The 121,896-nt window shown below is 39.2% G+C and overlaps 2 protein-coding genes across 5 annotated transcripts in view; both read right to left on the bottom strand.

Moving 5' to 3' along the window:
- Positions 1-9,747: 9,747 nt before the first annotated feature.
- Positions 9,748-103,672, bottom strand: KIF27 (kinesin family member 27). 4 transcript variants are annotated; one of them, XM_044265804.1, is made up of 18 exons: positions 103,603-103,666; positions 96,153-96,536; positions 85,240-85,440; positions 81,270-82,228; positions 75,366-75,509; positions 64,063-64,269; positions 56,630-56,799; positions 56,044-56,147; positions 54,226-54,381; positions 51,296-51,501; positions 44,294-44,491; positions 36,763-36,876; positions 33,141-33,317; positions 26,138-26,353; positions 21,348-21,554; positions 19,708-19,906; positions 16,460-16,624; positions 9,748-10,464 (listed from the first exon to the last, which is right to left on the bottom strand). In XM_044265804.1, the coding sequence occupies exons 2-18, from the start codon at positions 96,448-96,450 to the stop codon at positions 9,980-9,982; spliced, it is 4,206 nt and encodes a 1,401-aa protein (XP_044121739.1). In that variant the 5' UTR covers positions 96,451-96,536; positions 103,603-103,666; the 3' UTR covers positions 9,748-9,979. The 4 variants fall into 4 exon arrangements, with proteins under 4 accessions (XP_044121739.1, XP_044121742.1, XP_044121740.1 ...); XM_044265807.1 differs by lacking the exon at positions 96,153-96,536 and having other exon boundaries at positions 103,603-103,672; XM_044265805.1 differs by lacking the exon at positions 16,460-16,624.
- A 9,774-nt stretch (positions 103,673-113,446) lies between these two features.
- The window catches only part of C9H9orf64 (chromosome 9 C9orf64 homolog), a 14,807-nt gene continuing 6,357 nt past the window's right edge, over positions 113,447-121,896 (bottom strand). Inside the window, exons 3-4 of the mRNA XM_044265803.1 lie at positions 117,917-118,112; positions 113,447-114,264 (exon numbers count right to left, since the gene is read on the bottom strand). Coding sequence (XP_044121738.1) covers positions 114,032-114,264; positions 117,917-118,112 — 429 coding nt within the window. The 3' untranslated portion in view covers positions 113,447-114,031. The remainder of the gene's footprint in view (positions 114,265-117,916; positions 118,113-121,896) is intronic.

The following is a 121,896-nucleotide window of genomic DNA, read 5'->3' as shown; positions in this document are numbered from 1 at the left end:
CACCCAGGTGCCCCTAAAAAATGATTATTTTAAAAAATATCCTCTTACACTAGACCAAAAAATTTTTTTCCTCAGATGGCTCGCAGTGATTAAAATTGATGTTATGGTGCTTCGTTTGTATGGTATTTTGTACACCATTTGTCTATGTCTAAAGGATCTGGAGCAGCAAAAGTAGACTAGTCCAACTGCCATATAATTTGGACAGAATAAATGTAGCAGGCTTTCCATAGCCTTTGGACACTTCAGTGTAGCCCCTTTCTGATATGAGCTCTCTTCCTTCTTCTTTTTTTTTTTTTTTAAGATTTTATTTATTTATTTGACAGAGATAGCAAGAGAGAGAAGCACAAGCAGGAGAAGCAGGCTTTCTGCCGAGCAAGGAGCCTGATGTAGAGTGGATCCCAGAACCTTGGAATCATGCATGACTGGAGCTTAAGGCAGACACTTAATGACTGAGCCGCCCGGGTGCCCCATAAGCTCTCTTCCTATCCTCATTCCTAGCCATCCCCTATAGCCAGCACTAATTCAGTCACCCAACAGATACTTATTTGGGGTCCCCAGTGTACTGCTATGCAGTTCCCAGAGTATATGATGTTGTCTCTCACTTCTTCTATTTTTTTAAAGATTTATTTATTTATTTGACAGACAGATCACAAATAGGCAGAGAGGCAGGCAGAGAGAGGGGTGGGGGAAGCAGGCTCCCTGCTGAGCAGAGAGCCCGATGCAGGACTCGATCCTAGGACCCTGGGATCATGACCCGAGCTGAAGGCAGAGGCCACTGAGCCACCCAGGCACCCCAGATCCCATTTCTTAATCTTTGCAGAGGAGTTTCCTGATCTAAAATGTTATTTCCGCCCATTCCTATACCTTCTAAAAGCCGATCTGTCCATTAAGACACAAGGGGCACCTTCCTGGGGAAGCCTTCCCTTAATCCTAAAAGTTAAAAGCCCTTCCTCCCTACTCCCATAGCACCCTTTGTATTTTTACTAGAGCCATTATATTCTCCTTTATATCTTGAGCCCCATTAAAGCAAGAACCTGGCTGGTTCTACTCACTGGTATGTCACTGCTGTGCCAGGATCACTGTATATACTAGAATGGGCAAAATGTTATTGTCTGTCTGTCCTCAACAGACCATGCTCCTTGATGGATGGGTCTGTGATTTATTCACCTTTGTTTCCTTTAGCCTTTAGCACTTGGCATAAGACCTAGCACCCAGAAATTTGTTAAAAATTTGTTAAATAAAATATCTCTCTCTGCATTATTGTTAATCTTTAAAATATATGCATGGGGGGTGGCTCAATTGGTTAAGTGTCTGCCTCCAGCTCAGGTCATGAACTCAGGATCCTGGGATTGAGCTCCTCAACCAGCTCCCTGCTCAGTAGGGGTCCTGTTTCTCCCTCTCTCTGCCCCTACCCATGCTTGTGTGTGCTCTCTCTCTCTCAAATAAATAAAATACTTAAGAATATATGTACGCATTGAGGAATATATAGAAAGTAGAAAGTATCCCCATGATCAGAGTGACCAGGTGCTGAGGATTATGCCTTTTATATTTTACTTAAATAGGAAAAGTACATGTGAAAGATCCAAGACTGAGACCCCAAATGCCAAATGACCCAGCTGTGCTGTATGATCTTACCACCTATACTCTAGATAAGAAATAATTCTTAAATTTATAATCTTAAAATAACCAGCCAAAAGTGTATCAACAACAGCAACAATGAGTTGGAATTTCTGCTCATTTAGTCAGTTTGTATGAGTAAACATTGTCTGCATTTCTTGGTTCGAGGTATGGCATATTTCTAACCCGGTTTACTATCAAGCAAAGCCAAATTATTATCAATATACAAAAATCAGTTGTATTTCTATTCACTGGCAATGAACAATCCAAAAATGAAATTAAGAGAACAAGTCCAGCATAAACAATGAATCTTGGAACACTGAAAAAATTAAATTTAAAAAAAGAAAATAAGTCCACATATGATAGCATCAAAAGGAATAAAATATTAAGGATCAAATTTAACCAAAGAAACATAGGACTTGTGCACTGAAAACTATGAAACATAGTTGAAAGAAATTAAATAAGACCTAAAAAAATGGAAAGTCAGCCTATGTTCATGGATTGGAAGACATAATATTGTTAAGACAGTGAGTTCACAACTTAGTTTTTACAGCTTTATGGTATGCCTGACTCAGGACCATTTCCATCTTAAAAAGCCTCCTTGATTCCCTACTCCTTTAATCTGCTTTATTTTCCCCATAATGCTTACCATTGAAATGTAGTTCCTTAGGTGACAGGGCTTTTATTTATTTTTTTTAAAGACTTTATATATTTATTTGAGACCGAGATAGAGAGCACAGGCAGAGGGAGAGGGAGAAGCAGATTCCCTGCTGAGCTGAGAGCCTGACGAGCTGGGGCTCAGAGAAGGACCTGGAGATCATGATCTGAGTCAAAGACAGATGCTTAATCGACTGAGCCACCCAGACATCCCGGTGACAGGGCATTTAGTTCTTGGCTCCATCCTCAGTAATAAACGGTTAATAGGCAACATAAAGCAGAAAGAAAGCTTTATTTATAAAATAAATATCTATAGAAATTTTCAATCCATTGTGTATAGATGCCCTTTTTGTTATGTTCTCAGAATGCAAGTAATTTAAGTTGCCAGCTCACCCTTTGGAAGAGGCATATATTCTTCCCCTCACAAGAGCTAAGTCCCAGCTCACTGGCCCTGACTATAAAGGGCGTTTTGGTTTGCTGTGGTCTTGCCAAGTAAACTCCCCACAAGCTGGTCCTTATGTCTAGTTTCCCTTCTCTTTACTGGGGGATAGTAAACTTTGTAAAACAAACAAACAAAACAAAAAACAAAAAACCTTACTGAGAAGACCTCAGTACCCCCGAAGGTAACTCTTCCGGGAAGAGTATCCATTAGTATTCTTCTTTTCTGATTTATTTGTCACAATCCACTAGAATACTTCTGATTGGAGGTTCCATTACTCTTTAAGTCTTGGCCTGTTCTTTGGTTATTTGGCTGGGAAGGTCATGGGTGCTCTGATCTAAACAGAGGCAAAATATTCTGTAACATTGACAGATGCTTGCAAAGTGAGGGGAATGAGCTTCCCTCAAAATGCTTATAAAGGAAAGACCACCATGGTAATGTCAGATTTCATTCTAATACACTTCTTGTATATAGTTGCTAAGAGTATCAAATGCTGAAGAATGAAAGACTTTGCTGTTACTTTGATCACATATTTATACATGTCCCCCAAATTAACTATTTTACAGTTTCTTTGGGAGAGAAAAATTAAATTTTTTTAAAAGATTTTATTTATTTATTTGACAGAGAGAGATTACAAGTAGGCAGAGAGGCAGGCAGAGAGAGAGAGAGGAGGAAGCAGGCTCCCTGCTGAGCAGAGAGCCCGATGTGGGACTCGATCCCAGGACCCTGAGATCATGACCTGAGCCAAAGGCAGCGGCTTAACCCACTGAGCCACCCAGGCGCCCCGAGAAAAATTAAATTTAAAACATCTTTGTGACTAGCAATGGAAACCATTCCTCTCAGCCTTAAGAAGTTATTTTCTACCAGAATTCATCAATAACTCACAAATGTAATTGTTACTAAAGAAATAAGGAACAAATAGGCAAAAACTGGTGGTTAAAAACCCAGTAAAACATACTCTTTAATTCACAACTCAAATAGTCATGAAGCAATTCTTATGCCTATAAAACACTCAGCCAAGTCTTTATTTTCTTAAATTTCACATGAAACTTCTCCAGAGAGTACTGTTATTCCCACGTTGCTAACAAATATAACTAAAACTCAGAATTTGTTTAAAAATGTTTTAGGATAAATGTATAAAATAAGCAACCACATTTGTGCTAAAATATTATCCCATTTTGACAGCCAACTCTATGGAAAATCTACTTAAAATTCCATCATAAACATATATGATGCATTCATTGGTAAAGTAACAGACTATTTGCCTTATAGAAAAATTAGCAATTTCCCTCCCAATTAATTTATTAAATAATTACTTTTAGTTGCATTTGAAAGATAAGATTTTTATTTAAAACATAAGGAAGTGGGGGCACCCGGGTGGCTGAGTTGGTTAAGCAGCCAACTCTTTTTTTTTTTTTTAAGATTTATTTGAGAGAATGTAAGAGAGAGAGAGAGAGCGCAGGCCAGCGAGAGCATAAGCAAGTACAGGCAGGGGGAGGGGCGAAGGGAGAAGCAGACATCCCACTGAGCAAGAAGCCCAGGACCCTGGGATCATGACCCTAGCCAAAGGCAGACCCTTAACAGACTGAGCCACTCAGGCCTCCCAGCATCCAACTCTGGATCTCAGTTCAGGTCTTGATCTCAGGGTTGTGAATTTAAGCCCTGCCATGCCCAGCGTAGAACCAATTTTAAAAGAAAATTGGAGGGGTGCGCCTGGGTGGCTCAGTCAATTAAGCATCTGACTCTTGATCTCAGGTCATGATCTCAGGGTGTAAGATGGAGACCCATGTGGGGCTCTGGGCTGGACATGGACCATGCTTAAGATTCTCTCTCTTCTGGGGTGCCTGGGTGGCTCAGTGGGTTAAGCCTCTGCCTTCGGCTTGGGTCATGATCCCAGGGTCCTGAGATCAAGCCCCACATCAGGCGCTCTGCTCCGAGGGGAGCCTGCTTCCTCCTCTCTCTCTCTGCCTGCCTCTCTGCCTACTTGTGCTCTCTGTCAAATAAAAAAATAAAATCTTAAAAAAAAAATTCTCTCTCTTTCTCTGTCTCTCCCCCTTCCCCTAAATTAAAAAAAAAAAACATATAAAGTGCAAGGGAATGATTCATAAATTGCTTTTTTTTTTTTTTTGAAAGGAAAGGCTGTTGTTTCAGAAAAATAGCATTATTTAATGTACTCCCATTAAGATTATACTCTGGCTCATTCTGGTCATGTTGTGATCATGTTTTACAACTGGTGACACCTGGTGCCTGCTGGGAAAATGTCCAGTGAAACAGATCGGCTTAGTTCCATTCCAGGCTTCACCTGTAACAATTCAGATGCTGCCCACACCCTAGGTGAGGGGCATTTCAAAAGGAGATTGGCCTCTCGTTACACAAATATGTTGCCCTGTTCCTGTTCTTCCCATCTAGGGAAAAAAAAGAAATCATGCTAGAAAGTAAAAACAAAACTTTGACCATTTTAATACTTACGCATTATTACATGAATCCGCCAAATTCAGATTAACTCCTCACTCCTTTTTATGGTGGACAGTGAAACGGCACTGCAGGCCACACACAAAAATGAATAGCATCAGTTCAGTCTCTCAGGCAGGCCAGTGGCTGTCGGTTTGTAATCATGTATGGAAGTCTTTCATCCAGGGGTTTTTCAGTAGAAAAATGGGGGGGGTGGTTAGCAGAGAGAAAAATTAAGCAAAATGGTTATGTATTATATAAAGATAAATCCTGGCAATTTTGCCTACAGTGTTTGTTTGGGCGTACTATTCATGGCTCTTCAATGGTAAAAATCTCTTAAGTTTTATTTTCTTTGGTTTATGTCTTGGTGGTTGGAATCTATCCAAAACTACTGTTTCTTCTAAGTCTCTATTGAATAGCTCCTCAATTTCCATTCTAATTCTATCTCGGGTGGCTTCTTTTCATAGAATTGTGAATTTAGCAATCCTAGAAAAAGGACCGGTATAAAAACTGGGATGTGTATTTTCAAATGGCAAATTCAGGAGTAACTAGGAGTGTTCTTCCGGGTTTAGAGATAGCCAAAGATTGAAGTTAAGTTTTAGTGTTGTTGCCAGAGAAATAAAATATATTCCCTCAAAGTATTTTTGAAAATTCTTGGCTGGTTTATAGAATGCTTTAAAATAACCCTTTTTATCTCCTGTTCTTATCAGAACTATTTGAATCCTGGAACTTTGTGGGGAATGAGGGGGTAAGTAAGCCATAATTGTCATGTAATTTGTTGTTGGTAATTGGGGAGGAGTGGGTAGGGTCCAAGAAGTGTTCTTTTAAAAGACCTAAATTCTAACAGCATTTACCAATTTGGACTTGAAAAATTATACCTCTTTTTGTATATACTGTAGTAAACTTGAAAACACAACACAGTATATAGTTGTTTTTAAAATATATTTCTTTGGTGTTAACTTTAATTACACAAGTATTAACTAAAAATTGGAATTTTAAATTTCCAGCAACCATAAGTATGAATTTTTTAAAAATATTTAGTTGTCTACTCTTCTGTGCGAATGATCTGTTCCTTGGTCATCTAAGGATCTTGCTCATTGTAAGTCTATGAGATTGTTGTATTTTTCTTTTGAAGTAATGTAGAGATAATTCAGTAGAAGTGTGTGTAATAATTTACCTGTAGAATCTAAGACTTAAGTCAATACATTTAGGTTCAATCATATTGTACCACTAGCATTTCACATACTAGTTATCCTCTTGATTCACTGTGGAAATTCCTAGGGAAAAAATATTTAAAGGGACAAAGAAGTATGGAAAATATCAAAAGTCAAGTTTTTCTGAGCTTTCTTTTCATAATTTTTCTCATTCTAATTACCTCCATGTTGGGGTATTGTTGGAATAGTTATAAAAATCAAACACCATTCTTGTCGTATTTGGTGCTGTGTATGCCCCACAATTTAAGAGCAAGGAATGGAAGCAGTCACTCCTGCTGCAGGAGGCAAAGGGGTGCATTGTTTGTGGAAGACTTAAAACACCAAAACTTATCAAAAGTCAGTTTGCTTTTTATTGTCAGCATCAAGGTAAACAATGAAAGTAACAAAATATTCCTCCCCCTTGGGAAGATGTTCCTACTACTCTGCAAACACTATTGCCATACAAGCTCAGAAATATCACAAAATCAATGCACTTGAGATGGTTATTGTGGAAGGATCTCCTTTCCACCTTCATTTCCAACTGTCGAAAATATAAACGTAGATGAATGTGTTAGTAACAATGAAGGCAACCTGAGGCCTGTTATAAATTTAGATGTAAAATATACATAATTAATACTCTTTAATATTCCAGCGAAGCTGAGAGAAGAATGGTGAACAAGTGGATACTGAACTTTCAGATACTGAAAGATACTCCAGTGTTTTAAACAGTCACAGATATGTCCCTAAGGAAATAACTGAGACCCAAACACGCCATTCCTCCATTTGGTGCATGAGAATTTATGGTAACTCTAGATTCAAACTCCCACTCAGCATCTGACTCCCTTAGACTTAGTGTAAGACCTTTATTAACCTCTTCCATTTAAGACATCAGTTCTTCAATGAGCACTCACCATGCTGTTGACCTAAAAAAAAAACCCATTAGGAGAAGAAAACAAACATGAAAGCCCCAAATCACCTTCACTGATACTCTTGCCACCCATAGTTCCCATATTTATATAATTTTCCCACCCTGTTATCTTCAACACTCTGAAGTTAGGGAAGGAACTAGTACTTCACAGAGGCAAATATGTTTCCTTCCAAATGCTCTTTTATAAGTGGGGGAGAAAAAACCCATAATGAACCACAAAAAAAAAAAGAAAACCACAGACATGTTTCATTTGCATACAAAAAGGCAAACATGATGACAAAATGATTAGACTAAGCATGTGAAGCAGAGTAAAATTTGTTACTAGTATAAGTAAAAAAAAAATTTTATTTGACTTGGGCAAGGTGCCTTAATTTTTCTTTCCTTTGTGAGGGTACTAAACTAGAAAGACGAGAGGTTCACTTTCAGAATGTATTTGTTATTCAGGACGTTATTTGTATTTATATGTATGTGTTACTGTATGTATATGAAACCTATCATTGTATATGGATATATGTGTAACCCAAAGGAAGAAAAAAAATTGTACCTTTCTTATTTAGGAGTCCGTTCACATTTGCATTATTAAATCTAATCACTGTTGATTTGATATAAATTTTCTTGCTTTGTGAGTGCGAGCGCTTTGGCTTTTAGAAAGTATGTTTCTATTTCCACAGGTAAAACAAGTATGGGTCAATTTCTGAGGCAAACTAAGATTCCAGGGTTAGAATATATTCTTATTCTAAATTATTACTTAATCTTATAAGGAATTTACACTTAGGACCTTCATTAATAAATATATCATTATACTTTGTTAAGGTACTGATCTTTGTCATATCTATAGATAGTATATACACACATTGCATATGATATATATTAAGTATATATCATATAAACTGAGGCAAAAAGAAGAGACTAGCTTAAAATCAGAATCTGACTTGAAATAGTCTCTGCTAAAAACGTATTTTCCAAATTAGTTCGTAATTCCCTGTCGAAAGCAGTTTCTCACTGGGCCAATGCTGTATAATGTGGTTCAATTCCCAGCTAAGTCCATGGCAGTCTATCTCACCCACAATTTAAATGAATTTCAGTACCATGCTTAAGAGATACAGAACTATTCGCCGATTTAGAAGTTTGTTTTGTTTGGGTTTTCTTCTCTAGGAACTGGTTTTTAGCAATGAGAACAAGGAACCCTACTCCCTAGGCACTAGAAACCAGAAAAGGAAACCATAAGTATGTGAGCACAGAGTGACAGTTGGGGTCTTTGGTAAGATGGGCAGGGTCAATAACAACAAAGGAAAAGGACTAAAAAAATATCAGTAGCAGCATCACCTTAGAAACACTGGAGTCAGCAAGAATTGAGTAGACATCCATTAAGTCAGGGCAGCTTGACCACTGTCCCACCCAAACAGTAGATAGTTTAAGAAACAACTTTATTTTACAAATGAAAATTTCGAAAAGTAACAAAAATAACAACACAAGTAACAAAAAGTAACAAAATACCTCTGGTCATTATAATGTTTTCTGTGATTAAAAAGTATGATGAAAAGGTACAAAGTATTTGTTGGGCAAATCAGTATTTTCATTCTTAATTCCAAACTGAAGTTTATATTATAAAATAAGATTTAGACTGAAAAAATCTTGATGAAAAATTTCATTTACATATTTACAGCCCCAGTGCAGTCTGGCCTGCCTGTGTGCAAGACCCGAGTAAGCAGGCTATAGAGAAAAGTCTCTGATGAGGCCCATCAGCTTCTTAGCTGAAGAGCCTCTGGTGAGACTTCAAGCTTTACAGGCACACTCGGGTGACCAAATAACTTTTCTTGGAAATGCTCAAATGCTTTACCGTTATTCTGTCTGTTTCCCTGTGGCATGGGACTGCATCCTTTTCCCCCAATCTTGTAGCCTAGGGACAGACATGTTGAGTATACAGGGTAGGAGCAAGATAAAACTTAGATTCCATAATATTAGCAAAATAGCAATATGACATTCTAAAGACAATCCCAGAAAAAGAGCAGAGAACTGTCTTTAGAAAGTCAAAACTGATCACTCAAGCTCTGTGAACTCGGAGGATCATAAATTAACTTCAACCCATCAATCTAGTCAAGTTGCCTTAAACCCACAGATTGTATTTTGGCACAGATTTTTCAGCTGTGCCAAAAGATAGGCTGTATGTAACTCCCCCTGTCATACAAGCAATATTTAACTGTAACTCTTCAAAATAACAAATACATTTGAGAATAACAATATTAAACTTATAAAGTGTAATTCATGTATTATAACATACTTTAATATTATACAGCAATATTACTATTCCATTCTTTTTCTTCTTTATATAAGCTTGGATTTTAAGCAAATTTTTAAGTGGAAATATATTTAAATATTTAATTATTTAAATTAAATTTAAATAGCTAATTAAATTCAAATAAATAAATATTTAAATATGTAAAATTTTAAATTTTGCATTACTTGACAGTATTAGAGAACATGTTCATTTGCTAATTACAATTATTGCTAATTGTCTGCAAATAATTAAAACTTCCCAAACATACCAGAGAAGATACATACATCTATAGTATACAAGATGATTCCTTCCTCCCCTTCTTCCTATATCCTGAAGGAAGAGCTTTAATTTCTAACAGGTTAGACAAAGGAATCTAATACCTCCTATTGAAAGTTAAAAGTTCTGTTACTAAAGGCCTAAGTTTTTAAGTCATTCGGTTTCCTAGCTACTTCAATGGAATCAGCACTCATAGATCTAACCCCAGCTCCAAGAGTGGAACGTCGTAATGATAGTTCCAAGGCAGAAATCTGACGTAACTCTTTACGACACAGTTTTACAGATGTGACACCATGAAGCTGTCCCACATTACCCACCAGCTGGATTTGGGGTGATGGTCGGCTATGAGATTTTGTGAAATGATTTTCATCTCCTTCTATTTTATCCTCATTGTTTAACAAATGTCCACTAGTGGGTGCTAAAGAGCTACAGATCAAAGGCAATTCTGGGCCATCTTCCCAGAGTTTCAGAGGATTTGGTTGTGTTCTTAAACTGCTTGTTGAATTGTCCAGTTCTCTTTCTCTTCCACTTAATCTCATACTTTCAGTTCTGGATGCCCATTTTAATTCTTCTGGAACCATGCCTTCTTCATCAGGGTTCAGAACTCTATCCCCAGCATCATGATCTTAAAATAATACAAAAAGCAAAAAAATTAGAGATTTCTTCAAAAACAAGTATTTTGATCATGATATCCTAACATAATTATATTATTATCACTCAATATAAAGATATATTTCAGCTTTTTTTCTTTGTTAGGTGACTTAGACAAACAGAAGTTTCACCTGCAGGCATTCTATGTGTGAATAACTGATAACTTTTAATTCATAGAACAAAGTCGGGAAAATAGTCATCTAGTGATTCTGTTTTTCCATGGAAACACAAGAACGCTTTGGGCCTCTCTGGTCTCCTTCTACACCTGTCCTCCACTGCCTTGCCACTGGTGAACCACAGTCCATACCTTGGCTAAGTGAAGCAGCACCGGAGAATACTGGCTGTATGTCTGGGGGAGCTTTTGGGATGTGGCATCGTGTATGTGAAAGTCTAGTCTTGGTTAGAACTCCCAGCATGATAGCAGTGCTGAGCTCCTTGAAAATTCTCTGGGGATCCACCATTAAAATGGAGAGGACAGCATACCCGCTCAGTGGGGATACCCTGCTGGAATGAGTGAAGGACTGAGAGGAAAGATCAAAGCTTGAAGTCTTCAAATCCTAGAATTATCTAATATCAAAGACAAAAATGTACTTGAGAAAAGCCCATCTAGGCCCGAGACCTAATACAGTAAAAAATGCCAATGTTAACATATATTGACACATGATTAGTACACTTCTAGTCCTATGAATACCAAGTTTAAAAACAGAAGTTGCACATTGGCAGTCCCTAGCCAAATCTGGCCCATAGACACATTTTACTTGCCTATGAAATAACACGGGACCCCAGTTTTTTTGGGACACCCAATTTTTTAATTGGGAACTTTCGTATGAAAATAGAGATTTCCGTCTTTTCTAGAAAAAAATGAGAACTACTGATTTCTGCCTGGCCACAGAAGCTGGAGCAGAGCTGGCCCTGCCTGTTGAGACAGCTGCTACCTTCCCTGCTGCTCCCTTTGGCTCCCTGGATCCTGAAGGCATTTCAGTTTTTACCCCTGGTTGAAAACACAATTGATTTTCTAACTTTTAAAATAATCTCACAAACAAACCAGCTGAACTAACAAATGACACAGATTCGCACATGGAACTAGCAGATATTCACCAAGTTAACGGTAGACAGTGGCTCCCAAACTTTGCCACATGTCAGTCACTGGAAGCTTTTAAAAAAAAAATGATGCTCAGGTCCTGATGTCTGGGAAAGGGAGCCAGGCATCTTATTTTTGAAAGAGCATATGTGAAAGAGCAGAGATGGGCTTGCTGGAGAAGCTCACTTCTTGCCCAACTTGGATATTTCACAGTGGAAAGTTTCCCTCTTCCAGAATTTTACCAGTAGGGAACAAACCAGAGAAAGATTAGTTCACCTGAGGTCACAGAGTGAGGAAAAGAAGTTAGGATTCCAGCCCAACTCTTCTGACTCAAGTATCCTCACACAGAGTTTTATAGTGATTTAAACTGATACAAGGATAGAGTTTTAAATACTTAAATAAGTACATCAACTGCATGTCCATATAAACTGATCATATCCTTACAGATTTTATCCTCACACCCTAATATATTTGTTAGAAAATAGATGCACTGTAACAGAGGCATGACTAAGAGGTAACCAAGATATTTTAGACCAAGATTAATTTTTCTGCACTTGAAAATGTTAAAAATGCCATCTGCAAGATAAATGTGAGTGTGGTATGCAGACACTGAAAAGACTACTATCAAAAAATAATGACTCACGAAACAAACAGGGTTGCTGGGTGGTGGTGGGGTAGGGATAGGGTGATGGGCATTGGGAAGGGGATGCACTATGGTGAGTGCTGTGAAATGTGTAAGCCTCATGAGTCACAGACCTGTACCCTTGGGACAAATAATACATTATATGTTAATAGAAAAAATTCAGAAAGCAAACAAACAAACAATGAACTGAATACCAAGACAGTTAAGTATTAAGATCACTGATTGTGAAGTGCATAATACTTTTAAGGGAACTCAGAATTTGATATATATAAATTGCTATATTTATAATTCAAACAAATTTTGTTTAATGTCATTATATTAGAATAGCATTTTGAGATAATAGATACAGTACAAGCTTTATCTCTAATATGATTCCGGCTAATTTTTTTAAAGCATGGGGACAATACTGAAAAGAATTATGCTAAATGTTAATAGTTGTGGGTAGAATTATGACTTTTTTCCAGCTTTTTTTCTATATTTTCGAATTTTCCTACGATGACTATTATTTTTCTTACTTTTTATAGACGTGTCTAAGTGGAATAGCAAGCTAGCTGAAATAGTATCCTCAACATTAGTATCGAGACTAGATTTCCTGGGGCCCCTGGCTGGTTTAGTTGGTAGAGCATGCAACTCTTTTTTTTTTTTTTTAAGATTTTTATTTATTTATTTGACAGACAGAGATCACAGTAGACAGAGAGGCAGGCAGAGAGAGAGGGAAGCAGGCTCCCTGCTGAGCAGAGAGCCCGATGCAGGACTCGATCCCAGGACCCCGAGATCATGACCTGAGCCGAAGGCAGCGGCTTAACCCACTGAGCCACCCAGGCACCCCGAGCATGCAACTCTTGATCTTGGGGTTGTGAGTTCGAGTCCCATGTTGGTGGTAGAGTTTACTTAAAAACAAACAAGACCAAAAAAAAAAAAAAAAAAAAGACTAGATTTCCCAAGTAAGTTAGTCAGACAGATTCAGAACTTTATATAACTCCAAGATTACTTAACTTGTTCAGTTTTCTGCATTTGTCTCATTAAAGAGCAGGATGAAGGTGCAGAACGAGGGTGAAACCTCTATATCCCCACACCACACTAGCATTTTAAAAGATGTCTTGTTGACTCGCAATATAAACATGGGCCATTTAAACACTAGGTATTGGGTGCGTGGGTGGCTCAGTGGGTTAAAGCCTCTGCCTTCGGCTCAGGTCATGATCTCAGGGTCCTGGGATAGAGCCCTGCATTGGATTCTCCACTCAGCAGGGAGCCTGCTTCCCCCCTCCCCTGCCTGCCTCTCTGCCTACTTGTGATCTCTGCCTGTCAAATAAATAAATAAAATCTTTAAAAAAAACCAAAAAACCAAAAACTTAAAAAAAAAAAAAAACTAGGTATCTAATTTTAGATGCCTCAAGTTTGAAAGTGGATTTTTTTTTTAAAGATTTTATTAATTTGACAGAGATCACAAGTAGGCAGAGAGAGAGAGGAAGTGAAGCAGGCTCCCTGCCAAGCAGAGAGCCCAATGTGGGGCTCGATCCCAGGACCGTGGGATCATGACCTAAGTTGAAGGCAGAGGCCTTAACCCACTGAGCCACCCAGGCGCCCCTGAAAGTGGATTTTTTAAAGCTAGAACAGTCTCTTTTTTTAATTAAGATTTTATTTATTTATTTGACAGAGAGAGATCACAAGTAGGCAGAGAGGCAGGCAGAGAGAGAGAGGGGAGCAGATTCCCCGCTGCTCAGAGAACCCAAAGCGGGGCTCGATCCCAAGACCCTGAGACCATAACCTGAGTCGAAGGCAGAGGCTTAACCCACTGAGACACCCAGGCACCCCAAAGCTAAAATGGTCTTATGCTGATTGTTCTGTTTGCTACTTAACGTTTGTTTACTTTTTAATTTTTTATGGCGTATTTCAAGTAAAAGGTGCAGTTATATAATGCAGGCAGTATTTCAAGTAAATATTCTAGTTACATTAGCACCTCTGCATTACTACATTGAAAATCAGAAAATGTAGTCTCTCTGGCAGGATCTGTCTGTCTGTGTCACATCTCTGTCCTAAGACAACTTCTACTGTAGAATGTTAAACCAGGAATCATAAGATGAAGGACCTGAGACCATGTTCTAATTACTGTTGTGTTTTTAAGTTACTTGACCTAGGTTTCGATTCTTTTTTTTGAAAATGGCATTAGCTGACACTGACCCACCTAACTACTTGTGAAAATAACTATAAATTACAAATATCATAACCATAAGGTAGCATTAGAACTACTTTTCTAGGAGCGCCTGGGTGGCTCAGTGGGTTAAGCCGCTGCCTTCAGCTCAGGTCATGATCTCAGGGTCCTGGGATCGAGTCCCACATCGGGCTCTCTGCTCGGCGGGGGGCCTGCTTCCCTTCCTCTCTCTCTGCCTACTTGTGATCTCTCTCTGTCAAATAAATAAATAAAATCTTTAAAAAAAAAAAAAAAAGAACTACTTTTCTAGGGTCGCCTGGGTGGCTTAGTCATCAAGCCTCTGCCTTCAGCTCAGGTCATGATCCCAAGATCCTGGGATCGAGATCCGTATCGGGCTCCCTGCTCCGCTGGAAGCCTGCTTCTCCCTCTCCCACTCCCCCTGCTGTGTTCCCTCTCTTGCTGTGTCTCTCCCTATCAAAAAAATAAATAAAATCTTAAAAAAAAAAAACTACTTTTCTAAGATATTACTGTTTTAAACTTTAAAGCTATGTTTATTCTTCTTACATTATATATTCAGCATGTATCTTTTCATTATGCATAGATATATTTTCCACTGGTCTCTTTACAATCTTGTTGTACCCATCTTTAAGTGGTCTTCTTTACAGATATAGAACAGGTCTGTGTTCCTAAAATGTTGTAAAGTCAACTATGCATAAGCCATACTTGACTTAGTAGAATAACTTCTCTAAAGGTAGGCTCATTCTTTTATAAAATGTAAAATATATTAGGACTCCTGGGTGGCTCAGTTTGTTACGCGTCTGCCTTCCGGTCAGGTTATGATCGCAGGGTCCTGGGATGAAGCCCTGCTTTGTGCTCCCTGCTCAGCAGAGAGCCTGCTCCTCCTCTCTCCACCCTTCCTCCCTGCTTGTAGTCCCTTTCTCCCTCTCTCTCTCTCAAATAAATAAATAAAATCTTTGAAAAAATGTAAAATATGTTATTCTAGAAATATTGATTCTTCTCTAACTGGGAGACTTCAAAAGGGTGTATTTTAATCATGGCACTTTCTTGTTTAGTTATGTCATGTTTTAGGGTGAAGGTCAGGCAGACAAGTATTTTTTTTTGGTTTACAGAGACAAACACAAGTTCAATCTCTAATTCTAAACAACCAAATCAAACCAAATTTGTTTTGTTTCTTATATTCCACTTAGGAGTGAGTTCATATGGTATATGTCTTTCTCTGACTCACTTCACTTAGCATTATACCCTCTAGATCCATCCCTGTCCTTGCAAATGGCAAGGTTTCATTCTCTTTATGGCTGAATTAATATTCCATTGTATGTATACACCAAATTTTCTTTACCCATTCATCTATCAGACATTTGGGTTGTTCCTTAATTTGGCTGTTGTAAATAATGCTACAATAAACATAGGGATGCTCATATCTTTTCAAATTAGTGTTTTCATATTCTTTGGGTAAACACCCAGTAGTGGAATTACTGAACCATACAGTAATTCTGTTTGGGGTTTTTGATTTTAAGATTTTATTTATTTATTTGACAGAGATCACAAGCAGGCAGAGAAGCAGGCAGAGAGAGAGAGGAGGAAGCAGGCTCCCCACCGAGCAGAGAGCCCGACTCGGGGCTCGATCCCAGGACCCTGGGATCATGACCTGAGCCGAAGGCAGAGACTCAACCCACTGAGCCATCCAGGCGCCCCAACAGTAATTCTGTTTTTAATCTGAGGATCCTCCATACTGTTTTCCAGAGTGGCTACACCAGTTTGCATTCCCACCGACAGTGCACGAGGGCTCCTTTTTCTCCACATCCTCGCCAACACTTGTTTTTTCCTGTGTTGTTGGTTTCAGCCATTCTGACAGGTGGGAGGTGATATCACATTGTGGTTCTGATTTGCATTTCCCTGGTGATTAGGACTAGACAATTATTTTTGTTTACAGAGACAAATACAAGTTCAATATCTAATTCTAAAAAACCAAATCAATTGGGAAAGGCTACACTGTTAAGGCAGGCACAACTTCACTGAATATTAGATACATCACATACTGTTAGCATGACAAGTGACATGAAAAGTCTTACGTTCAGATGCTGCTAGTTGCCGCCGAACTGCTTCCCCTACCAGTTCCTTAAGTTTCTTCTTAAGATCTCTACTGGTTTTCTTATAGAAATAAAGATCTTTTTCCAGCTGCTGGATTTTATCTTCATATGTTTTTAACATTTCCATGAGGCCTTCACCATCTTGCTCTATGAAACAGAGATTTATATTTAAAATCAGTTTAAACTAAATGACTAAAAATTATGTTCTAACACAGTCTCCAGACTGTATTTAAAGGGTCAGAATTATGTTACATGTATCTGTTACCTGAATGGATTTGCTTTCAGATACAGTTTGGATTCTTCTGCCCTTAGTCACCGTCTCCGTCCAACCCCCTACCAACTACCGCATCTTCATGATTCATAAGCACTTTTTGAGTAACATTAACTAGATTTATCCTTGAAGCAGCAGAAATAAGGTGTTCCCTATAAAAAATTCACGTTTGGAACTCTATCTATCAGTTGCATCAATATTTTATTTAAAGTTCATATCAGGCAGCGCCTGGGTGGCTCAGTCGATTACGCATCTGCCTTCAGCTCAGGTCATGATCCAAGGGTCCCGGAAATCAAGTCCCACAACAGGCTTCCTGCTCAGGGGGAGCCTGCTTCTCCCTCTCCCTCTGCAGCTCCCCCTCTTTGTGCTCACATACTCTCTCTCTGTCAAATAAATAAAATCTTAAAAGTAAAAAATAAAAAAATAAAGTTCATATCAGGAGCTGTGGCTATATGGAAAATCAGAGGCCCAGGTTTATAAGCCCAAGAAATCTATAGCCAAAAAAAACCTCCAAAACCAAAAACCTGCCAAAAGAGGCTAGAGAGATTAAATTACAAAAGAAAACACCCATACAAAAAAGAGGGGAAACAGAAATAAGTTGTAGCTTATGCTACAATATAACTTAAAGCTTCTACTTAATATTTATTAATCTATAAAACTGTCCCTATTGGGTATGTTTTAGAACCGGTAAAACCTAGTTTATTGACCTTCTGCAAATACATACTCTTAGACCTATTCTTTCCTATTGGTATATTTATAAGATGATCCTACTGGGTTTTTTTTTTTTAATTTTTGATTTTTTATTTATTTAAATTCAGTTAGCCAATCTATAGTACATCATTAGTTTTTATGTAGCTTAATGATTCATTAATTGCATATAACATGATCCTACTGGTTTTAATGGGTTTTTTTGGTAACTGGCTGTTTTGAAAAATTTGATCTAAGTATATTGGATATTCTAAATTAACCCATTATCTGTTTTTTTAAAAAATATTTTATTTATTTATTTGACACAGAGAGAGATCACAAGTAGGCATAGAGGCAGGCAGAGAGAGGGGAGAAGCAGGATCCCTGTTGAGTAGAGAGCCCAATGTGGGGCTCAATCCCAGGACCCTAAGATCATGACTTGAGCTAAAGGCAGAGGCTTAACCCATTGAGCCACCTAGGTGCCCCCCTCATTATCTTGTATTTAAAAATAAAACTTTAAGGGGTGCATGAGTGGCTCAATCAGTTAAGCATCAGGCTCTTGATTTTGGCTAGGTCATGATTTTGGCTAGGGTTGTGGGATCAAGCCCTGTGTTGGGCTCTGCGCTCAGTAGGGTGTTTTCTTGAGTTTTCACCCTCTTATTCTGCCCCTCCCCACCAAACTCTGTCTCTTCTCTCTAAAATAAATAAATCTTTAAAAATAAATAAATAAATAGTTTAATAACACCAAAAATCAGAATCCCTATAAAGAATATAATCTATGTCAGGGTTCCTGGGTTGCTCAGTGGTTAAGCCTCTGCCTTCAGCTCAGGTCATGATCTCAGGGCCCTGGGACTGAGCCCCGCTTTGGGCTCTCTGATCAGCAGGGAGCCTGCTTCCCCCTCTCTCTCTGCCTACTTGTGATGTCTCTGTCAAATAAATAAATAAAATCTTTAAAAAAAAAAAAAGAATATCTTCTATGTCAACTGAATTTTATACAACATAGTCAGTTGAAATTAGAAAGTTCATAAATTATCATTTTTAGCTACAACTTTGTTAGAAAAACTAATCCCAGGTATAGAAATGAATAATTTTTAAAATGTCCTCATTTGGCTATAGCATGAGCTTTTGTGGTGCAATGCCAATCACTTGAAAAATACATTAAAAAGTCTATGAAAATATTACTTTATAGAGACGTTAAGAGAGAACTAAAAATAAGGAAAGGAGAGCCTGTTTGAATGAAGCAACACGTAGGATCGTGTCATCAGGCAACTGGTTGTTAATCGACCGGTTATTGAATTAACTTAGGGGCAAATTGCTTCAACACTCAAATTTATATATTTTCCAATTTTCTGCTTACTCAGATTGTTTCTCCAGATCCTTTCTAACCCATTTCCAGCTATAGATTCACAAGAATCAAGGCTAAGCAGCTAAGCAGCCTGGTCTGAAACATTACCAGTGCTGCCAGGCAGTGATTTTGTTGCCATAGCAACTCTTTGTGTACTGGCCAAATGCCCAGGTAACATGAGGACCAACTGCTGTGACAGCTCTTTCCACAACAGAGTTGACGGCTGAACTACTGTGCACTGATAACAACAGTACGTGTCCAATGGTGGTAGGCTAATTTTGACCTAAGATATAACCTTTATGCATAAAATTTACAATCAACTGAAAATTATAACAAGAAATATAACTAGAAATCTGACGGGGTGCCTATCACGTTAATTATGTAAAGGGAAAGTAATTTAAATATCAAAGTACTCCCTCCTTGAGAGAGAGACACTTCAACTGTACACCAGAAGCCAGGATTGCCACAGTTGTACATAAAAAAAAGACCAACAACAGATGGGTGGGAGTTCTTTTTTTTTTTTTTTAAAGGTTTTATTTATTTATTTGAGAGAGAATGAGTGAGAGAGAACATGAGAGAGGAGGTCAGAGGGAGAAGCAGACTCCCCAAGGAGCTGGGAGCCCGATGTGGGACTCGATCCTGGAAGTCCAGGATCATGACCTGAGCCAAAGGCAGCTGCTCAACCAACTGAACCACCCAGGCGCCCTGGGTGGGAGTTCTTATGTGTGGCCCTGGGGACAGACAGAGGGAGGGTATTTCAAGCACCAAAAGCCCTACATCCCAGTCCCCTTTCCCCATGTGCAGGAACCCAGACATGTGAAGCTCAAAACCAAATATAAGTAGGAACTATTTATTACGTGGCGAGCTTCTGTTCCTGGCTTCCCCTCCCAGCCCCTCCGACACACAGCGGACCAGAAGGGGCCGTACCTTGGAAATGCTGTAATAGCAGCTGCATCTTTTGCTCATGCTCCTTCTGCTGAAGGGTCAGTCTCCGGTCACACTGTAGTTTCAGATGCTCAAGGGCAGACTCCAGTTCACGAACCATATTATCCCGTTCCAGAACCTTCATTTTCATTTCTTCATTCTGTAACTGGAGCTTCCGTTCGGTTTCTCGCAAATGGACCACCTAGCAAAGACATTTTTTGACCTTATAAGTGTGTCTTCCATAGCCTCGTAATAGCCTACTTCTCTTAGGCTACATGAACAACTTCCTTAGCCACTGTGGTGTAACTAAGCAAATGCTCTGTAACATACCCAACAAAATAACCTAAGAGCCTATTGAGTTTGCTGGGATTCTGAACCGGTAACAACTTTACTTTTAATATCATGTGGCTCTAACTATCACCCCTCCATCATCTCTCAGTCACGGTCGTTGCAATTTACAGTGACAATCATCTAAATCCATTTCTTTGGTCTTAAGAAGAGAATGGGGGGAAAAAAGAGAGAGAGAGAGAGAATGGGAACTTAGAGACTCTTGTAACATCTAGATACTGCCCAGCGTTAACTCCAAAATGCATGTTATAAATAAGTAACAGACTTTTAAAAACTATATGGAGTTCAGTCTCAGATTGTGCATTTAGTGCAACGGGTTCTTCTCTGCATGGCTATGGAGTGAATATACTTCAATGTATGTGTCACAGAACTTGCTAATGTAATGACCTTCTCTCTAGAAAAATACTCATTTCTACAAAGGGTACCCAGGGTCAGAAAATCCACTGACCTTGGCCTGCATGGTTTGGGTTAAGAACCTTTTCTCTAAGAACACCAGAAAAGAATTCTATCAAAGCCTCCAACAGCACCGCACCATTTTTTCTGCCCTCCACACATGCCGTGACGGGATGCGCTCTTATCAGTAATAGTAGCTCACTACTGACAGTCATTACCCAAGAGGAGGGCTGTGCCTAACATTTCCATTCATTTCTTCATCTTTATTTCACTTGTCTAACAGAGCTGGGACTTTATTTTCAAACTCCAATGTTTTATTTTTCATTAATGGTCTGATACTCCCTTTAACGGAAGATACTTTGAAGAGAAAGAGCTATTATTTGCTTAACACTTCATAATATATGCCTTAAGAGAAGACATTATTCAGGTTAGTGTGAAAATCTATTATTATCTTTGCCACTGATGCACCACTTCATTTTCATTTCAATTCATAGGTATGATGATAAAGTACACCTGACCCTATAGCAATAAGGGAAAGGAAGCCCGATTTTGGAGAGCCCTTGATTTTTCATGAATGCTGAGTAGTAACAACCAAATCTTGAAAATATCCAAGAAATAGTGATTGAGGAATACAACTTGAATTCTTGGGTTTTTAAGCCTATTTGAAAAAGCCCTTCTTTCAAAAGGCCCATCCCACGTTAAGAACCTCCCAAAGTGAGGCACGCATACTTGAATAAGCACACAGCTTTCAGACGACCCCATTCAGTAGTGCGAGGAGAAATCACACTTAAATCTGTAGTTACACCATCAAAGCTGTAGGTCTTTCAATTTCTGAAACCTGACGTGTAACCATCCACCTTGGCCCCCCGTATAAGAAAATCCTCTGTCCTTCTGAAACAAACCTTATTGAAATATCTGAAAAGAATAGCTCTCATCTCTACAGGACTCAGGCAAATGAGTTTTTCCAAGACATTTGCTTCACTACGAGAGAGGTTTTGGAGTGAGGCTCTGAGCGAGTTCTGGCGACTCTGAATACTTTCATTCTTGTATTCAATTGCAGCTTCCAAAGCTTCAATCCCTTCTTCAAGTTGGAAAAGAACATGTTCTTCCTAGATAAAATAGAAATCGCTCATTGTAAAGGAGATAATTAACTTGGACTTCATGTCATACACTAAGATCTCACTCTGCTATCTGAGTCTAACGGACTTACCATTTGTCTACTAAATCTGAAGAAAATGTTTACTGAGTGTGTACACACACATATATAAAACATACAGTCACTGAATCCTCGTACTAAACCTCATGTATGAAAGATCCCAAGGTCACACAGCAAATGCGGATAACCAAGGAACACCCTTGAACAAAGCCTCAGCCCCCAGGACCAGGACTAGAGCCATGCATCTCCCCTCCACAGCTCCACAAGTGCACAGTATGTGTTAGAGCCGGAGACTGCCGGTGTCCCCTCAGGGATCTATCGAAACGATAGACTGCCGGGAGGGAAAGAAGAAATAGACTTAGAATAAATTATTAAGAATGAGTCATCAATAGAGGGTCTCTAGGGGAAAAATAGTATGACATTAAAAAAAGTAGGGATGATCTAAGGACATGAAACATTTCATAAAATTCCTATGAGATGCCATTAAAGGGCAAACAAAGGCATTAAAAATGTGGATGATGGAACACTTTTTTCATAAGCTAGAGAAGATTTCCTTTGTAGGGACCGAAAAAACCCAAGCAAGCAAACAAACAAACAAAAACAACCAAAAAAAACCTTGATGAATCCCTGTCAGAACACCTACCAGTTCTTCGAACTATCCGAACATCTTATTTGAGGGTATTCAAATTTCTAGTAAGAAATTATTTCAGACCCAGTGAGACTTGGGTAGATATTTCTGTATTACCTATTTCTGTGTGGTGGAGGCTACCACAACTTTAGGTTCCTTGACCATCTTGTCCATACTCATGTCCTTAACTGCCTAGTACAGTATATATCACACAGTTTAAACTCAATTAAGTATCTGCTGAATGGGTTTATGAGGAAAAAGGAGAAAAAAATATTTTCATATGTCTGATTAGATGACCCAAATAGTTCTCTCCACTCCTTCCTCCAGCACTTCAAAGGAAAAGGAGGTTAAATTTCCAATCCACCTAAAGAATAGTTAATATGACTTCCAGAACTCCTGTTTTGGAATTCAGGGGAAAGGTATGTAATAACCTATTCCAGTGGGAGGTTGAATAATACTTATTTTTAAAAGCCACTTTATGGGCTGCCTGGGTGGCTCAGTGGGTTAAGGCTCTGCCTTCGGCTCAGGTCGTGATCTCAGGGTCCTAGGATTGAGTCCCACATCGGGCTCTCTGCTCGGCGGGGAGTCGGCGTCCCCCCTCTCTCTGCCTGCCTCGCTGCCTACTTGTGATCTCTCTCTGTCAGATAAATAAGTAAAATCTTAAAAAAAAAATAAATAAAAGCCACTTGATAAAAATCTTCTGAAAGAGCCATTTTGAAAAAATATATTTAACGGCCATTTTGCTTCTCTGGGCAATCACTAATCACCAAGAATTTGATGATTTGATCATCACTCCATCTGGAAGAAAATAATATTCAACTTTTTAAGAAAAACAAACTTAAGTCCTGAAAGATACATCAGTGAATGGGTAAGAGGAACCAGAAAATAAAAGTGGATTATCCAAAGAACATATTTGACTTCTGAATAATGCATACTATGATATTTTGCTAAAAACAAATGTGGAAACAGTTTGCCTTTATATATGTCTGAGAACAATTTAGCAGAAATTTAGTTTCTATAGTTTTGGACCTAAGTTAGGGAAGTACTACGAATGGCAATGAGAAACTGGCCCAGGATAAAAAATTTGCCCCATGACAAACAACAGATTATGGGGTTGACTATGCTTTATGAGAGAGCACTGCTTTTCACACAGGCACCAGGGATCTTGTTAAAATGCAGATTTCTCATTCAGCAGGTCTGGATGGGCTCACCGCCACCCCGCCCCCCTCCCACACTGAGGCTCCTGCTGTTGATAGAGACCTCACACTGTGAGCAACAAGGACCTAATTCAGGTCTCCCAACAGTTTAGGTCACACACACCCATCAGTAAAACAAACAAGCAAACAGAGCAAAACCTTTTAAGAAAGCCCTGCATATTTGTATATTTCTCCATAAATTATATGCATGTTCTAATGTTAAAACATGAAATTGAAAGTGTATTAGATGAAATAAACATAGATATAATAGTTATGTTTTCTTCCTATATCCCACTTACTGAGCAACTGCTCTGCATTAGAAAAATGGAGCCAGACTTTTTTTTTTTTTTTAATTTCTTTATGGAGTTTTCCCAAAAAAGTAAGTATTTGTCTTTATTAAATTGTTGGGTAATCCTGTACTAGTATAGTGATTTAAAATCAGTCCCTTCTCATTAAGCAGTACGATTATGAAAATGATTTAATTTACTGTGGAAAGAAAAAATAATCCTAAACTAGTTAAAAGAGATAGAAGCAGCAGACTGTTCCACCCAGATGTTACTGATGTCTTGTGTCGCATCAGAATCTCACGTGGCTGATCATCTGTCACTGGCAGATCTATCCGGTAAGAGTAATCTTGGCTTTAAGGAAACAGTGGTGAGAGCAGAGCCCACCTCAGAGTGGTGCTCAGAAGAACCAGCCCTGTGGAAGGAGGCTGCTCAGAAGCTCACATGGCTACTGGAACCCCACCGTGGCAGGGGGCTCATCATTCCCTCAAACCAATCCCAGATGAGATGCTAAACAGATATTACTCATGGCTTTCACCACAAACTCTACATCAAGATTTGTAGTCACAGAATTCCATGTGAAACAGAAAAGTCAATGTTTCTTGAAGACAATGGGCCCTCAACCCTTCTGCAAACATCATTTGCTCATTCCCTTCTCCATGCCTTATTTAATGGTGTTCTAGCTACAAAGTCTTTCTTTCTTATATCCACCAGTATCATGGTTTTCATAACACAGCTCGAGATTCCAACCCACCAAAGCTGCCTCAATGACTCTTCCCCCGCAAATGACCACTGCATCGTTTTGTATAAATAATGTAACAAGTATAGTTTTAGCATATTATTATCACTTGCTTTTTTAAATGTTCTTCAGGGTATAGAGTTTTCTTGTATCTGTCACTTTTCCCCAGTATTAATTTCTCAAAGGAAGCATAATGCTTTTTATAGTTTCTTTGGTTTCTTTCATAGGGCCCAGTAACAGTCCTGGGCAGGCAAGAAATCCTTAAATATTCCTACTTTGCACTATTTAAGGATCTTACAACCCTCAAATCTACAAGGCCAGGCTCTAATTTAACACCCTCGGGAGGATAGTCTGATTCTGTGATCCTATGCACAAACTCAGACTATGAAACAGGGCAATGAGGTTTATGATGCCACCTTACCCCCGATCCAGTCTTCAATTCCTTTCATCCATGCAGTGAACAACAATCTTTTTATGAAACCCTTGCTCCTGTTCCTTCTTTTTTTTGAAGATTTTATTTATTTGACAGAAAGAGAGATCACAAGTAGGCAGGGAGAGAGGGGGAAGCAGGCTCCCGCTGAGCAGAGAGCCCCATGTGGGGCTCGATCCCAGGACCCTGAGATCATGACCCGAGCCAAAGGCAGAGGCCTAACCCACTGAGCCACCCAGGTGCCCTGCTCCTGTTCCTTCTTAACCAGCCCCCTTAACAGTCTCTTCGGCTTGCTCCATTCTAACACTATACAAGATTCAGCAAGGTATGGGATTCCCAACTACTCACTTTCTCTTAGCAATTTTTTCTTGCTTTGATCATGACAGGACATCAACAATAAACATTTGCAGAGAAAATTCAGGCTCAAAAATTCATACTTGGCCTGATAAAGTAAGGAACGGGACTGCCAACTGATGTAAAATTTTGAAAATAGGCAGTCTGGGGGAATTTCACAATTCCCATAAATATATTTTTACATAGTTTAAAAAAAGAAAGGTGAGAGGAGCCATATGCTCCTCATAAACGCAGATTCACACTCAGAGGGTATTTTTTAGATTTTTATGTTGTTTTTATATTTTTTCTTTTTTTAAAATCTAAATTCAATCAGCCAACTTATAGTACATCATTTGTTTCAGATGTAGTGTTCAATAATCTAACTGTAACTGATAAATCATCAAAGCTATTTTTATTGGGATTTGAATTCCATGCATCTACTGGCTGGAACATGCTCTCAAAGGTTGGGACTTTCTGGAAGAATTAATCATTAGTGCCCTAGCCATCCATAGTACGAGACGGGTTACTGAGGATTGTTCGAGAAAGAAGCATAGAGAGAAGGTAGGTGCTCTCTTTGAAAGAACTGAGGAAAAGATTCCCTTCGAATCATCTTCTATATTCTGTGATGTCGATGACAAACCCCAGCTGAGAAAGGCCCTACTCGAAGGGAAGCATTAGTGTCTCAGTCCCTGGCAATGCCGGAAAGGGGCCACGTCATGGACCTGTTTGTGAGGTATCACAGTCTCTAGTCAAGCATGGTTTATGGCATCGAATAGGAGCCCCGTAAACTGATTACATCTGACAAAGTCTCAAGGAAACAAAGTTTATCAGATTTCTCATTTTTATGTTTAAGTTAACAGAGACAAAGGAAATCATTCAAGTGACCCATCATAGAGCACTTCCAGTTCTAAAGCATACTGACTTACTTCAGGTGATAACACACTACCATTTTTAAGTTTCTCATCCACGCTGTTTCTTCGTCTCTGTAGCTGATCCCTTTCTTTCTGGAGGGCTTGAACTCGTTCCGAAATCTTTATTTTCTCCTCAGCTGTGCTGTGTTGAAGCTCTACATTCTTTTCAGACAACTCTTGGTCCAACAAGTTCAGGCGGGTTGATATTTTCAAACTATCTGTGCTTAAGACCTAAAAGACACAATCAACCAAACACCCTCAAAACAAGTTACTTGAAATTCAGGCGGCATACAAACTAGAAAAATAGAGAAAATTATTAACTGAGTATATTTTTAGCTCCCACAGTGTTGTTTTCTCTTGGGGTTTTTGTTGAGGGGCAGGGTTCATTTTCTAAAATCTTAAGTTGAATGCCTTTTTTTTTTAAAAATGGAGATTTGGAATGCCTGGGTGGCACAGTTGGTTCAGCATCTGCCTTCAGCTCAGGTTAAGATCCCAGGGTTCTGGTATCGAGTCCCACATCAGGCTCTCTGCTCAGAGGGGAGCCTGCTTCTCCCTCTGCCTGCAGCTCCCACTGCTTGTGTGAGCGCTCTCTCTGACCAAAAAAAACCCCCAAAAATAAAAATAAAAATAAAAATAAACTCACCTTAAAAAAATAGACTCAAGGGGCACCTGGGTGGCATAATCAGTTAAATGTGTGACTCTTGATTTCAGCTCAGGTCATGATCTCAGGGTAGTAAGATCAAGTCCCATGTTAGGTTCTGCATGGGCGTGAAGTCTGCTTGAAATTCTCTCTCTGCCTCTCTCCTCCCTCCTGCACTCCATTCATATTCTCTTGCCCCCCCCAACCCAAAAAAAAAGGAGATTTAAATGTTGAATTTATTGAATTTATTGTCAGGCATTGCTTGGCTGCACCAGACTACAGAATATTGGTTTTGAGAGGTAGTATTTTTCTTTTTTATTATCTCCTAAATTAAACTTTCCTTCCTTGGTCTGTTACATGGTTTTATGGCTTATAACTATATTATAATTTCCCTAAAGGTTGAGATTTGGTTTGTCGCTGCTTAAATATGTATTTTGTTTCTATTCTTGTTTCATTCTGGTCAGAAAATATGGTCAGTTACAGTAATGGAGATTCTCATTATGGTTTAACCTAAGAGGATTTTAAAAATAGTTTTGCATCTAAGTAATTATATGTATATATAATTAAAAATTATAAATTTTTAAAATTTTTTCAGTGTTCCAAAATTCATTGTTTATGCACCATACCCAGTGCTCCATGCAATACATGCCCCCCTTAATACCCACCACCAGGCTCACCCAACTTCCACCCCCTCCCCTCCAAAACCATCAGTTTGTCTCTCAGAGTCCACAGTCTCTCATGGTTTGTCTCCCCCTCTGATACCACAAGTTTACTATTATTTTTTTTAAAGCAGCCCCTTACCTCACCCTTTTACCTGAGTCCCACTCCCCAGAAGCAATCATCTTCAACCTTTCTAGCCGTTTCTCCTGGTGTTAATGTTCCTAAATAACATGACCCATTTCAGATACTGTCTATGGACTGACTATTATGGAAGACAAAGACTTGGCACCATTATGCTTCCTCTACTTCCCACTCCTCTAGTCTCCCAAAATAAGGTATATTAAATCAATACTCTGTTGGGACACCCGGTTGGTTCAATAGATTAAGCATCAGCCTTTGGCTCAGGTCATGATCCCAGGGTCCTGGAATGGAGCCCCGCATCGGGCTCCCCGCTCAGCAGGGAGCCTGCTTCTCTCTCTCTCTCTCCCTCTACCCCTCCCCCAACTTGTGCTCTATCTCGCTCACTGACTCTCTCAAATGAATGAGTAGAATCTTTAAAAATAAATCAATACTCAGTTTACATGGCTTTGTGAATATTACTCACATCTGAATTATCTAGTATAAAATGACCCTTTTCCATAGGATACAACTTTTGGTACCATTTACTGATTCTTCCCCTAAAAGAAAATACATTTCCTCCAATACTGTTTTTTTTCACTTGACCAAACTTAAATCAGGGAGTCTGTCTGTTTCACACTTTTCTGGAAGCATTTTGTTTGAAGTCTCCATCCTCCTGGTCCAAACTGGTTGTTCCAGGACCTCCTTTCGGTGTTACCCTGGGAATTTCCATGTTGGATCACACTTTCAGGACCCTGAGTCTTCTTTCTTCACAACTGATGCCCTCACGTTTGTGGAGCACATCCTCTAGTATTTTCCTGAGAGACTAAGTCGGAAATCATTTTTTCACCTGAAAATGTCCTTATTCTGCCTTCATACTTGATTCAGAATTAGGCTCAAGAGAGAAGCCTTGATTGGAAATCACTTTCATTCTGCAGTTTGAAGACGGCTGCAAGTCCCTTAGTTTCTACTGAAGAAGGTAAAGAAATCTAGTGCCCTTCTGATTGTTGAGATTTGCAAGTGACTCATCTCTTCCATTTGGTAGCTTTTGGGATCTTTTCTTTTCCTTAGTGTCCTCAGCACTTCACAATGATAGACCTTTGGCACTCATTTTGTCAGGCCCTCGATGACCTATTTTAATCTAGAGTCTCATGTCCTCAGATTTGGGAAAAATTTTTATATTATCTTTGATAATCCCCTCTCCCATTTTCTCTGTTATATCTTTCCAAAATTCCTATTTCTTGGATGTTGGACTTTCCAGATTTATCTGCCAACTAAATTTTTTTCCTCCATTTTCTGTATGTAAAATTTCCAGCAGTTCCCATTTTTTTTTCCCAGCAGTTCCCATTTAGTGGATAGAGCATCACCTTTCACCACCTTGACGAATATTAAGGATTTGTTGGAAGCTTTTTCAGCTCCTTCGCCTATCTCTAATGTCTCTGAGCTTTTTTTTTTTTTTTTTCTTAGTCTCTGTCTTTCATGTTAGTAACATTCCTGAAATGGTTGTCCCATGTAAGAGTCAGGTATGAAAATTCTGATATCCTGTGTGGTGGGTATGCTTTGTTACCATAGTGTATATCTGGGGTCTAGCCACTTAGCTGGGGGTGTCCTAGGGTGTTTGGTGTTTGTAGGCCTTTTTTTCATGGACTGTTTAAGAAAATCCACCAATGTCCCACTTGGGAGGTATAAATCTGGGTGCCAGCACTCTGGGATCCAAGCAGGGTTAGGAAATGGCTGTCTCAGGATTCATATGTAGACTGGCCTTTCATTCATTCCCTGCTGAGTATTCTGATTTACCCAAACCTCTATTGCACCTGGTTCAACATTCAGAAGATAAACTGTCTAGATTCAGAGTGGGAAAGAATGACTTCCTGATGATTCTCTGTTTTCATCCTTATGCCTCACTCCTGCCTTCTGAAAATCTCGGTACCTTCATTTCTGAGTCTTTTATTTTTTTTTAAGATTTTACTTATTCATTTATTTAGATGAAGAGAACATGTGCATGAGTGGAGGTGGTGGAGGTGGGGTGCAGAGGGAGAGGGAGAGAGAATCCCAGGCCCCACATGGGGCTCAATCTCACGACTTTGAGATCACTACCTGAGCAGAAATCAGAGTCAGACGCTTAATGAACTGAGCCACCAGGTGCATCTCTGAGTCTTTTTTAATTTTATCTATGTGAATTCTATCTTATAAAGATGTTATTATCTTAAAAAAAAAGGCTAATGTTACAGCTATGGCTCTTACTGATGTCCCTCTCAAGGTGCTTAGATTGCAGCCTCTTTTTTTTTTTATTATCTTTGATAATCCCTTTGATAATTTTTTTTTCAAAAAACTACTTATTTGTTGCTTTCCATTTTATATTTCTTGGTAATCTTTTGTCTTCTGTTGTCTTCTTTTTTTTCCCTTTATGGATATATAGTTTTTGCATAATAGCTTTATTGAGAGATAATTCACATATCATAGAGTTCAACTATTTATTTTATTGATCAAGATTTTATTTTTTAAGCAATCTCTATACCCAATGTGGGGCTCAAATTCACAAGACCAAGATCAAGAGTCATATACTCCACCATGGAGCCAGCCAGGAGCCCCTAACTCACCTATTTAAAGTGTATAATTCAATGGTTTTTAGTATATTCAGTATTGCACAACCATCACCACAGTCAATTTTAGAACGTTTTCACCCTCCCCAAAAATGAAACCCCATGCCCATTTGCAGTCATTCCTTTCTTCCCAACCCACAGCCCAGCCCTAAATAACCACTACTCTACTTTCTGTCTCTATGGAATTGCCTCATCTGCACATTGATATAAATGGAGTCATAAATCCGTGTTCTTTTGTGACTGGCCCCTTTCCCTTAACACAACATTTTGAGGTTCATCCATGTGGTAGCATGGATCAGAACTTCATTCCTTTCTCTTGCTGAGTAATATCCAATGGTACGGATATATCACTTTCTGTTTATCCATTCATCAGCTGATGGACATTGGAGTTTTTTCCATTGGGGTCTATTATGAGTAATGCCGTAATGCACATTCATGCACAGGTTATTGTGTGGACACGTGTTTTCACTTCTCTTGGATGGATACTAGGAGTGGCACCACTGGGTGGTGCAGTAACTCTATGTTTAACCTTTTGAGGAACTGCAAATGGTCATTCCAGGCAACTGCACCAATCCCACAGATAGCGTAGGAAAAGTCCAATTCCTTCATATCATCACCAACACTTCTCATCTAGTTTTCTGACCACAGCCATCCTATTTTTTTTAATTTTTTAAATTTTTAAAAAGATTTTTATTTATTCATTTGACAGACAGAGATCACAAGTAGGCAGAGAGTCAGGCAGAGAGAGAGACATGGGGGGAAGCAGGCTCCCCGCTGAGCAGAGAGCCCGATGCGGGACTCAATCCCAGGACCCTGGGATCATGACCTGAGTCGAAGGCAGAGGCTTAACCCACTGAGCCACCCAGGCGTCCCCACAGCTGTCCTCTAAGTGTAAAGTAGGAGCGCATCTATGTTTTGATTTGCATTTCCCTGATGGCTAGTGATGGCTAGTGATGGCATCCTTTCATGTTTATCAGCCACTTGAATCTCTTTTTCGAGAAATGTCTATTAGATCCTTTTTCCATTTTTAAACTCAGTTGTCTTTTTATTTTTAAGACTTCTTTATATATTCTAGATACAAGACCTTTATCAGGTACATGATTTGCAAATATGTTCTCCCATTCTGTGGGCTGTCTTTTCAACACCCACTTTCTTGATGGTGGCCTTTGCATAACAAATGTTTTTAATTATGACTAAGACCAATTTATCTAATATTTCTTTTATTGCTTGTGCTTCAGGTGTAATATCAAAGAAACCACTGCTTAACCCAAGGTCACAAAGATTTACACCTTGGTTTTCTTCTAAGAGTTTTATAGTTTTATTTTACATTTAGGTCTTTGACTTATTTTGAGTTGAAATTGTATATGGTATGAAAATATTTTTTAGTATCACACTCCTTGTCCGAAATGCATAGGATTGAATCTTGTATTTCTTGAACACTGAAAAAAGATGTAATCTATTTACATTTTGTTCAGAAAAGAACCCAGCAATGTAACAGTCTCCAATTTTTCTTCTGTTTCATTAAAACAATCTTCAAAGAATCCATTTCACTTTGCTCTGCTGGGGGTTTCATTTATTTGTATGCCTCTACCTATCTCAGTATGTTCTTGCTCCTAAATTTTACATTGTGTTGAAAGGGGAAAACTTCCTGTTTCTTTCCCTTGGATCATGAAGTAAACTTATATCAGGAAAAATATTTTCCTCCTTATTCCTTTTTATTTTTTCACTTTTATATCTTTTGTGATACATAACATATAATAAAAGTCCCAGTTTATTTTCTTCTATTTACTCACGTGGATATTTTGATTTGCTCATCTCCTTTGCTGTCGTTGACATGTTTTGAGGACTAGCTCTTAAAACTTGACACTGACAGCCAGCGTGAGCAAGCTACCTGGATACAGCACCAGCAACTAAGCTGGTTAGAGGGGCTGTCCCTACCCCTGTGTCCCACAGCCTGGTGCTAATAGCTATTGAACAGGACTGGGGAATGGAGGACGGGGAAGACGTAAGTGCAGGTCTCCATGCTTGTCTACCTGCTATACTGAGGAGGGGAGGTTGAGAACATGCCACCACCATCTCAGATCCTACTGGTCTAGACACTGGCTGAAAGGCGGATCTAACAGAGAGAGGTCACTGATTCTCTCTGTTCCATTACTCAGTGTGTCCTCGGCCTGCTGGGTAAAAAGTCCTTTTCAAGTCTGGGGCAAGACAGCTTCATTTTCAGAAGCCACTGGTGCTACTGTTGAAAATATCTACAGCTACATCCAAAAAGGCTATTGCCTGGTTCTCCTACTCCCACCACAATCATTCCTTTTGCAGAACTTGAAATTGAGGCAAACTCCTTCATAAAAATCCCTTTTTTTGGCTCATAAAACCCGAGTTCTCCAACAAAAGTTCTTATAAAGGCCCCCACCTCATTATAATTTGAAAAATGAACAAATCTTCATTATATAAAGTCTTTCTTCTAAAGGAACCCTGCAAACCCCTAACTTTGGGTAGTTAAGATCATTTTTAAGACTATTTTTCCAAATTACCAGTGTTCTCTCTACAGCATCAAACGGTACAATTTATTTCTTAAATAGAGGTTGCCAGGGGAAATGAAGAGTTATGGCTTCACGGTTATAGACTTTCTATTTGGGGTAATAAAATGTTTTGGAAATAGGGTGATGGTAGTATAACCTTGTACATGTGATTAATGCTGCTGAATCATACACTTAAAAATGGTCAAAATGGCAAATTTTATGTTACGTATATTTTACCATAATTTTTCAATGCCAAAAAAAGTTAATCATACTTGGCAGAACATGGAACATTTGATGTTAAAATTGCGATAGATTTTAGTGGTCATTAAATAAGCACTAACATGCAAAATACACTGAAAACCAGAACAGATTTTCTTGCAGTTTCAAATTTCACAGTGGTCTGCCTTACTTCTTAGGGAAAAAATCCTCCTTCACTGGCTTACAACCACAGCCAAAGAGCATAACAGAGAGAATACCTGACTTGATCTCAGTTTCTTATTTTCCAGGTGGCTCTTCTCCTGTAACAGGGCCTCCTTCTTACAAACGATGGCCTCTCGCTTCTTTAAGTCTTCTTCCAGCTGCTCCAGTTCTTGGCGTTGGCTCAGGACTTTCTCTACTTCTTCATCTAGCCATTTCTTTCGCTCATCCATTTTCTACATTAAAATTCCAAAGAAAAGTTACATCACTTGTTTTTCTTCTGCCATAAGACGTATAGGGTAATAACAGAACTTCTGATTGCCTAAAACACCCTAAATGAACATTTCTTTTTTTTTTTTTAAGATTTTATTTATTTGACAGAGAAAGATCACAAGTAGGCAGAGAGGCAGGCAGAGAGAGAGAGAGAGAGGGAAGCAGGCTCCCCGCCGAGCGGAGAGCCCGATGCGGGACTCGATCCCAGGACCCTGAGATCATGACCCGAGCCGAAGGCAGTGGCCCAACCCACTGAGCCACCCAGGCGCCCCTAAATGAACATTTCTAAACTACCTGAAACACCTTAAGTAAACACTTAAAAACTCCCAGTGAGGATAATAAAACAGTATTCCTGTCTAAACCCATCAAGAATGGCTCCAGTTAACATCTTGCTGTGTCTTATAAGGAATTAAGATGTCTTCCCCAAATATGTTCAAGTCTGGGGTTGTCTAGGCTGACAAAGAAAGGGCTGACAGTTTTCCCCATAGATATGGTCAGTTGTGAGAACATGCTGGGATCTTCTCGGTCACAGAGGAGCGCACCTTCCTCGTAACACTTAGGCTGCCAGCTGCTCTACAGTCTCTCTCCTCTTCTTGAGCTCGTTGATGGACTGCAGAGACTGTCTTTTCTGCCTCTCTAGCCCCCATGCCTGGTATACTTCCAGCCCATGACTGGCTTCAGGAAAATGTCAAATGACTGACTGAATGAATGCCTGATTCCATCAGTCAACGAAGTGAATCAATGAACCCACCCCGTGGAAGACACATATGGTGGAGCACAGGAATGCACTCTGCACGGTAGCCTGTTGACATCAAGTAGTTATAAAATAAACAGAGCTGAAAAGATTCCTAAAACAAGCATCATAGTATTCTCTTGAATCAAGGACACCCAGAAACAAAGAGAACAGAAATATGAATGGAATATGCCTGCCCAAGATGAACTCTACCAAGTGCCCATCTGCACTGCAGACATAGCAACACCAAGCTAAACAACAAATAATGGGAAAACAAATCAATACAGCACTATTTTCCAGTTCTTCTCCAGCTTAAAAATGGTGCCTAGAAATCTATATTAAAACAATGAGATACAGTTGGTTGAGTGTCTGCCTTCAGCTTAGATCATGAGTCTGCTTCTGCTTCTCCCTCTGCTCCTCCCCTCACTGGCTCACTCTTCCTCCCAAATAAATAAAATCTTTATAAAAAAGAAAAGGGTTAAAAAAAATGAGATAGTGAATACGCATAAGAAAAAGAGAGCAAAAAAAAAAAAAAAAAAAGAAAGAAAGAAAAAGAGAGCAAGATGGCCAAAGCAAAGAAGATCCAGAGCTATGTAGACCTCCATCCAGAAACTACCTAGGTTTTACAAGCGCTATCACATCCAAATAATACTGAAGCCTAAAATAGTAGCTCATTCATAAGAAACAATCATAAGAAACAGGAAGGCTATCCCAGAGCAGCTACAGAAATAATTTAGTTTTGTTATATCTGAAACACTGTATATGAGACCCTATGAAGTCTACCAATTAGATAAAATGCTCTATAAACACTCCTTGACTGTACGTGGAGTTTGAAAGATGAATAACAGGTCTTTTGTAAGGTCCATTCCAACAGGAGGGAGACCTGAAAAACTCTGATTATTGATAATAAATTCTATATACACCTAACTCCTAGGTACCGTGTCAGCAAAAATGGAGGGAGAGATTGGCTCTGCCTGGGAAATGGAAGAAATGTCAGTGCTGGCCTCACAGAGTAAGTAATATTTTAATACTGCTTTAAAAAATAGGTAGGAGTCCACGTAATACAAGTTCTTTAGGGAAACAATAATAAATGAATAGATTTTTCTGCATTTGAATAATAAAGGTTATGATTTGTATAATTCACTGTATCTTAGTAAGTTTTCTGAAAATTTCTTGATTGGTTTTTCTCTTTTTATAGCAAAGGTTCCTATCACACAGTCCCAATTTTAAATGCTTTCTTATAAAGGAGCTTCATTACAAATCAATGTCCTACTCTAAGCTCTTTGGATACTCATATGGCTTACCTTATAATCTTGTTCTTGTTTACAGTCCAATCCTAGAAAGTGGGGTTTTGTTTTGCAATATTAAAAAAAATGAAGTTTCGTTTTTATTTTATTAATATATTTAACCTACAGAGTGCAAGCTGTGGGAATCTTCTGGTTATCGTATTCATTTAAAATTTAGATCCTTAACATTTTGAAAAACAGGTCTCACTATTCTTTGCATTCCTATCTCTCCCACTCCCCAGCATACCCTGTCTGCCCAGACATATTATTACCAAGCAGCATGGAATGTCAGGGTGATAGCACCAGTAAAATAGATAACTGGAGGGGCGCCTGGGTGGCTCAGTCGGTTAAGTGTCTCATCTGCCTGTGGCTCGGGTCATGATCCGGGGGTCCTGGGATCTAGTCTCACGTCGGGCTCTCTGATCAGTGGGAAGCCTGCTTCTCCCTCTCCCTCAGTTCTCCCTCCTCTGGTGCTCACTCTCCCTCTCTCTCTCTCATAAATACATAAAATCTTTAAAAAATGAACAAATAAGTTGGAAATACATTCAGGTACTAAATCTTATTATTAAGATACATAAAATTTAAAAAAAATTTTTTCAGCATAAAGGTGACATATTAGCATTTAAGCATAATTACAGTTTTCAGTGCATTATTTTTCTTTCAGTAACATTTTTAGAATTGCCATTTTGAATTTTACATAAAACAAAGATGTTGTTTCTTTGAACTTTGAGATTAGTTTATGGTTTTCTTTCTTTTTTTCTTTTTTAAAGAGAGAGAGAGAGCTGAGGAGGGGCAGAGGGGGAGGGAGAGAGAATGAATCCCAAGCAGGCTCCCATACTCAGCACAGAGCCCAACATGGGGCTCAATCTCTTGACCCTGAAATCATGACCTGAGCGGAAATGAAGAGTCAGATGTTTAACTGACTGAGCCACCCAGGTGCCCCTGGATTTCATTTTTTAAATGTGGCATTAAAACAAAAACTTTTTAATTCATCATATATGGTACATATGTAATTTAGTTACATAGGAATAGGAGGGAGGGCTCTGATTCTTAGACATATATTGTTTCCTTGGGAATAAGCCAGGCTTTATTTGAATATCAAGACTGGTTTAGTCCCTTGGAAACAATCTAGTGAACATGGATTTCATGTTTACATTCTACAACATTCAAATAAATCCATTTCTACTGAAATAAGAACACAGCATATTTCTGGATGAGAGAGTAATTTTTTAATGAGAGACACATTTCAGAGAAATACCAGAAAATTTGTATTCAAGTGGCAAGGTCTAGTGTTTGCAGATTTTATTCAGAGTCCACCATTTTCTACTTCCATTTAGACCATCATCAGAGCAAACAGAAAACAGGAAACACTGAATAGAACAGACAAACCTGGAGCTGGTCTGTTCTTCCAAACGAACCGTTTCTCTTTTTCATCTTAAATGCATCAAGCTCCTCAGCTCTCAGTTTCAGAGCTTCTTCCTGTTCCGATTTTAACTTTAGTTCCTGCAGAGAACAGAAATTGAAAACATCTTATTGCTTTTACTACCTGGCTATCATTAAATATTTATCTAATATTTTATTAAATATTTTTGTAAAAAGAAAGAGAATGAGTAGATGAAAGGGAGCTATTTGAGAAGAAAACAATGTCAGCCCCTCACCAAAGCAAAAACCAGGAGATATTAACAAAACTAGGGGTTTTTTTCCCATGCTTTACCAATGTCACAAATCAGTGTAACAGGGATATGAGTCTGAAAATTACAAAGGTGCTTTTCTATTCTGCCTTTCTGAACTCATGTCCTTTAGTCGGGCTATCCAAGGTACCCATCTGCCATAGGGATATTAGAATTTATGACAGTAGAAATATGAAAAGAAATATTCCATTTCCGGCATTCAGAAACAGGATTTTGCAGCATGTGAACAGCCTTCCAAGATAGGTCATGGTCCTATGAAGAGTATTTTCGAAATTTCTTCCATTTCCATCCACATCTTAATAGGCCCTGGATGCTCTCCTAGGGTTTAGAGAAGATGCTACTACCCACCACTAATGCTTAGCAGGAATAAGGAAGGAGGCCAGGAACCAAAGTGTGTTGGTCCACATTACCATCTTTTACTGGTCCCTGATGGGTAAGTATAGAAATTGAAAGTGTTTAGAAACCTTTAAAACAATGGAACAGAGTAATTTTATGTCTGTTGAATATTAATAGCCATAATAACAAAAAGATGGACTTTTATTGTATTTTAATTTTTTATTTCATTTTACGACCAGTTCATGTTTTACAAAAGTACTGGGCTGTGACGAACTAATAACAACAGGAAAACTGCACCTTCTCCACAGATAATTTCAGAAGTACTGATATAAAGAAAGTAGAAGGAAACTCTATCATTTTCCAGCCTTGGGAAGGGCAGAAAGGAGAAAAGAGATGGTAATAAAGATGTGTGTCCCTGGCCTCGTGCATTTTGGCCCCGAAAGGGGGAGAATAAGGTATCACTGAGGGCAGAGGGAGAGAAGGCAGACCGCAGCGCAGAGGTCCCACACCCACGTGGGCCTGCCCGGGCTCGCTGACGGAGTGGGAAGTAGAGTCAGAAAAGACAGACTGATGATAGATTCCATGGCCTCAAGTGACATGGAACCTGAAAGCCAATGGGAGTCAGTTGTCATGGGGCCCTGACCCCAACACTGAAGATGAGGACAGGCCACTGGGCTAGGAAGCTAGACAGAAGGCCCAGCCGCCTCCATGGGGACTTACAATGCCATTAGGAGATGAAATGAAGCCGAAGTGCCTAGGAGCTCTAAATTGAAAGCGAGACCAGACTACATGTTACACCAGCTCTGGGCTTCATCATCAGGGCAAAGAAAGGCAGACAAGGGACAGCGGTCACAGTCACTCCCAGGGACCAACTGAAATTCAGTTGGTTGAAATTCCCTTCCACGCCATGCGATGCAGTGAAAGCTATATACCCAACCACCACATAAACTGCACTCTCTTCAGGGAGAGAAGCACAGGGTGGACGATGGGAGAGACTAAGAAACTGCATATTCTCATTCAAGAGAGCTGGGAATTTAAAGAAAATGGCCAAATTACCAGAACAAAGTCTGAACAGGTTGACATGTGGTTAGTTCCTGTATTTCCAGCAATTATCATGATAAGGGCTGGGCAGAACAAGAGGGGTGCAGGTATTATAGAGAACAGAGGGCTTCTATTGACTAAATAACACATTTCTACTTCGTCTGTTAATCTGCACTGTATTACAAGTGAATTTGACCCCATTATATTGACCCATTAGTTTTCTCACGCTGCCCAGGCTCTGGTCCGTAGTTATAACTTATCCCCAGTCACAGTCACAACAACTCCAAGATGTAGAAATAAAGACACCTTATGGGCACTGGGAGCAAACTGTCTGCTATGCGTCTCCCTCCACCAGTGCTTTTCAAGTAACTGCAGTAGGTCCTACCCTCTCTGCTACAAGTTGCTCTGGATATTACTGCCTTTATCTTATAATCTAATCCCTGTTGTAATACTAAAGTAGCTGTGCACTGGTTATGATGCTAGGCTTCTCACAGCTACTTAATTATGCCACTTAATCCTCACAGTCATCTGTGACAGAGACAGAGACTATCGAAAACTCCATGGTGTAGAAGGGGAAACTGGTACTTAGAGAAGTAAAAAGCTCAAGATCACACGATGGCCCACAGTTTCAGGGGTTCCCATGCCTTTTCTTTATTGTTCCTCCACAGACTTCCGGTAAGAACTGCTGCTCTAACGAGAACCTGTGCAGAAATTCTAGTATTCTCTGGAAGTGTTTTAGTCAAATGGAGAACGAACAAACAGCAATGCTAGAAAGTTAGCTCTAAACAGAGGTCTCTGAGCAAAGTTAGCTCCCGACAGAGGACTGTGAGCAGGTTTTCTATTTTTGCGTGAAGTAGTGGAAACTTCAATAGCTCTTTGGGGCAGACCGTTCCTTTTCCTGGACATTCGTTCTTACTTTAAATAGGGTCGTTTCCCTGGAATGAGAGATATGGCCAAAAGAAGCGAAACTGCCCTAGATAAAAATGTAAAAAGTTTAAGTTACAGGCATATTTGCATTTCAGCACACTATGCACTATACACTGCTTAGGGAAAAGAAAAAAAAAACACCTCTTATTTTGAGATTTAGAGACTGCTGTGTTTTGTTGGTTTAAACTATGATCTAGGAGAGAGGAGAAGCTGAGACCCAAAGATCACATGACTGACAGGCAGGCCTAATCTTCACAATGGAGGAACAACCATAACACAGAAACTAGGTTGTTGGCAGTAGTTATGAGAAACGAACAGATCCAAGATATTCAGAAACAGCATCTACAGGCCTTAGTGGTTCATGGGTTATAAGGAAGAAGACAGAGTCAAGGATGACTGTTAGTTTACCTATCTGAATGGATCGAAATGTCTGGAAAAGCACATGGAAAACTACGTATTCTTCCCTGAGGGAACAGGGAGGGGGGAATTGTGGGGAGAGATGTAAGGAAGATCATGAATTCATCTATAAGACAACCTCATGAAGAGGTCAGTGGCCAGACACAGGAATCCAGAGGTCAAAGGCAAATCCGGGATTATGGATTAAATTTGGAAGTTGTCAGAGTTGAACTGTAGCAATGGAAAAAGATGAAGTACCTAAGACAGAGTACAGAAAAGGCATAAAGCTAGAACTCTGAGGAATTCTTTTATGTGAAGGGCTGATAGTGTAGGGTGAATTAGCAAAGATAGAGAAAAACTAAGGGGAAGGACAAGGGGGAAATATTTCAAGATGGAGTGGTGAACTATGCTGGATACAGTTGAGGTTTTATAAGGACTTTAGTGACAGAGAGAGCACTAGTGAATTTCTCCAGAGCTTTGGAGTGGATGGTAGAGCCAGGAGCCAGATGCCAGACTGCAGAGGATGAGAAAATGAATGGAAGCACAAGAGCTAGAAACAGGTCCAGTCAACTTTCTAATCAACAAGTTTGGTCATTAAGGGGAGAAGAAAGAGAAAAGTATTAGGTTTAAAGAGAATAATTTTGTTTATTTTTAAAATTTTTTTATTTATTTGTTTGACGGAGAGAGAAAGAGATCACAAGTAGGCAGAAAGGCAGGCAGAGAGAGAGAGGCGGAAACAGGCTCCCTGCTGAGCAGAGAGCTTGATGTGGGGCTCGATTCCAGGACCCTGGGATCATGACCTGAGCCAAAGTCAGAGGCTTAACCCACTGAGCTACTCGGGTGCCCCTAATGAGGATAATTTTAAAATGAGAAAAATCTAAGATGTTAAGAAAGAATCTAGGAGGAAAAAAAATTGAAAATACTGGAGGAAAAAAAGAATTAAATGAGATACAAAGCACATAAGTGCTTAGAATAGTACTGACTGAAGATAAATGTTAACTACTGCTATAATAACTATTACATTATTAAGAATGAGTAGTTCAAGAAAGTTAAGATAATAATTATATTTATAATAACATCTAAAAGAATAAAATATCTGGAAATAAATTTAAGCAAGGAGGTAAAAGTCTGTGCACTGAAAATTATAAAAGATTGCTGAAAGAGATTAAAGAAGACCTAAATAAAAGACAGCCCATGCTCATGAGTAGGAAGACCTAATATTGTCATGATGTCAATACACCCTAAGAACTCTGCGGATTCAGTGCAATACATATCAAAATTCCAATGGCCTTCTTTGCAGAAATGGAAAGGCTGATCCTTTAATTCATACGGAATTGCAAGGGGTCTCAAATGATCAAAACCATCTTGAAAAAGAACAACAACAAAGTTGAAGGACTTATTTCCATTTCAAAACTAACTGCAAAGCCAATAATCAAAACAGTGTGGTTCTAGCATAGGGACAGACACACAGACAAATGGAACAGAACTGAGTTTATTTTTTTTTTAAAGATTTTATTTATTTATTTGACAGAGAGAAATCACAAGTACGCAGAGAGGCAGGCAGAGAGAGAGAGAGGGAAGCAAGCTCCCTGCTGAGCAGAGAGCCCGATGCGGGACTCGATCCCAGGACTCTGAGATCATGACCTGAGCCGAAGGCAGCGGCTTAACCCACTGAGCCACCCAGGCGCCCCCAGAACTGAGTTTAGATATAAATCCATAAGGCTATAGCCAACTGATCTTTGACAAGGGTACCAAGTCCATTCTACGGGGAAAGAATAATCTCTTTAACAGATGGCACTGGCACAACTAGATTTCCACATGTGAAAGAATGAAGTTTGACCTCAACATCAATCAACAACCTAAACATGAGCTAGAACCATAAAACTCTTAGAAGAAAACAAAGGGGTAAATCTTTGTGACTTCACATTTGGCAGTGAATCTTTAAAAGACACCAAAAGCACAGACAACCAAAGAAAAAATAGATAAATCATAACAATCTTGCTCCATCAAAGAATATTATCAAGAAACTTTAAAGGGACACTTGGGTGACTAAGTTGATTAAGCATCTGACTCTTGATTTTGGCTCATATCATGATTTCACGGTTGTGAGATCGAGCCCTCTGTCAGTTTCCATACTGGGAGCGGAGCCTGCTTAAGATTCTCTTGGGGCACCTGGGTGGCTCAGTCGGTTAAGTATCTAACTCTTGATTTCGGCTCAGGTCATGGTATCAGGGTGTGAGATTGAGCCCCACGTCAGGCGCTACACTGATCCGAGACTGTGCTTGAAGATTTCCTCTCTCCCTCTCCTTCTGCACCCCTCCACTCAAATGCTCACTCTTTCTAAAGCAAATAAATTATTTAAAAAAAAAAAAAGATTCTTTCTCCCTCTCTTTCTGCCCATAAACCCCCCTAAAAAAAAAAAAGTTTAAAGACAACCTACAGAAATGGGAAAAATACATGGAAGTAATGTATATGAGAGTTTAATGTCTGGAGTACATAAAGAATACCTATGAGTTAATAAAAAAAGATAATCCATTTGAAAAGCAGACAAAGAACTTGAAAGACATTTCTCCATAGAAGATATTCAAATGGCCTATAATGATGTTCAACATCATTAGTCATTAGGGAAATGCAAATCAGAACCACGATGAGATACCACTTCACACATGCTTGGATGACTGTAATGGAAAGAAAATAATGTGTGTTGGCAAAAATATAGAGAAATTAAAACCCTCATACATTGTTGGTCGGAATGTAAAATGGTTCTGTTCTCTACCAAAAACAGTTGGTGATTCCTGAAAAAATGAAACATAGAATTATATGTCCCAGAGATTCCATTCCTAGGACTTGAATAGTTAACCTGTAGGCCAATTTTTACCACTATATTACTTATAGTAACCAAAAGTTGGAAGCAACCTGCGTGTCTACCAACAGATGAACGGATGGACCAAATGTGGTCTAGACACACAACGGAATATTACTTGGCCACAAAAAATAATGAAATTCTGATACAACACGGATGAACACTGAAATGTTATATGAAGTGAAAGAAGCCAGACACAGGATAAATATTTTAAGATTCCACTTTTTGAAATAGCTAGAATAGGCAAATTCGGAGGACAGAATTAGATTAGAAGTTACCAGAGGCTGGAGGGGAAGGGGGAGTTGGGAAATTACTGCTTAACGTTTTGTTTTGAGTGTCTGTTTTGAGTGATGAAAAAGTTTTGAAGATAGCTAGTGGTCTCAGTTGTCCAACACTGTAAATGTAATCAATGTCATGGAACTGTACATTTAAACTTGATTAAAATGGAAAATTTTATGTTTATTTTACCAAAATTTACAAAAGTAATGTAATATGCCCAAACCCACTAACCTGTATATTTTATGTGAGTGAACTGTATGGCATAGGAAGGATATCTCAATACAGCTGTTAAAAAAAAGAATCAGTAACTAGGCTTAAATGTTATTTAACCTTTTGTTGCATCACTAAATTGTGTGTGTGTGGTTTTTTTTAAGGTCTAAGAACAGATTATATTCCAAAGTTAAAAATCTTGAAATCAGGGCGCCTGGGTGGCTCAGTGGGTTAAGCCACTGCCTTCGGCTCAGGTCATGATCTCAGGGTCCTGGGATCGAGTCCCGCATCGGGCTCTCTGCTCAGCAGGGAGCCTGCTTCCCTCTCTCTCTCTCTCTCTGCCTGCCTCTCCGACTACTTGTGATTTCTCTCTGTCAAATAAATAAATAAAATCTTTAAAAAAAAAAAAAAATCTTGAAATCAATTATGTCCCAAGGCTTTAGTTCAGCTTAACATTTCAACAGAAAAGAGCCTGGAAGCTACTGCCAGGTAAGTGTTTGTTATTGCTGTTGTCCATTATAATGTTGACCATTATCCTCGTCCTCTTTTCAAAAGAGCCCTGTGAGGTAGGCATGATTAAGGCCATTTTCGAGGACAATAAACAGACTCAGAGAGGGTAAGCGATTTTCTCAGTAAATGATCTGAGGAGGCTGGGATCTGAACCCATGGTAGTCTGGCCCCAGAGCCCAGGCAGATGACCTTAGTTCCTCCCCAGACTAATCCATTCTACAGAACTGCTGGTCAGAGAGGTCTGATCATTCTTCTGCTCATTAGGAATGAAATGGTACCATTTTTACCTCGTGTTTTTCCCCACGCTGTCACATGGACAGTCCATGTCGAAACACTTTGGAAATGGGAAATCCTACCAAATGTTAGATATTTTTTTCGAAAGTCAGCTTTATATGTTTTTGACAGTCTCAAGTAAAGATCCTTGTTAGAGAAACCGTCATCACTGTACCTTCTTTTATGAAGTCAAAGCCTTCAAGACAGTACTCAGAATTCAATAAATAGGTTTTACTATGTAGATGAACAAAGTTTTAAGTGAATGAGGACAGCAGCTGAGGTCAGGCCAAGGTGAGATCCCTCAGAAGCCAAGTAAATTGAGACCTTGGCTTCGTCAGCCCTGAGCCATTTAACATTTCCTATTAGGCTTAGCAGGAAAGTATGACAGTATTACTTTGATTTTTTGTTGATCCCGCTTGATATCTGCATCCAGTTGCTTCCTTTTCTCATTTTCTTCTCTAAGTCTTTTTTGCAGCTGTACCTTTTGATGTTTCATGTGATCTACATTCTGCTCTAGTTCAGTAGCACGTTTCTCATTTTGGATCGACAGTGATGCCAATTTCTTACTGTTTTGTTGCTTCTTCTGTAAGACCTGCGGATCATATGGAATATTTCAAAATGAAAAATTGCATCAAACCTCCAGTAAACTTAAACTTTTCATTCTATGACAAAGGTAAGCATTTTGCCTAGATTTTCATTATTTCTGACAGGCTCTTAATTGTTTCCTACAGGTCTACTTTGACAATAGGGCCACCACCATAATCTTCACCAGATTTCATGAATGATGAGCCTCCCTGATACTTATCAGCCAAACAGAACAAAACTGGTATCTTTGCTTTCTTATTGTTTTTTAAAAAATGATAAAAATTAAAATATAAAACTGTACTTCTATTTTAAAAGACTTATCTCAGACCTCAAATCTACTGTTCTGTTTCCCAACACCAAATTACCAATTTCTTAATTATTCTTCCAGAAATAATTAATATGCATGCAAATAACTTCATATATATTCTAAATAGACTATTTTTTCCATCTCACTTTTTCTCTATTCATCTTAGAGATCTTTTCGCAGAAATTTGTTCCATGTGATTGCAAAGTAGTCCACTGGGCTCCTCTTTTTTATCCAGCTATAGCCTAAATAATTAATCCCTGAGTTAAGATAATCAGAACTGATACCATTTGCCTTACAGTGACTGTTACAATTACCATTTTAACTCTCTTAAAGCTTCTCCTCATCTTGCTAAAATTATTGAGTAGCATAAAATCTGTGTGAATGTTTGCAGAGTTTATACTACTAATAGAAAATATCAGTATTCCAATTTAATCCTCATCAAACAAACATATATTTTAAACCTGTACTATGTGCTTTAACATTGCACTAAGTACCTCTCATATGACATAAAAAGGGTGAAATCATTTGTAAATTATGCAGACTACAGTTATTTCCCTTATCTTCACAATAAATTGTTGGCAAAAACAGCTTTTGTTTTCATTTAACTAGGCATTCACAGAGGCTTTGTCGCTTAGAGCAGCACCAGTACTGGTCACAGACTGTTCTCAGCTTGCATACTGTTGGGTTCACCTGACATTGTCTGCATCGAGACCTTTTTGATACAGGGAGATGTGCCCCTCTGTGCCTTTCTCTCATCATAGATGGATAATGAATGATCCGCAGGTGACTTTGAGCACCACTAGCCTGAAGGCCACAGGACTCTGTAGTTTCCCATCCCTAGATTTGGACACTGGCTTTGCAACTTACTTTTGATAGTAACTGCAATACTGGAGTAAAAATACTAATACTGGCATTTTAGTGTCTTTCCACGTAAACTGGAGATACCAGTAGAAGCACTGATAATCTTAAGAGTGAGATAGATTGCCATTGTCTTTTGCACTGATTCTGCACATGCTCAAAAGTGCACCTTACTGGCAGCTTTAAAGCATTAACACACTACATAACTCTCTGCATATATGTAGACATAAAGAATACAGATTTTAGATTTTTTAAATAAAAGAATTTAAGTTTTCAAAACTTAAAAAAAACTGCATTGTACCAATAAAAACACTAGTATTTCAACATTGTAAAATGACATGAGATGTTAGAGTACTGAAAAGTATTAGTCACTTCAATTATGTGACTCTGAATGAGTTACTTTACCTTTCTAAACCTTAGTTTTCTCCTTTGTAAAACATAGTAAAAATACTCTCTAAAGGGTTAAATAATGATTAAATAATACATATGAAACATCTGGTATGTAGATGCTTAACTGGTAACTACCATCCTCCTCCCCAGCCCTGCCACCATCCACATCCCCGCTGGGTGTGCATGAATAGGTCAAAGGCACAGCCATTTCTAAAACTATACGGGAATCCTGTGTGAGTCCCATGCTGTGTGGAATGTTTCTTTTGAGCTTAATTCTGTTCTGTGTCTTCTTTCCTTTCCTTATCAATCCCCTTAGCAGAAAAGGATATGCAACAAAAAACACAGTAAACAAAAAACCATGATAATTCTCAAACCCTAATAGTAAGCTTTTATTTAATCTTTTAATTAATCATTGTAGCTGTGTTAAATATAGAACATATAAAAAATAACTTTTGCTAATTCAGGTCTTCCTCAAAGCAAGAAAATTCTCAAATATACAACCTAAACTTACCTAAAGGATCTGGGAAGAGAAGAGCAAATAAAGCCTAAAACCAGCAGAAGAAGGGAAATAATAAAGATAAGAGAAGAAATAAGATACAGAAATTAAAAAAAAAAAAAGTAGATCAAAGAAACTTGTTGCGGGGGGCACCTGGGTGGCTCAGTGGGTTAAAGCCTCTACCTTCGGCTCCAGGGTCCCAGGATTGAGCCTTGCATCTGGCTCTCTGCTCAGCAGGGAGCCTGCTTCCTCCTCTCTGTCTGCCTCTCTGCCTACTTGTGATCTCTGTCTGTCAAATAAATAAAAACAAAATCTTTTAAAAAAAAAGAAAGAAAGAAACTTGGAACTGGTACTTTGAAAGAATTTAACAAAGTTGATAAACCCCTAGCCAGACTTATCAAAAGGAAAAGAGAAAGGACCCAAATAAATAAAATCACAAATGAAAGGAGAGATCACAACCAAGACTACAGAAATATAAACAATTAAAAGAGAATATTATGAACACTTATATGCCCCCAAATTGGGCAATATGGAAGAAATAGATAAATTCCTAGAAACGTATAAATTATCAAAACTGAAACAGGTAGAAATAGAAAACTTGGACAGACCCATAACCAGCAAAGAATTTGAATCAGGAATGAAAAATCTCCCAACAAATGAGTCCAGGACCAGAGGGCTTCCCAGGGGAATTCTACCAAACATTTAAAGAAGAATTAATACCTATTCTTCTGAAACTGTCCCAAAAGATTGAAATGGAAGGAGAATTTCCAAACTCATTCTGTGAGGCCAGCATTACCTCGATCCCCAAACCAGACAGAGATCCCGCTCGAAAGAATTACAGATCAACATCCCTGATGAACATGGGTGCAAAAATTCTCAACAAGATACTAGCAAATTGTATACAACAATACATTAAAAAAATTATTCAGCACGATCAAGTGGAATTTATTCCTGGACTGCAGGGGTGGTTCAATATCTGCAAATCAATCAATCAATCAGTGTGATATACCACATTAATAAAAGGATAAGAACCACACAATCCTTTCAATAGATGCAGAAAAAACATGTGACAAAGCATAGCACCTTTTTTTGATAAAAACCCTCAACAAAGTAGGCATAGAAAGAACATACCTCAACAACATAAAGGCCATACACAAAAGTCCCGCAGCTAATATCCTCCTCAATGGGGAAAAACTTAGAGCTTTCCCCTTGAGGTCAGAAACACAAGAGAGATGTCCACTCTCACCACTGCTGTTCAACACAGTACTGGAAGTCCTAGCCTCGGCAGACAACAAAAAGAAATAAAGGGCATTCAAATTGGCAAGGAAGAAGTCAAACTTTCACTCTTCCAGATGACATGATGCTCTATGTAGAAAACTCAAAAGACTCTACCAAAAAATTGCTCGATCTGAAACGTGAATTCAGCAAAGCTGCAGGATATAAAATCAACATATAGAAATTTGTTGCATTTCTATACACCAATAATGAAGCAGAAAGAGAAATCAAGGAATTGATTCAATTTACAATTCCACCAAAAAACATTAGATACCTAGGAATAAACCTAACCAAAGAGGTAAAAGAAAGGAAAGTTTTCCTTCAGAAACCTAAACAACACTTATGAAATTGAAGAAGACACAAACAAGTGGAAAAACATTTCATGCTCATGGATGAGAAGAGCAAATATTGCTCAAATGTCTATACTACCCAAAGCAATCTAAACATTCAATACAATGCCTCTCAAAATACCACAAGCATTTTTCACACAGCTAGAACAAACAGTCCTAAAATTTGTATGGAACCAGAAAAGACCCTAAATAGCCAAAGCAATGTGGAAAAAGAAAAGCAAAGCAGGAGGCATCATGATTTCCGGACTTCAAGCTCTGTTACAAAGCTGTCATCATCAAGACAGCATGGTACTGGCACAAAAACAGACACAGAGACCAATGGAACAGAATAGAGAGCCCAGAGATGGACCCACAACTGTATGGCCAATTAATCTTTGACAAAGCAGGAAAGAATACTCATTGACAAAAAGAGAGTCCCTTCAATAAATGGTGTTGGGAAAACTAGACAACAACATGTAGAGGAATGAAACTGGACCACTTTCTTATGCCATACACAAAAATAAATTCAAAATAGATGAAAAACCTAAATGTGAGACAGGGAACCAACATAATCCTAGAGGAGAACACAAGAGAAACGAAAGCAAAAAAGAACTACTGGGACTTCATCATGATAAAAACTTCTGCACAGCAAAGGCAACAGTCAACAAAACCAAAAGACAGCCAACAGAATGGGAGAAGATATTTGCAAATGACCTATCTGATAAAGAGTTAGTATCCTTTCTAACAGAACTTAGTTAGCATCCTTTCTAATAAAATCTATACAGAACTTACCAAATTCAATACCCCCAAAATAAATAATTCGATTAAGAAATGGGTAGAAGACATGAACAAACATTTTCCCAAGAAAGACATCCAGATGGCTAACAGACACATGAAAAGACACTCAATGCTGTGAAGTGTGTAAACCTGGCAATTCACAGACCTGTACCCCTGGGGCTAAAAATACATTATACGTTTATTTAAAAAAAAAAAACTATCCAAAAAAAAATAAAATAAAATAAAACCACTAAACATCACTTGGCATCAAGGAAATACAAATCAAAACCACGATGAGGTACCACCTCACACCTGTCAGAATGGCTAAAATTCACACAGGAAACAGATGTGGCTGGGATACAGAGAAAGGGGAACCCTCTTACTGTTGTGGGAATGCAAGCTTGTATAGTCACTCTTGAAAACAGTATGGAGGTTCCTCAAAGTTAAAATTAGAACTACCCTACAACCCAGCAACTGCACTACTAGGTATTTACCTAAAGGCTACAAAAATACAGATTCAAGGGGCACATGCACTCTGATGTTTATAGCAGCATTATCAACAAGAGCCAAACTATGGAAAGAGCCTAACTGTCCATCCACTGATGAATGGATAATGAAGATGTGAGAGATATATGTATATAAAACAAAATATGACTCAGTCATCAAAAAAAATGCAATCTTCCCATTGCAACAATGTGGATGAAACTAGAGGGTATTATGCTAAGCGAAATAAATCCGTTAGAAAAAGACAAATACCATATGGTTTCACTCATATGTTAAATTTAAGAAACAAAACAGATGATCATACGGGAAGGGAAGGAAAAATAAAATAAGATAAGGAGAGAGAGAGGCAAACCCTAAGAGACTCTGAACTAGAGAGAACAAACTAAGGGTTGGTGGAGAGGTGGGGGGTGGAGGGGAAGGGCTAAATGGGTGTTGGGTATTAAGGAGGGCACTCGTCCTGTGAGCCCTGGGTGCTATAAGTGATGAATTACTAAATTCTACTCCTGAAAGCAATACAATTCTATATGTTAACTAACTTGAATTTAAATAAAAACTTGGGGATAAAATCTTTGCTAAATCCACAAATAAGGCTTAAACCACAGGTGTGTATATATGACTAACAACCTCCTTAGAAAAACAATCATTTTGATTAATACTGAGAATAAAAATTATAATCAGAACTAAAGTTTGAAAACTATGAAATTATTAGTAAAATTTCATAACAAACACAAAGGAAAGATCTTAATTTTTTGGTTCTACTAATGTTCTGTTAACATGAGCAAGTGGAATTTATTCCTGGGCTGCAATGAGCACTTTGTTAGACACTAGTTAGACACTACTATGAGCACTTTGTTAGACACTGTAGTCCCAATTTTAAGGACTGAAAAGTGAAAAAGAACTGATCCCAAGACTCTCTGAGGTGAAGTGCTAAACGAAAACATGTATTCCTGAAATAAGTATTATGAAGGAAAGTAGGACAGGCGACACATACCACTACCATGTCCTTCTCTAAGCAGTTCATATATTAAGTCCTACTATGCTAGCTCTGTGTTGACGGGCTACTTAGGTAAAAAAAAAAAAAAAAAATGGTGGGGAAGGGCCAGATGTTTGAGGTGGAACTTGGTGTTTGGTCTGCTCATGTGCAGTGGACACTGACCTTGCTGAGAGAAAATAATTGTGGCACAGTTCCAAAAATAAACTGATCATGTTCTGAACAGGTGAACTACAATTCCACTCTCCCCACAGTGGAAACAACAGGAAAGTAATAGATCATGAATGAAAAAAATGGAGATAGCATTCTAGCAAATTCATTAGAATCGGACTGACAAAGCACTCGGATCATCCCCCAAACCATTTGAAAATGGCTTCATTATACACAAAAATCTCCCTGTAATGGAGTGTTCCTCATAGAATGACATTTTTAATGGTAGCTATTTCTGAGGTCATAGCTAAATCCAGCGCTAGGAAATCAAGAATGAGATGTCAGTTACGAACCTTTCCTAAAGCAATCAGTGACAGCTTCAGAAAACGGTCTGAAATAATAGCATTTGCTAAGTGTGTGCACAAAATGCCCTATGCCTACCAGATGTTCTCTATGTATGATTAAATCATCAATCTTTTATCCCTCAGAAAAGAACACAGTTCTGTGGTTATCTTTCTCGCACCATTGGTTTTTGATAAAAACTTTAATATACTTCTCGAATGAAGAATATAGGTCCCAGATTGAAAGGAGGCAAACTTGCCAGCATACCAGGAAAGAAGAGCTGCCATCCCATTTCTCTTGCTGGTGAAAACCGAATCCTACTTCTTTCCTAACCAGCTACAAAAGCAGTAAGCCTTAAGTAAGTTTGCACACAATTACATTTTGAAAATTACCTGGACTCTTAGCTTTGCGGCATCCATCTTTTTTCGGAACTCCTTCTGTAATTTTACCTTCAAAGCAACATCAGAAAGATCTTTGTTTTCTAGCTCTTGCAGCTGCTTCTCTGTTTCAGTTAATTCCACCTTCGCCCGTTCTGCTTCGTGTTCAAGTTTTGTTACTTTCAGGGAATACTGTTTGCTTACCGACTTGGCATCGTTACCTTCACCACAGTAATAATAGTAACAACAATTATAAATTACGTTTAAAAAAATAAACGAAGTAAAATATCAAAACCTCAAAAATGCTCTATTCTTCAAAATCTGGTTGGGCGTGTCGCTCTTTCAGACCCAGCAGCATGAGCCCAGCTGTCCTCGCTCATCCCCATCAAATACAACTTGCCACCTGGGCTCTTAATAATCCGCTGCTTACTGACTGTTCGCACCTAGAGCCAGGCCAGCCTCTCACAGGCTCATCTCTGAGTGTTTCTGATTTTCTGAATTTGGGGTATTAGCTTTGCTGGCATCAGACTCCAGGTAAGAAAAATACTTGGGGTGATTCTTTGGCTTTTTGCTTACTACAATTTGGCTTCTCGGTACCTGTAATCTTGTTTTCTCTACTATGAAAAATTCCCAACATAGCAAAAGTAAAAAAAATAATCTAATGAACCCCCATCACTGAGATTCGAGAGTTCACAAGATTTTGCCATAGTTGGCTTCATCTATGCCTGTCTTCCCTTAATTTGCTGAAGAACTATAAAACAATCAGATGTCCTGTCATGGCAACCTATAATACTGCAATAAACATCTATTCCAAATATGGACATAGCCAAAAATTCTGTCACACCTCACAACATTAATCCCTACCTGACCCTATTCAGACTTGCCCAATTGTCTCAAAATGTCTTTTACAATTGGTTTATTGTAATCACCATCCAAAAAAGCCCTAGAATACATTGATTTTGTCTCTTACAAATCTTTCATTCATCCCCTCTTCTTCCATTCGGTTGAACTTGTCAAAGATGAATTTTTTCAATCATTTTCTAGTATTTGGAGCATAGAGAAAAACAGAAATACAAATATTTCTGTATCTCTTTTCATCCTAAACTCAGCTACTGACCCTAAAAACTTGGTTTTGATTTGTTCTGAACAGCCAACTTATCCCTGAACTAAACTAGCAAACTCATGGCAATGGAAGAGTCCAAAGCTTGTGGGATGAATTATCCCCAGGGGAAGTGTGTTCCAATGCTGTACTGAAAAATCTCCATTTTTTAATAAAAAGCAATGACGGAACTCAATGTACTGTGAGTTGTCTTCTGGCTCTAGAACTCTCTGGTTATATCTAACTTTAAAATACACATGGCTACTATATTTGAATGAATTTAAGACCCCTTATATTGTTCAACACACCAGTACTTTGTGAGTCACTAGGAAGAAAGGGAGAGTGCCATTTACACCAGGTACATGACAAAATGCCCGGATGCCACGCAGAGTAAGGTGCATCCTGAATTCAAATATATGAAAATGTAAAAGAAATGATGAGAAATGATGAAATACAGGGTGGTCATCACTTATTGTTGGCTGAGATCACTGCTCTTTGGGGGAAGACACGGTGACCCTTTCGTGAGTCACCATCTCTAAGGAAAGCTCCAAACTGCCCTTGGTTCAAATGAGTAAGAAGAGGAGCCTCTCTGTGCAAGTTCAAGTATCAAGTAGTACCTTAAGGCAACCAGGATGAGTACCCCGGGGCTACAAAAGTGTGCTTGTTTAGGGAGAGATCCCACAGCGGCCTCACCTATCAAAAAGAAAATCGTTTGTTCCAGAAGGGCACGTAGCCTTAACTTCCACAGGCTGTACCCTGGTGGAGAAGCTATTTACACTCCTAAATCAGTTCCTCATCGCTCCTGAGAGAGATTTACTGGCATTGATCCTGCCTGTGAAGGAGGAGCGTGGTCAAGCTCGGTTAAACATCTGGGACACCAGGAGCTAGAATGATGCACACAGAGCACATTCGTCACCAGGACTGAGGAAGGGAAATGCGTTGGGACAGTGGTTAGGGAGAGGAGGGTGAGAAAAGAGGCCAGCCAGCCAGAAAACAAGCTTGCCAGAAAGAGGAAGGAAGTGGGAAGGCAGATTGCCCCTTGCTGGCAGAGGAGCTGGGAGCCACCATCATTCATGTAATCTGAGCATGATTATAGCCTCGGGCTTAAAGGAAAAAAAGGTAACATTTCCTTCAGTTCCCTTAAATGTGACCCATGTTTCACTGAAGCTGAAAAAAGAAATGCTGTGGTTTATTATCCTTTCACTTCCTTACTGAATTTCAAAGTAGTCAAAGCTCACCCTTTGAGTCTATTAGGGGCAAAAACCCCAAAAGACTGAGACATGATTTTCAAGACCAGCCTAATGATGTAGCTAAAGGGTGAGGAGAGGATGCAATACATACACCCAAGCAGGCAGAAGCTGAAACTAAGGGGAAGAGCTAAAAGCTCCGCTCACTAAGAGAATAGCTCTCAAGGATAAATCCTTACATCTTCAGGGAAATTAAAATGATCTACATTTGAAATGTTAATTAATGTTGAAAACAAACTATCCAAAAGAATAAAGACTAGTAATTAATATTAAAGTGAGTTAGAAAAATAGCTGACATATTCCTAGATACCTAGTATAATGTTTCTTAAAAAGTGGCAAAAAACCATTAAGTACCCCTGGAGTTTCAGCATAACGCAGAGTTCCCAGTGGTAGAACCATTCATAGCTGAAATCCCAGTGGAACAATGTTCTTCTGAGAACTAACGTCCACCTATTGGCTATGAAACATACCTTGTTATGCCAAGTTCCAAGCTACAGTGGACAGAGCTCAGGGTAAAAAACTAAAATAAGTGTTACAACATCAGAAGCAATTTTAGAAGATTTTCTTTCCATATAAGCTTGTTCACAGGACAGTATTACCTGTTTTTATTAATTCTTTAATTAGATCTTCCTTCATCTTGATGTTAATTGTAAGTTCTCTCATTTTTTGTTTAGCTTCAGTAAGTATGAGTTCTGAATTCCTTAATTTTTGCAAATTCATATCTTGACTCTCCTGAAGACATTCAATCTTTAAATCTTTAAAGAAAAAGAAGCAAAACTGAGAAAACTATAAGCTCATAAACTATTCAATAGCAGTGGAGTTAAATAAGAGAAGCAGACAGAGAAACAGTCTAGAGGTAGCATAGGAAGAGACAAACAGGGAAAGAAAGGAAAAAAAACACATGGTAATTGGGACTTTAATATTCTAGCTTATGGTGAGCTTCAGTCATATCCTGTGGGTCCTAATACATAATATTTCATTGCCCTTAGATACGTGATTTACAAGTTTCTTTAATCTGAGTTATTTTTTAAAAAGGTGTAAGATCGGGGCACCTGGATGGCTCAGTTAAGCGACTGCCTTCGGCTCAGGTCATGATCCTGGAGTCACAGGATCGAGTTCTGCATCGGGCTCCCTGCTCAGCAGGGAGTCTGCTTCTCCCTCTGACCTTCTCCCTCTCACGTTCTCGCTCTCTCTCATTCTCTCTCTCACATAAATAAATAAAATCTTAAAAAAAAAAAAAAGGTATAAGATCTCCAGGGTGGGTAGAGGGTTGAAATTTTTTCCCATTAACTTCTAGTTTTATTGTAATTGGAGAATGCGGTCTACACCAGACTACTCAAAGCACAGTCCAGCACTGTGGCTACTGGAATGTAAGTCAACTATGTCACTGTTTTAATTCAGCTAACTTCTTTTCTTTCTTTCTTTCTTTTTTTTTTTTTTCCCACAGCAAGACTTCCTCAGTTAAGAAGCTAGTGCACTAATTTAAATTCTGGAATAAATTTCTTACCTGATTGTAAACCAGTACTGAACTGGTGAAGAATGACTACTTGAGTAGGCACTATTTAAACATTTGTAGCACTATCTACATATACATTTTAAAATGTTTGTGATATAATCATTTTTGTTAATATTACATACATAAGCTCTCAAAGTTAAGAGACTCTATTTTCATAGTGTAGGACTTATCTATTATATAATTGATATTCCCTATGCTCTTTCTTTTCATGTTTTGACCACTCACAGGCCAAGAGAAATGAGTTAAAAATCACCATAAGTTTTGGCAACACAAACGTTTTGATGCTCATCAGTTGTATACTAGAACATTCTGAGCACTCAGCAGACTAATTTGGCTCTAAGGTTGCACGCATCACTATCAATAGGCAGGTGCACCACTGAAGCAGTAGACAACTAGTACATTACTTTCTCTTTTTAAAGATTTTATTTGAGAGAGAGAGAACAAGCAGGGGGTGGGGCAGAGGGACATGCAGACTCCCCACCAAGCAGGGAGCCCAATGTGGGCTGATCCCAGGACACTGGGATCATGACCTGAGCCAAAGGCAGACACTTAACCCACTGAGCCACCCAGGCGCCCTAGTAAATTACTTAAACTGTATTTTAAAGTAGTCCAGAGTACAATGCAAATATCAACTCAAGTTTGGATATAAGTTCCCCATTCTGAGACATTTAGCCTATAACTCTAGTCAGAATTGATTTTGGGGAAAATTTTTTTATTAAGCAGTACAGAGTGAAAAATTAGAGATAGAACAGAGAACATAAAGGAAGTTCCACCAACCAGGAAAGCACACTTACCAAGTTCCCATCTTTGAGAACTCCTAGATATTTCTTATATTGATGACTAAAGAAAAAGAGAAGTGTTGTAAACATTAAATCTAAATAACTTGAGAAAGTCTGTGTACCTTCATTCCCCAAACTTGACTTTTGTGTTTGATCCTGAATGTCATTCGATTCAACAAGAGAACAAACAGAGTCTGGCTTTTGAATCCATGAGCGACTTCTACATCTAAAAAAAAAAAAAAAAAAAAAATCAGGATCAAAGGTAACTTGTTTGTTAGTGTCTTCTCATCTGCCCTCAAACTGGTTTCCCCAAAACTGACAGTAATATTTAAAAATTATTAATTATATAAACAGAATTTTACTAATATTCCTCAAAACAAAAGACTATCTCCCCCAAGCTGAACTCAGTGGGAAACGTATTATGTTTGTTGCCACCGTGGCAGCAAAATCAAGAAATCCAAAAATATTCTCTCTGAAAATTAAAATCCAACAACTATAAAAGACCTACATGCAAAATTATTTTTCAATTTTAAGACGGATAACTTGTGTTCAAACACTGGTTTCATAACACATTAGCAGACAACACATTTAGCAAAAACTACCTACTCTTATATTAAATGGTAAAGTTACATGTTAATGAAAAAAAGACCTACACCTATATTGATTGCATCATACGTTTATTAAATTAGTCGATTTTTTTTAACATACCTAATTTCAGATTTCTCTTGGCCTTCGGATCCTTCATCATCACTGTTGTCAGAAAACTGGCAGTGGAGGACTTCATCTTGTTCTTCTAAATGACCCAGCAGCATCTGACTTCGTGTTCGAAATCCGGCAACTACTCGATCCAGAGAGTACACAGAAGGGCTTGTGTAGACCTTACAAGTACCCCAGCCAATAAAAAAAGGGATTTTTAAAAAATGTTTATTTTTCTCCTATCACTCAAGATGTTTTTAAAGAGGTTTTTAGATACGCTTAAAATGGCCAATTACTGAAAATATACAAAAGTCAAAATAAATTTCACAGTACCGTTGTGCCCCAGGGACACATACATCTTTTAGAATCTACACAGCTCTTCCTTCTAGAAAGCTCCCTATCGATTCAAAAATGAAACCAAAGAGAGGCAGGACTGAAAACATCACAGCTCTTAAACACAGCACAGGCACTCCCCAACCATGTGAAAGCCATATCCAGTGTGATAAGAGGCAATGACACGTTGTGTACTACGCTGCAGGAAATCCAAATGGATTTACTCACACTTTACATGTGGTGGTGAGGAATAGCCGACTTAATGCTCTAAGGACACAGTTAACATGTATCATGGATAAATAGATTTTCATGGCCCAGCCTGGGAAATATCTATATTATAACATGCTTCTACTAGTAATGCACCTTAAGCTCTCAAAAAATGACCTTGGAGGGGCACCTGAGTGGTGTGGTCAGTTAAGCATCTGATTCTTTTTTTTTTCCTTCTTTTTTAAGATTTTATTTATTTATTCGACAGACAGAGATCACAAGCAGGCAGAGAAACAGGCAGAGAGAGAGAGAGGAGGAAGCAGGCTCCCTGCTGAGCAGAGAGCCCGACTCGGGGCTCCATCCCAGGACCCTGGGATCATGACCTGAGCTGTAGGCAGAGGCTTTAACCCACTGAGCCACCCAGGTGCCCCAGCATCTGACTCTTGATATTGGCTCAGGTCATGATCTTAGGGCTGTGGGATCAAGCCTTACATCAGGCTCTGCGCTCAGCAGGGAGTCTGCTGGAGATTCTTTCTCTCCCTCTGCCCCCACCCCATGCTTGTTCACATACTTGTCCCCCCAAAATAATAAATAAATCTTTTTTAAAATGACCTTGGAAAACAACAACAAGATTTAGAAACTGCCTTTATTCGTTTATTCTAGTTTAAGTCACCAGATATTTCCTTTTTCACCACCTTTTTGTAACCAGACCTCAGAGTTTTTCTCAAAAAAGCCAAATGAAATATTAGAGGAAACATTCGATTTATTACCAGAAATAATTATAAGCTAGTAAAATTTTAACATAGAGTGGAATATGTATAACACAGATTCAAGTGATTTAAGTCTCTTACATAATCCCTCCCAGAAAAGCCTTCCTAATGCTAAAGATTCCTTGATATCTGACTTTTGTAGCTCTGCTGTTGGCCACCTAATAAGACCGACAGATGGTCATCTGTCATACTGGTACCATGATGGATGCTGAATAAAGTTTCTAGGTGGATTTCCCATCCTGGCGTGTGAGGGAGTAGGGAAGGTAATTACTTACAGAAGAACCAACTCAGAAGTATTTATTTAACAAGCACAGGTTCATTTTGACCCCACAACAAACAGGCATAGGGGTTTCTCTTTGTCACAGGAATAGGAATTAATTTCAGGAGCAAATAAAATCTTTTATTCAGAGTCAAATTTTGTTCTCTAGAATTCTAACTTGCTTTTAAAATTTCTGTCTACAAAGAAAACCAAATGATCCAGCTTTATAATGAAGACCAAATAAATTCCACAATAATTAACGATATTTAGCAAATTAATTCCTTAACAGTCATCCCACCCAAGACAAGGTGTTCTTTGCCTCTTGCGGGCTCATAAAGAGTTTTAAATGATTTTTTTTTAAGTCTTTACTTATTTATTTGACAGACAAGAGATCCCAAGACCATGACCCGACCTGAAGGCAAAGGCCTTAACCCACTGAGCCACCAGGTACCCCCATACAGGGTTTTATAACCTGGGCCCTTCCCACCTAAGTCCTGGGTCCTGCTTCCCCTGAATTGCTTCTGTATTCCATAGCTCCCCACTTGAGCACTTTCAACCATAACCCCAAATAGTACTGATCACTATGTAAGTACTCAAATACGCTGATTAATAACTTAGATAACTGAGGTGTCTACAACTAGAAGCCAATATTTTATTCTAATCATTTTTTTCCCTAGAATTATACAGCCACAAGGCTAGAGAGAACTTTAAAGCTTACTGAGAGTTCAACTATTCACCCCATATCTGACTCTCATCTATAACGTAACTTCTGCTGAAACACTGGTTGCAGGGGCCTTCACAAGCCCTGGGGCCTCGAAAATCATCTCTGGCAGTTTTCACGGATTAACCTTTCTTTACATTCCCATAGACTTCTCTGTAGTCCTACTTGTAGAGACAAAATATAACAATAACGATAAGCCTTCAAATTTTTAAAAAAATTTTATTTATTTATCTATTTGAGAGGAGAGAGAGCATGAGCAGGGAGAGGGAGAACAGACTCCCCGCTGAGCTTAGAGGCTGACACAGGGCTTGATCCCAGCTCCCTGAGATCATGACCTGAGCCAAAGGCAGATGCTTAACTGACTAAGCCACCCCAGCACCCAAAGCCTTAAAATATTTGAAAACAGGCATCATGTCCCCTCTGAATCAGAGTAAGTCCAGAGTTACTTCAGATGTTCACCAAGGTCCTTAAACAACCTGGTTCTCTGAAAATAATCTAATTTGACTTAAAATGTTGTACCCAGACCTGAACTTGATGTTTTACATCATCATACAGAAAGATAATCTCCCACTAGTGATGCATTCGATTTGGATTCATCAGATACGCTACAACATTGCTCAAGTCACTCACCACACACTGTACAAATTTTGTACAAAATTTCAATCAACAGTTCCACAAAGGTTTATGAGATATAATTTGTAACTTTGCTACTGTGACGCTGGTGTATCCTGCTGGAACGAGCTGCACAGCAAAGGAACCTGGTCTAAGCTAGGCAGACACATCTTCTCTGTGTTCTGCTGTGTTCATTCTTCATCCTGAGCAACTATGTATGCAACGAATTAAAAAGGAAAGCAAAACAAAAATGAAATATCGCAAGCCTTCCTGTGAGATAAAATCTTACTGTTAACATGTAGTGTGGGGTTATGCACAGGAACTTTGTGACACAAGAATGTAATTCATTCAGGAAAAAGCAAGATTTTACAGATATTTACACTTTTGTGAAGTTGGGAGATTACAGAAGATTTTTAAAATATATACGTCAACAATACTTTGATTGGGGTGCCTGGGTGGCTCAGTGGGTTAAGCGTCTGTCTTTGGCTCAGGTCATGATCCCAGGGTCCTGGGATCGAGTTCCACATCAGGTTCCTTCCTCTACAAGGAGCCTGCTTCTCCCTTTCCCTTTGTCCACCACTCCCCCTGCCTGTGCTTACTCTCTCTCTGTCAAATAAATACAATCTTTAAAAAAGAGTACTTTGGTTGGTTTTCTTAGCATACAATTATGTGAAGTACCAAAAGTGATATTAGGGACGCCTGAGTGGCTCAGTCGGTTAAGCCTCTGCCTTCAGCTCAGGTCATGATCCCAGGATCCTGGTATAGGGTCCCTCATTAGTCTCCCTGCTCAGTGGGGAGCCTGCTTCTCCCGCTACCCACCGCTCCTCCTGCTTGTGATCTCTTTCTCTGACAAATAAATAAAATCTTTTTTTAAAAAAAGTGTATTAGTTTACCCATTGCTTTTTTCTTTTTTCTTTTCAGCGAAACAGAATTCACTGTTTCGGAGGGCAATGAGTGCCCTCCATAGTACCCACCACCTGGCTCCCTCAACATCCCACACTTTTATTTCTGGTTTATATCATATTTTATCAAATCTGAAATGCTATCAGTTGTAAGACACACCATTATTTTTATTCTATCGAGAAAGAAAAAAAGCTGTCAAACCATGACATGCCATCAATTATAAAACATACCCTGCCATCAAAGATGATAAAATGTGAAAAAAATGTACGTATTACGATCAATGAAACAAGCCAGGTTTTCATCAGCATTTGTGATATTATATTATACTTAAGCACTGACTGGGACCACCTCTAATTTTTTCTTTCCAAAGTGCCCTGCATATGTATGATACTGGCTCTTGGCTTCAAGTGTATCATATTTATCATGTTAAGAAAGTAGAAACCTGTTGTACGTTTTTCTTTAAGCTTAAGTCAAGATTCAATAGATAAGTTTTTGGTACTACTGAGACAGAGGTGTTTTTTCTCTTTTTTCCTGTTAATTTGATAAATAATTTGGAAACTTTTTCTTTTATTTACCTGTAAACTATTTAGTTTACAGGTAAACAAAATAGGGGGGCGATTTCATTAGGAATTCTGCATAAGTAGACATATCCTATAATTCCATTTTCAGATTAGGAAATAATTGAAAACAAATGTGTAATGATAGGAAAAGGTACACAACTGTATGCCCCTAGGATAACTATTATTCAGCTACTAAAAATCATGATGTCATAAGAGAATACTTAATGACTGTCAAATGTTCATGATATGTTGAGAAAAGCCAGTAATGAAAGTACATCCATAAATATAACAAATAATACTTTCAAAATTAAATAAGAGTTTTTTGCTCTTTCCCTCCAGTATGTGTAAACAAGCATAGAAGAAATATTTCCTTTAAAAAAAAATACATTTCTGGGGCATCTGGGTGGCTCAGTAGGTTAAGCCTCTGCCCTCGGCTCAGATCATGCGCCATCTCAGGGTCCTGAGATTGAGCCCCACGTGGGGCTCTCTGCTCAGCGGGGAGCCGCTTCCCCCTCTCTCTTTCTGCCTGTCTCTCTCCCTACTCATGATCTTTGTCAAATAAATAAATAAAATCTTTTAAAAAAATACATTTCCAATGAAGAATAGAGCAAAAGAAATATTTCCTCATATGAGGTCTATTTGCACTTCAAGAAAATATCAGAGCTAATGACCTCTAAAAGAAATTAGCAGAGCTAGAAAATATTAGCTAGACTTCTACCAAGGAAGCAAAACTCCAGGGAGAAAATAAAGTGGCATTTCAGATGTCCTCTTCACTGTAATTCAGTTAGTTCTGGTAATCAGTATGAAACCCTCACCTCACTCTTAGAACAAAGGAACAGTAAGCAGGACAGGGCTGGCCATACAATGCGTCTTCCCATGCAAGCCTGCCCCTGCTGCAGCAACCAGCCCAAACAAGAGAGGTGGCCTGGATTCCTGGACACACGCCAGGAGAAAGAGAACCACCCCCATCCCCCAAGTTGCTGATCCTGTAACTTTTGTATCTTCTTCCTTTCCCCAACTTTTAGTGGCTAACAGGGCTCTTTCGGGGTAGAAAGAAAATTTTAGAAAAACAAAACAAAACTAAGGATTTTGCTCTTCTGAATGTGTATATATGAATGTCGTAAAAAAAGAAAAAGACTGAGAAAGCTTAAGTATGTATGACTTTTGTAATCAGGGGGAAGAACACCCAAATGTTATTTTTAAAAAACAAAAGAATAGAAGAAACGGAAAATTCTTTCCCATTACTTGCCAATAGTTAATTAATTACAGAAGATATATAATTTTTTTTAAAGATCTTATTTATTTGACAAAGATCAGAAGTAGGCAGAGCAGCAGGCAGAGAGAGAAGGGGAAGCAGGCTCCCCGCTGAGCAGAGAGCCCTATGTGGGGCTCGATCCCAGGACCCTGAGATCATGACCTGAGCCGAAGGCAGAGGGTTAACCCACTGAGCTACCCAGGTGCCCCAAAGATATATAATTTTAAAGTTGAATTAAGTTATCAAATTTGTATCCTGCAAAGAATGTGCCCTTTGTCATGTTCCACGAAAATTTATGATGTATTTAGCCATAAAGAACATGTCAATAACTCTACAAAGTAAAGCTAAGATTAATAATAACAGTGACTTCGGGCGCCTGGGTGGCTCAGTCGGTTAAGCGTCTGCCTTCGCCTCAGGTCATGATCGCAGGGTCCTAGGGTCAAGTCCCACATCAGGCTCCCTACTCTTTGGGAAGCCTGCTTCTCCCTCTCCCACTCCCTCTGCTGTGTTCCCTCTCTTGCTGTGTCTCTCTCTGTCAAATAAATAAATAAAATATTTTAAAAAATAATAATAGTGATTTAAATGTTAAAACCCAATCACCCAGAATAGGTGAGTATTCTCAGGTAAGAGGAGCATCTGTCTTGCTTGCTCTGAGGCCCGAGCCTGGGACACAAGAGATGCAACCCGAGTGCATGTGCCAGAGACGCACTGTGCCAGTTTCCAATTCACTATCTCATGTAAATCTTCTATGCCCTCCTTAACATCTCCCCCAGTCTGACAGAAAAGGACCCTGGGGCTCACACAGGTTTAGGCATATGTACTGCAGGCCTATGCACAGAGCTGCTCACACCCAGCCTGCCTGAGGGCACAGCCTCTGACACCTCTCCTACTACTCATCCCTTTAACTGTAACCCTCAGAGACCCAAACAAGTCATTTCCCTTCATAAAACTAATCAACAGAAACCAAAATTCATGAATCTGCTACTTAATCTTTTTCCATTAGAGAATTCTATCGCCCTAGAGATTTGTTTTCCTTTTTTCTTTTTTAAAATTTTATTTATTTATTTGTCAGAGAAAGAGAGCACAAGCAGTGGGAACAGCAGGCAGAGGGAGCGGCAGACTCTTCACTGAGCAGGGAGCCGGATGCAGGACTCGATCCCAGGACCCTGAGATCATGACCTGAATTGAAGGCAGGTGTTTAACCAACTGAGCCACCCAGGTGTCCTGAGATTCCTTGTTTTTCAAGAAAAATCTATGTGCATGTATTTACCACCCACGCAAATATTTATAAACAAAAATTAAAATGAAACTTCATACTAATCCTCAGAGACTTGATTATGTTAGCTTGGCAAGTCCGAATAACAGATAAATGTCATTTTGAAAATAACAAAACAGGCCAAATAAATCAAAATAAATACCCTCCAATCTTCCCACAACCTTGGTGTGGCTAAAGAAAGAAAAAAAATTCATGAAGCTATCAGACTAAAGCATGTCTGAAAATATGATGGCAAAGGATAGCTTTTTCTCCTCGGTGAATAAAGACATCATCATCAACTATTTCTTCCAAATATAACTATACATTCTCCTATTTATTAATTTATTATTTAAAAGATGCCTTGCCTCTCTGCCTACTTGTGATCTCTGTCTGTCAAATAAATAAATTAAAAAAAAAAGATGCCTGATGAAAAAAGAAAGAATATGCATAAAAGTCCATGAAATCAAACAGAAAAAAAACCCCTGCTGAGATCATGCAAATACACTGTGATATCATAAAGAATATTTTTTAAATCTCAAAATCAGAAAGAGATCAATGTCTCGACATTACCTTCCTGGAACCTGGTCTGGCTGGAATATAAATGTAATGTCCCAGACGAGAATCAAAGGGTACAGTGCATGGCCTCTTCGTGGCTGTCCTGGTGTCTGGTCCGTCTCCACAAGGTTCCGTAGCTGAAGAGGTCATTGACAGGTTAAGTTTTGATAGTTCTTCACTCAGTTGATCCACAAGAAGTTGTTGTTCTATTATTTTTTCATTCTTTGTAGAAAAGAGATGCACATTTTTAAAATAGAGAACCTCTGTATGTGTGTAATGGTTAAAAATAAAGTGTACATTGCCCCAAACCACAACTACCTTAACGGTACCCAAAACTCTCATTTCTCCACTGGTGAGTCTTCTGACGTGATGATCACCAGCATCCAGGGTCGTTCTGAAGGCTAAAAACTTTTGAAAAGGAAGCAACGACAGAGAGAGAGCCTGAAGAGATAAGTACTCAAAGAAAATGCCCCACACACTGTGACTGGTTGGTTTGTCATCCTGAAGCACTCTGATTTGTTGGTCTTTATAAACGGTTGGCCTTTCTGAGGGAAATCCAAGTGGTAACAAGAGAGAAGAAAGTTGCAAGTGGACAAAGAATTGCAAATGGCGGAAGTGGCAGCAAAGGAGATGAGCTGGGGACAGGTAGGGTGAACTTTTGAAAGCCTTCCCTCAGTACCAAAGAAAGCCCAAGCACAAAGAGATAAAAGATAGGTAACTGATAGTCCTGGGAGAAAAAAGAACTTGGAAATCAAAAGCTGAACAAATTGTGTATCAGGAACGTGTGTGTGTGTGTGTGCACGTGCGCATGCATGTGTGGCTTAGTTCTCTATGTGTCCTCTAAAGAAACTTTTTTTCGGGTATATCCAGCCCAGCAAGCTCTAACATCAATTTTTGTTTTATCAGCACAAAGTTATGTAAACAAGAAATTGCCATTCATCTTAATACTTCACATGTACTACAATGTTCAAATGGGGGGGGGATCTAAAAGTTTCACAGTGCTAATGCTAAGCTATAAAAAGTCGACCTTATAAAAAATTCACGCATTCAGATAATTAAAGTATATGCCAATGGCATATATTGGAGTGTTTGTATTTTCCGGGAAAGGGTAAAATACCAATTATATTAGACTTCATTCGATCAAGATCGTATGGTATACGCTCCAGGAAAACCACCAAAACCATAAAGAATACAAGTGTAAAGCCTGAGCTCATGAAGTAAAAACAGAAAAATTTAAAATGTACAATGAATCCAAAGGAAGATAAGAAAAGAGAAAAAAAGAACATAAAGCAGGATAAGTACAGGGACAATGATGGAATTACAACCAAAATATAAGAGTCATTAAATTCATAAGTGAGGTAACAAGATGGCGGGGTACTAGGAAGAGGTGTCTTTTCAGCTGGTACCCCAAAGTGAGCTGATTACCTACCAAAGAACTCCGATCACCCATGAAATCAGCCTGAGATCTAAATTATACACGTCTGGATCTCTACAGGGGCAGAAGACACCAGTGAGCAGGTAAAGCGGAATGGGAACGGCGGACTGATATCGGAAGATAAACCAAAGGGGGAGGGAGCCACCAGAGGCGACCGGTGGGAGAGTAATACCCCGATACGAGCGAGAGTGCCCTGCGTCTGGGGACCAGCATTAACTTGGAGACTGGTTGAAAGCACTCCAAAAGAGCAAAGGATTGCAGGGGGAAATTGTGGGAATCAGGGCGGCTAGGGACAGGGGCTTGAGTCCCCGGTCCCAGACGGCCTCCCCGGCGCGGAGGCAGAGAGAGTGCGGCGGAGAAACCGGCTCCTGGTCCCTAAGCCGCCAGCGCGCCCCAGAGCGCGTGGGTTCCGGCTCCTGTGAGGGGATGGGAGCTGCGCCGGTCTGCAGAACACGCGCTAGCCCTACCACAAAGATTGAGATGCGCGCGCACGTCCCGCCAGCTCTCCTGGGTTTCTAAGGCCCGGGGGCGCTTCTTGACCCCGAGGCCATTGTTTCAAAGTCTAAGCCGCGCCCGCGCACGAAACTCTTCCCCGGACAGAGGCGCGCAAAAGCCCAGCCTGCGGCTTCCGGACCAGCGCCCCGTTCTCAGTGCCCCAGACGCGCGCCCGACCCACAGCCGCCTCTGAAAAGAGGTGCGCGCAAGCCAGGCACTCCCAGCCCGGGCCGGCGGCAAAATCTCAGTGTGCGATCGCTGCTTGGAACCTCTCTGGCGGTCAGGAGCTCCCAGACAGCCTCCACTGCCTTGGCTTTGGGGACGAGCAAAAGATCCTGCGCCCCCAGGGTCTTTAACTTGGAACCTGCACTGCCAGCGTCCAAGGGGGAATTTATTCAGCCTCTGCACCCAGACTGAGGCTTCTCTCTGAGACGGAGATCAGGAAGTGTTCCAGGGTGCACCTTGACTGCACCAGAGTCGATACATCCAGCTACATCTGTTCAGTCTTCTCCCACCAAAGTGACTAGGAGGAGGAATGCCCAACAGAAGAAAAATACAGAGGATGGACCTTCTGCAACAGAGCTAACGGCTATCAACATAGACAATATGTCGGAAAGAGAATTCAGGCTAACAATTATCCAGGCAATAGCTAGGTTGGAGAAAGCCATGGATGACCAAACAGAATTGATTAGGGCTGAACTGAAAGCGACCAGACAGGATGTTCACAATGTTAGGGCGGAGCTTAAAGCTACCAGGGAGGAGGTCCACAATGCTCTCAATGAGTTCCAATCCAATCTAAACTCTCTCAAAGCTAGGGTAACCGAGACAGAAGATAGAATTAGTGATCTGGAAGACAAACAGATAGAGAGAAAGGATCAGGAGGAAGCCTGGAACAAACAGCTTAGATCCCACGAAAGCAGAATCAGGGAAATCAATGATGCCATGAAGCGTTCCAACGTCAGAATTATTGGAATTCCTGAAGGGGAGGAGAAAGAAAGAAGTCTAGAAGATATCGTGGAACAAGTCCTTCATGAAAATTTTCCGAATCTCGCGAATGAAACCAGCGTTCATGTACTAGAGGCTGAACGGTCTCCACCCAAGATTATACACTCCAAAAAAACATCACGACACCTGATAGTCAAATTGAGAAATTATAATTGTAGGTATAATCTCTTGAAAGCCGCCAGGGCAAAGAGGCTCCTTACTTACAGAGGGAAGCCCATCAGAATAACGTCAGACCTGTCCACAGAGACCTGGCAAGCCAGAAGAGGCTGGCAAGATATATTCAGGGCACTAAATGAGAAGAACATGCAGCCAAGAATACTTTATCCAGCAAGACTGACATTCAAAATGGATGGAGAGATAAAGAGTTTCCAAGACCGGCAAGGCTTAAAAGACTATGCAACCACCAAGCCGACACTGCAGGAAATATTAAGGGGGGTTCTATAAAAGAGGAAAAATCCCAAGAATAGCATTGAACAGAAATATAGAGACAGTCTACAGAAAGAAAGACTTCAAAGGTAACTCGATGTCAATAAAAACGTATCTATCAATAATCACTCTCAATGTGAATGGCCTAAATGCACCCATAAAACGGCACAGGGTTGCAGATTGGATAAAACGACAGGACCCATCCATATGCCGTCTACAAGAGACCCATTTTGAACCTAAAGATACACGCAGACTGAAAGTGAAGGGGTGGAGAAGCATCTTTCACGCCAATGGGACTCAAAAGAAGGCTGGGGTAGCGATTCTCATATCAGATAAATTAGACTTCAAACTAAAGACTGTAGTCAGAGATACAGAAGGACACTACATAATCCTTAAAGGGACTATCCACCAAGATGATCTAACAATTGTAAATATCTATGCTCCCAATATGGGAGCAGCCAATTACTTAAGAAAACTGTTAATCAAGATAAAGAGTCATATTGATATGAATACACTAATCGTAGGAGATCTTAACACGCCTCTTTCAGAATTAGACAGATCATCGAAGCAGAAAATCAATAAAGAAACAAGAGCATTGAATGACACATTGGACCAGATGGACCTCATAGATATATACAGAACATTCCACCCTAAAACAGCAGAATACTCATTCTTCTCAAGTGCACACGGAACCTTCTCCAGAATAGACCACATACTGGGTCACAAATCAGGACTCAACCGATACCAAAAGACTGAGATGATTCCCTGCATATTCTCAGATCACAATGCTTTGAAACTGGAGCTCAATCACAAGGAAAAGTTCCGAAGGAACTCAAACACCTGGAAGCTAAAGACCACCTTGCTTAAGAATGCTTGGATCAACCAGGAGATCAAAGAAGAACTGAAACAATTCATGGAAACCAATGAGAATGAAGACACTTCGGTCCAAAACCTATGGGATAGAGCAAAGGCGGTCCTAACGGGAAAATATATAGCCATCCAAGCCTTGCTCAAAAAAATTGAAAACTCCAGAACACACCAGCTGTCTCTACACCTTAAAGAACTGGAGGATCAACAACAAATCAAACCAACTCCACACATAAGAAGGGAAGTCATCAAGATTAGAGCTGAGATCAATGAGGGAGAAACCAGAGATACAGTAGAACGTATCAATGAAACTAGAAGCTGGTTTTTTGAAAGAATCAATAAGATCGATAAGCCACTGGCTACACTAATCCGAAAGAAAAGAGAGAAATCCCAAATTCATAAAATTATGAATGAAAAGGGAGAGATCACAACTAACGCCAAGGAAGTAGAAACAATCATCAGAAGTTATTACGAACAGTTATATGCCAATAAGCTTAGCAACCTAGATGAAATGGATGCATTCCTGGAAAAATATAAACTACCAAAATTGAACCAGGAAGAAATCGACAACCTGAATAGACCGATATCTAATAACGAGATTGAAGCAGTGATCAAAAACCTCCCAAAAAACAAGAGCCCAGGACCTGACGGATTCCCTGGGGAATTCTACCAAACCTTCCAAGAAGAAATAACACCTATTCTCCTGAAGCTGTTTCAAAAAATTGAAGCAGAAGGAAAACTTCCAGACTCTTTCTATGAAGCCAGCATTACCCTGATCCCCAAACCAGGCAAGGACCCTACCAAGAAGGAGAATTTCAGACCAATATCACTGATGAATATGGATGCTAAGATTCTCAACAAGATCCTAGCCAACAGGATCCAACAGCACATTAAAAAGATTATCCATCATGATCAGGTGGGATTCATCCCTGGGCTACAAGGATGGTTCAACATTCGCAAATCAATCAATGTGATACAACAAATTAATATGAGAAGAGAGAAGAACCACATGGTCCTCTCAATTGATGCAGAAAAAGCATTTGACAAAATCCAACATCCGTTCCTGATTAAAACGCTTCAAAGTATAGGGATAGAGGGAACATTCCTGAACCTCATCAAATCTATCTATGAAAGACCCACAGCAAATATCATCCTCAATGGGAAAAAGCTTGCAGCCTTCCCATTGAGATCAGGAACAAGACAAGGATGCCCACTTTCACCACTCTTGTTCAACATAGTATTAGAAGTCCTAGCAACATCAATCAGACAACAGAGAGAGATAAAAGGTATCCAAATTGGTAATGAAGAAGTCAAACTCTCTCTCTTCGCAGATGACATGATTCTTTATATGGAAAACCCAAAAGACTCCACCCCCAAACTACTAGAACTCATACAGCAATTCAGCAGCGTGGCAGGATACAAAGTCAATGTGCAGAAATCAGTGGCTTTCTTATACACTAACAATGAAAATATAGAAAGGGAAATTAGAGAATCGATTCCATTTACTATAGCACCAAGAACCATAAGATACCTGGGAATAAACCTAACTAAAGAGGTAAAGGATCTGTACTTGAGGAACTATAGAACACTCATGAAAGAAATTGAAGAAGACACAAAAAGATGGAAGACCATTCCATGCTCTTGGATCGGAAGAATAAACATTGTTAAAATGTCTATACTGCCTAGAGCAATCTATACTTTTAATGCCATTCCGATCAAAATTCCACCGGCATTCTTCAAAGAGCTGGAGCAAATAATCCTAAAATTTGTATGGAATCAGAAGAGACCCCGAATCGCTAAGGAAATGTTGAAAAACAAAAATAAAGCTGGCGGCATCACCTTACCTGATTTCAAGCTTTATTACAAAGCTGTGATCACCAAGACAGCATGGTACTGGCATAAAAACAGACACATAGACCAGTGGAACAGAGTAGAGAGCCCTGATATGGACCCTCAACTCTATGGTCAATTAATCTTTGACAAAACAGGAAAAAATATACAGTGGAAAAAAGACAGTCTCTTCAATAAATGGTGCTGGGAAAACTGGACAGCTATATGTAGAAGAATGAAACTCGACCATTCTCTTACACCGTACACAAAGATCAACTCAAAATGGATAAAAGACCTCAACATGAGACAGGAATCTATCAGAATCTTAGAGGAGAACATAGGCAGTAATCTCTTTGATATCAGCCACAGCAACTTCTTTCAAGATACGTCTCCAAAGGCAAAGGAAACAAAAGCGAAAATAAACTTCTGGGACTTCATCAAAATCAAAAGCTTCTGCACAGCAAAGGAAACAGTCAACAAAACAAAGAGGCAACCCACGGAATGGGAGAAGATATTTGCAAATGACAGTACAGACAAAAGGTTGATATCCAGGATCTATAATGAACTCCTCAAACTCAACCCACACGAAACAGACAAACACATCAAAAAATGGGCAGAAGATATGAACAGACACTTCTCCAATCAAGAAATACAAATGGCTATCAGACACATGAAAAAATGCTCATCATCATTAGCCCTCAGGGAGATTCAAATTAAAACCACATTGAGATATCACCTTACACCAGTTAGAATGGCCAAAATTAACAAAACAGGAAACAACATGTGTTGGAGAGGATGTGGAGAAAGGGGAACCCTCTTACACTGTTGATGGGAATGCAAGTTGGTGCAGCCTCTTTGGAGAACAGTGTGGAGATTCCTCAAGAAATTAAAAATAGAGCTTCCCTACGACCCTGCAAATGCACTCCTGGGTATTTACCCCAAAGATACAGATGTCGTGAAAAGAAGGGCCATCTCTACCCCAATGTTTATAGCAGCAATGGCCACAGTCGCCAAACTATGGAAAGAACCAAGATGCCCTTCAACGGATGAATGGATAAGGAAGATGTGGTCCATATACACTATGGAGTATTATGCCTCCATCAGAAAGGAGGAATACCCAACTTTTGTAGCAACATGGACGGGACTGGAAGAGATTATGCTGAGTGAAATAAGTCAAGCAGAGAGAGTCAATTATCATATGGTTTCACTTATTTGTGGAGCATAACCAATAGCATGGAGGACAAGGGGCGTTAGAGAGGAGTAGGGAATTTGGGTAAATTGGAAGGGGAGGTGAACCATGAGAGACTATGGACTCTGAAAAACAGTCTGAGGGGTTTGAAGTGGCGGGGGGGTGGGAGGTTGGGGTACCAGGTGGTGGGTATTATAGAGGGCATGGCTTGCATGGAGCACTGGGTGTGGTGAAAAAATAATGAATACTGTTTTTCTAAAAATAAATAAATTGGTAAAAAAATTCATAAGTGAACTAAGTAATCCAATTAAAATATTATAATTCATCAGAGAGAATTATAAAATTACATAACTTGATGCTTACTAAGAAACAGCACTAAAATAGACACACAAAGATGAAAAATAAGATGGAGAAAGACACATTATGTAATATTAATCAAAAGAAAGCTAGTAGGGCTGTATGAATACCCAAGTAGATTTTAGGGTAAAAACTATTGGAAAAGGTAAAAAATATTAAAAAGGGGGACTGGGTAGCTCTGTGGGTTAAAGCCTCTGCCTTCGGCTCAGATCGTGATCCAAGGGTCCTGGGATGGAGCCCTGCATGGAGCAGGGAGCCTGCTTCCCCCCCTCTCTCTGTCTGCCTCTCTGCCTACTTGTGATCTCTCTCTCTGTCAAATAAATAAATAAATAAAATCTTTAAAAAAAATATTAAAAAGTTGAATTCACCAGGATGATGTAACAATCATGCATTTCTATGTACTTAATAACACATCTTCAATACATAGAATGCAAAAACTGTCAGAACTATAACAAAAATACCCCAAGAATTAGTAAAAATATAGATGTGAAGGGGCACCTGGGTGGCTCAGTCGGTTAAGCATCCAACTCTTGATTTTTGAGTCAGGTCACGATCTCAAGGTCATGAGAGCCAGCCCTGCATGAGGCTCTGCACTCAGTGCGGAGTCTGACTAAAATCCTCTCTCTCCATTATGAGGCAAAAAAAAAAAAAAAAGATTCTCTCTCTGCTCCCTCAGCCCCCTGCCCCCACTCATGCATGCACTCTCTCTCAAATAAATAAATAAAATTTAAAAAAACAAAAAAGGAGAAAATGTCCATCACCAAAAAAGTCCATCAATAGTAGAATAGAGTCAAGCAGAGTCAATTATCATATGGTTTCACTTACTTGTAGAGCACAAGGAATAACACAGAGGACATGGGGAGATGGAGAGAAGTGAGTTGGGGGAAATCCTAGGGAAGATTGTGAGAGACTGTGGACTCTGAGAAACAAATGAGAGTTTTGGAGAGGAGGGCGTGGGGGATGGGTGAGATTGGTGGTGGATATTAAGGAGGGTACGTATTGCATGGAGCACTGGGCGTGGTGCATAAACAATGAATCTTGAACACTGAAAAAATAAAATAAAATTTTAAAAAAATAGTAGAATAGAAATATAAATTGCAATATATTCATACAATGAAATCCTGTATAGCTATAAACTATATGTAACAAGCTATAGTTACATTGTGGATGAATCAGAACAAAAAGATATTCAATAAAAGCAACTAGATACTAAAGAATATACATACTGAATGATTAAATTTATAAAAATTCCAAAATGTAAACTGTAGTGTTCAGGGATACATAGTAAAACCACAAAGCAAAGCAAAGAAAGCATTACTCTGAAGTAAGGAAAGTGACTCTCTCTGAGCAGGATGAACTAAGGACTTCTGAGGGGCTGACAGTTTACTATGTTTTAGTTTTTTTTTTTAATTTATGTTTTTAAGCTTTTATTTAAATTCTGGTTAGTTAACATACAGGGTAATATTAGTTTCAGGTGTACAACAGAGTGACTCAACACCTGCATACAATAGCCGGAGCTCATCACAACAGGTGCATACCTTAATCCCCATCACCTGTTTCCTCCGTTCCCCCCCACCTCCTCGCTGGTAACCATTAGTTTCCTCTCTATAATTAACAGTCTGTTTCTTGGTTTGCCTCTCTCACTCTTTTTTCCCCTATGCTTATTTGTTTTGTTTCCTAAATAGGAGGCTAAGACAGAAAAGTTGAAAGATTTAACCAAAGGTAAAGAGCAAATCACTGATGGGAGTAGGAAGGGATGATCTAATAAATTTTAAAGTTTGTGTCTACCTTCCAGCTCTTATCACCATCACATTGCCTGTTACCTTGGCAAACAAGAGAATGGAAAGACACAGAGAAAATGCGACCATCATACAATGTGCAAATTAAGTTCCTGGATATCATCTTCCTATTTGTGAAGGATAAATCAGGGTAACAATAAAAATGTTTTCCCCTTACACCGATTTAGGGGGAAAACTCATAACACTTTTAGTTGCCTGAAACTGCACTGAAACCTATTTTTGTAAACACTCCTAATTATCATTTAAAATGCTCCTGTTACAGAGTAGAGAGCCCAGATATGGACCTTCAACTCTATGGTCAAATAATCTTCGACAAAGCAGGAAAAAATATACAGTGGAAAAAAGACAGTCTCTTCAATAAATGGTGCTGGGAAAATTGGACAGCTATATGTAGAAGAATGAAACTCGACCATTCTCTTACACCATACTCAAAGATAAACTCGAAATGGATAAAAGACCTCAATGTAAGACAGGAATCCATCAGAATCTTAGAGGAGGACATTGGCAGTAACCTCTTCGATATCAGCCACAGCAACTTCTTTCAAGATATGCCTCCAAAGGCAAAGGAAACAAAAGTGAAAATGAACTTTTGGGACTTCATCAAATCAAAAGCTTCTGCACAGCAAAGGAAATAGTCAACAAACAAAGAGGCAACCCACGGAATGGGAGAAGATATTTGCAAACTTCAGTACAGACAAAAGGTTCATATCCAGGATCTATAAAGAACTTCTAAAACTCAACCCACACAAAACAGATAATCATATAAAAAAAATGGGCAGAAGATATGAACAGACACTTCTCCAGTGAAGACATACAAATGGTTATCAGACACATGAAAAAATGTTCATTAGCCATCAGGGAGATTCAAATTAAAACCACATTGAGATACCACACCTTACACCAGTGAGAATGGCCAAAATTAGCAAGACAGGAAACAACATGCATTGGAGAGGATATGGAGAAAGGGGAACCCTCTTACACTGCTGGTGGGAATGCAAGTTGGTGCAGCCACTTTGGAGAACAGTGTGGAGATTCCTTAAGAAATTAAAAACAGAGCTTCCCTATGACCCTGCAATTGCACTCCTGGGTATTTACCCCAAAGATACAGATATAGTAAAAAGAAGGGCCATCTGTACCCCAATGTTTATAGCAGCAATGGCCACGGTCACCAAACTGTGGAAAGAACCAAGATGTCCTTCAACGGACAAACCGATAAGGAAGATGTGGTCCATATACACTATGGAGTATTATGCCTCCATCAGAAAGGAGGAATACCCAACTTTTGTAGCAACATGGATGGGACTGGAAGAGATTATGCTGAGTGAAATAAGTCAAGCAGAGAGAGTCAATTATCATATGGTTTCACTTATTTGTGGAGCATAACAAATAACATGGAGGACGTAGGGAAATGGAGAGGAGAAGGGAGTTGAGGGAAATTGGAAGGGGAGTTGAACCATGAGAGACTATGGACTCTGAAAAACAATCTGAGGGTTTTGAAGGGGCGGGGTGGAAGGTTGGAGGATCCAGGAGGTGGGTATGAAGGAGGGCACGTATTGCATGGAGCACTGGGTGTGGTGCAAAAACAATGAATTCTGTTATGCTGAAAAGAAATTTTAAAAAAAGAAAATACCATTTAATAGATTATTTATTTTATTTTTCTGTGTTCTTAGCATCATCTTTGAATATTGTATCTCATATATAGTGGCTACAAAAAATGTTTTGTGTCGCATTATTCACTTAAAAATAAATAAAGGTTTTATCAAAATAAACAAAAACAAAAACAAAAAACAATGAATTGTTACACTGAAAATAAATAAATTTTTTTTAAAAAATTAATAAATAAATAAAATGCTCCTGTTTAGTGAAGTACTAGTTCAACTAAATCTATTGCTCTAGATAGGTTAAGAAACTCTACCTGTAATCTATTCACTTTCTGTGCTTCTTTCAAAGATACCACGTGGCCTTTGTTTTCCTGGACCATCATTTGCACTTGGTTCTTTAGTTCCTTCACCTCCAGTTCTCTCTGATGAAACACAACTTCATCGGCAGCCAGCGCACACTGGGAGGAGGGAAAGAGAGCACAAGAGATTCACAATGGCAAACATTGAGGAGCCCAGAAATTACCACAGAAACTGGGGATATGGGGGCCTGGGTGGCTCAGTGGGTTAAGGCCTCTGCCTTCTGCTTGAGTCATGATCCTGAGGTCCTGGGATTGAGCCCCGCATCGGGCTCTCTGCTCAGCAGGGAGCCTGCTTCCACCTCTCTCTCTGCCTGCTTGTGATCTGTGTCTGTCAAATAAATAAATAAATAATCTTAAAAAAACAACAACAACTGGGGATTTATTAACAATTTGACATTTCTTGAAATTTTTCTTATCCTATTCAATTTCAACATTTTTCTCTCCTTGTTAGGAGAAAGAAACAGTGTCGAGGATCTAGCATGACTATAACCTAAGAATTAATTACTGTAATGATAGAAAATTTTTCCTGGTTTTAGCTCCTGATTTTTAAAACCAAAAAGTTACTCAGTTTCTAGGGTGCACTCAGTTAAGATTTTTACAAGTTTGCTAGAAGTGCCATGAGATTTTCAATGTGGGCTTTTAAAATTCAAAGAGGTCACATTTTCCAAATTGACATATAGAGTTAAGAATGCATTTGAATTTTTAAATAAAGAATATCTGCTATGGGGTGCTTGGGTGGCTTGGTGGGTTAAAGCCTCTGCCTTCGGCTCGGGTCGTGATCCCAGGGTCCTGGGATCGAGCCCCGCGCATCGGGCTCTCTGCTCGGCGGGGAGCCTGCTTCCCACTCTCTCTGTCTCTGCCTGCCTCTCTGCCTACTTGTGATCTCTGTCTGTCAAATTTCAAAAAAAAAAAAAAAAGAGTATCTGCTAATTTTCTTAAAGATTTATTTATTTATTTATTTGACAGACAGAGATCACAAGTAGGCAGAGAGGCAGGCAGAGAGAGAGAGAGAGAAGAGGAAGCAGGCTCCCTGCTGAGCAGAAAGCCCAATGTGGGGCTCGATTCCAGGACCCTGGGATCATGACTCCAGCTGAAGGCAGAGGCTTTAACCCACTAAGCAACCCAGGCACCCCATATCTGCTAATTTTATGCACTTTCACTATGAAGAGATATTTTGAAGAGGTCTAAAAATATGGTTAAACAAAGAGTTTTCTTAATTTCTAGTGAATTGTGCCTGTTTTCAAATAAACCTGGGATATGCAAATAATACTTTAAAACAACTTTTAAATTAAATAAACAGAAAGAAACATAACATTTGTCAAGAATCTATTTTATGCTAGATAATGACTTGACATTTTAAAAATATCTCACTGAATAGACAGGGTTCCTTTTTCATGAAGAAATTAAGAGATTAAGGCCTCTCCCCAAGATGACACAGTAGATAAACTAAACTCCTGATCTTCTAGTCCAGGGCCTATCTGGATCCAAAGCCCATGCCCTTTCTTCTAAGCTATAGGAAAAGACAAGAACAAGTAGCTGATTTGCAAAAATGAGTATTCACTTTACATGAGATTTCATCACAGAAACAAGCTATGTATGTGACTTCTCAAGCAATGGCATCAGGGTAGATGGGCCCCGGCACTGAGAACCCACAGCCTGAGGCCTGCCTTGATTTTGACACAGCCTCGTGCTCTTAGGGTAAAGGCCCTTCTTTGCTCTGCTTAGGATCCTCAAATGACCAAACAAGGAAAGGACACATGACCCTGTTAGTCCTTATTACTCCACATGTGTATAGGACCTATGTGACTTCTTTCATAAAATAAGCTATAACTGGGATGCCTGGGTGGCTCAGTGGGTTATGCCTCTGCCTTCAGCTCAGGTCATGATCTCAGGGTCCTGGGATTGAGTCCTGCATTGGGCTCTCTGCTCAGCAGGGAGCCTGCTTCCCCCTCTCTCTCTGCCTGCCTCTCTGCCACCTTGTGATCTCTGTGTCAAATAAATAAATAAATAAATAAAATCTTTAAAACAATAAAAATAAAAAAAATAAAATTGGGAAATACTGAACATTCTGTCTCTCACTTGAAGATTAATAGCATCCACTAGCACTTTCAAAGTCCTGAGAAGTCTTGGGTTCTCTCTAATCTAGCTAGCATTCCCGAAAATCATTTGCTCCTGATCCCCTTTTTCACCAAGACTGTTAATATCTTTGGAAAGTCCTAATCTTGAACGCATCATCTCGAGCAAGTGTAATTCAGGGTTTCTAACAGATGGAGAGAAAAAGTTAGTATCCACCCCATCCTCAACCAAGGGGTTTTATGGGTTTCCACTTTCAGGCACCTTAGTAGCAGGAAGGAAAAACACTTTCTACTGCTAACTCCTACAGTGCCCCAAAGTTCAAGCTTCCCATCAACCATACTTCCCATTCTGCTAGTGTCTTATACCAAGTAGGAAGGGCCAAGCCTACCCTATCTACAAGGAAGGTAGGGCAGAGTCACTACTTTAAAAAAAAAAATCCATAATTTTAGAGGTATTACTTTAAATGCTTATATTTAAATATCAGAAGCTCTGAGATAGAACCAGCAGTCCTCATAGGGTATTCAGCAAAGACCATTTTGGCATGTCCTTTAGGTGCTTTCAGGGCATCCAAGAGATCAAAACTATTCTCCTAATAATATTAAGGCAATATTTTCCCTTTACCATGCTGACATTTGCACTGATGGTACGTAAGGGTGGGTAAAACTGCTGACTCCTAGCGTGAATAGGGGACATATCACCAGACAGTAACCAGGAGTCACTGTCTTCCTCACTGCCACGCACTCACAATACAAACAAATGCCAGCCTCACTTAAGAATATCTTGATGGGATCACCCAGGTGGCTCAGTGGGTTAAAGCCTCTGCCTTCGGCTCAGGTCATGATCCCAGGGTCCTGGGATCGAGCCCTACATCGGGCTCTCTGCTCAGCAGGGAGCCTGCTTCCTCCTCTCTCTCTGCCTGCTTCTCTGCCTACTTGTGATATCTGTCAAATAAATAAATAAAATCTATTAAAAAAATAAAAAGGAAAACCATCATTTGGGACACCTGGGTGGCTGAGTCATTAAGTGTCTGCCTTTGGCTCAAGTCCTTTGGCTCAAGTCATGATCCCAGGGTCCTGGGTTTGAGCCCCGCATCAGGCTCCCTGCTTAGCGGGAAGCCTGCTTCTCCCTCTCCCACTTGCCCTGCTTGTGTTCCCTCTCTCACTGTGTGTCTCTCTGTCAAATAAATAAATAAATAATCTTTTTTAAAAAAGAAAGAAAACCATCATTTCAAGGGAAATAACAATATTTGCTGCAAATGATAAAATTCAAGTTTCATGCAAAAATTAGAATTTTGGAATACATTTCCGCTGCAAGTCTGACGAGTTCCAATACTTAAAGACCCTGCTGGTAAGATCAGTAGGTAAGATTAGTGAATGTAATTACTTGATACTGTCTAATGATAGGCATCAACATTTGGAAGATCTGCATAATTTAGTAAACAAATATTTTCTACATGACCAATAAGTGACAATTTAGAATCATGTGATAAAAGATCCAAAGTACAAGATACAGTGAATTTTAAGGTATAAATATTAATGTAACAAAGACAGTTTCAAATTCCACAAGTCCAGTAACCATTAGGAAATATCTACTGGTTGAGTTTTGGTGTAATAGCAAAGACAAAATATCCATAAATTATCTGAAAAAGCCATTAAAAGAGTCCTCGCTTCCAACTACAAATCTATATGAAGCTGGTTTTTCTTCATGTACTTCAACTAAAACAACATATTGCAGTGAACCGAAAGCTGAAGCAGATATGAAAATCTGCCTGCCTTCTATTAAGCCAGACATGTAAAATGTGAAACAATTCCACCCTTACTAACTTCTTTTGTTTTGGAAAATAGTTATCCTTCATGAAAAAAGGTTATTTATTTAACATGTAATCAGGCTATTATTGTTAGTTTTGAGCGAGTTAATTGTTTACATTTTTGTGTTTTAATTCTAATGTGGTAAATACTAATAGATACAGTCCCCATAAACAAAAGCTCTTTAGGGGCGCCTGGGTGGCTCAGTGGGTTAAGCCGTTGCCTTTGGCTCAGGTCATGATCTCAGGGTCCTGGGATCGAGTCCCGTATCGGGCTCTCTGCTCAGCAGGGAGCCTGCTTCCCTCTCTCTCTCTCTGCCTGCCTCTCCATCTACTTGTGATTTCTCTCTGTCAAATAAATAAATAAAATCTTTAAAAAAAAAAAAAACACACAAAAGCTCTTTAGAGGACCTCATTTTACTTTATTTTATTTTTTTTAAAGATTTTATTTATTTATTTGACAGCAAGAGATCACAAGTAGGCAGAGGGGTGGGGGGAAGCAGGCTACCCGCAGAGCAGAGAGCCCTATGCGGAACTCGATCCCAGGACCCTGGGATCATGACCTGAGCCAAAAGCAGAGGCTTTAGCCCACTGAGCCACCCAGGCGCCCCTAGAGGACCTCATTTTAAAATTGTAAAGAAATCTTGTAAACAGGGCACCTGGGTGGCTCAGATGCCTGTTTTCAGCTCAGGTCATGATCCCAGACCCTGGGATCGAGTTCCGCATCGGGCTTCCCGCTCAACGGGAGCCTGCTTCTCCCTCTCCTGCTCCCCATGTTTGTGCTTTCTTTCTCTTTCTCTGTCAAATAAATAAATAAAATCTTTAAAAAGAAAAAAAAAAGAAATCTTGTGAACAAAAAGTTCAAGAGCTGCTATAAAAGAGGTTTCTTTCTAATACATACAAAAAGGTCTTGAGGAAAGATTTCTAACTAGAAAACTATGTTTTTAACTATACATATTCCCATTTTCTTTTCTTTTTTTTTTAAATTTATTTATTTTACAGACAGAGATCACAAGTAGGCAGAGAGAGAGAGAGGAAGGGAAGCAGGCTCCCCGCTGAGCAGAGAGCCCCATGCGGGACTCGATCCCAGGACCCCGAGACCATGACCTGAGCCGAAGGCAGCAGCTTAACCCACTGAGCCACCCAGGTGCCCCCATTTTCCTATTTTCAAAAACTGGCAGAATATCCATTTGTGTACCAGACCCCCATGTAAGGAGGACTGGATGTATCTTGTTTCCCATGATTTCCCCAGTGACTTAAAATCTTCCCATACTGTGTATGAATGGAAGGTGAGAAGCGCAACTCTGAACTCAACGTACGTTTATATAATATGAATACGTATACCTACATCCCTTAAATACTGTCAAATAAGATGATTTATTTGCTTGTTCAAAAAACCCAGCCTTCCACACTCAAGGAATGAAGTATTTTTTTTCCTTCTAGAACCACTGACCCAAAGAGGAATAAAGACTCACTAACGTACAACTTCACTTTGTTTTCTGAAATTGTGTTTCTCTTCATCCTCTAAATCAATGAGCAGGTCCGCAAGATTCTGCTTCATAAATATACCAAGTGAAGGTATTAAAAGAGAAATGAGAAGGAGCTGAGAAGGTGTGAATTAAGAGGACAAAGCGGTAGGAAAAGGGAAGTAACCGAACAAAGACAAATGAGATTTCACACATAATCCTTTCGAAAAACTTCTGAGGTTCCAAAATAACCCTTGCCCCAGTAAAAGGAGTCGTCCAACAAGCCACCAACAAAAGGCATCCACGGGGACGCCTGGGTGGCTCAGTGGGTTAAAGCCTCTGCCTTCAGCTCAGGTCATGATCCCAGGGTCCTGGGATCGAGCCCCATATCGCTCAGCAGGGAGCCTGCTTCCTCCTCTCTCTCTCTGCCTGCCTCTGAGCCTACTTGTGATCTCTTTCCATCAAATGAATAAATAAAAAAAATTAAAATTAAAAAAAAAGGCATCCACGTACCTGGCATTTCTTCAGCTCTCGCTTCAGCTGGAGGACCGAAACGTGCTGAGGCCCTTCTCCCAGGTTGCCGAGGCCGTGGCTCCCTCTGAAGGAGGTGAACACCGCCTTCTTGACCTCCTGAGTCATGTTCAGCCACTCCTGCAGTTTGTGCAGCTGCTTTGGGTTCAGTCGGACGGCCTCCTTTAGGTCCACCAGGAAGGTAACGGCCTCCTCCACGCAGTTCTGGTAACTCAGACATTCGCCTTGCAGCTGGGCCACTTGCTCCTCCAGAGAATGGATCCTGTTTCTCTCGGGAGTCTCCTCTGGATGGATCTGGCTGGTTTGGCTGATGCTAGCCTGTTGGCTTTGCAAAGCTTCTCGAAGCAACTTGATTTCAAACTCCATTTCGTCCATTCGGTCTGACTCGGGGCTGAAGTTTAAGGTGGGCTTGTTTCTAATGTTGCGGGCTCGGTTGGCATATTTGAGGGAATTTAAGGACTCATCAAAATCTGAGGAGGATGGGCTGACACAAGTGATCATGACAGTCTTGGCGCTGCCTCCCAGGGAATCTTTCAGAAGCCGGGTAATCTTCGCGTCCCTATATGGAATATGTGAACTCTTCCTGCGGGGGTCCCCCAGAGCGCTGATGACGTTGCCTAAAGCCAGCAACCCGCTGTTGATCTGAATGGATTCTTTGAACCGTTCGCCAGTATTCCCTGTTTTGGTTACTCTTTCGGAGCCAGCCAAGTCCACAAAGTGGAACTTTGAGACAATTTGCCGATGGGAGTACCACGATCCGTCTTCACCTGCCTCTATGTTTTTCTCCACTTGACAGATGCTGATTGTAAAAATCGCATGTGATCTACTGGAGTGCTCGTTCATTTGCGTGGTCCCCGTATGCCTGGCTGCATTCCCCATCTCCAGGAGACTCATCACCTCCTCTGCGCTCTCCACCTGGCATTCTTTGGCCCCAACAATCACTTAAAACAGCAACAGCAAGTTTTTAAGCCAAATTTTAATCAAAACCCAATTATAACAGTTAATATTGGCTGAACTGCCCAGGCTAAGAAAAGCTCTTAAAAATGAAAAATCAATAGCACTTCAAACAATAGTGACATCAGCAACTTCATTAAGTAATTTTGGATAATCTCCCAAAGGAATGATTTTAATAGCACTCACTTTGATGTTTACATTCTAAAAGAAGTAATATATACATATATTTTAAACAATCTGGTTTCTTAGGAGTCACACTCAATTCTTTAAGATGGCTGACTAAAGAAAAACTCTTTATTCCAGTATTTTGACTTGAAGAGTCTAACAGATTTATTAAAAAAAAAAAAGATTAAACAGAAAACTCAAAAGAATTAATCAGTAGTAGATTAATGAAGAGAAATTCATGTCTTTTGAGTTTTGTTAATATTCAAGTCATCCTTAGGCTTATGGTTTTTGGTATTGTGTGGTCGTGACCAATGATAAATGACAACTTCAGTGTAAATAAAATTGGTTATTCATCTTAAAAATAGGTATGCCCTATGTAATAGCAGAGTACAATGTAAACAAATGTGATGGCAATTTAAAAAAAAAAAGTTTCTATTTCAAGAACAGTGAAATAAGAGCTGCAAATAAGCCAAAGCTTACGGACCACATTATTTGTTTATATTCAAACATTTCAAAAAGCAGCAGGCAGATTTGGGATTTGAATCAGAGCAGTAAAGCTCCTGATTCTGTGCTTGAATTACAGTGTCCCTTTTCCTCTTTATACAGATCCTGTCATGTCACTGTCTTCTTGAAAAATGATCATTTTTCAAGAGCCTGAGTGGCTCAGTGGGTTAAGCCTCTGCCTTCGGCTCAGGTCACGATCTCAGGGTCCTGGGATCGAGCCCCATGTCGGGCTCTCTGCTCGGCAGGGAGCCTGCTTCCCCCCTCTCTCTCTGCCTGCCTCTCTGCCTACTTGTGATCTCTCTCTCTATGTCAAATAAATAAATAAAATCTTTAAAAAAAATGATCATTTTGCTTTCATTATTTCCAACATGATACCTTAACAACTGAGAACATTTAAAGTTCTAGTACCTATACTACAAATGGGGAATGCTAAAAGATCAGCAATTATAAAATATGACAATGTAACTGTAAAGCAAAAAGTAACTTTCATAAATTTTTCCCGTTAGGCTACAGCTTAGCACTATCTCTGGTCCTCAAACCCAGCTGCAAATCACCTGGAAGTTTTATAAAAGAGGAAGTAGCAAGGCTCAGGCCCCATTCCAAACAAATTCATGAGAATTTCTGAAAAGTGGGGCCCGAAAGACAGTATTTCTTAAAAAGCTTCCACGGTGATACTGATGGTGCAGCATCCCAGGCTGGATACGAAACATTGCTTCACACACAGGAAGTAAATAAATATGTCAAACAAATATACTTTGGTAGTGAATGGAACATTACAGAAGACAGATGCCCATTGGTCTTAAGACAATTTGTTGCATCTTCCCAAAACTTTTGCAGAACTGCTATTAGCTATTAAGTTTATCAGAAGGGCTAGTGTATACCTCTGCATTATTTGACTCTTCTACAATAAACATGTGTCATTTCTGTTATCTTCTTAACAGAAGATAAAAACACTCAATAATTCTATTTTATATGAGACAGAAGCTCAAAACATTGGTCTGAAGTCTGTCCAGAAAAGAGAAACTATACTGAATTATCTACTAAGACCATAAACTACTATGTCTGCTTTCTTTCTAAAAATAACAAAACAAAAACCATTCTCTCCAAACATCGAGGAATGCCAGGGCTGCCAAGACAAGGCCAATTAAGAGATTAATTAATTCATTAAGAGATCACTGCCCCCTGCAGGCACTCTGAATGATCTTACTTTCCTAACTGCTAGGAAATTTCCTCAAGGAGTCAGTGACTCCTCAGGTGGGATCCTTTATCTCCAAGAAGGGTTCTACCGAAGTATCTTTTCTAAGAGAGAAACACACCCAAGTCAGTATTATTAATAATAGTGAAAATCTAGAAACAGCTTAAATGTCCAAGAATGAAACATTAATTTTAAAAAGCATAATACATTCCAAAGACAAAATTACCACATGACCACGAAGAGTCATAAGTCTGAAAGATATTTAATGGTGTGTGAAAATGTCCACAATATAAATATTAAGTGAAAAAATAAGAAACAATGTTACACATCAGGTTCTAAGTATATTTTAAAAAAATTTATATGTGCACAGAAAAAGAAATCTAGAAGGAAACACACCAAAAACAGAAGTTGTTCTTTCTGGGTTCTGGGATTAAAGATGATCTTCAACTTTCTTCCTTAAACTTTCCTATGTTTTCAAAGTGTTCTATGCTGAACATATTACCCTTTAAATCAGAAAAGCAGAAAGTGTTATTCTTTAAAATACTTGTATTTTGACCCAACTAACCTTCTCCTATTTCCAGACAAATGGATATTTAATGAAACTAACGGGTTGTTAGCATAGAAATTCAGACCAGAAGAAGCACAACGATGGACAGTGTCAATATGGAGAAGAAAACATGTAAACAGAGCAAATTTTAAAAAGGGAGAGAGAAACAGGGAGGAGGCGACAGATCTGGTGGGACAAAATCAAAGAGGAAGAAAGGAGAATTCTGGAACAACTTGGACAAACACCAAAGGAAGAAGCCATCCCCACTCTGGGGAAAACTCTGGGAGGAAAAAAGAAAGCACGAAAACTAATTTAGCTTATTTTGAAGTCTTGCTGGAGATCAACTCAGAGCAGGGGCAATTATAGAAAATAAGTACCTTGAATTACATCTTATTAACTTAGTGAACTATGTTTCACCTGGGTGATTTAATGGATATTGGTAATCAAAAAGTTACCCAATTTTAAAGTAAAAACAAATGCATTTTGCTTCGATGTCTGTTTTAAAGATTCTTTGGAATACATCCCGAAACTCAATTAAATCACATCAATTTGCTAATGAAGGCTATAAGTTAAGTAGGCTACTTTACCTGTGTTTCCTTTTTCGTCTTCTCGAATATGAAGATCCTTCATTGATGTTTCCAATTCTAGAAGATCTCTCAGGTCTTCCTTATATACTTCGATATAAGACACTTTAATACTAAAATCAATGCTAGGGTTCTCAGAGATGTTTTGAAATATTTCTTGGATAGCTCGAGGAATGATACCCTTTTGTCCTTCCACAACTGAAGCTAAAAATTTAAAGAAAGGACATGTGAAAATTAAAATATAAGAAAGGCTAAAACCCTACATTTATAACATATTTTTATATAACTATATTATAAATTTTTAAAACCATAACTTCAAAATTCATGTGTAAAAGTTTCCACAATTTTTTAAACAGTTTTAAAAATTTTAAATAAGCAGAAGAATAAATTGAGACTTAAGGTTAAATATGTTAAGCCAATTTAGAAACCTACCCACCATTTGTAGCATCGTTCCATGGGAAATACATTCCAAGATACAAAAAGCTGGCTTTCAAATGAACCTTAAAAACGGGCAGCATCCTGAAAATCTGAACCTCTATTAACTTGGACTGCCTTTCACCTAATTTAAGATGCAAGACTGCCATCATGTGGCAAGTAAAGGAAGCTACAGGTTTTTCTAATACAAAGGAAAAAATGAAGATTGAAGATTCTTTCCTTTTTTTTAAGATTTATTTTATTTATTTTAGAGACAGTGTGTGTCATACACATACACTGAATCATAGAACACTACATCAAAAAGTAATGATGCACTGTATGGTGACTAACATGTCATAAAAAAGAATAAATAAAATGGAATCATACCCCCCAAAAATTATTTGTTTCAGACAGAATCCGTGTGTATGTGCAAGTGGGGAGAGACTCCCACCTGAGTGTGGATCCAAGAGGATCCCAGGACCCTGAGATCATGATCTGAGCAGAAATCAAGAGTTGGTCACTTCACCCACTGAGCCACCTAGGCAACCCCAAAGATCCCTTTTTGAGAGTTTCCAAGAACTAGCCAACAGCATTATGTATAAATTACAGTGCAAAACATGTTTTGTAGATTAGCCAGAATGTAAGGCTGATTTGAAATAGCTCATTCATTCCCTATGTCAACAGAAAACAAAGCACAGTAATTGAAAAAACTTACCAGAATGCTGATTTTCAAATAATATAATAAAGTTTCAATATGTATTTCAGTAATCTAAATATCAAACTTTTCAATGTTATACTTACATTCCTGAGATAGACTGTTTCAAGAGAGAGAACTTGTAAAGTTTCATATCTCAACAGCCATTATTTAGCTATTATGTTATTTATAGAACACACAAGTGTTTCTAGAGAATGTATGCCTGGTACAAGTCAGTAAATCCAAGGTTCTGAGAAGTAGGAAAATGAATATTAGTAAATAAGCACCATATTGAAAAATAAGAGATGATTATTCTGCCACAGTGCCTAGCATGGTACCCCACACACTACAAATGCTTGACAAATTATTTATTGGAGAAAAAAAATAGAATTATTAAAAAATCAAACAGCAGATGATTGGTCAAGAATTGGGAGTCCTTAAAAGCCTGAGAAATAAAAAAATGCTTAACGATTTCACCAATATACCAAGAAATGTAACTTCAAACAACAAAGTATAATTTTTCACCTATCAGATGACCAAAAAAATATTTTGGATTATAATATCCAATAAGTGACAAGGATACAAGCAAATGGCTTTCATATATTGGTGGTAGGAATTACAGCCTTTTTGGAAGCTGATTTGTCATTATCTATTTACATTTTAAATGTGCATTCACTTTAACTCAAAAAATCCACTTCTTGGAATCTGTTTTATACAAATACTAACACATGGTGCAAAGTTAAATATACAAAGATATACACTGCAACTTTTTTATGATAGTATAAGTCATAAACAACCTAAATAAATGTCCATTAATACTGAAATGGAGGAACTATGATCCATTCAAACTATGGAGTATTATATAGTCCAAAAAATGAGATGAAATTCTATGACCTATACAGGAAGTAATAGAATATTTTATATTGTCAAATGCAAAAATAAAGTTATAGAATCACAGGTATAATAATTCATTAAACAAATAAAACAAGAAAAAAAACTACATGTATATTTCTAAAATGCCTAGAAAAACATCTAGAGAGAGACCCACATAAAATTTCTAATGGAAAGGGAGAAATAAGAAACAACACCACAGATAGACAAACATAACAGAATACTATGAAAACCTGTATGACAACGAACTGGACAACTTAGAAGGAATGGATAAATTCCTAGAAACATATAACCTACCAAAACCAAAACAGGAAGCAATAGAAAATTTGAACAGACCAATCACTAGCAATGAAATTGAATCAGTAAGCCAAAAACTCACAAAAAATAAAAATGCAGGACTAAACGGCTTTACAGAAGAATTCTACCAAACATTTCCAGAGTTAATACCCTTTCTTCTCAGGGCACCTGGGTGGCTCAGTTGGTTAAGCATTTGGCTCTTAATTTCAGCTCAGGTCATGATCTTAGGGTATCAGGCTCCCCACCCAACAGAGTCTGCTTGTCTCCCTCTCTCCCTTGCTCTCATTCTCTCTCTAAAATGAATAAAGAAATCTTTGGAAAAAAGTTAATACCCACTCTTCCCAAACCATTAAAAAAAAAAAAACAAAATACAAGAGGAAGGAAAACTTCCAAATTCAAGCTTTAAAGCCAGTATCACCCTGATACCAAAACCAGATAAAGACACCCCCCAAAAAGAGAACTAAAGGCCAATATCTCTCATGAATATAGATGCAAAAAATCCTCAACAAAAGACTAGTCAATTGAATCCAATGATAAAATTTAAAAAATCATATCACCATCAAGTGGGATTTATCCCACAATCCCAGTGTACTTTAATATTTGCAAAACAATCAATGTCATACATCCTATCAATAACAAAAAGGATAAGGGGCGCCTGGGTGGCTCAGTGGGTTAAGCCGCTGCCTTCGGCTCAGGTCATGATCTCAGGGTCCTGGGATCGAGTCCCGCATCGGGCTCTCTGCTCAGCAGGGAGCCTGCTTCCTCCTCTCTCTCTGCCTGCCTCTCTGCCTGCTTGTAATCTCTCTCTGTCAAATAAATAAATAAATAAATAAATAAATAAAAATAACAGAAAGGATAGGGACACCTGAGTGGCTCTGTTGGTTAAGCAACTGCCTTCGGCTCAGCTCATAATTCTAGGGTCCTGGGATCCTGCTTCTCCCTCTGCCTGCCTCTCTCCTTGCTTGTGCTTGTGTGCTCTCTTTCTCTCTGACAAATAAGCAAATAAAATCTTAAAAAAAAAAAAAAAAAAAAAAAACAGGGGCGCCTGGGTGGCTCAGTGGGTTAAGCCGCTGCCTTCGGCTCAGGTCATGATCTCAGGGTCCTGGGATCAAGTCCCGCATTGGGCTCTCTGCTCAGCAGGGGGCCTGCTTCCCTTCCTTTCTCTCTGCCTGCCTCTCTGTCTACTTGTGATTTCTGTCAAATAAATAAATAAAATCTTTTAAATAAATAAATAAAAATTTTAAAAAAATAACAGTAAGGATAAAACCACAGGCTCATTCAATAAATGCAGAAAAAGAATTTGACAAAGTGTAACATCCACTCGTGATTAAAAAAAAAAAAAAACCTTCTACAAAGTAGGTCCAGAAGGAATATATGTCAACATAATAAAGGCCATCTATGAAAAGCCCACAGACCACATCATAGTCAACAGTGAAAAACTGAGAGTTTTCCCCCTAGGGTCAGGAATAAAACAAGGATGTCCATTCTCACTACTTTTTTCAACACAGTACTACAAGTCCTAGCCTCAGCAATTAGACAACATAAAGAAATAAAGGGCATCCAAACTGATCAGGAAAAAGTAAAACTCTCACTATTTGCAGACAACATGATACCATATATAGAAAACCCTAAAGATTGTACCAAAAAAATTACTAAAACTGATAAATGAATTCAGTAAAGCCTCTGGATACAAAATCAATGTTCAGAAATCTGTTGCATTTGGGTGCCTGGGTGGCTCAGTGGGTTGAGCCGCTGCCTTCGGCTCAGGTCATGATCTCGGGGTGCTGGGATCGAGTCCTGCATCGGGCTCTCTGCTTGGCAGGGAGCCTGCTTCCTCCTCTCTCTCTCTCTGCCTGCCTCTTTGCCTACTTGTGCTCTCTCTCTGTCAAATAAATAAATAAAATCTTAAAAAAAAAAGAAATCTGTTGCATTCCTATGCACTAATTATGAAGCAGCAGAAAGAAAATTAAATAATCCCATTTAAAAATCCCATTTAAAATCCCACCAAAACCAATAAAATATCTAAGAATAAACTTAACCAAAGAGGGGAAAGACCTATACTCTGAAAATTATAAAACACTGATGAAAGAAACTGAAGATGACACAAAGAAATGGAAAGACACTCCATGCTTATGGACTGGAAGAAGAAATACTGTTAAAAAGTACCCACATTACCAAAAGCAATCTACACATTCAATGCAATACTGTCAAAATACCACCAGCATTTTTCATGGAACTAGAAAAAACAATTCTAAAATTCGTATGGAACCACAAAAGACCCTGAAGAGCCAAAGCAGTCTTGAGAAAGAAAAACAAAACTGGGGTATCACAATTCCAGTTATATTCAAGTTATATTAAAAAACTTCAGTAATCTGGGAAAAAACTGAGAGCTTTTCCTCTTAGGTAAGGAAGACAGCAGGGCTGTCCACTACCACCAATACTGTTCAACATAGTACTAGAAATCTTAGCCTCAGGAGTGAGACAACAAAAAGAATTAAAGGCATCTGAATCAGCAAAGAAGTCAAACTCCCACTCTTTGCAAATGATATGACGTTTTACATGGAAAACCGAAAAGACGCCACTCCAAACTGCCAGAACTCATACAGAAATTCAGTGACATGTCAGGATATAAAATCAATGCACCGAAATCAGTTGCATTTCTATACACCAATAACAAGACAGAAGAGAAATTAAGGAGTCAATCCCATTTACAGTTGCACCCAAAACCGTAAGATACCTAGGAATAAACCTAACCAAAGAGGCAAATAATCTGTACTCAGAAAACTATAGAGTACTCATGAAAGAAATTGAGGAAGACACAAAGAAATGGGAAAAGTTCCAGGCTTATGGATTGGAAGAACAAATATTGTGAAAATGTCTATGCTACCTAAAGCAACCTACACATTTAATACAATCCCTGATCAAAATACCATCAACTTTTTTCACAGAACTAGAACAAATAATCCTAAAATTTATATGGAAACAGAAACGACCCTGAATAGCCACAGGAATGTTGCAAAAGAAAACCAAAGCTGGTAGCATCACAGTTTCGGACTTCAAGCTCTATTACAAAGCTGTCACCATCAAGACAGTGTGGTACTGGCACAAAAACAGACACATAGATCAATGGAACAGAATAAAGAACCCAGAAATGGACCCTCAACTCTATAGTCAACTAATCTTCGACAAAGCAGGAAAGAATATCTAATGGAAAAAAAACAGTCTCTTCGGGAAGCCTGGGTGGCCCAGTGGGTTAAGTCTCTGCCTTCCACTCAGGTCATGATCTCAGGTTCCTGGTATTGAGGTCCACATCAGGCTCTCTGCTCAGCAGGGAGCCTGTTTTCCCCCCCTCTCCCTGTCTGCCTCTCTGCCTACTTGTGATCTCTGTCAAATGAATAAATAAAATCTTTAAAAAAAAATAGTGTCTTCAACAACAAACTGTTAGGAAAACTGGATAATCACATGCAGAAGAACAAAACTGGATCACTTCCTTACACCATACAGAAGAATGACTCAAAATGAATGAAAGACCTGAATGTGAGAGAGGAATCCATCAAAATCCTAGAGGAGAACACAGGTGTCAACCTCTTTGACCTTAGTTGGAGCAACTTCTTACTAGACATGTTTCCAAAGGCAAGGGAAACAAAGGCAAAAATGATCTATTGGAACATCATCAAGATCAAAAGCTTTTGGGGAGGGTGGTAAGAAAGATAAAAAGTTTTTGCACAGCAAAGGAAACAGTCAACAAAACCAAAAAAACAACTAACAGAATGGGAAAAAATATTTGCAAATGACATATCAGATAAAGGGCTAGTATCCAAAATCTATAAAGAACTTAACAGGGCGCCTGGGTGGCTCAGTTGGTTAAGTGACTGCCTTCGGCTCAGGTCATGTTCCTGGAATCCTGGGATTGAGTTCCATATCGGGCTCTTTGCTTCTCCAGACTCTGACCTCTCTCCTCTCATGCTTTCTCTTGTTCTCTCTCTCTCTCTCTCTCAAATAAATAAAACCTTATAAAAAAGAAAAGAACTTCCCAAACGCAATACCCAAAGAACGAATAATCCGATCAAAAAATAGGCAGAAGAACATGAACAAACATTTCTCCAAAGAAGGTATCCAGGTGGCCAACAGACCCATGAAAAGATGCTCAACATCACTCAGCATCAGGGAAATACAAATCAAAGCCACAATGAGATGATATCCCCTCACACTAATGGCTAAAATTAACAAGTCAGGAAAGGACAGATGCTGGCTAGGATGTGGAGAAAGGGGAACACTCCTACACTGTTGGTGGGAATGCAAGCTGGTGCAGCCACTCTGGAAAACAGTATGGTGGTTCCTCCAAAGTTGAAAATAGAGCTAACCTACGACCCAGCAATTGCACTACTGGGAATTTACCCCAAAGATAGAAATCTAGTGATCTGAAGGCTCACCTGCACCCCAATATTTATAGCAGCAATGTCCACAGTAGCCAAACTTTGGGAAAACCCCAGATGTCCATCAACAGATGGATGGATCAAGAAGATGTGGTATGTATGTGTGTGTGTGTGTGTGTGTGTGTGTATATATATATATATATATATATATATATATATAGTGCAGCCTTCAAAAAATGAAATCTTGCCATTTGCAATCATGTGGTTAGAAATAGAGGGTATTATGCTAAGCAAAATAAGTCAATCAGAGAAAGACAATTATCATATGATCTCACTGATAAGTGGAATTTAAGAAACGGGGCAGAGGATCATACAGGAAGAGAGGAAAAAACAAAACAAGATGAAACCAGAGAGAGAGACAAACCATAGGAATCTTAATTATAGGAAACAAACCGAGGGTTGCTGGAGGGGTGGGGGTGGAGGGCTGGGATGATGGGGTGATGGACATTGGGAAGGGTACATGTTGTAATCAGCAATGGGTGTAAGACTGATGAATCACAGACCTGTACCCCAGAAACATATAATACATCATATGTTAATTAATTGAATTTAAATGTAAAAAAACTGCAGTAATCAAAACAGTATGGTACTGGCATAAAACAGACACAGACACACAAATAGAACAGAACAGAAAACCCAGAAATAAACCCATAATTATACGGTCAATTAATCTTAGACAAAGGAAGAATGATTATACAATGTGAAAAAGACAATCTCTTCAACAAATGGCGTTGGGAAAATCGGACAGCTGCATGCAAAAGAATGAAACCGGAACACCCTCTTCTACGATACACAAAAATAAATTAAAAATGGATTGAAGACCTAAATGTGAGACCTGAAATCATAAAAACCCTTGAAAAGAGCACAGGCAATAATCTCTCTGACATCAGCTGTAGCAACATTTTTTAGATATGTCTCCTGAGGCTAAGGAAACAAAAGCCAAAGTAATAAAAAGCTTCTGCACAGCTGAGGAAATAATCAACAAAACTAAAAGGAAGCCTACTGAATAGGAAAAAATATTTGCAAATAACACCAATAAAGGGTTAGTATCCAAAATATATAAAGAACTGATACAACTCAACACCCAAAGACAAATAATCCAATCCAAAAATGGGCAGAAGACATGAACAGACATTTCTCCAAAGGAGATATTCAGGTGGCCAACAGACCCAAGAAAAGATGCTCAACGTCTTCATCATGGAAAACCAAATCAAAACTACAATGAGATACCACCTCACACCTGTCAGAATGGTAACATCAACAACACAAGAAACAACAGGTATTGGCAAAGATATGGAGAAAAAGGAACCTTCTTGCACTATTGGTGGGAATGCATACGGGTGTAGGCACGAAGGAAGAGTATGGAGGGTCTTCAAAACTTTAAAAAGAGAACTACCCTCTGATCTAGTAATTGCACTACTGGATATTTACCCAAACTATGAGAGCACCCAAAGTGTCCATCAATAGATGAATGGATAAAGAAGACGTAGTATACACACACACACACACACACACACACGACAGAATTATTCAGCCATAAAAAAGAATGAAATCTTTCCATTTGCAAAGATACGGACAGAGCTAATATAATGAATATTATATTAACATTATAATAATATAATATTTATTATTACTAGAATATATATTAATATATTATAATATTATATATTATATGTAGTTATATAATGTATTCTATTAATATATTTATATATAATTAATATATATTATATAAATTAATATATTATATTATAATAACAGAATATAATGCTGAGCAAGATAAGTCAGTCATAGAATGACAGACACCATATGATTTCACTCATATGCAGAATTTAAGGAACAAAACAAACAAGCAAAGGAAAAAAATAAAAAGAAAGAAAGAGACAGATGAAACGGGCTCTTAACTAAAGAATAAATGGATGGTTAATGGAAGGTGAATGCAGTAATGGGGAAATAGGGGATGGGGATTAAAGAGCAAACTTATCATGATGAAAAAATATAAAATGATTTTTTTAAAAAAGGAAGAAAAGTAAAAAATTGCTTCTCGTGGTGTTCTCAAGTATAAAGTATTTTAGAGCAGTTAAAATATTCTAGGATAATAGATAAACAATAACTTTTTCCCTTAAGGTATTAAAATTGTATGCATGGTCTCTTAATAAAAGCAATATAGCTATAATTAAGTAACCAAGCTCTAAGCATTTTATAACTCTGATTAGTAAAAGAACATACTGAGCCTTAAGGATCATAAAACATTTTTCCATTAAAAAAAAAAAGCTATGATCCTAAAAAAAACCAAAACACAACATCTAGTAGAAAAATTGAATTTTTATTTTGAGGCCCTAAAATAATCTAGTATCTTTAATATCCCAAATCCTTCATAACGCTGATTCTAAAAAATGGTCGTGAGGGGCGTGGGGGATATTGGGTACTTATGGACCTTCCATTTAGTCTTTGCAATCAGGGCCTCCTCAAACCACACAGCCAGCCTCCAACTCTCCCATCCAATCCCTACATGTAATGAGAAATGTTTCTGAAAGTCACATATTCCATATTTGAAGAGCATGAAAGTACAAAATACATTGAGAGTCATTACACATATTCAGAATACTAGCAATAATGTTAGATAATAATATATATATAATGTAAAATACTCAAAAGTTTGTCTTTAGTAGAAAAATACCAATACCGTAAGCAACCTCAACAGAGGACCCAGCTTTCAATCCCAGCTGTCACTAGCCCTCTAACTGAATAAGTCCTTCACTGATCACGCCATAGCCGGAGCTCCACAGTTATAAACAAAGAGAAATGATTCTCAAGTTTCCTTCCAGCTCTACAGGAAATCCTAAGCAGGAGAAACTATAGCCTAAAATATTTAGCATTTAAAATAGAAATCCAGGGGTGCCGGGGTGGCTCATTCGGTTAAGCATCTGCCTTCAGCTCAGGTCATGATCCCAGGGTCCTGGGATGGAGCTCCACGTTGGGCTCCCTGCTCAGCAGGGAGTCTGCTTCTCCCTCTGCCCTTCACCCCACCTGTGCTTCTCTCTCTCTCAAATAAATAAAATTTTTAAATATAAAATGCAATAGAAATCTGTATTTACACGTGAGGTGATGGATGTGTTAACTAGATTGGAGGAATCCTTTGACAACATATACATTCATCAAATCATGACAATGTACACTTTAAATATTGTACCTCAATAAAGCAGAAAAAGCAAAATAAAAATTTGACTTAAAAATGGGGGAAAAAGACCCTTAAACCACATAATAAATTCTTCTTATTGCCTTGAAGTTCTGGTTGCAGGACTCTTGATATTTACACGTGGACTATGTTAAAAGATCAAAATCTGGTCATGTTAACTCATTTATTTCTACTTTACAAAGGGCTGTCAGAGGCAGGGAGTGGGGGAAATGGGTGAAGGTAGTCAAAACATAAAAACTTCCAGTTATAAGTACGTTCTGAGGATGTAATGTACAGCATGGTGACTGTAGTTACTAATACTGTATTGTGTACTTGAAAGCTACTAAAAGATTAGATCTTAAAAGTTCTTGGGCACCTGGGTGGCTCAGTTGGTTAAACATCTGCAGACATGATCCTAGGGTCCAGGGATCAGGCCCTTGTATCAAGTTCCCTGCTTGGTGGGAACCCTGCTTCTCCCTCTGCCCTTCACCCTGCTTGTGCTCTCTCTCCCCCAAATAAATAATAAATAAATCTTTTTTTAAAGTTCTTATCACAAGAAAAAATTTATAACTGTGATGTGACTGGTATTAACTAAACCTACTGTGGTAATCATTTTGTAATATCTACATATACCAAATCATTATATGTATACCTTGGGCTAATACAAAGTTGTATGTCAACTGTATCTCAATAAAACTGGGTAAAAAATGACAAAGGGCTGAACACCAAACACTGTATTAAACTTGTTTCCTTAATCAAATATAATTATAAAATTATTGTTGAACAAAACTTCAACATTTAAAAATACATCTTTCAAAGATGATGATCTTTCAAAGATGATGATCTTATACTTGATTCAAAGATTATACAGGATATACACAGGATATAATATAGGATTATATATTATTTCATTCAATTAATATGCTGAGCACCTTCTATGTTTCAGATAGTCATATTTTAGGTTCATTCCAGCATCTCAAACAAAAGTCAAAGAATATGAGAATCTTACCAACATGGCCTCCTCCAATGGTGTAGGTCTTCCCGGATCCAGTTTGTCCATAGGCAAAAACAGTTGCATTATAGCCCTCAATGAGAGACAACACTAGTGGCTTTATACATGTATTATAAACTTCATCTTGAGTGGAATTTTTGCCAAAAACAAAATCAAAAGTAAAGACTCTATCTCTCCCAATGATAATTTGCTGGGTGTTTGGAATAACTCTCACACAAGCTTGATGATTATGAAGAACTTCTTTGCACAGCAGAGGTCGGATTCTTACAGCAACTTTTACTGGTATTTCTTCCATAGCAGCTTAGATTTTACTAAATAACTTTCTACTTAATATTCAGTATCTATTGTGAGAATTATCCATTTTATGTAAGATCTGGACTCCTGTGTATCAAAATAAAAACAAAATTCAATTATGTACTTCTCTATCCTAATAAACTAACCATCTTCCAAAACAAAGTCAATTAAAGCATGTTTTATTCCAATATGAGGTAATTAAAAGAACTAAACATGTCTTAACAAAAATATACCTATAATTCACAGATGAAATGATATGAAATGTCTGGATTTGCTGCAAAACAGTCTAAAGGGTAAGGTCCATGAGTTGGTAAATGATGAAGCATGGGATTCCATCATGCCATTCTTTCTGTAGCAGTAATATGTTTCCCAGTTCACTAATCTAAATATTGAATAACCAGGGACTTAAAAAATTAAGGCAAGGAAATTACTGAGTAACTGTACATTTGCATTGAAAGCAAACCCTTTATTAGATTTTACAGCTATATCTCTTTGCCACAAATATTAGAAATAAATCCAGGAAAATAGTTTTAAGGGTTTCTATAATATAACTTTAAATCTTTTTTTTTTTTCAAAAATAATCAAAATTAACTGAAAAACGGCTTTTCCACTTCTACTTATGTTGTACTCATTTCTGAAAATCGCTGGTAGAACTAATACATTAAAAATTAAATTGGTGTCAGGGAACCTGGGTGGCTCAGTCATTGAGCGTCTGCCTTCAGTTCAGGTCATGACCCCAGTGTCCTGGGACTGAGTCCCACATGGGCTCCCTGCTCAACGGGGAGTCTGCTTCTCCCTCTCCAGCTCCAAAGTGCTTATATTCCCTCTCTCACTATCTCTCTCTGTCATAAATAAATAAAATCTTTAAAAAATTAAATTGGTGTCTATACTTACAATGAACCTGTAAAATAAATTAAGAAAACAATTCCATTATAGTAGCATCAGAAAGGATAAAATAGATAAAATACTTAGAAAGAAATTAAATAAAAGACATATAAAACATACTCTGAAGACTATAAAATATTGTTAAAGAAAGTAAAGATCTAAATACATGGAGAAACACCTCATGTTTGTGGGTTGAAAGACTTAACACTGCTAAGATCACAATATTCCATGGGGCACCTGGGTGGCTCAGTGGGTTAAGCCTCTGCCTTTGGCTCAGATCATGATCTCAGGGCCCTGGGGATGGAGCCCTGCATCGGGCTCTCTGCTCAGCGGGGAGTCTGTTTCCCTCTCTCTCTGCCTGTCTCTCTGCCTACTTGTGATCTCTGTCTATCAAATAAATAAAATCTTTTTTTAAAAAATCATAAAAAAAGATCACGATATTCCCCAAATTTATTTACAGATTCAATGCAACCCCTATCAAAATCCCAGCTGAATTCTTCGCAGAAATTGACAAGCTGATCTTAAAATTCTTTTTTTTTAAGATTTTATTTATTGATTGATCCTAAAATTTTTATGGAAATTCAAGGGACACAGAAGAGCTAAAATAATATTGAAAAAGAACAAAGTCAGAGGACACACTTCCCCAATTCCAAAACTAAACAACAGAAATCAAGACAGTGTGGTACTGGTATAAGACAAACTTAAAGATCAGTGGAAAAGAACTGAGAATCCAGAAATAAATCCTCATACTTTTTTGAAAGATTTTATTTATTTGTCAGAGAGAGAGAGAGAAAAGGAGAGATTAAAAGCAGGGGGAGTGGCAGGCAGAGGGAGAAGCAGACTCCCTGTCAAGCAAGAAGCCCGATGCAGGACTGTGACCTGAGCCGAAAGCAGATGCTTAAACAAATAAACCACCCAGGTGTCCCAATAAATCCTCATATATTTATGGGCAAATGATTGTTGACAAGAGTGCCAAGACAATTCAATGGAGAAAGAACAGACTCTTCAGCAAACAGTTAACACAACTGGATATCCACATGCATAAGAATGAAATTGGACTCCTGCTTCACATCATATGCAAAAGTTGATTCAAAATCGTTCGCCTAACCATAAGAGCTAAAACTCATAATATTCTTAGAAGAAAATATAGGGGTAACTCCTGATAACCTTGGGTTTGGCAATGGCTTCTCAAGTAAAACACCAAAAGCAAAAGCAGTAAGCTTTACAAAGATGAACAGATGAAATGGATTTAATCAAATTTAAAAGTTTTGGTTCCTCAAAGATATGAAAAATGGCTAATAAGCACATGCAAATATACTCAACATCATCAGCCAGCAGGGAAATACAATCAAACCTACAATGAGGTATCACTTCACACCTGTCAGAATGGCTAGAATCAAAAAGACAAGAAATAGCAAAGACATCCAGATGGCCAACAGACCACATGAAAAAATGCTCCACATCACTCAGCATCAGGGAAATACAAATCAAAACCATAGTGAGATACCACCTCACACGTCAGAATGGCTAAAATTAACAAGTCAGGAAACGAGAGATGCTGGTGAGGATGTGGAGAAAGGGGAACCCTCCTACAATGTTGGTGGGAATGCAAGCTGGTGCAGCCACTCTGGAAAACAGCATGGAGGTTCCTCAAAAAGTTGAAAATAGAACTACCCTATGACCCAGCAATTGCACTACTGGGTATTTACCCTAAAGATACAAACATAGTGATCTGAAGGGGCACATGCACCCAAATGTTTATAGCAGCAATGTCCACAATAGCCAAACTATGGAAAGAACCTAGATGTCCATCAACAGATGAATGGATAAAGAAGATGTGGTATATATACACAATAGAATACTATGCAGCCATCAAAAGAAAGGAAATCTTGCCATTTGTGACGATGTGGATGGAACTAGAGGGTATCATGCTTAGTGACATAAGTCAATCAGAGAAAGACAACTATCATATGCTCTCCCTGATATGAGGAAATGGAGTTGCAATGTGGGGGATTTGGGGGGTAGGAAAAGAATAAATGAAACAAGATGGGATCAGGAGGGAGACAAACCGTAAGAGACTCTTAATCTCACAAAACAAACTGAGGGTTGCTGAGGGGAGGGGGGTACGGAGAGGGTGGACATGGGGAGGGTATGTGCTATGGTGAGTGCTGTGAAGTATGTAAACCTGGCGATTCACAGACCTGTACCCCTGGGGCTAATAATACATTATATGTTTATAAAAAATAAAAAAAATTATTAAAAAAAAAGACAAGAAATAACAAGTGTTAAAAAAAAAAAGACAAGAAATAACAAGTGTTAGCAAGAATGGAGAAAAAGGAACCCTCAACCATGATCAGTGAGAATGTGAACTAGTGCAGCCACTCTGGAAAACAGTATGGAGCTTCCTCAAAACATTAAAAATAGAACTTCACACCTGTCAGAATGACTAGAATTCTATGATCCTCTAATTGTACTACTGGGTATTTTACCAACGAATACAAAAACACTAATTCAAAAAGATGTATGTACCACTAGGTTTACTATCATTATTTACAAGAGCCTAGATATGGATGCAACCCAAGCATCCATCAATAAGTGAATGGATAAAGAAGATGTGGTGTATATATATGCAATAGAATATTACTCAGCCATAAAAATGAACGAACTCTTGCCATTTGCAAAACATGGATGGACCTAGAGGGTATTATGCTAAGTGAAACAAGTCAGACAGAGAAAGACAAATACCATATAATTTTTTCCTTTCTGTTTAATGTTTATTTATGTATTTATTTTTAAGTAATCTCTGCACCCAATGTGGGGCTCAAATCTCACATAGGAGACTAAGGATTATATACTCAATGGACTGAGCCAGCCAGGTGTGCCCCATATAACTTCCCTTATATGTGGAATCTACAAAACAAAACAAACTAATAAAAAGCAGAATCAGACCCATAAATACAGAGATCTGATGGTGGCCAGACAGTAGTAGGTTGGAGAGATGGGCAAAATGGGTGAAGGGGAGTGGGAGTACAGCCTTCCAGTTATGAAATGAATGAGTCAAGGGATAAAAATTATAGCATAGAGTCAATGGTATTGTAATAGCACTGAATGGTGACAGGTGATAGCTGCACTGTGGTGAGCATAGTATACCACATACACTTGTCTGTACACCAGAAACTAACAGAACAGTGTTATGTCAAATGCACTTCAATTTTTTAAAAAATGGATATTAATGTATCAAAAATTTTTTGAACAGATCAAAACACATGTTGGTGAGGGGCACCTGGGTGGCTCAACTGCTTGGGCATCTGCCTTCAGTTTAGGTCACGATCCTGAAGTCCCAGGATCCAGCCCCTCATAGGCCTCCCTGCTCAGCAGGGAGCCTGCTTCTCCCTCTCCCTCTGCTCCTCCCTCATGCTTGTGCTCTCCCTCTCCCACACTCTTTCAAATAAATAAATAATTAATTTAAAAAATTATTTTAATTATTTATTTGACAGAGAGAGATCACAAGTAGACAGAGAGGCAGGCAGAGAGAGAGAGAGGGAAGCAGGCTCCCCGCTGAGCAGAGAGCCCGATGTGGGGCTCGATCCCAGGTCCCTGAGATCATGACCTGAGCTGAAGGCAGCGGCTTAACCCACTGAGCCACCCAGGCGCCCCAAATAATTAATTTTTTAAAAGATTTTATTTGTTTATTTGACAGAGAGAGAGAGCACAAACAGAGGAAATGGCAGGCAGAGGGAGAGGAAGAAGCAGGCTCCTGTTGAGCAGAGAGCCTGATGTGGGATTTGATCCCAGGATCCTGGAACCATGACCTGAGCTGAAGGCAGAGGCTTTAACCCTCTGAGCCACCCAGGCACCCCAAAAAATAATTTAAAAAAAAAATGACAAAAACAAGTGTCAGTGAGAACATACAGAATATGGAAGGAACCTTCACAGACTCCATAGGGAAACATAAAATGATGCACTCAACTTTGGAAAAGAGTCTGGCAGTTCCTCAGAAAGTTAAAACATACTTATCATTTGACCCAACAACTCCACTCCTTAGGTATATACCCAAGAGAAATACAAACATAAAGTTTTCGTAAAAAATTTTACATGAATGTTCAGGTTTGGTAGGATGAAACTTACACCATATAAAAGCTAAAGAGAGGGACACCTGGGTGGCTCAGTCAGTTAAGCATCTGCCTTCAGCTCAGGTCATGATCCTAGGGGCCTGGGATGGAGTCCTGAGTTGGGCTCCCTGCTCAGGGAGGACTCTGCTTCTCCCTCTGCTTCTACCACTCCCTCTGCTTGTGCTCTCTCTCCCTGACAAATAAATCACAAAGTCTTAAAATTTAAAAAAAAAAAAAGCTAAAAAGAAAATATAACAAATAGTCTTGATAATGTTTAAGTGTAGATAATAAAAAATAATCAGTTTGGGGTGTGGCTGGACTCTCTGGAGAAGTGGAGTCTTGCACAGTCTCATTAAGTAACCTAGTAGACTAGTAGTAGTAGACTATTAACTAGTAGCAGACTATTAACCTAGTAGACTATTAAAAGACTAAAATAACATCTTCAGCTCTACTTGCTATGGAAATGTTAATAAAGACATATTTAATATTCACTAGCCTTTAAAAAACTCTGCAGCAGTACTGTGCATTATAATTCTGAGTGGATAGTCTGAAAAGGATCACAATAACAAATACATCACTCTACTAAAAGCCCACTGAGAGTAAAAAAATATCAGCTCCCTTGGGCTGCAAAATCCCAAAAGAGAATCAACATGCTGTATTTAATGGCCACAATAAAAAGATGTACCTACCTTGGCAGTTTTAACCATTCTAGTTAAAATCAGCTGTGAAAAAATACTCATATGTACAATATATCTTTTCTTGGATCCTAAAGGACTCCATGATTAAAGTACTGGAAAACTTTCCAAATAAACCATAAGGATGCTGTATGAGTTGTTTCTTCCAAATGTCTCTAAATACCTACATTTGAAGTTTTTGGTACTGGAAAACTTTCCAAATAAACCATAAGGATGCTGTATGAGTTGTTTCTTCCAAACGTCTCTAAATACCTACATTTGAAGTTTTTATTATATAGATTTTTTAAATTTATACCATCACATTAAAACAGAAGTCATGGTCTGTGTTAAGCCAAACCTAACTATTTCCAACAAAATTGCTAATAAAAGGTGCAGTGTAATTGGGATATTTTCACTGTCTAGGTTTTTACAATGGGAAAGTTTTGCTACAAGCACAAAAGAAGTTCTCTCTCTTAATTTTAATAAATAAGGGCCCTAAATCTATGGCTTGCCAAAGATTCATATCCAATAATTTAAGTATTAAAAAAATTCACAGCACTTAAAGTTTAGATTCTGATCAATTGCAGTCATCAGAACCATATGTATCATGTCACCAATAGATGTAATGAAAGGTGAAATCTGATTGGCTAGTGATATTTAGGCATACTCCATGGAGTTTTGAAATCAGAGAAAGGCAAGAAAATCTTTGATCACTGACGCCATGTCACTGATTAAAAAGAAGTGTCTCCAAATACTGTTGCCATCCAGTGCCCGTGGTTTTTCAGAAGTAGTGGTTGTCTATAAATATTTTGGTTTGCTAATATTTCCGCAAGAAACATCCCAGCAAATGAACAATGAATCCCAAGTATCTCAGAAAAGGTCCCAAATGCCTAATAACTAGAGAATAGAGAAAGTAAAGTAGAAAAACAAAGATTTGCAAACTTGGAGGGAGCGAGGGTGTTATTTAAAAGGTGTTTCAAATAAAGAACTTGGGCACTGTTCTTGCTCAAAGAAACCTGCCTCTCAGGGAGGAGGCTTTGAGACTCCTACAGCGCTCGAGTTGCACCAAAGTTTCAACATCCGCAAGGAAAACGAGGCCGGCGACAAAACGAAACGCCCATGAGGGTGGGCCTTCCCATCCCCTCGGCTCCCGCAGCTGGACGCCCCAGCGCCAGAAACAGGATCAGACTTAGTGGGGTTCCGTCTGGCGTTCCCGCGCGTCCCTAATTCCCCCGCCCTTCTACCTCCAAGGGGACCCCACTTCCCCCCGGTCGTTCGGCGGAGTTCCCAGCACCGACCCCAGCCCCCTCCGTCGCCGTCCTCGGCTTTGCAGGCGCCCCAACCGCCCTCCACCCGCGAGCCATCTCGCAGCGGCCCCCGAACCCCCCACCCCTAGGAGGCGCCCCCTCCCCTCAACAGCGAGCCGGAGCGCGGGCGCCACACCGCACCCGGCCCCGCCAGGCCGGCCCTCCATTCACTGACCAGCTCGAGAAAGCCCCGGTCTCCGGCGGCGAGCACAGCGCAGGACTACCCAGCTTCGCTCCCCCCGGCCGCCGCCGCCCCCGCCGCCGCTCCGGCCTTTTGTTGTCGCGGGTTCTCCGGGCAACCGGCGAAGCCAGTCCCAGACGCGCCCCCTCCTGGCCGGGCGCTCCGCAGCGCCCCAGACCCCGCCCCCGACCAGGCCTGTCCCGGCAAGCCCCGCCCCACAGGCCCCGCCCCATGGAGGGAGGCCCGCTCCCGGCTTGGCCACGGAGCCAGCTCTCCCGGACCTCTCAGAGGGCTGAACCAGAGTACTAACCGGTTTGCAAAATGAATGTGAGAAAGACTCACGTTGTTTCAGTATTTAGCTGCCAATTCCATTTCTTTATATTGAAGTAAAGTTCGTATAACATACATCAAACCGTTTTAAGGTGTATATTAGGCATCCACAAAGTTATGCAACCATCACCTCTGCTTCCAAAATATTTTGCCCACCCCGAAAGGAAATTCCCTTGTCGGTGAGCAGTCACTCCCCTTCCCCTCTTCCACAGACCCTGGCAACCACCAGTCTACTTTCTCTGTATCGATTTACCTATTTGGGGCATTTTGGATTCACCCAGTCATACTGTTTGTGACCTTTTGTGTCTGGCTTCTTTTGCTAAACAGGGTTTTCTTCGTCCATCCATGTTGTAGCATATATCAGTAATTATATTCCTTTTTATGCTGAATAATATCCCCTTGTGTGGGCATACCATATGTTATTTATGAATTCATCATTTGATGGACATGGAGGCCGTTTCCACTTTTTGGCTAATGTGAATGATGCTGTTAGGAATTTTCATATACGAGTATTTGTTTAGTATCTGTTTTCAGTTCTTCTGCTACAGATTTAGGAATGGGATTGCCAGGTCATATGGTAATTCTGTGTTTAACTTTTCCAATTTAGTTTGAAATGCCTTAATGCCTTCCATTTTTAATAGTACAATCCAAGCATTTTCTTCCAAGAGATTTTTCTTTTTTCCTTCAAAAAAAAAAAAGATTTTATTTATTTATTTGGCGGAGAGAGAGATCACAAGTAGGCAGAGCAGCAGGGAGAGAGGAGGGGGAATCCCACTCCCTGCTGAGAAGAGAGCCCAATGAGGGCCTGGATTCCAGGACCCTGAGCTCATGACCAGAGCCAAGGCAGAGGCTTAACCCTCCCAGCCACCCAGGCACCCCTCTTTTTTTTTTTTTTAAGTAACTTTCAAAAAGCATCTCTTCTCTCATGAAACTTAGAAATGAAGATGGTGGGGGGAAACTCCTTAGTTATTAAACTGAATTACAAGTATCGCCTGCTTTTCAAAGTTCACACTCTGCCTCTTGGTTGAAAGACCTACATTACTTTTTCCTAACTGGAAGAAATCCAAAGAGGATTTTCACTTCTATGATAAAAGGTGAAAGCCCAAATAAGGTTCCGTGTTTGTTTCGCCTCCAACATTTACAGAGGCAGTGGGCACCCAAGGGGGAGGAGAGTGGCCCCATCAACCCCCTTCAGGGAACTAGACTCAGCACCTGGGCTTCAAACCCCCATAGTTTTTTAAATGTGTCTGTGAGTATCTTGATTTATTTTGTGGATAAATAGATACATGGATAAAGAATCACGTGCTGGGGGTGCCTAGGTGGCTCAGTTAGTTAAGCAACTGACTTTGTCTCAGGTCGTAATAATCTCAGGGTCCTGGAATTGAGCTCACATGGTGCTCCCTGCTCAGCAGGGAGTCTGCTTTTCCCTCTCCTCCCACCCCTCTCCTCTGTCACTCATTCTCTCTCTCAAATAAATAAAATCTTTAAAAAAAAAGAATCATGTGCAAGAATGTTTATAATACTATTTGTAATAGCAAAAACTTGGAAATGACATAAAAGTTCAATGGAAGGGATTGATAAATTAATGGTACATTTATAAAATAATATTATCCACTCACTGAAACTCATGTTTACAGAAAGTTGGGGGGGGCACCTGGGTGGTTCAGTGGATTAAAGCCTCTGCCTTTGGCTCAGGTCATGATCTTAGGGTCCTGGGATCGAGCCCAGCATCGGGCTCTCCGCTCAGCGGGGAGCCTGCTTCCCTTCTTCTCTCTCTCTACCTGACTCTCTACCTACTTGTGATCTCTGTCAAATAAATAAAATCTTTTAAAAAAAATTTGGTATAGGAAAATGCTTACAAATAAGGATATAAAATAAACATCAAGTTTTTTCACCTGAAGAATTGGAATAAAACTCATCCCTACTTCATAGGGTTGTTGTGAGGTTTGAAAGTAGGAATAATTATTCAAAAATTGTTAGGTAGTTAGAACAATAACAATTTTTTCAATTTTGTTCAGGGGAGAAATTCACAGAAAAACACAAGATATTAAAAATATTCAACAAAATTCACCAAAATGATAACCATCAGCAATACTGGGTTAAAGGTCATTTTTACGGTTGAATCAATGGTCTTGTTTCCATGGAACAGAAACCAACTCTGGGTTACTTAAGAAAAAACTTGGTTGAAAAGTTTACCATTAGGGGCACCTGGGTGGCTCAGTGGGTTAAACCCTCTGCCTTTGGCTCTGGTCATGATCCCAGGGTCTTGGGATGGAGCCCCGTATCAGGCTCTCTTCTCAGCAGGGAGCCTGTTTCCCCCTCTCTCTGCCTGCCTTTCTGCCTACTTGTGATCTCTCTCTCTGTGTCAAGTAAATAAATAAAATCTTAAAAAAAAAAAAAGAAAGAAAGAAAAGTTTACCATTAGTGTGCTTTATAAGTAATAGAAACCTCAAGTCAGATTATCTTGAATAAGAAAATATATTTCATATAAGTTCATACAGTTCATACAAGTTGAAGTGAAATGTGAAAAAAATTGTCTTAGAATCAATGAAATAGGACAAATTCCCACATATTCATAGGCTTATTTGAGGGGTTCTTTATTCTCTTGCATTGGCCAATTCTCCAGCATCAGAAGAGACCTTGTTTTTTTAACTTACATTTATGTCCACACTGTTGAGCATAGTCAGTGTTTAATAGTAGTAAATATTAAGCTCATTGCCCAGATTCAGCAAGTACTTACAGAAATTAAAAAATTAAAAACAGAAAACAAGTAATCTGCTCAATGCTACATTGTTGGTCAGTGGCAGAGGCAAGATTGCAGTCAATGTGTGTCAGATGACAAAGTCAAGCCTGCCTTCCCCAAAACTGAGCTGAGCTGTGGTTTTCTACATAATGCATCACTCTCCCTTGCTCACTCTCAAAGAGTTTATCTGCTCAAATCAGGATCCAAACATGGTCCACATGTAGAATTTGGTTGATAGGGCCCTTGATTCTCTCATAATCAGTAACAATGACCTTCTGCCTTTTTCAAAATTGTGGTAAAATATACATTACAGGGCGCCGGGGTGGCTCCGTGGGTTAAGCCTCTACTTTCAGCTCAGGTCCTGATCTCAGGGTCCCGGGATCAAGCCCCATGTCTGGCTCTCTGCTCAGCGGCAAGCGTGCTTCTCCCTTTCTCTCTCTGCCTGCCTCTCTGCCTACTTGTGAACTCTCTCTCTCTATCTCTCTGTCAAATAAATAAATAAATCTTTAAAAAAATACACATTACATGAAATTTTTCATCTTAACCATTTAAGTGTACAGTTCAGCAGTGTTGAGTACATTCATGTTGTTGTGCAACCAACCTCCAGAACTCTATTCCCATTAAACAACTACTCAAGGTTCTCAAGATTCATCCATGTTGTAGCAAGTGTCAGAACATGCTTCCTTTCTAAGGCTGAGTAATATTCTAGTGTATGGATAGGCCACATTTTGTTTGTCTACCCATCTCCCACTGGACACTTAGGTTGCTCCCAACTTTTTCCTATTGTGAGTAATGTTGCTATGAACAAGAGTGTGTACATATTTTTTCAAGATCCCTCTTTCAAATTTTTTGGATATATACTCCAAGTGTCATTGTTGCCTCATTTAGTAATCTTATTTTTAATTTTTTGTCGGACTGCCATACTGTTTCCAGAGTGGCTGCGCCCATTTACATTCTGACAAACAGTGAACAAGGGTTCCCTTTGCTACACATCTTTGCCAATACCCGCCTTTAAAAAACAAACAAACAAACAAACAAACAAAGGATCTATTGAAGAAACAGTTCCTATTTGTCCTTTAGAACAAATATTCTTGTGGTTTTCTACATAATGCATCGCTCTCCGCTCTCCCTTGCTCACTCTCAAAGAGTTTATCTGCTCAAATAGGATCCAAACATGGTCCACAAAGATGAATGCCACAATTGCATCTTTGTGTTTTCACTTCATTTTACCTTGTTCCTGTATTTCCTACATTTCCTGAAAACTAGTATTTAGATCTAGATTCCTGATTAGATTCAGGTTCAATTTTTCTGGCAAGAATAATTCATACACAGGACTGTGTACTTCCTATTGCAACACACCAGGAGGAACATAGTGTCTGCATATCCCACTTTTAGTGTTGTTAAAATTATGAGTTTAGAGATGCCTGGGTGGCTCAGTTGGTTAAGCAGCTGCCTTCGGCTCAGGTCATGATCCCAGTGTCCTGGGATCGAGTCCCACATCGGGCTCCTTGCTGAGCAGGGAGCCTGCCTCTCCCTCTGCCTCTGCCTGCCATTCTGTCTGCCTGTGCTCGTGCTCTCTCTCTCTCTCTCCCTCTCTCTCTAACAAATAAATAAATAAAATCTTAAAAAAAAATTACGAGTTTAGATGCCTCCAGCCTGATCCATCTCTTTATTTTTTTTAAAGATTTTTATTTATTTATTTGATAGACAGAGAGAGATCACAAGCAGGCAGAGAGGCAGGCAGAGAGAGAGGGGGAAGCAGGCTCCCCGCCGAGCAGAGAGCCCGATGTGTGGCTCGATCCCAGGTCCCTGAGATCATGACCTGAGCTGAAGGCAGAGGCTTAACCCACTGAGCCACCCAGGTGCCCCTGATCCATCTCTCTCTCTCTCTTTTTTTTTTTTTTTTTTAAGATTTTATTTATTTATTTCACAGACAGAGATCACAAGTAGGCAGAGAGGCAGGCAGAGAGAGAAGTGGAGGCAGGCTCCCTGCTGAGCGGAGAGCCCAATGCGGGGCTCGATCCCAGGACCCTGGGATGAAGGCAGAGGCTTAACCCACTGAGCCACCAAGGCGCCCCTGATCCATCTCTTTAAAAAAAAAAGTTTCCCATTAACATTTTACCTAATGGATTTAACAGACACTGATGATCATTTTCTGGATCTAGTATTTTATTAGGGCTTCCAAAATGGTAATGTTCTAATTCTAATATTCTTTTTTGCATTTATTAGCTGGAATTATTTTATAAAGAAGAGCTTTCCTTCTATCAGGTTATCCTGAAAATAGTAAGGCAGTTAGGAATGACAGGATACATATTTGATTTTTTTCCCTTTACCTTTCATTAATTGATCTTGAGAACAATGAATAGTCGATCTCAAGTCAACCAACTGGGTTTCTTTTCTGGAGTGGGGGCAGGGTGATTATGAACTCATAGGTTTTCATATTTTGTACTTGCTGTCCAAAGACCATTTTCACCACTCCTCAAGGTATTTCTAGACTTCTTATTAAACACCATTGGGAGCTATTGTTTCTTTTCATTTTAACTAAGGCTTTGTCGAAGTTATTGAGCCTTAACAATTGAATTTCGTTTCCCCGTAACCAAAGAATACTAATTAATTCATCTGCCAACCAATCCTCAGTCTGTCCTGAGAATATTAAAATCAGAATAGCGAAGGAAGGGAGTTTCCCACCTCCAGACAGGAAATTGGACTAGTTCTTTCCTTGGATCCATTCAGAATGCAGCCCTACCCTTTTCCTAGCTCTTCCTCAGCAGTTCCCAACTTGAAATGATCCTCATCTGCCAAAGAATTCTGAACAAACAACAGTTTAGAAAGCAAGGTTTTGAGCTGCCTACCCTTCCTCTTCCTTCCTATAAGCAGACCTCCTCTCTTATTTCTTCATGAACTGCCCCTGTTCCACCCGGTAGGCCAGCCAATCAACTGGCCTTTGCTCCAGGCCTCAGGAACCTGGACTCAAGCCAGGCTCCTCAGCCAATCCCTGGATTTTTGCTTGTGCTATTGGCGAAGATTTGCGCTCTGTGGTCCAGAATCACTAGCTATTAGAGTGATCTCTTACAACAGAGCAAAAAGAAATACAAGATGTGGTCTTTGTGCATTTTAATTCCTGGACCATAACTGGGCATGGCGAAGGCCAGCTCTTTGCCTGGACTTACCTGGGTGTGTTTCTTTTTTTTTCTTTAATCATTATATTTCCTTTTTCACTAAGCTAGTTTCAGTCTAGTTTCTTTCACTTGAAACTAAAATATATTAAACCCAGTGGGAAAAATCAAACTGGAAAGGAAAAGGATAAAAAAGTATGTAGTTTATGGGAAAAACAGAAACAGAGGAATGCCACAATAATGTGTTTCTTCAGACTTCCAATGGCTTGAGTCAGTGAATTTTATACATGAAAGGAATCTTGCAAATGATTTAGTCCCACCATGTATTTATTAATTTTTTATTTTATATTTAATATCCCTGAGTTAGACAAAAGTTATTTTGGCACATTACTTATTCATACCTGTATTAGGATTCTCCAGAGAAACAGAAGCAATAGAATATACAGAGATAAAGATAGGCATAGATATATAATCTGTATCATTTATCCATCCATCAATTCATCTAAAGAGAGAAAAAGTGAGATTTATTTTAAGGAATTGGCTGGGAGCTGGCAAGTCCAAAATCTGGTGGGCAAGCTAGCAAACTGGATACTCAATTAAGAACTGATGTTATAGGGGCCCCTGGGTGGCTCAGAGGGGTAAATCCTCTGCCTTTGGCTCAGGTTGTGATCCCAGGGTGCTGGGATCAAGCCCCGTATTGGGCTCTCTGCTCAGCAGGGTCACTGCTTCCTCCTCTCTCTCTGCCTGCCTCTCTGCCTACTTGTGATCTCTCTCTCTCTCTCTGTCAAATAAATAAATAAAATCTTAAAAAAAAAAAAAAAGAATTGATGTTATAGTCTTCAGTTTAAAACAGAGGAAAAAGAAATACAAGATGTGGTCTTTGTGCATTTTAAACCGTGGCCCATAATTGGGTGTGGTGAAGACCAGCTCTTTCCCTGGACTTACCTGGGTTTTGTTTTTGTTTTGTTTTGTTTTGTTTTGTTTTTTAATCATTGTATTTCTATTTTCACTAAGCTAGTTTCAGTCTGGTTTCTTTCACTTGAAACTAAAATATACTAAACCCAGTGGGATAAATCAAAGCGGAAAGGAAAAGGAAAAGAAGGAATGTAGTTTATACGAAAGAGAAGCTTAGATGAATGCCACAATAATGTGTTTCTTCAGACTTCCAATGGCTTGAGTCAATAAATTTTTTTTTTAAAGATTTATTTATTTGACAGACAGAGATTATAAGTAGGCAGAGAGGCAGGCAGAGAGAGGGAGGAGGAAGCAGGCTCCTTGCTGAGCAGAGAGCCCGACGCCGGGCTCTATCCCAGAACCCTGAGATCATGACCTGAGCTGAAGGCAGAGTACTTAACCCACTGAGCCACTCAGGCGCCCCGAGTCAGTGAATTTTATGCATGAAAGGAATCTTGTAAATGCTTTAGCCCCCCCATGCGTTTATTAGTTTTTTATTTTATAGTCAATATTTTTGAGTTAGACAGCTTTTGACTCTTTCTCATGTCTCCCTTGTTCACAAGGCCAAACACAGATCTTTCCCTTTTTGCCTAAACCTGCTAACACAGCCAGACCCTGCCAGTCCAATCCCTCATTCTTTGTGTTGTTAATGATTAGCTAGGATTAGAACCCTCTGTCTCCCTGAAATCAGCTAGACAGGGAGATAAGCACTTGCAAATCCTGTTCAATGCAGTGAGCCTTCCAACTGCAAAACACCCCCCCTACAAAACCCCACCGCCTGACCTATGTCTACTCGTCCCTAGAAAAAGCTAAGGCCACACTGCCCTACCAAGAGACTCCATTCTTTGGATCTGGGGTGTTTTTCATGGTACAATATGCTGAACAAGATAACCTCCTTACTTGAGCAGGTTTTGTCTTGACAGTGATATCCACTGAACAGCTGAGTCAAAAACCAAATTAAAAAAAAAAAAAAAGGAAACAGTTATCTAAGTACACTGAGAGAGACAGGTCACAGACTCACAAGGAAAAAGAAGGTGAAGTTGCCTCAAGGAGGCAGTGGTTCATTCAACCTTTACTTCCTCAACCAGATTATTAAACCATGACCCATTGAGCTTCAGGGGAGGGAGGGCGGTGAAGGACCTCAATAAATGAGTTCTTAATTAAATCAAATGATATCTATTCATTTCTTTAGTGCTAGGCAGGGGGAAGTGAGAGGTTGTGAAAGGAACAAACGCAACCTGTGGGAAAGCTGTCCACACAGACACACACACCCCTACACACATACACACACACACCCTCACAGCACTGCGTGGTAGGCTTCTGCTGAAGAGTCTCACAGAACACCAATATCAAGACCACGATAAAGTGAGTCGAAATAAGGCTGCTTGTTGTCCAGGCACAGACAAAAACAAGGCCATTGTGCCGCACACACAGTATCAAACATCCTTCTATCTTGGCTAAACTGGGTGGCAGCTGCTGAATGGCTTTCACTTCATCCTTACTCTAAACCACCCTCTTCATAGCCAAAGGTCCAACTGCCCCTGTCTTCTGACAGCATCCAGTCTAGAGAGAGCTGCATCTTTAAACTCTCCCCGAAACCGTCCTCTTACTGAGCTACCTCGTGCACACACAAGTCATTAGCCCAACCTGTTCGCTTCTGTTGGAGGGAACTGACTTGGTCCCATGGCCACCTTACTTGGGTTTATAGAGAGACAAATCATCAGGGAGCTGCTGAAGTATAAAAAAAAAAAAAAAAGCCAAAAAGTTTTTGAACTCGTTACAGAGCAAAAGCTTTCTTTATTAAAGGAAACTGAGTCACAAAGAAATAAGAACGAATGTTGTATGATTTCTTTTCTCTTAGTGCCAGAAGTTCTCGGTCACGTGGCTACAAAGAATGAAGAGGTAGGCCACGTGAAGAGTGGTGGGCAGCAAAGCAAAGTTTATTCAGGAATAGTACAGAGCCCCCAAAATGAAGAAACCTTTTCCCAGAAGCTTCCCCCCCGCAGACTTCCCCTCCAATGTCATTGGCCAGGAGATTATATACTACCCCTTACTAAAGTAATCACAGGCAGAAGGATAGAATTATCATCAATAAACCTTTCATATTGAGTCAGTCTGCCTTTTGAGATGAAGATGTGATCACCTTCCCTGAGTCACCTACGGGAGGGATAAAGACAAAGCTACTTAGGTGGTGGTGGTGCGCAGTGCGCATGGGTGGCGGTGGGGGGAGCAGAGGAGTGGGTAGATGTGTTCACTGTTAGTCATTGTCATTTGTAAGGTTAGTATGATAAATTTTCAGCAGATGGCAGTAAAGTGCTTGGGGAAATGATGCCTTTCTCATTCACACTCAGTCACAGTGATCTGACAAGGTTGGTAGCTAACAAAAATCAAGATTATGTTAGAAGGAAGGTGGGGGCGACGGTGGGAAATGAGTGCTTGGTAGGTAACGAAATTTTGACAACATAAAGCAAATAATGAAATTTTGTTAAACCTTGTTTTTTTTAAAGTAGGCTCTATGCTCAGTGTGGGGCCCAACAGCAGGGCTTAAACTCACAACACTGAGATCAGACCTAAGCTGAGATCAAGAGTTAGGATGCTTAACTGACTGAGCCACCCAGGCACCCCTCACTGTAAGTCTTTTAAAATTAAATGTGGTAAATTCTATTTTAATGAAAAAATCCAATCCAGGTTTAAGAAAAAATTTTAAAACCTTTATTCAATTTCAATATAGTTACACTGAAGAAAAAAAAAAAAGAATATTAAATAGCTTTCCTAAACTGAAAATCACTATGTACAAAAACCATTGTCAATACCAATGAGAAGCTTAAAATAAGCTGTCAAGATTGATTTGTACAAAAGCCGCAGCATTCATATAGCAAAGACCCTACCCCCCATATCAAAGGATTAATGTATATAAGAAACTGGTACACCTTAAGAAAAGATTCCAATTGAGTGGATGAAATATTATCACTGATGACTAATCACATTATAAGGCATGATTAATTTTAAGAGATGTGAGATTTAAAGAAAGCATTACAGTTCCTTCATTATTCCTGTCATGTGCCCACAGAAAGGGAAAATGTGATCAAAACTCAACAAGCAGACAAAAGTTGGGAATGCAGAGTAACAGATCAGGAAACATTTTTTAAATGAGACTGGGTAATCACATTTCTTATTGCTCTCACGCCTACTACCTTCTCTTAATATCAAGGCAAAACTGTAGAAATGATTATGTGATACAAAAATGCCAAGTTTTCTTTGGATCTGTTTGTACTTTGGGTCAATAATAGATGCAGCGCGTGTGATGAAAGGGAATTCCCTTCATATCTGCCCTGTGGTCACGGGCATAGTCCCACAAGTAATAATCCAGAAGAACAGAATTGATCTCTCCGCTAGTTTTTTCACCCTTTTTTTCAATCAGCTCCAGAAGACAATCCCGGATCAGCTCAACACACCAAAGAGAGCAGCCTCTGATTTCTACCTCTTGCCTATCTCCATATGAGAGCATTTCTCCTGCAAGCAGAGAAAAAAACAGAGCAAGAAGTACATTAATGACATAAAATCTACACAGACCTGATTTGGGGTCATTTAAACCACTTCTAAACTCAGGCATTAATTTAAAATCACACATTCCACAAGGAGAGGGTTGCGTCCATATTCCCACGAAGAGCAGAGTACCTTGCACATACAGCTCCCCAATAAACAGTTGCTAAGTGCACATGGGCTCACCAGAAACTTAAAAATACGACAGCAAGATTATCAAATTGTTGAAAACAAAGGATTTTAAAACTGGATCTGATGCCAGGAAAAAAAAAAAAAAAAACATTGCAAAACTTGGAGGACACCAAGGGGGCCAAAGAAGGAATACCTTCTTTTCGCATTTGAAAAAACTGAACATCGTCTTAGGTACATCCTAAGTGCACCAAGGAGAACCTAGGAAATCAAAGTTGTTCACCTGAGCAAGGAAGACCCTGATTGTTCTTTGGATTCAGGATCCTACAGATAAGCCCTCCCTGAGTAGTATGTAGCTGTGAGCTTCACAGGCCCTGATGTTTTCGGTGCCCACCTCCAGAGTGAGCTGATCCTGCAAGATGGGCACAGGCTACGCTTTGCCACTGAGACTAGAACTGGGCTCATTAACTCAGCTGCCTATAGGATCAAGGAGACAGAGTAAGTGAACGCCACAGCCAGATGCTGGGATCTTAAATAGCATTACTTACGTCCCCTCCAACCAATAAGTAACTGTAGTATTATACTGTGTCCTCCAAGAAGTCACATTCAAGTCCAAACTCCTGGTACAGGTGCACTGTGGCCTTACTTGTAACTAGGATCTTTGCAGATGCAATCAAGTTAAAATAAGGTAATACAGGATTAGGGTGGGCCTTCAATACCATGGTTGGTGTCAGTCCTAGAATCCCAGTGAAGAATCTAGATTTAGCCAAACTGGATGGGCAGTATATATAATTGGCTAAAAAATACGCCTTTGGTGAAGAGATGGGGTAAAGATAAAACAGAAAAAAGATCTGAATTCATACTAAAATAAAGTGAAAGAACTGTATTTACTCCCCCCCTCCAAAAAAAAAAAGATAAAATGGACAGAAATCTGGGTAGTCTTCCAAGGGCTGGACTGGAGATAATTCAGAAGAGAAGAGAGGGAAAAATACACTAAGTGCAGCCCATCATCAAATTTGAAAGATGTATCACTGAAGGCCAGTTAAGGAAGGTTCTATCCCATCTAGTCAAGCTACCTGGTTCTAGATCCCACTTAAGATAGTTTTCAAAACCTAGTGTACTAAACTTGTGTGTACTACTTTACGTTTACAGTTTTTGTTTCTCCTCTAGTTTGCTAGTGAAGCACTTTTTGAAAAAAATCCAACTTTGCTTAAATAAACTAAGAAGCAAAGCAATGAGTTCACACTCTGGACATAACAGAGGCAGTCACAACAGCTACAGCTGGACAGCTGGACAAGGGCCTCTGCAGTTGCAATAGATGGCAGAAGAAAATGCAGACCAGGGGCGCCTGGGTGGCTCAGTTGATTAAGCCTCTGTCTTTGGATCAGGTCATGATCTCAGGGTCCTGGAATCGAGTCCCACATCAGGCTCTCTGCTCTGTAGGGAGCCTGCCTCCCTCCTCCCTCTGACTGCTTCTCTGCCTGCTTGTGATCTCTCTCTCTCTCTCTCTCTCTGTGCCAAATAAATAAAATCTTTAAAAAAAAAAAAAAAAAAAAAGAGGGGCGCCTGGGTGGCTCAGTGGGTTGGGCCGCTGCCTTCGGCTCGGGTCATGATCTCAGGGTCCTGGGATCGAGTCCCGCATCGGGCTCTCTGCTCAGCGGGGAGCCTGCTTCCTCCTCTCTCTCTGCCTGCCTCTCTGCCTACTTGTAATCTCTCTCTGTCAAATAAATAAATAAAATCTTAAAAAAAAAAATGCAAACCACTTTGTACAGCTATGGTGCATGATCCCTTCTCAGCAGGGTTTTCCTCACAGTAGCAGAGACAACTGCGTGCTACAAACATTCAGAAGGAGAAGATGCACAAATCATGAAAAGCTGCGAAAAGCTATGTGGGGGAGGTAGCATCTGAGCTAAGGCCTTGTGGATGTGTGGGATTTGAACTGGAAAAAAAAAAAAGTTGGGGTGAGGGAAACCAGGAAAGGGAATGTTTACAGGTAGGAACAAGCAGTGTATACGCAGGCCAAAAAAAGATCAGTTACACGTGGCTACATGGGAAAGAAGCCCGGAATGCTTAAATGTTTAAGGCATCCAACAATTAATGACCCACCACATGAGCATTACAACGTAAGACAGCTTGTTATTTTTCAACTGAAGAAACAGAGGGACAAAATGTGGATTGCCCAAGGCAGTATAAAAACGAGTTAGAAGCAACCACAGCTAATGGTATCTTCATTTTCTGTGTTATTCTTATTTTGGGTGATTGAAACCTGTTTCACAACAGAAAGTTATTCAGTCATAAAAACTACTTGCTTTGGGGCACCTGGGTGGCTCAATTAGTTAAGCATATGTGTTTGGCTCAGGTCATGATCCGAGGGTTCTGGGATTGAGCCCCACATCGGGTTCCTGGCTCAGCAGGGATTCTGCTTCTCCCTCTTCCTCTGCCCCTTACCCTGCTTGTGTGCACACTCACTCTCTCGCTCTCTCTCCCTCAAATAGATAAATAAAATCCTAAAAGAAAAAAAAAAAAAAACTACTTGTTTCTAAAAGTAAAAAAAAAAAAATAGCTGAAACTACTGCATCCAAGAGAGAAATTAACATGAAAATTATGCAATTATTTTTCTCATACAGACATGTTTAAAAAACAAAAAGCTAAATATTAAATCCTACTCCTGACACCAATATTACACTCTAAATTAACTCATTAGAATTTAAATTAAAACTTTTTAAAAAAAAGCTAATTTTCACACAAACAGAATTTTCTATGCTCGTCTATTAACCAAGGCTCCTGCTCTTGAGAATCAATAACTGAATCCAATAATGGTAAATAAATGAGCCTAGAAAAGCAAGTGACTTGGGCGCCTGGGTGGCTCACTGGGTTAAAGCCTCTGCCTTCGGCTCGGGTCATGGTCCCAAGTCTTGGGGGCATCGGGCTCTCTGCTCAGCAGGGATCCTGCTTCCTCCTCTCTCTGCCTGCCTCTCTGCCTACTTGTGATCTCTCTCTGTCAAATAAATAAACAAACTCCTGAAAAAAAAAAAAAAGAAAAGAAAGTGACTCCTGCAAGGTAACCCAGTAGCAGACCTTGGAGCCTCCTGACTTGAAACGCACTGCATGTTACCCATCTCTCAGGCCACCTTTTACTTCATAGGGTGGTGCGCTCTTCACTGCTTAATTAATACTCTTCAAACACTACACCAGAAGGACCTAGCGTCCATCACACACCTTCAGGTAACAGACACTTCGGTTTCATTTTATTATGAGGTTCTGAAACTATAATGACCAAATAGTGTAATTTCCTATATTCTACAGTGTAAACAACAACAAAAAGCAATTTTCTCTTATTTCAATTGCCCCTGCATTTTTCTTTACATGTGCTTTTAACAATAAACAGTACTTTTTTTTTTTTTTTTAGGAAAGGAGAACTCATGTGAAAGAAACCAGAGACTCAACCACAATTCATAGTATTACAAAGAATGTCTTAATTAAGCTGGCAAACCTTTGAGTAGCTTTTCCAGTAGTTCCTTGGAGTACTTCAGGGCTCCCAGGTGAACAAGAACCTGAGGTAATCTATAGTCGGCAAACATGGTGATACTGGAGATGTCTTTAAAGCAGCCGTCTCCTTTCCCCTCTAACACACTCCACGTATCTGCCACAAGGATTTGGGCCCGTTTGTAAAAAGAAATTCTTTTCCCCTGATGAGTGAAGAGAACATAAATGTCACCTGGGTATCTGCTAGCTTTTATGTACACTATTAAAAAAGGGCACACAGGGCGCCTGGGTGGCTCAGTGGGTTAAGCCGCTGCCTTCCACTCGGGTCATGATCTCAGAGTCCTGGGATCGAGTCCCGCATAGGGCTCTCTGCTCAGCGGGGAGACTGCTTCCTCCTCTCTCTCTCTCTCTGCCTGCCTCTCTGCCTACTTGTGATCTCTCTCTCTCTCTCTGTCAAATAAATAAATAAATATTTTTTTAAAAAAGGGCACACATTGAAAACATTTCTCAAGGTGCGATAATTTTAGTGTTGGTAAGAATTTATGGACCTTTTACAGGAAAAAAAAATGGGAGTCTAATAAATATTAAATTATCTTTTTCACTCCAAATTTACTTCCTGTATTTTTTAAGGCACATCAAATACAACTGTGGTAATTGTGGTTATTATTTAATGTTCTTTTTTAATGACATTACCTCATATATATATTCCTGTGTCATTATAACCCACCTGCTTATTTTTCTTAATGACTCATTATTTCTTTAGAAAGCTTCTTAAATTTTTCTGACTGCAACATAATTCATGTTAATTGTATAAAATACATTAGAATATAAAGAAGAAAACAAAAATTCTTAAATTCATTTCTGAAGAGAATCATAATATTCAATTTTTAACTGCTGCCATTCAGATAATATGATAAACATATTCCAATTTATCAACTTTACCTTTCTGGAAACGGTCAAAATCAATATGTAAACCCACATAACAAAATACACTTTAATTATATTTATACAACGAAGCAGCAAATTTAACCAGGCATTATAGGATAGTGGGTATAATTTAACTCAAAAATTCTCTACAAAACTATGAATGCAGATCAGCATAAACTCTGGAAAGATAGGATAGTTACAATCTAATCCTAATCCCAAAGGTAATAATCTCAAATCATTGTTTATAGCTGCTTGTCTGCAACCATGCTAAAAGAGAATCATCAGTGTTACTGGCTCCCCAAATTTATCCTGACCACCTTGGAGAATGTTTTAATAAGTAAATGACATAAGTAATTAAATAAAAAATGAAATTAAATCCTTCAAGGAAAGGTTCCATGTGAAAATTCCTTAAGATGATAACATAGATTCCTTTATTTACTAAAAAACTCCAATGATACTCTGTCCTAATGAGAAACAACCTAATATTGCCTAACCTTAAGATGTACCTATTGCAATCAATCCAGAACTACTTTTACTAAGTAAATTGCCTAAGATCACCTTTAAGAAATTCAGTATCTTGTTTTCAAGAGTAAACACACATGCTCATTTTCTGACATGATGTAATGTCTATAAATTAGAGTGGGGGTGGGCAGGAACAAATCACCATTAAGTATCCCTAGGGGCGCCTGGGTGGCTCAGTCAACTTAAGTGTCTGACTTTGCCTCAGGGCATGATCTCAGGGAGTCTGCCAGTCCCTCTGTCCCTCCCCCCACTCCTGCAGGCTTGCTTCTCTTTCTTTCCCTCTCACATAAATAAAACCATTAAAAAAAGTAACCGTACATCATCTGGGAATAGTCTATAGTTCCAAACCTAACAAAATATGCTAACCTGGCAATTGTTGGACTGGAAACTACATGGTAGTTTCCTGGTATAAACCTGGTAACTAGGTTTATATTCAATATAAACTAGGTTTATATTCAAGTCTAATGTATTAAAGGTAAGATATAAAACTTAATATAAAAAATAAAATTGTACATCAAACACAATTATTCTATCATGTTACTGTAATACATAGAAGCTATTATCTCCTATTTTTAATAAGATCCAAAGATCAAACTGGAAAAATACAGGAACCAGACTTATGTAACAAAATCAGTGCTAGCATCTAACAAAACATAAATTGTCACATCATGACCACCGTTTCCATGGTAGCCAACGAGTATATCACAAAGATTAGATTATAATACCCTTGAAAAACACAAAACAAAAAATAAGATTTAAGTGAGGACTCTAAAAATAAATTCAAGTCATCTATAAAACATTTTCTTCACAAGTTGACATGGTTTTAGTAATCAAATGATTTTAGTAATCAAATTCTTCATCTCTAAAATATCAACTGATATCACTGAAAATACCAGCAAATTCCAAAATAACAATTCCCTACATGTCCCATAATATTGCTTGGTGAATAAAATATTTTCAAAGGAGTACCTTTAAAGATTTTTATTTATTTATTTATTTGACAGAGAGAGAGAGAGACAGACAGACAGACAGACAAACAGACAGCAAGAGAGGGAACACAAGCAGGGGGAGTGGGAGAAAGAGAAGCAGGCTCCCTGTCGTGCAGGGAGCCCAATGAGGGCCTTGATCCCAGGACCCTGGGATCATGACCTGAGCCAAAGGCAGACGCTTAACGATTGAGCCACCAAGGTGCCCCAAAAGAGTACCTTTATAAAATAATTATTAGCAATGAAAAAAAAAATCCATGACCATGAGTTGATTATCTTCAACACATTTATCATGAACAAATTAAGAAAGGTCAAGAATTACAAATGCTTGGGGCACCTGCATGGCTCAGTCGTTAGTGTCTGCCTTTGGCTTGGGTTATGATCCCAGGGTCCTGGGATGGAACCCAGCATCAGGCTCCCTGCTTGGTGGGAGGCCTGCTTCTCCCTCTCCCTCTGCTTGAGTTTTCTCTCACACTGCCTCTCTCTCTGTCAAATAAATAAATAAAATCTTTAAAAAATTACAAATGCTTAAGAGTAACATAAAGTGTTGATTAAAATATCAAAAAAGGGGATGCCAGGGTGGCTCTGTCAATTAAGTGGCTACTTTCATGATCCCAGGGTCCTGGGATTGAGTCTCCCAAGGGCTCCTTACTCAGTGGGGGGCCTGCTTCTCCCTCTGCCTGCTGCTCCCCCTGCTTGTACTCTAGCTTGCTCTCTCTCTCATGTGTGCTCGCTCTCTCTCTAGCAAATAAATTAATAAAAATCTAAAAAAAAAAAAATAAAGTAGCAAAAAAGACCATACATGCACATTTATCAGTATGTCAGAGTAAAGACAATAGCCTGAGGGAAGCTGATTTCTTCATTAGGACTTTTGCATTGCTACTACATGCTCCAAATCAGAGTTGCTTTAGAAATACATCTGAATTTTGGGACACCTGGGTGGCTCAGTTGGTTAAGCAGCTGCCTTCGGCTCAGGTCATAATCCCAGGGTCCTGGAATCGAGTCCCGCATTGGGATCCTTGCTCAGCAGGGAGCCTCCTTCTCCCTCTGCCTCTGCTTGCCTCTCTGTCTGCCTGTGCTCACTCGCTCTCTCTCCCTCTGTCTCTGACAAATAAATAAATAAAATCTTAAAAAAAAAAAAAAAAGAAATACATCTGAATTTTAAAAGATTTTGTTTATTTATTTATTTGACAGACAGAGATCACAAGTAGGCAGAGAGGCAGGCAGAGAGAGAGGAGGAAGCAGGCTCCCTGCTGAGCAGAGAGCCTGATGTGGGGCTCGATCCCAGGACCCTGGGATCATGACCTGAGCTGAAGGCAGAGGCTTTAACCCACTGAGCCACCCAGGTGCCCTACATCTGAATTTTAAAGCTTTCTGACTGATTCTGGAGTACACCAGGTTGGAAAATCACTGATTTCAAGTCTGTCTGAATTAAAATTTTGTAAGTTTATCAATTTGTTTATAATGTTTAAAAACAGGTGATAATCTCAGTAAATAGATATATGTTAAAAAACAATTATGACTATTTTATGCAACTTGTTAAATATTAAAA

This window comes from Neovison vison, chromosome 9 (assembly GCF_020171115.1).
Source record: "Neovison vison isolate M4711 chromosome 9, ASM_NN_V1, whole genome shotgun sequence".
NCBI classification, from domain to species: Eukaryota; Metazoa; Chordata; class Mammalia; order Carnivora; family Mustelidae; genus Neogale; species Neogale vison.
This window is presented reverse-complemented; position numbering and strand designations above follow the sequence as displayed.

What these genes read in the sequence shown, in the direction of transcription:
- KIF27 (XM_044265804.1), bottom strand. Translation starts at nt 96,450, where the DNA reads ATGGAAGAAATACCAGTAAAAGTTGCTGTAAGAATCCGACCTCTGCTG. An exon ending in GAGAGCTGAAGAAATGCCAG is followed by an intron (nt 75,510 to 81,269) that starts GTACGTGGATGC and finishes CCCTCCTCCCAG; the next exon opens with TGTGCGCTGGCTGCCGATGA. An exon ending in AGAAACTGAGATCAAGTCAG is followed by an intron (nt 26,354 to 33,140) that starts GTATTCTCTCTG and finishes TGTGTCTTTTAG; the next exon opens with GTCTTAAGCACAGATAGTTT.